This window comes from Sarcophilus harrisii, chromosome 4, assembly GCF_902635505.1.
Source record: "Sarcophilus harrisii chromosome 4, mSarHar1.11, whole genome shotgun sequence".
Taxonomy (NCBI): Eukaryota; Metazoa; Chordata; class Mammalia; order Dasyuromorphia; family Dasyuridae; genus Sarcophilus; species Sarcophilus harrisii.
Genome location: NC_045429.1, coordinates 400,597,661 through 400,698,900, shown reverse-complemented (window position 1 = coordinate 400,698,900; position 101,240 = coordinate 400,597,661). Strand labels below are relative to the sequence as shown.

The window sequence follows — 101,240 nt, the reverse complement described above, 5'->3', positions numbered from 1 at the left end:
GGAGCTTATATTTAATACTAAAGTTGTTAGAAAGGCACTGAATTTTAGTATTTGTAGACTTGCACATAAAAATTTTTTTTGGTAGTGGTATAGAAAATGGAATGAAGTAGAGAGAAACATGAAGCAGAGAAATCAGTTGGGTTATTAGTTATCCCTTTCACTTAGCAACTTTTCCCACTGTGGTTTTGATGTATCATGGTGAGCTTAATTAAGAAATTAAGTGGGAATTTTTTTTTCTTTTGGAGTTTTGTGGAAGATGCAGACAACATCTAAAGGCCAGCAGACAAGACAGAAAAAAAATCTAAAAATTCAGAAATGCAGAAAATATATGTATAGTATCATATATTTACACATTTTATCTTTTAATGCCATAACGATTGACTTCTTTGATAGGAAGGAGGACCAAAAATTGGTATATTGGTTTTACAGATCCTGGGGTTGCCATAATCCTAACACCTGCAATGTGAAAAGGATAACAGTATCGTAATAAGTCCAGGCAAGTGGCCTGAGCTAGGGTGGTGGCTGTGTGAATGGGGAGAAAAGGACAAACAGACCATTAAGAGGCCACTGCAATAAAAGGTGACAAGTGATGAGGGCTTGAACTAAATTGGAGAAAAGGAGTCAAATGTGAAAGACGTGACAGGAGAAATATCAAAAATCTGTTAAATGATTATATAAAGATAAAGGAAAGAAGGGATTTGAGAAGGACACTGAGATTTCACTGGGAAACCAAAGACGGTGGTGCCTTTGTTATATCAAAGACCCAGAGAAGTTTAGAAGAGAGTAGTAACATGTGGAGGAAGCATAAGGTCATGTTGAGGCATACTGTGTTTTAAGATGCCACTGGGGACATCCAGTTTAAAATATACAATAGGCAACTGTTTCTAGGAAGAAGTTGAAGATTAGAGAAAAGGGAAATATAATTAGATAAGAGGGAAGAAGTCACCTGCACTGAAGGTTAGACCTTGAGAGAGAAAGAAGGGCTTCCTTGTCAGAGAAAAGATTAAGTAGACAATAATACCAAATCAACAAAGTATAACATTCTAAAAGAGTTTTATGTCCTAAAATAGGCATTTCAAGAAGCTATCCCTTATTCTAAAAATGCTACAAGTTCTTACAAGTCATGAAGGGAAAAACATCTTATTCTTAAAAAATAAAAAACTTCTGATATAATTCTGGAGCTTTTATATTAAGATTCACTCCCAAGACACTTTCTGCATATTTTCAAATACAGGAAATAGAATAAAAAGTAATCTACAAGATTCTCTGTGACTAGGTTCTGGATTTTCTAGTCTGATTACTAACTTTACCCACTTTTGATATTGGGAGTGGGCATGGTTTTTTTTTGGGAGGAAAAAGCTTACTGACAGAATTTTTAAGAAGCAAGACTGACTAACTGAAGTGAACAAGTGTGATCACTTTAAACTGTCCTTATATTACATGGAAAAAATGTCTACATAAAACTGCCAATTTATTAGATGGTGATTAAAGATTTAGTCACACAGAATAGTGGTTTGGGTGTGTCAGTCAATTAACAAGCACATATTATGCCTCTTATGTGCCAAATAACGTGCCGAGTGCTGAGAAAACAAAAACAAAAATCAAAATAGTTCCTGTCCTTAAGGAGCTTACTTTCTGTTGAGAAGGAAGAGTCTGCACAAGGATAAGTAAACATAAAATAAGGCAAAGTAGGCAAGTCACTGGGAGTGATCAGAAAAGGTTTTATGTATTAGGTGGCCTTTGAGTTAAGACTTGAAGATACAGGAAAACCTTTAACAAATTCGCCTCCAACCTGTTTCTAGCCTAATCGTATACTGCTCCAACCTTCCACACATGGCAATTCAGGCAAAATGGCCCCTCTATTCATCACACAAAACATCCTACCTCCCAACTACCTTTGCACTGACCAATCCCCATTTATGGAATGTACTCCCTCCTCATTTCCATCTCACTGAATCCTTCTTTTCCTTCAAGAAGTAGCTTAAGTGAAATCTTCATGAAGCTTTTGTTGATCCTCTTCCACTCCCACCAACTGCTTGTCTTCTCTTCCAAATAACCTTGTATTTTTCTTATACTTTCATATTTTTCCTCTTTATACAAAGTATTCCAAAAAAACTTTTGAGATACCCTATATTTATTCTACACATATGTATATATGTATTTGTTACCTCCTGTTAGAATAGAAGCTTCCTGCAAATATAGCTTGTTTTTTATTCACTGCATTTATATCAGTGCCTAACACAAAGATATTTAACTTTTTAAAATCTGAGACAATGGGTTAGTTTATAAAAAGATGACGATAGATTGTGAGGAACAGCCATTAGGTAAATTAAATAGGAATACAGAAATGTAAAGAAAAATAATGTGTAATGTGAGCTTGGTAAGACAGACTGGAGACAGACCAAGGAGGGCTTTAAATACCAGAGAAATCAGTATTTTATCCAAGAGGAAATAATTATTAAAGTTGTTAAATTTAAAATTATTGAGCAAGGAAATGACATGGTGAGATTTGTGTTTTAGGAACATCACTCTGTTAGCTTTTTGTGAAGGATGGGTGAGAGTGGGAAAAGATTTGAGCCAAAAAGAACAATTAGGTGATTATTTTAATGGTCTAGGCCAGAAACAATAGAGACCTGAACTAGAACAATATTTGTGTGAAAAAAGAAAAGGGGAGTAAGGTGAGATTTGGTGGGAAGATACTGATTAATATGTGGAGGGGAAAGGAAAGGAAAGGAGGATAAAGACAAACATAACTTTTGAGGTTGGAAATCCAGGGTTACTGGAATGGTAGTAGTACCCTTGATCGTGATACCAAAAGATAGGAAAGTTAGGAAAAGGACTATGTTAAAAGGGAAGGACAATGAATTCTATTTAGGACATGCTGAATTTGAGAAGTCTGTGAAACATCAAGAAGGGAAATGGCCAATAGGCACTTAGTGATGTGGAACAAAAGCACGAGAAAAATGAGGGTTTGAATATATACAGCTGGGAATCATCTTGAAGGAAAATGTCATCTCTTGCATTACCATAGAGATTAAAAATGAAATGTGTGGTATTTCTCAACCTTTTCATTATTTTGTAGCTGGGATATTTTTGCAAGAGTTTTTCTTTTTCTTTTTTTTGACTGAAGCAATTGGTTTTAAGTGACTTGCCCAGGGTCACACAGCTAGGAAGTGTTAAGTGTGTGAGGCCGAATTTGAACTCAGGTCCTCCTGACTTCAGGGCTGGTGCTCTATCCACTGCACATCCTAGCTGCTCCTACAAGAGTATTTCAGAAAGAAATTTGTTTCCTTCAATATTTACAGATAGAAGCTTGGGTTAATTGGGAATCTAAGCTCTGGTCTTTCAGAGCTGTCAGGATACTAGAGGACAGAAATTTTTAGATACTTTTTATTTATATAAGGCTTTTAGATTTAAGTTCCATATATAGCCTCTGCTCCATAAAGAATTTATTCTATGGAAGAGTTTTAAAGCAGAATTGATTAAATGACTAGATTTCATATGGCAGAAATACAGTATGATTCCTATTGCTTTAGTAATTGGGGTCTTTACTATTTTGGTATCTGATTTGCATTCATTTGTTCATTCTACAAATATCTATTGTGTGCTTAATAAGAGATGGAAGGTGCAGTGGAAAGAATACAGGACCTAGAACTGGGAGATAGGGAGTTTAATTCTTGCTGTAGATAATTATCTACTGTAGGGAATCCTAACCCTCTCAGATCTTAACTATAAAATGAGTATAATACTGCTTGATCTACCTCCCCAACAAAGTTGTTTAAGTGATGTGTATGTGTGTGTGTGTGTGTGTGTTCTTTTTATGTTAGGCACTGCATATTTCCTTATGGCATTTTTATGATCACCTTCCAGTTTCTCAAAGTCCTTTCTAAAATGTAGCTAATAAAATACTACAATTATAATCTGACAAAGGCAATATACTACCATCCTTTATTCTGCACTCTATAACAACAATAATGTAACCCCAAAGTACCTTTCCTCCAAATTAACTGTTACAAACATTATTATTAAAGGGAGAGTTTGAAAATTTAGACTGGGGAGCAGTAATGACAAAGAACCATAAGTGCTACATCAAGAATATAAAATATATCTGACTAACCTCATCTCCTTTTTTGACAATGTAGAATGATAGAATGACCGAATGACCAGGTGAATGCTACAGATGTGGTATATCTGGATTTTAGCAAAAGTTTTGGCAATCTTTCATGCAAATCTTGTGAATAAAATGGAAAGATCTCACATAAATTAGTAGATTTAGAAATAACCAAGAATTATGTTAGGAGCTATCAATTTAGCGCTGTAATCAGAACTACATGCTATTTAACAGTTTTAATGAAGATTTAAATAAAGATACAGTTGTCAATAGACATAATGTTGTATGTGACTGGAAAATGGCTCAACAGGACAGTAATTATTTTGTATGAACCCTTAATTTACTGGCATCCTTGAGTTGTAAAATTTCAGAATCTCAAAAGATGGAAATTAATTAAGTAGACAGCTAGTCTAAACCATATCTGGAAAAAAATAAAAGCCTATATGGTCATCTAGCCTTTGTTTGAAGGTCTCAAATAACAAATGATCTACCAGAGAACAACAGAAATCTAGGCTTCTTCTGGCAGTACCTTGACAATAGTTCTTTGAGGTTTCCAGTTTCTTTAGGATTCAAGCATCCAAACCAATGGCTCCTGTAGCATATATCAGAGAAAAGAAATTCAATGGATAGACTTGTTACTTAAAATGGAATATCTAAATTTAATTTTGGCTTACCTTATGCACGGAGAAAATTGTACACTAACAATGATCAGTGAAGCCAGAATGAACTGAATAATTGTATTATATATCAATTTATTCTATTCATGTTAATTAAGAGTAAATGTCTAATGGTGATCATTTGCAGATTTAAAAATCAGTTTTTTGTTTTTGATTGTGTGTACTTAAGCATGTGTGCATGTGTGTGTGTAAGTAAAGCTGTTTTAGGGCAAAGCAAAGATTTTTGACTAAATTTAATTATTTAAAATAACAAGATCATTTTTAAAAGCATAAATAGTTATTGATTATCAGAAAATTAAATACTAGTGCTTTATATGTTCCATTGTCAACAATGATCAAAACTGGTTATTTTTAAAGTTCTTAGACATGGGGCTTAGAATTATTTAACAAAATTTTTGAGCTTCTCTTACTGTCAAGTAAAACTGCTAACAAATGATGCTGTTTAATCTGCATTATCTTAATTAAAGAGAAGCTAGACCCAAAGGAAAAAACACTGGGAAATGAATGTAAACTATTTGCATTTTTGTTTTTCTTCCCGGGTCATTTTTACCTTCTGAATCCAATTCTCCCTGTGCAACAAGAAAACTGTTTGGTTCTGCACACATATATTATATCTAGGATATACTACGACATATTCAACATATATAGGACTGCTTGCCATCTAGGGGAGGGGATGGAGGGTGGGAGGGAAAAATCGGAACAGAAGTGAGTGCAAGGGATAATGTTGTAAAAAAATTACCCTGGCATGGGTTCTGTCAATAAAAAGTTATTATATTAAAAAAAATGACTAATCATGATTTCACAAGATTTATTATGAAACACACTACCAATGATGGGGTGGGATATGCAGAATGAGGTATGTGTTGTTAGGTTTGGTCATTGTGAGATTTGGTATTATTTCACTATTCATATTTGTTACAGAGAACTTCTACTAGTCCAGGAGGAAGAGATTAGTAAGTAATGATAGACATGAAATCAATAAAATATCTTTTTAATGCACAAAAAAAAAAAATTAAAGGGAAAGAATTCAAAAGCATATGGACACTCTAAGGGTGGGGGGGGGGGGGAACCATTAAAAATTTGAATTCGGTATTACTGTTCTGTAAGAAATGACCAACAGGATGATTTCAGAAAGGCCTGGAGAGACTTACACGAACTGATGCTGAGTGAAATGAGCAGGACCAGGAGATCATTATATACTTCAACAATACTAGATGATGACCAGTTCTGATGGATCAGGCCATCCTCAGCAACGAGATCAACCAAATCATTTCTAATGGAGCAGTAATGAACTGAACTAGCTATACCCAGAAAAAGAACTCTGGGAGATGACTAAAAACCATTACATTGAATTCCCAATCCCTATATTTATGCACACATGCATTTTTGATTTCCTTCACAAGCTAATTGTACAATAATTCAGAGTCTGATTCTTTTTGTACAGCAAAATAATGTTTTGGTCATGTATACTTATTGTGTATCTAAGTTATATTTTAATATATTTAACATCTACTGGTCATCCTGCCATTTAGGGGAGGGGGTAGGGGGGGTAAGAGGTGAAAAATTGGAACAAGAGGTTTGGCAATTGTTAATGCTGTAAAGTTACCCATGTATATATCCTGTAAATAAAAGGCTATTAAATTTAAAAAAACAAAACAAAACAAAACAAAAAAAAACTTGAATTCGGGAAAATGCAAGGCATATTTTCACCATGTTATTTTCTCCTCTAGAATACCTAACCAGTGCTGAAATTTGATTTCAGTTCATTTTCAAGGGCTATAATAAAGACTGATATGATAATGCAGACACCATTTGCCAATTAGTGTTTTGTTGATGGACAAGTAGTGACTGTAAACTAATTTACATGTTATATTTGCATTTACAAATAGGCACTAACGATACTAGAATAATGGTATCCTGTAAACTTAAATACTATTGAAAATCAAGGGAAAATAATATTAAAATATTTTATAATTTTTTTTCATTAGAGGAATCAAATGAAATTTATGTTATAAATAAAGTCAATCCTTTGAAATATTTTTTTACAATTTAAGTGATTTAGATCTAGCAGTGCCTCTATTTTTTTTTACAATTTAAGTGATTTAGATCCAGCAGTGCCTCTATTTTTTTTTTTTTTACAATTTAAGTGATTTAGATCCAGCAGTGCTTCTATACTACATCTGTATCCCAAAAAGATCATAAAGAAAAAGGAAAAGAAACCACATGTGAAAATATGTTTGTAGCATCCCTTTTTGTAGTGGCAAGAAACTGGAAATCGAGTAGATACCCATCACTTGGGGAATATTATTGTTCTATAAGAAAGGATCAGCAAGGTGATTTCAGAAAGGCCTGGAGAAACTTACAGAAACTGATGCTAAGTAAAATGAGTAGAACCAAGAGAACCTTGTATACAGCAACAAGAAGTTAATGTATTTATTAACTCTGATGGATGTGACTTTTTTTCAACAATGAGGTGATTCAGGCCAACCTCATTGATTTGTAGTGAAAAAAGCCATCTAAATCCAGAGAGAGGAACTATGGTGACAATGTGGACCACAACACAGTATTTTCACCTTTTTTTGTTGTTTTTTGCTTGCTTTTTGTTTTCATCCCCACTTTTTTTCCCTTTTGGATCTGATTTTTCTTGTGCAGCATAATTGTGGAAATATGTATAGAAGAATTGCACAAGTTAAACATTAAAAAATTTAACTGATTTATCTCAGATTACATCAATTTTATAAAAAAGCCAAAAATTCTTCTACACTTAGATATTTTTAAATGATTCTTGAATTGTATTTGTCATAATACATGAAATAAATTATAAAGAAAATAGAGTACATGATTTCCATTGCATAATGTAATTAACTTCTAGGAGACTGATCATCTCATAGAAAATTTAAGTTTTCTGTCATTCCATATATATAAGTAGAGAAATTCACAGTAATTTAAACAAGAGCTACAGCAGATGAGGCAACGTATGGATTTGTATGTGAGCTAGTAGTGTGTTGTCTTGAGTAACAGGATGACCAGTAATTTATCATTGGTATTAAAAAAAGGAAATTTTTAATTTACATTCAGGTTCATATATATTGGTAAGCAGGGTCACAATTTCAAATAATAAGCTATGCCTAAATTTAAATAAAACTCATAACAAATAGGTGGTAATTAGATACTGAAAAATTTTGAAATATTTATCAATCCAAAACATGACATAAAAAAGATCCATTATACAATTTTGAATTTTGTCCATAAAAGTTTAAATATAAAAAAAATTACATATTGTTCCCCAAACCAAAAGATAACTAAGCAAATAAAACATGGAGACACAACAAAATACCCAAATAGTTAAGGGCAAAAATTTGCAATAAAATTTTTTCTTAAAAGAACAAGAAACTATAACAGTAATCTGGTTTGTACTTCATTTTTAAAGTTTCAAAGTGCTCAATGATGAGTAATAGTTTTACACTTTCACTCCAATATATACTGGTTATCCATTACCTGCACAGTATTTAATTTCCTGTATCACAAAATAGATTTAATGAATACTTGTGGATACAGAATATTTAAAAAATTCAATTGAGAAATAACAATTTAAAAATTCCTGATATTATTATCACGTATCCATAATTGTGAATTACAGTAGCAACCTCCAGAAGTTAGGTATTTGGTAAGCAAGGCACACAGGACCATATCTGTAAAAGATGCTTCTTTTGGTCCTATATTTATTATTAAATATGCTACATTATGGAAGTTCTTAAAGTGACTTACAAACATCACATAAACAACTTCTAGAAGGCTTTCTATTGAAAAGCACACATTCATGATGTAAAATAAATACTGTCATGACAATGAACATTTAAATTAAAAGATGATGTTCAGACAAAAATAAACCCTGTTTCTCAAAAACAATACCTACATTGGAAGCAAACACAATAACATTTTTAAAGTCTAGAAAACTACTTCAATCTGAAAGATTTGTCAGTTAATAAAGGTAATAAAAATTGTATCTTAAACTCAGTATAGCACAATTTCTGAAATCTGTAGGGGCAGCCTTTTGATTAACAGATTCTATCCCCCTATATTTTTGTCTAGGGTCTAAATTGGTTTTCAAGTTTTCTCTCACTGAGAATAATTAGAAATGCAAAGCACTGCTCACTTGTCCTAGTGATACAGACTTTAACATAAAAGAAATCTTCAAAAATTCATACTTATGGTACTCTTAAAACAGTTTAATTTATTACTCTTCTGTTGGTAAATCCATTCTTTAACACTTAAAACTTTTCATCCAGTTTGAAATTGGACACAATAGACTTCCTTTATCATTTTGCTAGCTATTGGCACATATCCCTACAAAATGGCTTATTTTCAGTGAATAAAGTAGCTGAGAGGTGAAAAAGCCTAAATTTCTTAAAATGCTAGTTATTTAGATGTCAAAATCCTATGTCAGTCATAGAATTGTTAAATTTTTAATCACATGGTTAACAGACAAGACGATGGTAGATAAATCTGTCAAGTTATCCAAAAACTGTCATAAAAATGTCATATTAGCCAATGGTAAAAGTCAATTTATAATTCCAGTGGTCCTTTTCAAATCGTACATTCTAATATATTTCCCTCTGAACATAAAGCATAAATTAGATAATATAAAGTCTAAGAACAAACATTTTCTTAATTGTAAGAAATGTAAATTCTCTGTCCACAGAAGAATTACTTTTGAAAATAAATGTTACTGATCATAGAATATTAGAGCTGGAAAGAACTTCATAGGCCAACACTTTTATGTGACAGATAATAAACCAATACCTAGAGAAGTGATTTGCTCGTGGTCATAAAGTGAATCAGTAGCACAGGTGGACAAGAACTCAGTTCTCACTCTTTCTGCTATACTGCGTTGCTTAGAATAATATTTATTTCCTGAAACTAACCTGTTCTGATATACTTGCTTGAATACTTGAATAATTTTAGGTTTTTACTCACTGGGAGCATGACATTAAACTAATCACATACTAATACTTTATTAGTATTACTTTTCAAACCATTAAAATAAGAGACAAATCACACAGTGTCAATTCCCTAAGAAAGCATACTGAATTACTATTTAGACACCTAAACTATAAAGTAAACTTTTTTAAAAGTAAACTTTATCCTGGAATTTTATGTATCAAAGTTGCTATGTAACCCAAGGATTTGAATTTCAATTGGGCCAGATTTTTGTAGCATACTAAGAAAACACCCCAAATTCTTAACATTTTAACAACTCTCAAAGGAGGTTGTTATTATGTGGCCAGGAATCCTGTCCAGACAAGGACCAGTTTGCAATCCCTACTACAAAGATTCCAAGCGTTTTGTAATTGAATATATTTGTAAAGAAACCCTAGACAAAAGAGGTAGGAGTGGACTCCTGATTTATGAACACAGAAGAGTACTAAGTATTTTCAAAGAAATTTGACAGTAGGCTGACTCAGAAGTAGTCTAAATGCAATAAGAATGCCATAATTTTAAACACAAAACTTATGAACCTTATTTAAAAAAAAAAAAAAAAAAAACTACCCAGAATAGGCGACTACTGAATTTTTGAGTTACTTATGCAAATTTTAAAAAAAAAAACTAGAATGTTACATGTTCTTTTAAAGTACATTATATAGAGAACAAGCTAGAATATCAAACTATTTTTGTTCACAACTGAATTAACCAAATATGCTAACTTTGTAAGGTTTTTAATTAATCATTTATGATACCTCAACCTCATCAAAAATGATTAAAATGGTTTACAACAAAATATTCCACTTCAATGTTCAAAAGAACTTATCAAAGAAATGGTGTTATTTTAAAGCAGGTGTTTTTGTGTAGTTATATATACACAAATATATATATATATATATATATATATATATATATAAAACACATATATACATACATACACTAATGCACAAAATCATTTTTACACGTGTTTGTATACATGTATACCTATATACAAACACACATTCATGTATTATACATACAAAGAAATGAATAAGAGCTTTTGTCCAAGCAGCCCCATGCAGTGCTTAGAGTCTTATAAAGGTAATATCCCTTCAACTAAGTACACAGGAAGGGCACTTTTTAAGGTGGTGAGCTTAAAAAATTTTGTTTGGGAACCCTGAATTTAAACTTACTATATTATTTTAAACAATATAATGGCTATCTAAAATGGTTCTAGAAATCATTTTGATGCCAACTTACTGATATTCAAACTAAAAATATCTTTACTGTTACAGCCTTAAAGAAGCTCAAATAGATTGAGATTATACTGAGTATAATAATATATAATATATACATGATAGTCCATAATGACTCCAAATAGAGTGGACATGAACAATTATATATTTTTACAAACCATTACATAGTTTAAGCATTGACTTCATCTTAAGTTACATTTAAAACTTTAAAGGAAACTGAATCACACACAGATAAAATTTAAAATAACATTAAAAGAGCTAATTTATAAGAAAAAAATTAAAAAGAAACCAAGATCCAAACTTCACCTGTAGCTTGTATTTGGTTATATATATCATTACACAGAGAACTTACATATAAATTTTCCCCTTCAGATATTAAATCAGACCCATATTATCAATTTTATAGAGTTTAACAAATAACAGAATTCAAATTTTTAGTAATTTCTTTATAAATATAAAAATCTTGGATATGTGAAAACTTTTTTCAAATCATACTTCAATTTCTTCACAGCTTTAATAAGAAATAGCTAATTATAATCTTAATTACAGAATAATGAATTATATTCAGTGTAATCTATCTATACAGAAATAGCAAATTAAAAACATTTACTAAGATTAAATAGATTTGATTTGCAAAAATTTATATCTGACAAATGTTGTCATGTGCTCTTGCAAAGAGTGCATAGGACATTTCTGCAGCAATCAATATTGTAAAAACCTTTTTCATTAACTTCAGAGTTCAAGTTGTAAACATTCCTGATACTAGTCACTGGAAAGCTATTTTTTCTTTCAAGTTTTTACTTGTGGATGGATGCACTAGATATTTCACTTCCACCTGTTACAACCTTCTTACAATTTCTAAACCTTTGTGACTTTGAATCATTTAAACAATCATGACCAGACTCAGTCTGATGATCTCTCACAGAATTTATGTTGACATCCCCCGAGTGTGAATGATGTTTGAGAATCTTAATACTTGAACAATCCTGAGAAACAAGTTTCAAAAAATAATTAGGCCTTCGTAGGATTTCCTGCAGGTTTGGGATCATAGCCATATAGGAAAGTAGCTGCTATTACAAGGATGGCTCCAAGGAAAAAGACACTAAATTAAAAAACAAAAGAAACAAGGAAAAAAAGAGATTAGTTATGTAACAAATGCTTCCCATATTTTTAAATTAAAAAGGACTGCATTACTATTAGAATTTTCTTCTAGTAGCAAAAATTCAAAAATTACTTTGTGTCTCTCATTAACATATCCTTGGCTTGTTTAAAAAAAAAAGTGAACTTACCAAACTTTTACTTTCCATTGTTTAAAAATAAGAGGGAAAAAAGGTAAAACTTCTACACAAAAGTCAAAGGAAAATTATGAAACATGCTTTAAGAGTAAAAAGCAATTAACCAAAAAACCTTTGTAATATTGGCTCATTCATTAAACTGTGCCTATTGAGGAAGTTTTCCTTTTCTCTACATGTCTACTTCAGCTATTTCCCAAATCTTTATAATCCTGAACTATATGGAAGATTAGCTCACTTCACTTAGCATTTTATAGTTACAAAGACCATAAATAAATTCCCTGTCCCCATACTCTCATCCATACATTTCAAGTTCTATCCACTACTCTATTTGTCTCTCACTAAGTCCTCTAGAATGTTATTCCATTTTATAAAGATATACCTTGTTTCACTGTGCTTTACTTTATTGTGCATTGCAGATATTGTGTTTCTTGAAAAGTAAAAGTTTGTGGCAATCGTGTAGTAGTGGTATTTTTTAACAGCATTATGTCTGTGTCACATTTTAATAATTCTCAAAATATTTCAATTTTTTTCCATTATCATTATATCTACTGTAGTGATCTGTGATCAGTGATCCATAATGTAACCATTGTAATTGTTTTGTGGGTACCACGAAAAATACCCACATAAGGTAACAAAATTAATGACTATGCGTTGTATTCTGACTGCTCCGCAACCCTGCCATTCCCAAGTCTCTCTCTTCGCAGCCTTCCTGCTTCCTGAGGCACAACACCATTGAAATTAGGTCAATTAATAACCCAACGATGATTTCTAAGTGTTCAAATTAAAGAGTCAACTGATGCACAAACTTCATTGTTGTCTTGTTTTAAGAAATTGCCAGAGCCATTCCAACACTTTACCATTCACCATCTAAATCAGTCAGCAACCATCAACAATGAGGCTAAGATCCATCACCAACAAAAAGATTATGACTCCCTTAAAGCTGAGATGATGGTTAGCATTTTTCAGTGAGCAAGTTTATAAATTAAGGTATGTACATTTTAAAAAACATAATAATGTTTCATGCTTAATAGACTACAGTATAACATGAACATAACTTTTATATGCACTGAGAAAACAAAAAATTCATACAACTTGCTTTATTTCTGGGGTAAGGAACTAAAGCCACAATTTCTGAGGTATATCTGTACAAACTTCTTTTACTTCTCTAGGTATTATTATTCCCTCCTCAAGGTATTATTATTCCCTTCAAGCCCCTAATTAAAATGGGTTTCAATTATCATCTGAAAACACTATTGCTTTGGGAAAACTTTTCAGTGGATCAACACTGTCACCTGCTTCCTACTAACTCTCAGGATAAGGGAGAAAGTTTGATTTCATATAAGGCTTGTCTTTCATCAATTCAAAATCACTGCTCGGCCCTTATCACACACAGCTTCTCTTGCTACTAGCTTTCACCTCATCTAACTGGCAAATACAGCAAAACATGGAAATAGTTCATTTTGAAAGAGCTGTAGGAAGATAGGAGCAATAAGACAAGACTGATGGAGATGTGCATTGTTTTAACTACTCTGGAAAACAATTTCAATCACATTTCAAAAAGTTACATAAATGTCTATAATTAAAGATCCCACTGATAAGTATGTAACTCCCTTTTAAAAGGTCAAAGACCAAAGAAAGATTCGCCAAATATTCAAAGCAGCACTTTCTGTGGTAGTTAAGAATAGGAAATAAATAATGGTCCAATGAAATGGCTAAATAGAGCACTGAATTTCTTAGATGACTCTTGTATAAATGTAGTAAGAATTTATATGATGCTTTAAGGTTGATAAAGCACTTTACAAATACAAAAACAGAATTGTCTAATGGAGATCTGCATTGGTTTAACTATTCTGGAAAACAATTCAATCATGTTTCCTTCACAAGCTAATTGTACAATATTTCAGAGTCTGATTCTTTTTGTACAACAAAATAACGTTTTGGTCATGTATACTTATTGTGTATCTAATTTATATATTAATGTACTTAACATCTACTGGTCATTCTGCCATCTGGGAGAGGAGGTGGGGGGTAAGAGGTGAAAAATTGGAACAAGAGGTTTGGCAATTGTTAATGCTGTAAAGTTACCCATGCATATATCCTGTAAATAAAAAGCTATTAAATTAAAAAAGAAAAAAAAGAAAAAAAAAACAATTCAATCATGTTTCAAAAAGTTACATAAATGTCCATAATTAAAGATCCCACTGATAGTTATGTAACTGCCTCCTAAAAGGTCAAAGACCAAAAAGGCTTGATTGTGGAGGAGAGATGAGATAATACATTTCTCTCTCTTCCCTGCAAAGAATATGCATAGAATATTTCATATCCTTTCAGACTTAGGTGATGTGTTGTTTGATTTTGATGAACTGTTTTTCTTCTTCCTTTTTGAAAAATTTGTTTCAAAGGTTGGTTTGTTAGGTGGGGTAGAGGGCTATATTCAGAAACTATTGTGACATAAAAACAAGGGTTATCAATAAAAAGTAAATAAAGATGTTTAGAGAAATTCACACCAATAGGGAAGCAGACAACAAATAACAAAACTAATATTTTTTTAGTGCACCCACTATTAAAATTAATATACTAAATATACTAAATGTAATATATTAATTGTTTATAATTTAATATATTAAATACATTGAAATTATTTTATGTACAAATCTGTTCATTCTTTTGTATTATGAATAATAAAAAGCTAGAAATAAATTCTCTGGCCAGAGACTGGGAAATGCTTAATAAATTGGGCTATGGATCCAAGATCTCAATGATATGGATATTCTGTCCAAAGATAAATTAAAATCTATCCAGGCCTTTTCATCTTATTTCATCTTGTTCATTTTCTTCTACTGAAAATTTATCCAACACACTGGATATTTTATTGTTCACATTTCCTGCATATGAGTGGATTTTTAGGCTATACATTTCTTTGTCTCTCCACCTAAGCAGCTTAATTTCTTTTCCAATTATTTTCTCAATCATGTATATGTGTATATATAAAGAATGTATATATACACATATATACATTATATATTTTTCTTTATATGATTTCTTGTGCCTAATCCCTAGAAATGCACTACAGTTTTATTTGCATTCATCATTTTTTGTCTTAAATCTGATTCCTTAGAGACTCTGATTTCAAAGATGCATAAGGATACAGGATTATCAAAGGAAAATTTCAGTTAAAAAGATGACTTTGCAATACTAATCAGAGAAATGCACATTAAGACAACTCTGAGATAACACTACACACCTCTCAGATTGACTAGGATGACAGGAAAAGATAATGCTAAATGTTGGAAGGGATGTAGGAAAACTGGGACACTGATGCATTGTTGGTGGAACTGTGAATACATCCAATCATTCTGGAGAGCAATTTGGAACTATGCTCAAAAAGTTATCAAACTGTCCAGTATCCAGAAGTATTAATATTAGGCTTACATTCCAAAGAGATCTTAAAGAAGGTAAAGGGATCTGATTGTGCAAAAATGTTTGTGGCAGCCCTTTTTGTAGTGGCTAGAAAACTGGAAATTGAATTGATGCTCATAAATTAGAAAATGGTTGAATAAAATGTGGCATATGAATGTTATGGAATATTATTGTTCTGTAAGAAATGACAGACAGGATGATTTCAGAAAGGCCTGAAGAGACTTACACGAACTGATGCTGAGTGAAACGAGCAGGAGATCATTATATACTTCAACAACAATACTATATGATGATCAATTCTGATGAACGTGGCTCTCTTCAACAATGACATGAATCAAATAAATTCCATTTGTTCAATGATGAATACAACCAGATACACCCAGAGAAAGAACTCTGGGAAATTAGTGTGAACCACTACATAGCATTTCCAAATCCCTCTCTTTTTATCTGCTTGCATTTTTGATTTCCTTCTCAGGTTAATTTTACCTTATTTCAAAGTCTGATTCTTCTTGTGCAACAAAATAACTGTGTGGATATGGATACATATATTGTATTTAACATATACTTTAACATATTTAACATGTATCGGTCTACCTGCCATCTGGGGGAGGGAGTGGAGGGAAGAAAGGGAAAAGTTGGAACAGAAGGTTTTGCAATGGTCAATGCTGAAAAATTACCCATGCATATAACTTGTAAATAAAAACCTATAATTAAGAAGAAGAAGAAGAAGAAGAAGATGACTTCGTACCAGAGAGCTATATAGGATTATTAAAAACAGTGAAATTTCTCAAATGCAATCTTGCTTGTTTTTTTCATCTTGTATTCATTTCTGGGACTAGCACATCACTGTGCTTGACCCAGAGAGAAGTACTGATATGTTAAAAAGCTTAGTCATCTAAAATTGATTATTACAGTTTATATAATATACATTTTTATTCATTTAATCTTTCCTTCACAGATTGTCAAGTATATATCCCTTTTCTGCAAATATGGATTTCACGAATAAGGTAAATATAATGGAAATTATTGTGCTATAAAGGTCAAGCATGAAGACCAGAAAGAGATTTATAAAAACATAAAATGTTTTTCAAAGTAAGGTTAATAGAACATAAATAACATATATTTGAGTTCTATATTAAAAAAAAAAAGTAAACTTTATAAACAGATAAAGAAGGAAAAAGCAAATTTATTTTTAAATTTTTGTTAAAATGTATATTATTCAAAAGTTTAAATAATCTAAATTTTAAGGTATTATGTAAAGATTACATTGATAATCTAAAGATGTTAGGCCAATGATGTATCATGGGTAAGGGATAATTAAGGTATTGCCTATGCACTCTAGGGCCATCAATGAAATATCAAGAATTCTAGAGAAAGTAGTATATGGGAACACATGGTAAAAGTCGCACAAGATAGGGCAGGGATATGTAGGAGATCACAGGTCTAAAGTATCAAGGTGCTTAGAGAGACTTACGCTACACTAGTTCATTTTTTGAGAGCCAAGTTTAAAACAATTTTTAAAAATTAACAATAACAGACTATGTCAACTTCTCCCTATTCTTTTCAGTTATCTACTAACTTCTTAGATATTCCCCTTCTTCTATGATGACTGCAATTGGTTCAGTGTTTCATTTTTTTGTCCCATTTCCTGCCTCAGTGAACTTAATATTCATTTAAATTGGCTTGGCCTTAGTTAACTTATTGTTAATGAGTTGTAAAGTGGTTCAAACATTCAGAAAAAAAAAAAAGAGAAATTATCAAATTGTTTATGCCTTTTGAACCAGAAATTCTGATACAAGGGTTATATCATAAAAAAGATGCTGATTGCAAAAAAATATTCAAATGTATAAAAATGTTCATAGGGTCATTATTTATAATATTAAATTGCAGGAAACAAAACAACAAGCAACTGAGAAATGATTCAATAAATTGTGATGTATGAATTACATTTTTATGTAATGGAATATTATTGTGCTGTAAGGTAGGAGTTGACAAAACTTTTACTGGAAAGAGTCAAATAGTAAATGTTTTAGGCTTTCTCAGCCAAGAGACAAAAGTGAAGATATTTTTTAGATACTTATATTAAAAAAAAAAATTTCCACTGACAAAATTCAAAATATAATAATTGAGTGCAATTTCTATAATATGTGTCTACTAGTGAAAATAATGTCATTATTTTGGAGAAGGATAGCATTTTACTTTATTGGGAGTCAGTGGTTCCCAATTATCAAAATTAACTGAAAAAACTATCTGTTAATGCTGATCTGTAATGAGATTCTATATATTTTATCTTTAAAAATATCTTTTGTCATTGATATATACTACCAAATGCTCACCTCATGAGAATATGATTTTAATTGAGTATATTCATTTCTTGGAAGGTATAATCTTCTCTTGATAACTGGCTTTTTATTTTTACCATGTCATTATATTGACATTAATTAATTCCAAGTGCAGGTTATGGAGAAAGCTCATCAAGTGCATAGTTAAATGGATTTTGAAACATGGAAATTTCTCTTGCACTTCTACAGACAGGTCTAAAATATGCAGATGGAACTGTAGGATGGATTCAGAAAATACATCAACTGTAAACCTGTGTGGGAATGGGGAACTCTCTTTTTGTTTTAACTATGACAGCATAAGTACTACATAAAGGAGTTTGACATTATTGTGATTTAAATGTAAGCTGTCATCAAATTTGATTTACCACAACATAAATAGGTTCCATATATAGCAACCACTGTTTTGGCTTGTAATTTTAAGTTGAATAAAGAAACATTACCAAATCTGCAGAAAAAACAAATTTCCAATGCTAATTAATATTTGCATATAATATATAATATATTATGTATAATAACATATATAAATAACAGTAGTTAAGCAGAAAATACTACAAAATACTTATAGCAGCTAAAAATTGGAATCAAAGTAGATGCCCCTTGATTGGGGAATGGATTATCAAATAATGGTACATTAATATAATGGGATATTATTGTGCTGTAAGAAAGATGCATATGATGAATACGGAGAAGCATAAAAAGATCTCCACAACCTAATGCAGGGTAAAGTGAACAGAGACATGAAAACCATATGCACAGTGACTATAAGAATGTAGATGAAAAGTGCAACACACCAAAACATTAAAAATAAATGTAATAAAATCATAAAGATCCATTGATAATCAAATGAAAAGACATAAAAAGATACTTCTAACCTACCCCTCAGTAGAGCTGGGAGTTCACAGGTATTACATATTGTACAAATTTTCAGATTTTCTCAAAAGATTTTTTCTTTTCTCTTAAAAAAGTCTATTTGTCACAAAGGACAAGGAGGAGGAAACGATGAGGAGAAATACATGGTATACTATGATAATGTGAGAAATGGAAAACTTCAATAAAATTTAAAAAATAATAATGGTAGTTCATAACAGTCTCATTCAGAAAAATTTAAATTTAGGACATGAACTCAAAAAAAAAAAATCACAAAATTTTTTTCCTCTTGTGTTGATATTATAGTTATGTAATGGTAATTTAAAAAAAACCCTCGCTGTACAGCAATACGTGTAGCAATAGAAAGTGCTGAGTGATAACTCTAGCACTATGATTTTCAGTGTGTAACTGAAACAACAAAAAGCAGTGCAATGTGAGGAAAACAACATACAACTACTTAATTCTACAAAAACAGCCATAAACAATGCATAAGCAAAACTATGTCATAATAAAACTGTTACGAACATTTAAATGTGAATTTCATGTAACCTTTCTGTATCACAAAATATTCTCATTTTGATTTTTTTTCAATCATTTAAAAATGTGAATACCATTCTTAGCTTGTAGCTGAGAGTCACAAGTGAGACAAGGTCAATAGAATTAGTTTGTTGATTCTGGCTATAAGGTAAGATAAAAAGAATGCAGAGAAACATGAGAAGATTTGTATGAGAGTAAAATGAATGAAACAAAGACAACAATGATCACAACACTGTAAAAGAACACAACTTTGAACGACTTAAGGGGCAGTTAAATGGCACACCAAGTCTTGGAGTCTGGAAGATCTAAGCTCAAATCTGGCCTTGACACTTAACACTTAGTAGCTGGACCCTGAACAAGTCAATTAATCCCAACTGCTTCGCCAAAAAAAGAAAAAGAAAAAAAAAATTGCTTTGTTTGTTGATACTTTTATTATAAAGGAAAGCTTTTATTTACATATGAGGTGATAGAGATAGGGTTGTTAATAAGGGTTCAGATCAAGTACCAGCTGAAGTTATATAACAAATGTGTGGTGGGTGAAGTAAACTCAGTTTCAGAAATATGTTCAACAGCCCTGAAGCCTGAAATTGGATAATAAGTTTGTCCATACATCAAAAATAGAAACAGGTCAATAGGCAAGAGACTCTAGGGTAGCAGCTGCTAAAACACTAACATGGCAGGCCATGTAGTCAATTTTGGATTTGAAGCCAGTGAAACCAGAAAGAGTACAATGGACTGGGAGATTAAGGACAGAATAAAGTACTAGAGTAGGCTGCATGTGAATGAGAAAATGTAAAACATTAAAGGACAAAAAGCTACATTTGGAAAATGGAATTCAGAGCTTTAGACATGGGTAGTGGTACAATCTTTGAGAGATGTTAGTAGTTTCGTCAACATGAATTACAATATTCTGAATGATAACAGCCTATGAGCCAATTTTTAACATTCAATTCAACAAATATTTATTAAAGTCTTATTATGTAGCTAAGCATTGGGTATACAAAGAAACAAAACTGCCCAGAACATGAGAGAGCTGACGTTCTTATTAAGAAAATACTAATTCAAGATCTTGAGAAAGTTAAGAGAGTAACTTGAAGCCAATAAAAACAAAGTGATCATGACCTGAAGGATTCACTGTCGGTATAGTTGTGAACTGTTATAGATATTTTTGGACATCAATTTAAGAACTATACCTGAAGGACTATAAAAATGTACATACCCTTTGATCCAACAATGTCACTACTGGATTTGTATCCCAATGAGATTATAAAAAAGGAAAAAAAGCCCACATGTGCAAAGTTTTTGTGGTGGCAAAGAATTGGAAATTGAGTAGATGTCCATCCATTAGGGAAATGACAATAACTTATGGTATATGAATGTAATGGAATACTACTCTTCTATAAGAAATGATGAATAGGCTGATTTCAGAAAAGCCTGGAAAGATTTATATGAACTGATGCTAAGTAAACATTGTATAGAGCAAAGTTATGTGATTTTCAACTCTGACAGACTTGGCTCTTCTCAGCAATACACTGACCCAAGACAATTCCAATAGACTTGGCATGGAAAATGACATCTGCATCTGGAGAAAAAACTATGGAAACTGAATGTAGCTCAAAGCATACTATTTTCAGTTTTTCTTTTTTTGTTTGCTTTTTCTTTCTTGCAGTTTTTCTCTTTTGTTCCAATTTTTCTTTCACAACATAACTAATATGGAAATATGTTTAAGATGACTATACATATATAACCTACAACACAGTGCTTACTGTCTTAGGAAGGCAGAAGGCAAGGGAGAGAAGGAGAAAAGAAAATTTGGAACTCAAAATCTTACAACAATGTTGACAGCTATCTTTAAAAAAAAAAATAGGGGAAGATACCAACTGTCTACAAGAAAAAATCACGGGTATTTTCACTATCAAATAAAGAGACAAGTAAATACTAACCCACAGATTCATTATGTCATATGCTAATTTCTTTTTGTTTTTTTCTACAAGGAAAAAAATAAATTTTTTTGGTGTTTTTCAAGCTCAATTAAAACAAAAATAAAAAAACCCACATTTTTTCCCCCTAAGTCTTTTACTAAGGAAAAATAATTTTTTTAACCAAGACTCTGGTGATGAGCTCCTTCCTTTTAACTAGTTGGATCAAGAGAAAAACCAGTTAGGCTGTCTTCAGCCTCAAACTTCAAGCCTTTTCAGCCTGGTAAGACCTGTCATAACTTTGAGGATCCAGGCTAATTCTGTCATAATGAAAGCCTCAGATCAGAATTTTAATAGAGGCTTAAGTATGATTATTACTATTTTATAATAAAATCATAAGTTTCCTTCAAATATGTGATAAATGTTAGATATTTTATTTTGGCCTAGAATATGAATTCCTCCTTCACCCCAAATAATACAGATGCAAATTTATAATTAAATAAGAGCAATGGTTTAAAAAAAAATCATTTGATAACCCATTTATTTTTAGATAAATAACTATTCCATTAAAGGCCAGTAAAGAATGAAGATCTCAAAAATCTGAATTTTAAGACATTTTTCATTAATAAGAAAAATGACCAAGCTAGAAAAAAACACTTTAAAGTTACTAAACTGGGAAGTGAACTGAAGTGTAATATTTCTGTAATTTCCATAATTCATTACACTCAAATTTTTATTAGTATTTATTCACACTTAATTGAGAAAATTTTGGCCAAATAAAATTTACAAAGGGTTAACTTTAATACTTCATACTAAATTTGCAAACTTTTCAAAGATTACTATAAAAAAAATACCTAAGCATAATCTCTTAAGCTTTTAGTGATTCTTAAAATGTTGTAATATAGGTAAATTTATATTTCAATTTTTTAATTGTATATATAACTCAATTTATGATAAAAAAAAAAAAAACCGCACATGTAAACAATGCCAGAAAACAAAATATAACCTCTTCCAATCTTTATGGTGTGTTTTTGTATTTTTATGTGTATGTATGTATAAAAGCATATTTTTATACAATCAAATTTTAATTATTCCTTTCAAGTTCTACTTTTTTCACATTAAACAGCAATATATTATTTTATTGGAATAATATGCTAGAGTTTGTTTAGCCTTTCCCTATTGGGAATTTGTGTTGTTTCCAATTTTTTGCTGTAATAGCAGAACAAATTTTTAGCCAAGTGGAATATTTAACTCTTTTTAAATTATTTCCTTTAGACATATTCTCAATAAAGGAAATTATTATATCAAAGGATATAATCAGTTTGGTAACTTTTTAAATGTATTTCATTCCTCTCTAGGACCTTGCTCTATAACCTTTCCGGATTTCTTTCTACACCATATTTGTACAAAAGAAATTCTCCACTACCTTTTTACCCCCGCTTTTCAACTCTTCCTTTTTATGTGTTACCTTCCTATTAGAATACAAGTTCCTTAAGGCTAGAAGCTGTCTTTATTTTTTCCCCAGAGCTTAGCAGTGTCCTGCACACAATAAGTCCCTGACAAATATTTGTTAACTTGATTATGTATGATAGTCTCAAGCTACATCTAAAAACATTGTACCAATTTACATAACTATCAGGAATACACAAGGCAGGTGCTTACAAGTTTTCTCTAGGTCCACCAACTTTGGATTTTACCATTTATATTTATTTTTGCCAAATTAATGCCTGGAAAGTACTACATAGTTTGATATTTAATTGCTTAATTAATGTGTTAATTTTTGTCCTCAGCTATACCTCAAACAGTTTCTTGCAGATAAAGACATGTTTTATAGATCTTTTCTGTTTAACAAATATTGAGCAGTAGTTGATAGTATAGCAATTGATCTTACTTTACTAAAACAGGAAATATACTCAATTTGCTAGTAAGGCACATCTAAATGATGAAAAATAATTCATTTACCTGGTTGGAACGAAATCTTGCAGCCAAAAATAGGAGATTAGTGTTGATAATATTATAGACAAAGATGTTGCAAATCCTTTTAAAATATTATCCGCATACTTAATAACAGCAGCTATGACAAGGCCTCCAAGTGCCTGCAAAAGGTCAAAAATGGTTACTTTTAGGGACAGACAATGATTTCACTCTTGAAAAGTGAATTCACTCTGAAATAAAGGAACTCTTTCAACTGATGCTAATTTTCAACTTCTCTACAATATTTTCTTTTTAACGTAATATAAATCTTAGGATTAATGGTTATTATAGGATTTTAAATCCCCAAACAGAAGAATTAAAAAAAAAAAAAAAACTCTTTAGAAACAAAGATTTCAATCGACAGACAACTTGTTTTAAACAATATTTATTATGACTGATCTGAAATTTTTTCAATAAATGTCTTAAAAATCATATAGACACACACATTATTATAGGGGAGTCAACAACTTTTGGAATCTGGAAACTGAGTTCTTGCTTCAAATACTTATTAGCCAGACAATCCTGGGAAAGTCATTTAACCTCTCACTTTCCTTATCTGTAAAATGAAGATTATAATAGTACATAAAGGACTGGTGTCAGGATTAAATAAAATAATACATGTGAAGAGCTAAGTAGAGAAAACTGTAAAAAAAACTATGTAAACATTTGTTGCTATTATTATTATAATGGAAAGAGCCCTAGATTGTGAGATTAGAGAACCCAGTTTCAAATCCTCCTCAGTCACTTACTTATAACCTCTGACACTTTGGGCTAGTCAGTTATTTCTAAAATGAGTAGGACTGAAGAACTAGATGATATTTAAGTCTACTTCTAACTCAATCTCTGATTTTATTATAAAAATAAAATTTCTACATATAGTTTAGGGTGGCTTTAGAAATATTTTGAATAGAATTCTTATTATTCATTAGTCAAAATAGTATTTACTTTGTATTACCTAAGGTAGGGCTTCTTAAACTTTTTCCAATTGCAACCCCTTTTCATCTGAGAAATTTTTATGCAACAAGTATACAGTCAAACATTTATTGATAATAAATCATAATTTTACAACCCCACATTCAATTACATGACCCCAGATGGAATCTTGACCCATAGTTTAAGAAGCTTTGACCTAGAGGATGAAAAAAAATTCACACTGTAAATTATTTTAAAACAATTAGTTAATCCATTTACCTACTATCAAGAGTGTTCATTAATATGCTGTCCTTTGAAAATAAAGATAACACTGTTGCCTTAGCAGTGGTTATTTTTTCCAATAGTAATTAAAGAATCCTGGCAGCTATGTACTCTTGTATTCAGTCTCCCCCTTAATCATTTCCATTAATTTGTAGATAGAATCTACAGCCACCTGGCTCTCAATAACAGTCTTCTTGTTAATCTAGTAGGCTCACCACTCACAGACTGAGAAGTTCATAAGACAAATGTAGCTCAAGATGCTTAGTATAATGTGTTTATTTAAAAGGCTGGCAGGGCCTAACCACTTGAAATTTCTGACTATACATATAGCTAAACTCTGGCCAAATAATGGAATCTACCTGGCTCAGTGTAAAAAAAAAAAAAAAAAAAATTCTTTCATATAACTGATGAAATCAAAATTTATATAACCTATACATATGGATTTCTGTTCATATGCCCCCATTGAAAACCATAGATACCTTGATATACATAACTTGATTAACAAAATATTTCTAGTGGAGATTCAAAGGATGGGTGAGCAACACTTAAGAAATCTGTCTTCTCTTTTGACACTACTAAAAATGCATGTTCCAAGCATCTCATGATCTTCTAATTACCAAATTCAATCACTCAATCTTTTACTACTTTATAACACTGTGTCATACTGTCTCCTTGAAACTCTTCTCTTTTTAACATAAATAGAATTTTATTTTTTTCCATTTTACATGTAAAAAGTTTTCAACATTCACTTTTTTATAAGATTTGAGTTACAAATTTTTTCCCCTCCCTCCCTTTTTTCTCCTAGATAGCAAGCAATTTAATATAGATTATACATATGCAATCATGTTAAACATAAAAACTGTTCTTTTTCATCATGAATGTATTCATACACTGTTGAATATAATGTAATCAACAAACACAGCATCCCATTTTAAGCATATATTACATTTAACTAGGTAGTAACAAAACTTTTCTGATTAGGATCCCCTTCTGAACTTTTTTTCTCTATATTTATTATTTATTTACTATTTTCTTTTTTTTTTTTTTTTCAATCTGTCTTTTCTCCCTTTTTTGGATAAGTCCCCTCCACTGTGACAAAAAAAAAAAAAAAAAAAAAATACAACCAAGCAAACAAAACAAACCAACTTATTAGTCAAATCTGAAAATGTGTGCCTCATTCTTCACCTCCAAGCTATCACTTCTTTACCAAGAGGCAGGAAGTGTATTGAAACATTCAGTTTTCTGGAGTCATGACCAGTCTGATAATTTTCTCTGTTGGTTTCTCAATTATTGTATTTTCTTGGTTTACTTTCTACTTCTGTAACTGATTCTTTTCTATTTCTCTCATAGGCTTCTTCCTCAATCTATTGAGATTAAAGACTTTTCTACTGAAGGCCTTTTCTTCTATCTCTACCTCTCTATCTTGATATGACAGACTCAGTGATTCCCCAAAGGCCAACTGGTCCAACTGATAACAGAGTAAGAGTTCCCAGTTCCCTAAACAGCAAATCAGAGAAGAGCCCCTTCAGTCTTTGCTTTAAGACCTTCAGTGAAAGGAACTCACCCCCTCAAAAGCCGAATATTCACTGGACTTTCAAAAAAGTCCAATGGTCAGGAAGTTTTTCTTAGCCTGAGCCTAAAATAACCTTTTCTCAAACATCCATTCTAAATCTAAAATTACCTTTCTCAAATTTCCATTCACTGTTGTGCGTTGTGCAACAATTCTAATTCCTTTTCCATATGGTAACGCTTCAAATGCTAACAGACAGCTGTTGTGGTCTTTAGTCTTTTCTATGTTAAATATCTGCAGTTCCTTTAACTAAACCTCAAAGGAATGCTTTTGAAGCCTTTCACCATTCTGGCTGCTCACTGCTTTAAACAAAAATCTTAAAAATTCTTTTTTTGAACAATGGCATGTCGTACCCATGGAGGTTGTACCTAGGCTTCAAGGCAATCCATAGCAACTCTTCTACTCAGGATAGTAAAGTCTCAGGGAAATTTCCATGTCCATCTTAGAGATTTTCCCCTAAAATCTCCGTCTTCACTTGCTCAGAAGAGTAACTTCCCTGATATTTCCCTAAATCTGGAGAGTATCTGGGATGTTCAACACCTAAAAGGGGTGAAAGGAGAACTGACATATCTAGAAAAAAAGGAAGAAATTTACATATTTCACCTTAGTTTCTATTCTACCACTGTTTTTGTCTTCTGAAATAATTTTTGGCTCCATTTTGCCTGTACATTTTTCAGCAGAAATTCCTTTGAAGCTAATGATCTGAATTTACGTTTATGTTTTACATAATGCTTAAATTCTGTCTGGCCTTGAAATGGATACTGAATGAGAGGCACTGAGTCTCTTCCCAAATCAGAAAAATTAAAGTTAATTGTATAGGAATTCATAAATATACATTCTAATCTAAATAAGAAAACTAAAGTACATTCCTTTTTCCCTGTACATTTGGCTATGATCTAATTAATTTATGTCATCACCTGTATGAAGTTTGGTTTTTAACAACTCCATTTTTCTTCTATCTTCTAAGTGCTGTATTCTTTTTTGGGTATACCCAATCCTTCTTTTCTTCAAACCTACTGACATAACATTTTTCATAATTTTTACAGTTAACTCACAAAGCCATTTTCATTGATTCGTTCATCAGAAGTTGTTTTCTGAGCTCTTGTTTCTTTTTATATTTCTAAATATCCTTATTCTGTTCAGTTGTATTCATCTAATTCTGGGTGACCCCATTTGGTTTTCTGTTTTTTGGGGGGTTTTTTTGGCAAAGACACTAGAGTATTTTGCCATTTCCTTCTCTAGTTCATTTTACAGAAGAGGAAATGGAGGCAAATAGGGTTAGGTGACTTATTCAGTATCATACAGCTAGTAGTCTAGTGAGACTAGATTTGAATTCGGATCTCCCTGATTCGAAGCTAACATCCTTCCTCTGTGTCTTCGAGCTGCCCCATACTCTGTAGTACTATGTGATAGTCCAATGTTGGGACTATTTTCAACTAACTGTCTTTCCTGAGATCACCATTCCATTAAGAATAAACCATACATAGAAATTTGTCTAATTTGTGCTTCATATGGTTGGCTCCCAAAAAGACTTGATAAATATCAATACACAGCTGCAGATGGTTCAAATTACATGTCCTTTCTCCACATTGCAGGGGAAGACAAAAATCTTTAATAACAGTCACAATTTTTTCTCAGTTTTTTGAAGACTTTCCTTTAGAACTGCAACGTTTCTAATTTTATTTCAAGAATGAAATTCCCTGAAGGCATCTTTAAAGCACTTAGAAGGGCTTGAAGAACTATAAAAATTTTTTCAGTAAGTTAGTCCAGAAATCTGTGGACAGGCATTAAACAAGATATGCCTTCTAAGAGCTAGCAAACAAATCCATATATTCTCTTACCGAAGAACACTGGACTACTTTACAAGAGGTATAGAAATTCTCCTTACCTTCCATAAATACTTATTTTTCACTTAATTTATTATGCTTCATCCACTGTTAAGTTTGCAGTTATCACTTTTATATAAATGACTGCCTTCCTCTATCCCAATACACATGATGAGAATCTGTATTTCCCATTCTTTACCTATTAAATGTTTCTACTGTAAGTCCTGTCTAAATTTCAAACTTGCTGGGTCCAAAACTGACCTCATTATCTCTCTGGAATTACTTTCTTCCTCTTCCTATTTCTCAAAATAACATTATCATGATTTCAAATTAAATAATGATTTAAGATGCTTTGTAATCATGAAAGCAGCATATAAAACCAGCTGAGGTAGTATTCCAGCAATCCACACAAACTCAGATGCTATCTTTTGACTCTCTCTTTTCTCTTTAGATACAGTTAAACACCACAATCTGATATAGTTTCTCTCTGCAATGTCTCTTTCTTATCTTTCCCATACTATTAGCTTTATACTCTTTGACATTACCCTAGAAATTCTTCTTCTATTTTACTCTATAGTTCTTGCCAAATTAATTTCCTTAAGCACAGCTTTCTTACTTTTGTTCAAACAATTCCAATGGCTCTCCATTCTTTAGAATTCAGTGGAAATTCCTAAAACTAATTCAAGATTCTATATGTAGGCTAACTTCAACCTCTTTCCAACTTTATCATTCACTATTCTTGAATCCAAATCCCACTGAAACTTACTGGTTGAGAGACAATACACAAGGGGCATGAGCTTCAGTTTCCTCATCTATGAAATAGGAATAAGAATACCTGTAATACAGATGATTTCAGAAAGGCCTGGAGATACTTATATGAAATGATGCTGAATGAAATGAGCAGAACCAGGAAATCATTATATACTTCCACAACAATACTATATGATGATCAATTCTGATGGACCTGGCCATCTTCAGCAATGAGATGAACCAAATCAGTTCTAATGGAGCAGTAATGAACTGAACCAGCTATACCCAGCAAAAGAACTCTGGGAGATGACCAAGAACCATTACATTGAATTCCCAATCCCTCTATTTTTGCCAGCCTGCATTTTTTATTTCCTTCACAGGTAATTGTACAATATTTCAGAGCCCGATTCTTTTTGTACAGCAAAATAATGGTTTGATCATGTATACTTATTTTGCATTTAATTTATACTTTAATATATTTAACATGTTTTGGTCATCCTGCCATCTAGGGGAGGGGGTGGGGGGAAAGAGGGGAAAAATTGGAACAAAAGGTTTGGCAATTGTCAATGCTGTAAAATTACCCATGCATATAACTTGTAAATTAAAAGCTATTAAAATTAAAAAAAAAAAAAAAAAAAGGAATATGAAGAGTAATATTTGTGAAATAAGGCTGGAAATGTAACTTTGAGAGATCTTATTGGAAGGAGAGGATCTCTAATAATTAAAAAAAGTTTAACACGCAAACACAAAAAGAAGAATACCTGTAGTACTTACCTCATAGGGAAGCTAGAAGGAATAGATTATATCTGTAAAACATTGTGCAATCCTTAAAGTGATACATAAATATCTCTTCTATTTTTATTATATTGTTATTATTTCTATATCGAGCTGCCTCTCAATTACACTAACTCAATAATTTCCATATAGTTTATGCAAATATAATTATTAATAATTTAGATTTGAATATTTTCAGCTATTCAGATAGTTGTAGCTATATGTGTGTATATTTATATTATTTGATACAGACAAGCAGTTCTCAAGCAGGAACTGCATATTCTACATGAAATAGTACATGCCATCTTATACTTGTTCTCTGTGTACAGTTTATGATAGAATGTCCTGGATATATGGGCACATATAGTACATGGTAATTCTCAATTCCAAGGGATATTAATTATTGTTGATATAAACTAGATATTTAATTTTAAAATAGAAACAAAGATTTAAGCGGTGTAATATACCACTGTATTATAAGTGGAAAGTATGGTTTCTTCCATTTCTAATTTCCCAATCATGGTCAGAACTTTATTATAAGCTATCCCACTGAAATACTTATGAAATAACACTCAAGATCAACTTTTGTAAATATTAAAATCTATTTTTGATGGTGATCTTCATAGGTGACAGAGCTGTTCACTTCAGGAAATAGAAAATTTCTTTATGATTTTCTCCAATATGTTGATGTACTTATCAACTTAAATTTTTCATTCTCTTCTATTACCATCCCTACATACTCTTCCTTCCCTTTTCCTCAGTACTGATTTTTATTCTCAAATTTCTACTACATTTTAGGCCATTGAATCTCATTTCACTGTAACTCTGAACTTCCTTTTAGAAAGCATATAGAAGCATTATGATGGACATTGACGGGAATAATTTTAATATCAGGGTTTGCTCTGAGACCTTCAAACAAACAAATTTTTATTCTATGCGAATATAGTATTTGAAATGCTTTACCTGAAGAACAACAACTATCCAGGTCAGTTTGTTATATCCCTGAAAAAATCCGTTCTTTGATACTAATTCTCCATCATAAATGTAAACACCCATTAATCCGAATATGCTCCCAAAAGAACCTTAAAAAGTTAAGAGAAAAGTCCAATCATTTGTTTTGTACTGCTTTAATACCAACCTGTCATAAAACTGAGTGTTTATTTTTTCCTTTTTTCATGATATTTGATGACTGCTAACAATATATAGCAATTTTCAATTTAGTTTAACCGACATTTATTGACCATTTACTAAGTGCTAGGTACTTGGGATAAAAAAGACAAAATAAAATAGAGTTAGATATTAAGTAATATAAGGGATTCAATCCTATCTAGACAAATGCTACTTATTTCCTTCAAGAATAATCAATCTTGGCGAGAAGCTCTATCTAGAGAACAAACTATTTACTTTCTCTTGAAATTAACATCTAATAAAAATCTAGGGACAAAATTAGTGAATAAACTAAAAGTAGCTCAAACTATTTAGGAAGTTCAAAGCTAAGCAGCATGCAGCCAGAGAAAACAAGGTTAAAGCTAACTCCAGTATAAGACCAAAATTAATTCTGGCAGCATTCATGGACAAATTTGGAAAGGGCTATGAAATTCAACTATTTCTGACAAATCTGTTTCTTTAGAGTTTTGTTAACATCTAGATTGACAGTAGGAAAATCAATGGAATGTCATTCAAAACCAGAGTAAGCTAAATGAAAAAGCTTACTATCTATTTTCTCAGCTTTGGAAAAGCTGCTACAAAGAGTAGCTTACTATTTACAAAAAATAAGAGAAAAAAATAATTAAGAGAACCCATAGGCCAGACTAGGGAAGGACTGAGGAACAAGTAATGACTTTTTGATCAATATTTGTGATAATATCTAAAACATACTTAAAAACTTTAACATAAGTCTAAGAAAATCTTACTCATTTTTTGAGAATAAATATTTTCTCTTCAATAACACAATATGTACAGTAATATGTACAGTACAGTATTAGGCAATAATGATAAATAGGAAAAATATGAAATGATCCTTGTCCTGAATTTATATTTTGAAGAATACAACATGCACACAAGCATAAGGCAAGGTAATCTCAGAAGAGAGAAAAATAGTAACTGGAAGGATAATGAAAGGGTCCATGAATGAAGTAGTACATTTGTGATGTGAAAAAGTAAAAAATAATATCTAAAAAAAAAAGTCTGGAGGAAAAATGTGAATGTCTTTAAATGCCAGACTGAGTTATTTGCAATTTATCCCAGAAGCAATGGAGGACCACTGAGGAGGAGTGACATGGTGAGATCTGGGCCTTTGATATCTATGTAGAAAAGGGACTGAAGGAGAATCACTACTAGAAGAACAGATATCAATTGTTAAAGTTAAAGGACCAAACTAAAATTGTAAAAATGCTCGATGTGGGAGATAAGAGAAAAAGGAAAATGATAGCTGACTTCAAGCCTATGAATCTGGATGATGAGAAAGACAGTATTCCCTCCAAAGAGACAGGAAGTCTGAAAACGCAGCAAGGGCACAAAGGGCAGAGATGATGAGTTTTCATTTGCATATGTTGAGTTTGAAATGCCAATGGGGCACCCAGATAAAATGCTCAAGAACAAGGATTCAGGAAAGAGATCAGGATTGCATGTAAAACCAGACCCCCTCCTCTCTGAGTTTTTTTGACTTCTCAAGCTGGCATTTGCCTTACTTTTATCATGAATTTAAAAATAACTGTTCTTTAACAACCCAAAAAAACCCAAAAACCCAAAAAGGCCCCTTCAATTTCATAGCTCTTCAAAACTTGTTCTCTAAAAGGGTCAAAATACTTTGAAAAAATAAGTATAAGATTTTTTTGGTTTTGTTTTTTTGCTTTTTTTCCTGAGGCAATTGGAGTTAAGTGACTTGCCCAAAGTCACACAGATATGAAGTGTTAAGTGTCTGAGGCCAAATTTGAACTCGGGTCCTCCTGCCTTCAAGGGCTGCGCCATCTAGCAGCGCCAGATTAAGGTTTTTTAAACAAAAATTACAAGTGGTTTTATTGTGTTACTTAACTCCTAACTATTTTCTTCTTTCATCCCTCCAGAGCAAAACTAATTTGCAAAGTATAAAAAGATGCCTACATCTGAAATGTAAGGCAAGCTATATTTTTTACAAAATGTATTTTAGCTAAAGAAAAAAAAAGGCAGAAGGAAGGGGAAAAGAGATAAGCAGAGGAAAGGAAGGAAGGAAAAAGGAGAATTTTTCTTATGATATGGTACATTAATTTTAAAATATCCTGTTAAAATGTAGCTACTTGGTTTTATAAGAAAATATGTCAGCTGAAACATAACCAAGTACAGTTAGTTCCAATGGAATAATGTAAAAAAAAAAAAAAAAATGGGTGATTAGTTCAAGAACACTATACTGTTGTGCTTAGTGATAAAGCATAAACATTACCACAAAATTATACCGTCTGTCCAGGAAGCTCTATGCTAGATATACTTATATAGATATTTTTGTAGGTGATAATTCTTTATGTATAACAACATAACTAATTTCGCAAAAGCACATTAAAAATGCACATTAAAGACTTACCAAGTTGAATATTTCTAATCCACACAGATTGTTTAGTTTCTTTTAAAATTTTCTCAAAATAAACACCTGCAAAGCCACTTGAAAAACATGCTATAAGAACTGCCATCAGACCTACAAATTGAGAGCCTGCTGAGAGTTCCTTAGAAGTCGATTCTTGAGAATCTGAGGGCCACTAAAAAAAAAAAAAAAATCAGAACAGAATTTGGAGGTTAAATGTAGGTGATATTTTTTATGTCATATACTTAAACTCTTAAATCCTAAGAAAAATTCAACATATTTCCTCAAAGCCCAAAAAATAAATAAATAAATTCAAGTTCTATGTAAATTTGATTAGTATTTAGGTTTTATCTCTCATATAGCTCAGGCACTACTTTAGGGGGCAGCTAGATGGCACAATGATAAAGAGTGCTGGGTTGGAAGACAGGAAGACATCCTTCCTGAGTTCAAATCTGATCTCAGATATTTAATAGCACTGTGATCCTGGGCAAGTCACTGAAATCTATTTGCCTCAGTTGCCTAACTGTAAAATGAGTGGGAGAAGGAAATGACAAACCACTTTAGTTTCTTTGTCAAGAAAACCAAAATGGGATCATGAAGTAGCACATGATTGATATATATGACTGAACAACAAAGCTACCTTGAAATCCTTAAAAAACCTGTGTTATTCTTGATCCATCCATCCCCAATATCTGTTTCATATGTCTCCTTTTTTTTTTTTGTGGCTTAACTTCTTGAGAAGTTTATAATCAGTATTTCCACTTGCTTTCCTCTTATTCTCTTCTTAACTCTACAGTCTAATTTCTGTTTTGTTTTGTTTTGGTTTTTTTTTTTTGGCTGAGGCAATTGGGTTTTAGTGACTTGCCCAGGGTCACACAGCTAGAAAGTGTTAAGTATCAGAATCAGATTTGAACTCACGTCTTCCTGACTTCTACTGTGCTACCTAGCTGCTCTTACAGTATAATTTCTAACCTCATCATTCAACTGAAATGTCTTTCTTCCATGTTGCTAATGATTCCTTAATGGCTTTTTGTTGTTGTTGTTATCCTTCTTGACTTCTATGCAACTTCTGACACTGCTGGTCACACTCTTCTCCTTAACAGTTCCTTCTCTATAGGTTTGTATGACACTATTCTCCCTAAGCTCTCCTCCTACGTGATCTGAATATTCTTGTCAGTCATCTTTACTCGATCTTCTATCAAATCATGTCCATTCATAATTAGTATCCCCTGGCACTCTATTCTGGGCCCTCACCTCTTCTCCCCCTATATAACTTAATTTGGTGAGCTCATCAACTCCCATAATGATAATTCTCAAATTACTTATCCAGCCCCAATTTGCATTCTGAATTTCAATATTAAAATTCCAACTGTCTATCAAGACGTCTTGAACTGGATATCCTGTAGACATTTTAAATTCATGTTTAAAACTAATTATTATCTTTTTTTCCAAAGGCTTTCTTCTTCCAAACATCCCTATTACTGTACAGTCAGCCAATAAACACTTATTAAATGACTACTAAGTACCTGACACACTGTGCTAAGCTATAGGGATGTATAAAAAGGCAAAAGACTGTCCCTGTCCCCAAGGAAGTCACTGGGATTACAACAAATTAGGAAAGGCTCCCTTCAAAAATCTGTTGAGGGCATCAAAACCATTCTAGTTACCTGGATGTCACTCTCAGCTCCTCACTCTCTCACTTCCACATCTGATCTGTAAACAAAACCAATCTATTTTACCCTCTAATATCTCTTGCACTTTTTCCTTTCTCTCCGTAGGTATAGCCACCACACTGGTGCAGATCCTCATCATCTCACACCCAGATTATTCCAATATCATGCTGGTTGGTTTCCCTATGACAAGTTTCTCTTGATACCAGTCCATTCTGTACTCAGTTGTCAAAGTAATCTATAGCACAGATTTGACAGTGTTGTCTCCCTATTTAATCAATACCAGTAGCTTCCCATCATCTCTAGAATCAAACATAAAATCTTGTGTGGCATTCAAAACTCTTCATAATTTAGCCTCGCTCCCACCTGACCTTTCCAATATGTTAATATAATTTTATTGTTTCTCTATGCATTCTACAATGAGAGACACTGACCTTCTCACTGTTCCTTGAACAAGATACTCTATCTCCTAAATCTAAGGCATTTCCATTGGCTACCTCCTTTGTCTAGAATACTTTGCTTCCTGGCTTTCTTCAAGTCCCACATAAAGTCTCATTTTCTACAAGAAGCCCTTCCCAATTTCTCCATATTATCGTAGTGTCTTTCCTCTATTGATTATTTCTGATTTATCCTGTGTATATTGCTTGTACCTAGAAGTCTGTATGGCGTCTCCCCATTGGACTGTGAGCTCCTTGGAAATAGGAACTGTCTTTTACCTTTCTTTCTATTTCCTGCATTTAATGCAATGCCTGGCACATGAAATTTCTTTTAAAGTCTGTCATCCCATTAAATCAGAATGGATGGAAGTAATGCAAGTCTTATAGCAATGGTTGTGACTTAATGCTTCCAACATTTCTTACTGAATATTATTACAATTTCCTCCTTACAATATCCCTCACTGTGTCCTGAGTTCATGCAGAAATGAACATGAAAGATCTGAAGAATTCCAAGACCAATAGAAGGAAGCCAGTAACAGCAGAACCCAAAATAGTGACAGGAAAGATAGCAGTGTGGAATAGGGGAAGTAATGAGAGATGCTGAAGATAAAGAATACAAGTTGGGCATATGGAGTTATCATGCTGTCTAACAGCTTGGCACATATAATGTGTCTTGTATATCACATCTGAGTTTCTGCAGAGGTCTCCTCTACTCCTATTACTTTTATTTTCACTACTCATCACATGATTTCCCCAAACTGAAATTCTTCTTAATTTCCATACTTCTGTTATTTTCATCAATATTTTCCTAGTTTCAAAACCTAGATGCAACCTCTGCTTTCATTAGAGCTTACTATCTTGTATAGGTCTGGACATGTCAGCTACCTTTTTCAGTAAATCTTGATACTTCCTATCATTTCTCAGATCAAACATAAAACTCTCAGCTTGATATAAAAAAATCTATCATAATTTAGAAACACACACACACACACACACCCTTCCAGTTCTCTTACTTCACAGATGATCAGACCAAAGTGACATTTTCCTTATCCAGGTCACCAAATCCTGTCAATTTCTCCTTCAGTACATGTCATTATCATGTCTTCCTTTCAATTCACATTAACACCACCCTTGTTCAACAATTACATTATATCTGGCAATTCCAGCTGCCTCTTAATTGGCTTCTCTGTTCTAGTCCATAATGAATACTACTATCATATTAATTAATTAATGTTCACTCAGAGTAGGCCACTCCTTAGTCAAAGTATTCAATTATCCCATGATTCTGTATTGCTTATAAAAGAAAATTCAAATCCTTATGAAGGAATTCAAAGCCCTCAACAACCTGACCCCAATCTATATTTTCCACCTTTGTTTCCTTCTCTACACTGACCCTCTGCTACAGCCAAACTGGTTTACTCCTTATCTCTTATCATTTCCTTTTTATGTGAAATTCACCACACCTATATCTCTTTGTGTAATGTCCTCCTCTTCTTTCCAAATGTAAAAATACCACTTATGTCAAATTACCTATCCTTTATGAACTCTAGATATCCTAGTTAAAAATGCTCTCTCCCGAATTCCAAAAGCCTTCACTATTTGAACTACTCATTTAAAAGTAGAAAAAAACTCTTAAGTCCATACTATCTACCAGAAACTTATCACCTATGAAATCTCTTCTGTTCTTTTCTTGAAGTGGTATGTCTTTGATCACTTGATTGCAATTTAACTTTTTTATACGTCTAGAATAAACTTCCAAATATATGCTCTACCATTTGCTATCTGTTTTACTTCATACAAGTCATAATCTCAATGATTCAGTTTCCTCGCTTACAAAATGAGGGGCCTGTTTTAAATGTATGGTTTTGTTTAAAAGGTTATATATGTATATATATATATACATATGTGTATATGTATGTGCACATATATATATTTTCCACAATATTTTGTGGGACTTTAAGTGCATATGATCAAAGAATTAAAGATTAGGATCACACGATATGAATTAAAGTTCTAATTCTTAAGTTCTTTGCAGCATATGCCTATGTACTACAAAACATTGTAGAACCTATCACCCTTTGATATTCATACTGCATCAGCAATTACTGCCCCATAACTTCTCCAAATGGTGGATCTAGAGACCTCTTCATAGAAGCTCTATAAGGTAGAAAACTACCCTAGCCATCTCTTCATTTCCCAATGAGTTGTACACCTATGGACCATTATGTCTGCTATCTCCAAGTATCTTCCTTTCTCCTAACCCCCTTTTTTGTATTGTCTTCCCTCATTAGATTGATTACAAGCTCCTCTAGGGCAGGGGCTGTTGAACACAGCACAGCACCTAGCATACAGCAGACAGTAAATAAATGTGTAATGAATTAGTATGTACAAGTTTAAAGCCATTTTTTTATCTTCAAGAATCTTAAAATCTAGAGGCAGCTAAGTGGTGCTATGAATAAACCACTGACCCTAGAGTGGAGAGGATCAAAGTCGACTCTGCCCTTAGACATTTATTAGTTGTGTGACCCTGGTCAAGTCACTTAACTATGACTGCCCCCCCAATCTTATATTCTAATTTATAAGATAAAATATTTAAATACAAGTGACTATACAAATTCAATTCCCTCATTTACAGATAAAGAAATTGAAACCCAAGAAATCAAGTGAACTGTCTAAAGTTATATCCATCAAAAGTAAAGTATTTGATATAATAGATAAACAGTCACATAAAGATGAAAAAGCACTCATTCACAACAATTACTTTTTAAAACTACAATGAATATGAAAGATAAGCTTATCTTGAATAATTTACCTGTACAAAAGTGACACCTGCCATTAAAATCACTAGAGATAGCCACTGGTACAAACCTAATTTTTTACTAAGCATGGACACAGAAAACAGGGCTGTGGTAAGAATTTTTAACTGATAAGTAACCTGAAAAAAAAAAGAGAACAGATATTATTATTATTATTATTATTGTCACTTTTAAAAAGCACTATAAGAATTTTTTTTCTAAAGTACCTGATAAGTAGCTGCATCTAGGTTTGATAATGCTACATACAATAAATTATTCTGAAGAGTATATATTCCTGATGGAATAGCAAGTTTAAGAGTTTCCATAGGTTTGTTTAGAATTTCATCATGTAATACTCTATTCAATGTTCGAAGACTGCATTCTAGGGGGAAAAACATAAACAAAGAGCAACATAATTAAGTAAGTAACCACTCACAGCAAATCACTATCTCTCATGGTTTTAGTTTTCTGACTTTATCCCAGAGTCATATCCAGCCAGCACTCGGCCACCTGCTATCTGAGTCTGGCCCATCTTCAATACTGGATGTTATCCAGCATAAAGCCCTACCATTAAATTACTACCACCTGTAGCCTACTAAGCTTTCTCTAGGGCCACCTTGACTTCAGACAAGGAATTCCCCCATCTACTACCCTTTAGGCCCTTCTCTAATCCAGACTTGGAATCGACAACTCCTAAATGGTCTCCCACATGTCCTTTCTTTTCCTCTCTGCCTAGAGCACAGGACACATCACCACTTGTCACAAGCCATTGATCTTGCCACAAAGCTGGATCTGGTAGGAGGACTCTGAACAATCTAACCACATGCTTAACTTACTGGACCTTTCTTTAACCACTGACACTCCGATTTTATTCCTCAAAAGTTAACATGTTCCAACCCCCTCATACTTTCCTTATTCTGAGCTGACAATATACAAACCTCTTTCTTCATCCCCAACTGCTCATTCCCTGATCACTACAAATCTACCCTCTGCCAAATAGTCCATTTAGATATCCTCACTCCTTCCACCGTACCCTAGAGAATGCCTATTCTATAACTAACAAGTTTGCTTTCATCTTAAACTTTGTTTCTTACTCTTACTTTTTGACATCCACTTGAGATCAGGTTTCCTCCTTCACACTGGTCCTTTAGCTGTTCTAATGATAACTTATACTGGCTTTATGCTATATATTTTACACATATATAAATAAAATGTCACATATTATTCCATATTATGCTTCATATATTATGCCATATTATACTTTACACTATACAATATACCTTCTTTTATACTCAACTCACTGATTATAGTGAGGGAACTAGAATATTTCTTCCTCCCATTGCCATATGCAGACTTTCCATGTGGTCATAGTGTCCAAATCACCTAATCTTGATTTTGGTGGCATCTACCCAAGATATTCTCCTTCCTTCTTTAGTGTCTGGCTAATTGTCTTTTTCTCTATTCTAACTTATTCTTGGTTTTGCCATTACCCACAAGTGTTTTACTTCCATGTTCAAAAATTCCAAAATTCCTTTATCATAATAATTCATCATTCCATGTTTCCCTTTGTCTTATGATCCCACAACTATTCTTAAATCCAGCACTTCCATTTCCTCCATCCCTCAATTCTTTCTGCATACAATCTACATACAAGCTACCATCCCCTTTCTTATCTTGATTCTTTAGTGAAACAAATGAACTTTATCCTTTTTTTTATTCTCAGGTCTCTTTTTCTTCAAATTAACAATCATGCCTTAACAAATCTCAATCAAGCATTATACACACTCTCAGCTTACAGGGCACACTTATATTGCTTCATTTCAACTACACCACTCCTCCCTAATCTATTTCCTATTTGCTCTTTATCAGCAACAATTCCAAATCTCTTCCTTCAAGCTTCCCAGGGCAGTCTTTCTCCAATTCTTCCAGCTGAGAGCCTCATCTCACACTGCACCTAAAATATAGAGGCCAGTTTCTGAGAGTTCCTCCTTCCTCCCCTCTTCATATTCATCCTGAGGGTATCACTCAAAACACATTCCCCCACCGTCTCCTTCTTTATACTGATATGAAGTGGCCAACCCTTCAAAAAGTATCCCAGATCGACAATGATTCATTGTTGGTGGAGTTGTGAACGAATCCAACCATTTTGGAGAGTAGTTTGGAACTATGCTCAAAAAGTTATCAAACTGTGCATACCCTTTGATCCACAGTGTTACTACTGGGATTATATCCCAAAAGTTATAAAGAAGGGAAAGGACCTTACCACGAATGTTTGTGGCAGCCCCTTTTGTGTTAGAAACAAACGAATGGATGTCCATCAGTTGGGAATGGCTGAATAAATTGTGGTATATAAAATTATGGAATATTACTGTTTTAAAAAGACCAACAGGATGATTTCAAAAAGGCCTGGAGGCTTACAAACGATGCGGGTAAAACCCAGGACCAGGAGATCAATATACTTCAACAAAAATACTAGATGATGACCAGTTCGATGGATCAGGCCATCCCTCCCCTCAAACAAATCATTTCTAATGGACAAAGAACTGAAACATATGCCCAGAAAAAGAACTCTGGGGACTAAAAACCATTAATTGAATTCCCAATCCCTATTTTTAAATGCATTTTGATTTCCTTCAAAAATTGTACAAAATTCGAGTCTGATTCTTTTTGTACAGCAAAATAATGTTTTTCATGTATACTTAATTTATCTAAGTTATTTTTAAAATTTTAAATTTGGTATCCTGCCATCTAGGGAGGGGGTGGGGGGGAAAGGGTGAAAAATTGGAACAAGAGGTTTGGCAATTGTTAATCCTGTAAAGTTACCCATGTATATATCCTGTAAATAAAAGGCTATTAAAAAAAAAAAGAAAAGAAAAAGAAAATTAAAAAGCTTTAATAAAAAAATAAGACAAGCACAAAAAAAAAAAAAAAGGATCCCAGATCCAAACTGGGTTTCTCTGTACCATCAATCCTTTTACCTTTAATCTCTATTTATCAACTCCCTCCATGCTGCCTGCCCATTAATACACCCTAGTCTCTTAAATCTGTTTAAAGAAAAAAAAACCCATACAAGATTACCCACTAGTTTACCTATTATGCTAAAATTTCGAGATTTCCCTTCTTTTCCTCTAAAGCATTATAGTTTGGCTTTTGACCTCATGCTTCAATAGAAAGCTCTCTACAAAGTTACCAAATGTTTAAATTGTGAAACCTAAGCCTTTTCTGAATCCTCATTTTTCTTACTTCTCTGCAAGCATTTTTGTTTCTGTTACTGTCCCCTTCTGGATAATCTCTCCTTTCTTGAGTTTTTCTCTCTCCTTGTTCTCTAATCTGTCTGCCATTTCTTTGTCTCTTTTGCTGGTTCTTCATCCATATCATGGCTACTAACCATAAGCATCCCCCAAATCCTTCTCCTAGGCTTTCTTCAATTTCCCTTTTCTACCATGTGTCAACAAACTATGATCCATGAGATAAATCCAATCTGTTTCCTGCTTTTTACAGACTATAGGCTAAGAATTTTTTATTTTTAAATAAAATAAAACTATTTAATGATATAAAAACCACTTATAGCACACAGACCATACAAAAACAGGCAAGAGATTAGATTTGACCTGAGGATCACAGTTTGAAAAACCTTGCCTTATATGCCCTCACTTAGTGATCTCATCATCTTCCATAGTTCAATTAACTCTCTATGTAAATGATTTGCAGATCTATCTATTTAATCTTTTTTTTTTTTTTTAATAGCCTTTTATTTACAGGATATATACATGGGTAACTTTACAGCATTAACAACTGCCAAACCTCTTGTTCCAATTTTTCACCTCTTACCCCCCCCACCCCCTGCCCTAGATGGCAGGATGACCAGTACTATCTATTTAATCTTAAACTCCACTAACTTTTGCTACCACCAGCTGCCTTTTGGACTTCTTGAAAAATATGATCTAAAAACATTTCAATCTTAATCTTTCCAAAAATATACATATCATCTTTTCCCCTACAACACTCCTCTCTTTTAAACTTTAATTCTTTCTTATTGTTGATGGCACCCTCACCCTTTTAGTCATCCAGGTCAAAACCTCAATACCATCCTTGACTCTTCCCTCTCATAACATCCCACATAATTTGTTGTAAATTCTGACATGTCTACCTTTGCAATATCTCAAACACTTTTCTCCTCTCCACTTGTATAACTGCTGCCCTCATACCTACTCACTTGATCTATTCCAATTCCTTCTAATTGGTCTTAACGTCTCTCACCACTCTAATTCGTCCTTTACCAAGCAAGCTGCTAAACCGTTTCTTCCAAAGTACAGATCTGACCACGTTCAAGCCCTTATTTAATAAAATTTTATGCTTCCCCATTACTTCCAGAATCAAAGCATTGTTTGGCATTTAACGCTCCTCACAATCTGGCCCTTTTTATAGTTTCTGTCTTGCTTCACTTCACTCCCTTCCACCTTTCCTGTAATAGTTATCGTTGACTTTTTTCCTGTTCCTTGAATTTGTTCATATGTGAAATATATCCTCTGTGAGGAGAAGACTGATTTCTGCTTTTCTTTTATCTCTAATTCTTAGCACAGTGCCTGGCACACAGTAAATACTTAATCAACTGTTTTCTGACTGAGCTTTTGCAATTTTATTCAATTCAATCTAATTTGATAAACACTTATTAACTGTCCACTTTTTGCAAGACAAAACAAAAAAATGATAGACCTCTGTTTTCAAGAGGGAATAACAGGATAAAAAGCAAAGAAGGGAGCCAAAAACATATTCTAGGAAAATTTTAAGAGAAAAAAAAAATCAGTTGACTAAAGGAGAGAAGGGAGAAAATAAAAAAACACATTGAGGAAGAGTGGCACCTATTAAAGCTCTAAAGGAAGAAAATAATTGTAAACGATAAGAGAAGTGAATGTACTGCAAGTTTAGCAGTGGTTTATGTGAATGTAGAGGCAGATGACAGGTTAAGTTCAAAGTTCAAAGAACTCTGTGTAAAATGTATGAAAGGTAGCAAATAAAGTTGGAAAGGTATGAATAAAATATCAGCTTGAGGCATTTGTATTTTATCTTCTAGGCAACAGAAAGATACCAAAGGGTTTTGACCAAGAGAGTTAGGTAAAACTATGTATTTAGAAAAATATTTTATTAATAAACTGAAAAAAATGAGACAAGGATTTGAAGAAGAGAAATTAAGAAGCTATCACAGCAGTCTATGTGAGAGTACAATAAAGACCTGAACTAAGGTGGAGGAGGTGAATGAAAGAAGACCAATTCCAGAGGTCAATCCACAAGCATTTATTAAACATCTGTCATGTATGTAAACATCCACTGTGTAAGATGAAGAAATCAACAGGACTCAGCACTGGCAAGAGACAAGGAGGAGCCACAAAGGAGACAAGGAGGAGCTTTAGGCTTGATTGATTTGGGTAATAGTAGTGGCATCACAAGAAATACATTAGTTGTGAGGAGGGGCAAATATAGGGAAGATGATCAGTTTTCAATTTTGGACATGTTAGCTGTAATTTGAATAAAACTCTTTTTAGTTCCTAGTTTGGCAACTGCCCCACTACTCAAGTTTAACAGAAGAATGACTACCTGGTAAGAAATTATGTACTCTGAACTATTTTTTATCAAAATTTCTTTAAATGATAACATAAATTAAATCCAAAAGAATCTAAAGATTATTATTCTCAAATATTCTCACTCCTCACATATTTTCTGAAAATAAAGATGATTCCCTACACCAACTAACTTTTAACTTTAACTTTTGATTGTTGTACAATCAAGGGATACATAAAAGATGGGAATTCATGTAATCTCATAATAACTCAACTAATATTTCCAAACTTTTCTTAGAAAAAATGTTAATGAAAGAAAGTAATGAGAAAACAAAATCTAAAATCAGTTTTACTTTCTCTCCTTATCCATTGCCCTCTCTCTAATAAAGGTAGTAATCGGAGACTTTCTGGCCTGGTAGAAAAGAGGGAAGGAAATTAGGAGATCTTGATTCTAATAATTCCAATGTTTTGTACCCCAGGAAAATCACTTAATCTCTCCAAGTTGTAATTTCCTCATCTTTAAGATGAGGCTGAATTACTTAATATCTTAAGTTAAATCTTTTATGGTGCTAAGACTCTATGAATAAAATGACTCTAAAGCACCAGCCCAAACCAAATTGGTTTGAAGACCAAACAATAAAGCTGCACATCTCAAATGTACCTCAAATTCAACGTGTCCTACAACAAACTCGGCATCTTCCCCCCCAACAAAAACAAGTTCCTCTTTCTGACTAACCTATTTCTGTTAAAAGAGAATGATACCCCCCCAACCTTTCTTTTTCCCACTAGGTAGCACAGTATATAGGATGCTGAGATCTGGACTAATGAAGTTCTGAAGTAAAATCCATCTCAGACACTTACTAGCTATTGACCCTGGGTAAGTCAATTGCTGTTTGCTTCAGTTTCCTCATCTGTAAAATGGGGTTAACAATAGCACCTATGAAGATAAAATGAAATATTTATAAACCTTAAAACATGATATAAATGGTAGCTATTGACTATTAGGATTGTTTTCGTTTCATTAAGATTCTACTATTCACAATCTCTCACATCCATGCTCCCCATTCTTTTCCCACTATTCCCACCAGGCCATTATTAATTTAATCTAATTGCAACAGTTGTCTAACTGGCATCTCTAACTCTAGGCTCTTTTTCAGATAATCTTTCTGAAGTACAGCAGTTCTAATTATGTTACCATCATACTAAAAAAAAAATCTCCAATGACTCCTTGGTCAGAGTTTTCAAACTTCTTGGTTAGGATTCAAAATCCTTCACAATTTAGTCCCAATTTACCTTTCTAACTTTATCCGGCATTATTCCTTTACTGCACTCTATTCTCCAAAAATTTAAAGTCCTTTACATTGAGTGTGGCTTCAGCTTACTCTTCTAGGTCTACTTTATATTAGTCACTTTTAGGCACTCTGCCTTCAAGCCACACTGGCCTAACACCAGTTTCCTAAACTCCATAGAACACTTCCCATTTTCATGTCTATAGCATAGTGAAAGAGTCTTAAGAACAGAGACATTGAACCATCAGGGTCTAAAATAAGCCTTGCACCATAGCAGGCAGTGAATAAATGATTGTTGAATTGAATTAAATTGCTTAAGCTTTACTCCATATGAGGAATGCTCTCCTTCATATTCTGGCTCTTTCGAGATTCAGCACAAGTACTTCTTCCTATATGCTTTTCCTCAACCTACAGTTTTCTTCAACCCATCTCTTCAAAAGTTATTTGTCCTTGTATATCCTCCAGCAAAATAATTATAATTGACATATGTACGTCAAGTTTTACAAAGCACTTTACAGACATTATCCTTAAGGGCAAGGTCTGTCTTATTTTTGTCTTAATATCTATCTATCCTAGCATGTATCATAGTGCCTAGCACTACATTAGATGCTGAATAACTATTTGCTGAATTGAATTCCAAGCACTAGTATCACCATATTTAAATACATTTAATTATCAATATATTATATTATTAATATAAATTAAATATTAAATATACCCAACACTTTCCCACCTTTATGACTTTGTTCACTCCAATTTCCTCTGCTTAGATTATCAACTTCTAGCCATATCAACTAAAATGGTGCTCGTCATTCAAGGTCTGACTTAAATACCACTTCCTTCACAAAGTCTAACTTAGTTCCCTAGCAAGATATAATAATCTCTCCCTCCTCTGAACTCCCAAAACATCTTGATGTATTTGTGGTAATTTCACATTATTGTGTATTATAGTCATTTATGTTTCATTCATCCCCCAGCTAGGCTATATTTGCTGAATGAACTGAATGAATTAGCTCTGTAAGCTTTTTTAATAGAAGAGGTGATACACACATGATTTAATGAATAACTAGAGAGAAGAAAATAGTACTGCTTTCAATCTTACTTCCAATGTTTACAAAAGGGTTTACTTATAAAATTCTTTTAGGCCTATAGGTCTGGTGTTCATTTATGAGCCCATCTTGTAAAGCAAGTATTGATAAGAAATGAACATTTGCATTACTCCAAATCTTGAACCATACATAGAAAATGCAATCTAATCATTAGAATAGGAAAAATCCTCCTAACAACTGATAAAATGTTATATTTTTTTAACCATAAAAAGTCTTCAGTACTCATTCTCAAATATCACAAAGTAGAAAATAGGACTGCCAGAAGCATAAATGTAATTTCCTTCTACTTTATTCTATAAATACAAAACACTATGTTTTACTTAAAAAAAAAAAAAAGCCTCCTAATTTTCATTTTATTTTGTTGTATTTGCACTTAAATCTTCTAGGTAAAACTACATTTTTAAACTGGCTGGATTTTGTTTTTAGGAACCTTAGGAGCAATATTTTGAAGGTTGCAGAGGTAAATTAGAAGTCCCCAAAAGAGAAGTAAAACAGAAAAAGTTCCTTATAAAACCAAAAAGGGGACACAAGGTAAAAGCAAAAAGTAACTGTCTAATGGGGAAAAAGGGGGAAATTTACTAAAAGGAATATGCTGTATTTCCTAGTTTCTTTGCACCAAAATTAAAAGGAAAAAAATATATAAGTACACCCATCCTACTTCCCCACTCTTACCCAAAATAACTAGGCAAATTTGGGGGCTTCTCACCTGGCTCCTGGCCTGGTCACCTGACAGTCCAGGCAGGAAGCCCCTAAAACACAAGGGCCTGGGGTCGAAGAAGTCTGCACTCTGGTCACCCCCACCACATCCCAAACAAGCTGTAGGAAAGGGAGAAATGGTAGATGAGAGAAAGGAAACCCAAACATGCTTCCTATCTTGCAAACATGCTTTTTCTTCTTTCTTCCAGTACTATCTGTCATAGCTAGAAGTACTTTCCAACCAGGTAACAAGGAACTTCCTGAGTCTTTAAACAGTGGCTTTGCCCAAATGCCAAGATATCTTAAAAAGCCCCAGAGCCCCAGTTTTATTTGTTTACATTCACTATAGTAGTTACACAAAGCAAATAGGTGGGCCTCACTTCTCATCAGATACATTCATCAAATAATTCAAACATCTGTTAAACTCATAATATGTTTAAAAGCTAGTAAGAGGAAGTGAATAGCATACCAACCCCACAGGCAAAAGGCTGTTTTGAGGTCTCTAAGAATATAAATTGAAAAGTGGGTATCAATCTACTTTAGTTGAGAGAATTTCCTACCTGGGAGCGCCCTGAGGCCATGACATAATAGGTTTTGTCCTTCCCTCCTCCCCACAAGAAGTATTAAGTGCAAAGCAATATGATGCCTAAAAGAATCTTCCCTTAGTTGAGGCAAAAAGCATTAAATGTCATAGAAATGGGCATTAAGAAGATGGGAAATACAAAGTTAGAAAGACACTTCTTGTTTGTTCTTATTTTGAAAGTGCATGTTACAATACAAACTGAAATGCTAATTTACCCAGAATCCAAATATTCTTAGGTAATATGAAATTTGCTCCAATAAACTCAGAAATGACTAGTTGCATGGCTACACAAATCCTTCATTAACCCAAAGATACACTTCAATAGACCTGAAGAAACCAAAATACTTGATCAATTAGCTATCTTGAGCTTAAGTACCTAACATATTCAAAGAATGGTTATAAAGTCATGCTTTGCATCCATAGGCTCTTAAGCTATTAGGACCTTATAGACATAAATGATGGACCTTGGAAGTTTTGCAATTCCAAATCAAGAGAACATAAAAGAAATAAGTGGAACGAAGAACTAGACAAAAAGAAAATGAACTGAGTTAACATTCTTCATATTTGTAGATTACCTATAAGACAACACATAAAACAAAGTGATGGTTTTTTATTCCCAGTAAAAATTAATTTCTCTACAGAGCTCCAGATACAAAATGCTCACAGATATCTCTACCAGAATGTTGCAATAGTTCAAACTGAATATGTCCCAAACTAAGCAAATTATCTTTCCTCCCTAAACTTGCTACTCCTTATTCTTCACTATTTCTTTCAGTGACATCATCATTTATCTCGAGATCCATGTCTAAAACTTAAGAGTCATCACTAACTCCACCTTCTCTCTCACTTCTCATATCCAGTTATCAAGACTTGAAGATTTTATCTTTATATTACATTTTCAATCCATCCATTATTCAAATCCCACTACTAACATCTAGTACAGACATTCATTATGACATCTCTGAACTATTTCAACAGGTTCCTAGTTGGTCTTTTTGCTTTCTTTCCTTCTATTCCCAATCCAAACCACTGATCAGTATGACCTCTTGGCTGTTTTGCCGAGATGATCCTGAACTGTGATGGGGATCAGAGGCTCTGCAGAAAGTGACATTGTCTATGCTAAGATCCTGATGACCCTGAAAGTGACACCCTTTATCTTTGTTCTTCACATCAGGAGGCCCTTGTGAAATAGCCCTGATATCACTTCCACTACCTGAACTTCGGTGTGAGGGGTATTAAATTGTTTGTTGTTTTTCCATTTTAACTCTACTTATATCTATGTCAAGCTCTTCCCCAATACTACTCATGTGGAGCTTTTCTGAATCTTTAAGGGCAGAATTATCTACTACCAGCCATAGGACCACTGTGGAAAATTACCCAGAGGAACTTTGTGGAAAAGCTTGTGGGCCAAGTGGTACAATGTAGTGAGGCACATTTACTTTGTGTAGCCAGGGGATGGTTCCTCTTTAAAGTGGTAAGGATGTCATTCTTGGTATTAGACATGACTGGCCCAGAGAACTAAAATTTGAACTAGTAAATTAGCACAGCTTCTGGGGTTATAAAAAGTTCAGCCTAGGAGAAGTAAGAGCTTCTCATGATAATCTCAGATAATAATTGCCACCATGACAGGATGCAGAGGCAAAAGCGAGCCTCATATACTCCAATCAATGGTGTATCCTTATTAATCTCTTTTATGATTCAGAATTTATATGTACCGTACATATTTCATAGAATTCCAGTCCTAACCTACTTGACTGGCCTAAGTCAAGCCTGCCACCTCTTAATAACAATATAACCAGGCATTCTCCTTTTGGGAAACAATAACAAACACAATTAAAATTTTATCTATCACTTTAAATTCTTTTCTTATAACAACTTTGTGAGCAAGTAGTAAACCATAAATTTTATTTATGAGTAAATAGTTATTCAGAGGTGAAAAGCCTTAGTCAGACACACACATATAATAATGAATGTGGGAAGCCAAACACCCAAGTATCTTTACTCCAAAACTGTTTTTCTTATTATACTACAAAATGCCTAGACTAAAGTCTACTCAAAGCCTTTCCTTGGTTTTTAAATGATTTTTGAATAGTTAAAATTCCTTGGCCTACACCAAAGTTTTCCCAATCTTGTACCAAGTTTGATCTCTCCAGCATTATGTCAAACTACTTTAACTGGCGTATGTTATACTCTAGACAAACTGGACTACTCTCCCATGCAGTTCCTCATTTCATAGGATTATAGTCTCATAAATTTAAAGCTGGAAAAGTCCTTAAAAATCTAACATCCTCATTTTTCAGTTGAGGAAACCGAGACCCAGAAAAACTAAACGACTTATTCATGATCACACAGCAAATAAGTGTCTGAAGAAGGATCCAAACCTAGTCTTCCTGACTCCAACACTAGCACTCTATCCACTGAAATGTCTCATTTCCATGCCTTTAGTCATGTTCTTTCTTGTGCCTGGATGATCTCCTCCCCAACCCACTTCTATCCCAAGATAATCCATTGAATTCCTATCTATCCTTTAAAGCTCAACTTAAATGCTGGCTTGTCCAGGAAATACTTTAGGATTATTCCAATTTGTACTAACAGAATTCTGTTATCTCTCTCTTGTATTCATCATGAACAATTTCATGTTAAAAGAAATAAGAAACATGTATAAGACTTTGTTTATGAAGAACACAATGCTTGGTGCTAAAATAAAAGAAAAATTTTAGATAAAAGAGTCCTTAAGAATCTAACAAGATAATGGTTATTTCTGTACATCTTATATCCTCCCACTATATTATAAGCCTTGAGAGAGCAGGGCCAAGTCTTATCTAAACTTTTTGTTTAACTCAATGCTTTCACACAGAAAATGTAGTACAAATTGAATTTAATTAGATTTGACAGAAAAACCCTATATAGTTAAGAGAAAACCATTCTAATAAAATTAAAAATACTAAAAAGAAAATAAAATATCATAACACAAAAAACTACTACAACAGAACTATAAATAAACAGTGAAATAAAAATAGGAACATCAATTATAATGCATAAACAGCTTCAATTCAAACTCAAAACTAGATACCTACTGCTGTCTTTGTAGACTAATAAAATGCAGGCAATGATCTTCAAAAGTTCAGCAATGACTACAGCAGTAGATGACAAATACCGAGGCCCATCTTCTTTCAAAGTCCTCGAATAACGCATAGTAAGAACCAAGCTGGTAGTCTGAAAGACTAGGATTCCCAAAGAAAGGTACTTTAAATTGGCAGACATTGCCTTTTCTTCACGTTCCTGAAAAAAATAAAATCAGAAAACAATGACTAATTAGCCAAAATGCAAAGTGCAGAAAGAAATACATTAAAAACTAATGAACAAATAAATACATTTATGTATGGCACTGTTTTTTGTTTGGGTTTTTTTTTTTAACCAAGCTTTCTATGCTTTTGAGTCTTCTCCAATATAGAACAGTAACAGCATGTTTTTTGTCTCTATTACATTACAACTTGTCTCACTGAATTAATTATGTGGACTTTATTTAAACAACATTCAAATGATTTCTTTTATTGTTCTATATACTCATCTTTCTGTTTCTTATCCTCTTTGTTACTACTAGCTAATTCAAGCATACATTATACAAAAATTTATTTCATAACACATCCATCCCTGACATAACTCTCAGCCCCAACTTCAATCTGTGTCAACTGATGTGAAGCATCTTTGCGCTGAAAAATTTAAAGTACACTGCTAAGGATAACGGATAGGAATGACTCTTGTATGAAATTAAATACTATATTTCTATTGATAATTTTTTAAAAATCTTGCAAACTAGATTGTTTTTGTTACTGTACTCTTTTGGGGTTGAAAAGCACAGCTAATTGTTCAACATGTAAATAGCAAATACTTTTATGCTGGCGAAAAATCTGTGTGAATCAATGGAAAAAAAAGCTTACTGAAACTTCATATAATAGAGGAGAAAGTAAACATTGGCCTGTGGTATGTAACCAAATACTTATGCTTATGTTCAAGCTCTACCAGCAAGAGTCTTTATAAAGAATGACAGAATTAGATAATTTTACCCCTAGAAGGAACCTGAAGGAATTTTCATCTTACACATAAACAAACTGATGCAAAAATATATTAAATGAATTTACTAAAGCCAAACAACAGTCACTGGAAGTGAAGGGATTCGAATTTGGAACTTATAATCTAATGCTATCTGTACTATCATGCTACCATTTGAATAGTCCTAGAAGTAAGCTTAGAAAAGTCTAGGAAAAAAAATCTGGGCCCATACTTCCTGTGTTAAAGTAAAATAAGAGAACTAAGCGCCAGAAACATACTTTTGGCACAGGCATTTAAATCTCCTGGAAAATGTCAAATACTGATTTCAAATCTGTTCAAAGAATTTTGTGTTTCTAAAGTACACTGGAGGACACAATGACCTACAATCATGATAATTCCTTTTTTTTTTTTTTTAAATAAAAAAGGTCAGGTCCTAGACTACAAAGCATTTTTTTTTTCAATTTGAATTTATTTTCTCTTTTCCTTCCATTTCTGATCAATTCTCAATTAAATCAGGGAAAGTCATTTTTGATCTGTACTTTAAGTTTTATAACATAGTCCTTATCAAGTTTTTAGAGTATTAAAAAAAACTCTATAAAAATACATAATCCCTGTTTTTAAGAGATCTTATAGACTACTTAATACACTAAAGTAATTACCAAATAGCCATTTACCGATGCTAAGTAAAAATTTATGCCAGCTCAAATGTAAAGAATAATTTTATTTGCTATACTACCAGAACCTCAGAGGGAAAAAAGAAAAAGATCATCCAGAGATTTAAGGATCACAAATAAAATTCAAATAAAAATGTCTAACCATCCAAATTGGGGGGTGAGGGGGAGAGACACAAACCAGTGTATAGAAAGGTACTATTATCTAAACAATGGCATGTCATTTGACAAGCAATTTGTCATATTCTCCATTCATTCTCTCAGAGGTGAAATGTACCTGAAAAATCATCCCTAATCCAACTTTTAGTTGAATGGGAATTCCTCATATGTGAATTCATTTTATAAAATGAAGCCAGAATTAAATAATAGGAAGAGACTGAGTTGTAGAAAGGACACAATATTTTTAAGGCTCACTTCTGCAAAAACACTCATATTTTTATTTTTAGCATCAATATTCTCTTGATGATGCCATATGGTATAAATCATACTTCATAATCTTGAAAAATTAAAATTACAAATAAACCAAATAGCAAAGAAAAGATGCCCGGTGTGGTGCAGCTCTTAAGGAGAATATAGCACTAATCCCAAGACCACCTGCCTGTGTTATCAACTACTTCCATTTGAAAATGCCAAAAAAAGGTGGGCTAGTCGCTGCAGCATGAATGAGATACAAAAGAACAGCCTGAATGGTACACTGTGTTACCTTAGACACTTAAAGAAAACCTCCAGCTCTTTCGGTAGATTATCTGTAGAGGATTATTGGAAAACATGGACAAGAGACTCATAGATAAAAGAGATCTGGAAAAGGTTTCAACCTGAATCAATGGACGAAGTACTCATGTTGATTTCTTTTAAAAATGGAACAACAGTAGTGTCTGTAAGATTATGCAAAGGAACATGTTAGCCTTCACTTAATTTGCAAAATCAAATAAAAATGTCCACTTTGGCAGCACTGAATGAGGACAGCAAAAACTATGCAAACAGAAACAATTAAAAAAATGAAATGGAATGTCTATAATTTCCTTCCAATTTTATGACACCAAATATAATCTTCTACCTTCAATATCTTACTTTATTTTTGGCTTAATTTCTACTGCTATTGCCATTCTTGGTCTTTTTGTCTTGCTAAACTTCTATCTGCTCTCCAAAATATTCATTTCATTAAAAAGCTTCTGTCTAATCTTGAAATATATATATTGAAATATATAATAAATATATAATCTTGAAATATATATCTGTTGGAAAAAAGACCCTCTATGTAACTAGACCTCAGCCACTAAAGCTACTGAACCTCATTTAGAAAAAGGAGACTATTAGAGAATCCCTTCTAATCAAATTGGGAGAAACTGAGACTTATTACCTACTAAGGGAACAGAGTACCTCCCTGCCCATTCTGAAAAAGATTCAAGTTCTGAAAGTCACTTTTGTCTTCTTCAGTGAAGAAAGTCTCAATATCTCCTCACTTCCCTCAAAGAAAGAATTTTTCAACCTTTGGCACCTAGATAGTCACACATAGTAATATAATACAGTATATATGTACTCAAAAGGTTCTCTACCTACTCTTAAAAACAAATTCCTTTAAATATTTTATTATAAACAACTTAGATTTTTATTTTTTAAATCCAACTATCAGGGAAGATTGAAAAATCTAAAACTGAACCTCACTGAATTCTTTCAATTCTACAATTATGATAAGAGGAATATTTTTAAAATCTCATTTTTAATGGTAACATGAGACTACATAAATTCTAAGTTTGAAATGTATAGTATCTCTTTTGAATAATTTAGATTAGAACTTTAAAAGTCTATTAGTGACAGTAAGAGGTGATGTGGCATAATGATAAGATAGCATTCCTCAGAAATATGACAACTTGAGTGAAGTATCTCTGACACATACAGATTTTACAACCCTGGGCAAATTACTGTACTTCCTAGGCAACTTTCTAAAGCTGTAAAATATACAGGATGATGGCCTGTCTCACAAAGAAGTCCCCTATACTGGTAAAACCTAGATCTAAACAGGAAAGACAAAAAAAGATAGCTTTAGACTGCAATACAAATATATAATACTAGAAACTCAAAATAAATTCAACTGCTAATACATCTCTAACAACTAATTTTTAAGCAAGATCAAGTTTTCATTTACTACCAACTATTTCTGACATTTGCATTCTAAAAATGTACAACATAAATACAACATAAACATCATCTTCAAAATTAAACTTAATATTTTAGCCAGAAGTGTCAAATAGCTCAAAATATAAATCCCAAAATGTTTCCCGATGAAATTAGTAGAAAAAAGTTAATACATACAGAAATGTTGTTTCCAGTTGTAATTTTCAGTTCATTATCTTCCATGATTCACTCCACAATGTTATGAATTTAAAGAACTGTAATGTTTTTGCTGCTAAATTATTAAGATATAAAATTAATCACAAGCAAATGGCTTGACTTCTAACAGAGACATGCTATATATCTGACAATAAATGTCTCAACAGTGAAGTATCTCCAAAATTTAGCAATAAGAGAATAATCTGAAAAGTAATCCTTTGCAAAAAATACAAGAAATAAAAATCTGATCAATTTTTCAATAAATAAAAGTTGTTAATAGTGGTTAGTATAACCCATTTAGTTACCATGAGAATAGCAAGGAATTCTGATCTCTATTAAATTCCTCCAGTCCTAGTTCCAGGAAAATAAACCCTGCTTTATTAACAAATCTTTTTAACAGCTACACTAAAATAGTCCACCGAACTGAACTGTCAAATGAATCCTACAGCAAAGAGCTCTCCCTTACTTCTCCTTCCTTTTTCTTCTCCAAAGTATCAGGTGTCTTATTTGCCTAAGAAAACATTACCAGGATCCACTTATCTAACCTGTGCTGTCAATCAGTAACTTTATATTTCAAAGGCTGGGGCAGCTAGATGGTGCAGTGAATAGTGTGGGCCACTAAGTCAGGAGGCCCAGGGTTCAAATGCTGCATCACATATTTAACACTTACCAGTTGGGTGACCCTAGGGAAGTCACTTAACCCCAATTGCCTCACAAAAACAAATAAACAAAACAAAACAAAAAAAAAACAACAAAAAGTTATTTCAAAGGCTGTTTTTTTTTTTGTTTTTTTTTTTACAATCAGGTGAAGGCAATCAAATTTTTAAAGTATTCCTCTCGGTAGGAAATAAGACATTTTAAAATTCCAATCTTGAGAGTCCAAAATTATGAAAGGTATTATGATCATTTTTTTAGTGTTTTACAAAAGAAAATTATTTCTAAAACATCATTATTTTTAAGAAGTATTTTTCTCCATCCTCTTCACAAGACCATGTCAAACTAAAAGACTTGTTAACATACTATCACTTAACTAACTTTTTTACTAGTAGTTACTAGTACCAAATAGTACTCTATGAGGTAGCTGTGATATAGTGTAAAGAGCATGGACTTAAAGTAAAAATGCCTCATGTGAAATCCTAGCTCTAATTGTTGGTAGCTATGTGACTAAATCACTTAAAATTTTGATCTTTTTTCCATCTATAAATAGAAATAATCATACTATTTGTTGTTATTATTTGTTTCTCAATTGTGTCCAACTCTCAAGGGACCCTATTTGTTGCTTTCTTGGCAGAGATACTGGTATAATTAACCACCTCTTTCTTCAGTTTATTTCACATATGAGGCACTAAGGAAAACATGGTTAAATGACTTATCCAGGTTCACACATTCTGTACTTGTCTGAGACCAGATTTGAACTCAGGAACACAAAATCTTCCTGACATCAGGACTGGCATTCTACCCAATGCACTATGTAATTGACCTAACAATATGACAGAACCAATAATATCATACAACCTAGCTTACCAAGTTATTGCAAGAGCTTCATATTAAAGTATCATTAAAATGGGAGGTAACAATTACAGTACCCCTGAAGGATAATCAGTTTTGAGGTCAACCACTGGTGAAGATCAGTATCTATTTAAGATCATAGTTCAAAACTTCATACCAGTATGTTACTTTTACCAGTCAAACACAGGGCATTTCCAAGAAAGAAGACACCACAATTAATTAACATAACAAATCAGCATAGTAAGATTTCCCCCATCCACACAGGTCTATAGGAGGTTACCATATTAGGAATATGGAAGGAACAACACATGGCCACAGCAAATGCAACTCACTTCTCTGAAGCTCTAAAACTACCAATTTATTCTAAAGATAAATGTCTGTAGAAAGCATAAAGCTTTCTTTCACAAGACTTTCACTGTCTTCATTTCTAAGTACTGTCTAAACAATGAAAAATGTTACAACTCTGAAGAAACCGGTCTGTGTAGTGTTCTGGTTAGCTTTCTGGAGGTTTTAGGACCAGCCTTCGTTTCAGCAGAGTAATCACCACAAGAATAGCCAGGGATAAAGTCCAAATTCTTTATTATTTCCTTCAAAGTCTGTCTCCTTCACCTGAGGCTTGGCTAACTTTCTGGAGGTCCTCCAGAATGTGTCTTGATTTCTATGGAGGAAGCAGGAGAGCCACCACGACGGTCTCTATCTTGAAGACTGTCTCAGTCCAAGGGCTTGAGCTCCAGCCTCCAGTCCTCTGTCTTCTCTGAATCTGTCTCCAAGTCTCTCTAAGACTCTGACCTCTTAAATATTCTATTACAATTAAATCCATTCATCATACTGAGTGTAAGCCAATCATTATATCACTAGGGAACCATTATTTGTTGTAAGATTAATTCAATCATACTGAACAAAAGAACTATTAATCACCATGCTAAACTAGATAACCACTGTCTTATCAATTCCACTGAGTTAGTTAACACCTTCTAAGAATCCTTGTTTCAAGTACACTTCTCCAGAGTTCTGGCTCTCTACAAGATCTGTTTTGAAAATGATGGTCAACTTCTTTGCTAGAAACTGATAAATTAGTTACTCTAGAACATCAAGAGAATAAAGTACATTTGTGATTTATTTACATGAATTAATTCAGCAAGGAACCTACAATTAAATCATTTTAAATAAATATAAATAAAAGAATGAAGTATTTTATGAAATCTTATCATTTTTCAACTCCATGAAGTGCCATGCATTTATTGACCTGTTGATTACAGAGTACAATACCTTTTCACATTTTAGAGAAAGATGAGCTCAAAGCAATAGACTTACCTGAGAGTGGTAGTTATTGTATTGCTAAGTAAACGGAGAACCACACCCTAAAAATGTAGGTTTGAATTCTATTAAATACTTTTATCACTTTTATATATAACTATCTTATCTCGTTAAGAAAGAAGGGGAGGATAATCATTTCAGAATATAATTACTGAACAGAATGATAAGAATGAAAAGGCTTCAGTTTGAAAATCCTATAGAATTTTCACATATATTGGCTCAGTTTATCCAAATAACTAAAGATATGCTCAGTTTGCAGGGAGTTTAAATAACTTTCCCAATGTTAAAAGCAGGTGACATTCTCTACAATGGTTTATTTTGAGAAACATATGGAACCTGGAACAGAGAACGGACCTCAAACCCAGAAAGATCCAGCTTCAAGTCCTGCCTCTAACATATACTGGATGCGTGACCCTGGAGTCAGGCAAGTCACAGGCATTCTGGCAAACTCCTGAAAACTCTATGTGGCTAAGAAAATCCCAAACCAGTGGTACAGGGAAGTTCCTCACCCAATCCAACCTGTACCAATCAAACTACAGGTCTAGTCTCTATCCTTATGATTTATTTGCTTCAAAAATAAACTTCAGACTTTTACTTGAAAGATTAAGAAAAAATGAAATAAAATACTAGATTATCTTCTTAGGGCATAAAGTATATTATTCATTTTTATATCTTCCTCACAAATAAATGATAATTATAAAATGAATTGAAAAGGATGTTGTTACTCTTTATTAGTGTGATTTTGGGCAAATCACAATCTCTAGGATTTAGTTTCCTTATTAAAGGAACTGTATTGGATTTGATTAAATTCAACAAATATCTGTCTCTTGGTTTTACAAAAATCTGTGATTCTTAAATCAAATGCAGAGAGAGAAAAACGGAGGGAGGGAGGGGTAGAGGGAGAGAGAGATGAAGAAATATCTTATTAATAAGTAAAGTTGTTTTTTTCTACACTGTAGACATGTAATATATTGGAGATATTACAGATCAAATTCTTGTTCAGAAAGAGATCAGACTGGAAAAAGTAGGTAGTCCCATCCAACTCTGAATTTTGTAATTCACTATTATTTTTAAAATCTATAAAACATAACAACATATAGAAATGTCTAATAGAATTATCCTAAACAGTAGGAGTTAGTACAGTTTTTGGTCACCAATGTTCAAATTCTTTCGCTCAACAAATATCTATAAAGTGCCCACTGAATGACACAAGTTATTTGAGGCATAAAAAATACAAAGACAAAAATAGGAAACTGTCCCTACTCTCAGTGTATCTAATATCCTACTGAGGAAAAATGAGTTAAACACAGAAAATATGAAACATATACAAAATAATTTGGAGAGGACACTAACAACTGTGATAATCAGAAAAGCCTTCTTATAAGAGAAACTTTTTTTTTCAAAAGGTACTAAAGTACTTTGAAACTACATTTGTAACATTTGAGTATTAAAAGACACAAGATAAGGCAAAAATAAAACTTCAGTTCTTCCAAGTTTCCAGTAACATACTGGACTGGAACTCAGAAAAATAAATCTGATCAAATATCAATCTGACACCTCAGTTTTAGAATACAAATAATAATCCAACAATGTCTTCTATACAATTTTTGTCCGCCTTTTTCCACAAATCTTTATAAAGGATCTACCCAATCCATTTCTCATATATGTTAAATAATTTATATAAGTTATATATTAATATAACTACAACAGAAAAAAATTTGTTAACACACACATGACTTTGTATCAAACAGGACAAGCTTCATTTATTAGGGTGTAGAAAGCCTGCCAGATTATAAAAAACAGGTTTTTTTAAGTTTAACATAACATTGTTGTTCTCTGTTGTTTGTGTAACTGGATATTATTGCCTAGATAGAATTTCAGTGTTGAAATTCAAATGCTTAATTCTTTGAAAAATACCTGCTCTAAACTTAAAATTGTAGATGTAGAGACTATGTAGATATTCTATGTAGATAACTCCCAAATTCAATGTCTCACAAGCATATACTGTAGAAAGACAGATAGACAGACAGACAGGATAGACAAATAGATGGGTAGATATAGACAGACAGACATGTATAGAAAAATCTCTTTTAACAGTGCCTACATAGGTGGCATTTCATAAATGTTTACTGATAAATTTTAAATATTATTTTTAATATATAACATCTAGGTAACTAAGGTAACATACTTAGCATATAGTGCTAGACTTAAAAGTCATGAATACCTACTTTTAAATCCTGCCTCAGATACTTATTAGCTGTGTGATCTTAGGAAATCACTCCCTTTGTTATAAGTTCAGTTTCCTTATCTGTAAAATGTAACACTGACTACCAACCTCAAAAAATTATCATGAGAACCAGTGTAAATATGTACAAAATGCTTTGTAAACCTTGAGACATTATATAAATGCTAGCTATCAATATTTATTATTCAACTGTCCCCCTCATATTCCTATCTATGCTATTTTTCACTATAAAATCTCAGAAGCAGGAGAATAAATCTGACAGCAAGCGACTTGGTTGTATAGAATAACATATAAAGAAGTTTGTAAGAAATGCTTCCTGGACTACGCCCAAAAGAGTATAAAACCATGCATATCCTTAAATCCAGTAATGTCCCTACTGAATTTGTATCCCAAAGAGACCATAAAAGAGGAAAAAGGAGCCACATGCACAAAAAATGTTTGTAGCAGCTCTTTTTTGTCCTGCCAAGTTCCTGAAAATTAAGTGGATTCCCATCAGTTGGGGAATGGCTGAATAAGTTATGGTATATGAATGTAATGGAATATTATTTTTCTATAAGAAATGATGAGCAGGTTGATTTCAGAAAAGCCTTGAAAGACTTAAATGAACATTGATGCTGAGTGAAATGAGCAGACCCAGAAGAACATTGTACAGAGTAATAGCAAAATTATGTGATGATCAACTGTGATGGACTTGGCTCTTCTCAGCAATTGAGTGAGGACAGATTTAGAATGCAAAGTATCATCCACATCCAGAGAGAGAACTGAATGTATATTACAGCACAGTATTCTCACCTTTATTTGTTTGCATTTTCTTTCTCATGGTTTTTCCCCTTTTGATCTGATTTTTCTTGCACAATATGACAAATATGGAAATATGCTTAAAAGTCAACAGTTACATATTTACCTATATCAGCTTGCTTGCTGTCTTAAGGATGGGAACATAAGTGAAGGAGAAAGAAAAAATTTGGAACACAAAATCTTACAAAAATTAATGTCAAAAACTATTTGGAACAATAAAATACTGTTGAGAAAGAAAAAAAAAGAAAAAAGAAATGCTTCCTGTGGGTGATAATCAAATCAGGGTAGGGTATGTAATACCTAATACAATAAGCCCTTCAAGCATTCAATCAATCAATAAACATTTTTAAAGCTTTGACTATGTCCTAGACACTGGGGCCACAAATACAATGAAACAAACTTTATCTTCAAGAAATTTTCTTTACAGGAATGAACATTTTCAGTTTTTCCTACACATGTTCAAAAAAGAATCACTTTAAATATTATTTGAATGCAACAACTGCTTTATTCTAAAAATAAAAAAGCAAATCTTTTTGAGTTTTTATGGCCTTTCAAATTGTTTTGATATTCCTTTCAATATTTTGCATAATTAAAGAGTAGGGATAAATTCATTTGTTGATATTACTCACTGTCTTTTTACTATTTTATATAACCTAAGAGGAGGCTTTTCAAGTCAAAACATAATTACTACCAAATATTGGGAAGATATGAAAAATAGCTAATGCAAGTCATCTCTGCCTGGTGATTTCTAAGTGTTGTGTGGGACTTGTATACATGATGACACTCCAGTCTCAATTACAAAATTTTGATTCACTAAATTTAACGCAATTTTCTAAATAATTTCATGTCAGATGTTTTCAGAGACTGTCTTATTTATATCCTAATGCTTAGCACAGTGCCTGGCACACAGTATATGCTTTATTGAATTGATCCTGAATAGATATTTTGCTCCAAGAAGATCAAAAATATTAGGAAAATGCTTAAAAGTTAAGATCTTCCAGTGAGAATTAGCTATTGATAGGGTTTTTTTTTTTATTTAAAAAGTTAACTAAACACATTATTCGACTTCTTGTGATTTTAGATATAACATATTCTAGGTTATGCCCCCCCCCCCAAAGTGTACACACACACAAGGATATAAAACAAAACCTTGTGACGATATGGTTATCTAATAATAGACAAATAAAAAAGTTCACATTTACATAATTGTTTATGATTTACAGGCATTGGTATTATCATCTCTACCTTGGAAGACAGGTTATCACTATGCTTATTTTGCAGATGAGACCTAGATCCTGTAACTCCAAGGCTCAGCTTGTTCCTGCCATACTAGCTATATTTCCCCTGCAATGACACTGGCATAGAACTCCAATGACCCAAACTTTTCTTCCAAGCAAGTCTTCAATGATTGGGTTTCTTTAATAGTTATCAGGAAAAGGGACAGAGAAGAATCATCAGCTTTCATTTTTCTCCTACATTGTCCTTAAAAACAGCAGATTCTCTTCTTTTTAGAGGACTTTATTATAATATGAAAATGAGGGGTAGACTATACCCAAGGATTGTTGTTTAACAATCAGTTCTCTGGAAAGAAAAAATGTAAGCACGACAGCTTTAAGTTTAATCTGCATTATTAACATTTTTTCCGTAACTTTAAGACTAGACGATCAATGAAATAATAAAAGCAAGCCCTGATTTGTAGCCAATTTCCAAAGTTCACACTGAGAAATTACCAATCTCAAACTAGTATGGGCTACCTCTAGCACACCACATTGACTAAGAGGAAAATTTACAAAGAAACTAAGGTTCTATCTGTAAATGTAAAGAGAATTGGGCCTAACCCATTTTCTCCACTTTCCCCTTCAGTCCTGACTGAATCCCTTCTTCCACATTCTTCTTAGGAAACAGTCAAATGCTGTCTGGACTAAATACTGGATCTGTTTCTAGCCACGAATTTGGTTTGGCAGGACTGCAAAATAACTTCTCCTCCATACCCTAGCTTTAAAGATGGAAAGTCTAAGTATGCGGCTTTGTCTGGATTTTCTCACTGAGGGTTTCAGGCCTCACAATGATCAGCTCATATATACATTAAATATGGTGGGAAAGGGAGAAATTACCTATTATTTACTATGCAAATAAGATTTTTTTCCTATTGTTAATCTACACTAAAGAGAGATTCTTGTGAAACACTGATCAGGGAACAAAAATCATTTGATGAGAGAGAAGTCAGTGGAGCATAAAGCTGAGCCCTAGAAAGGAAAGTGATGACTGACTTAAGAGTTCATCTGTGTATCTTAATTCTTCCCACAAGATGGAAGCAATGGAAGGAGCCACCAAAGAACACAAGAGTGAACAGGAAGAACAAATTGGTCTAGCTAGACTTCTGTTGTAATGTAATTACTGGGACTGTGGTCCTAGTAATTCCAGAGGAATATCTAGAAACATAAGTGAAAAAGCCAAAATGCAGAAGATATACTTATATATATACACTGTCTGAATAGTGAATTTGGTATGATGAAACCAATCAAAGCCAGAAAGCCAACTAAGGCCAAAAAAGAAAAGTAAGAACAAGATAGAATTTTCAGGGGACACTAAAGTGAAATAATAGCAAACTTCTCATTCCGGGATCTAGAATGAAGGACAGGATTTCAACAGGTCCAGAACTAATAGATCTAAGGTGAAGTAAGTGACTATAAATGCCTAGCTCTCCCCATGCTTCAAGGGAGGATTCACTGGGGGCTAGAGGGAAAGATAAAAATGCATCAAAGAGAAAAGGTCCTTACTGTAATACGCCTGGGGCTCCAACAATACCAGGAGCTACATTGAGAAAGCTCATTCTGAATCAAGTCAAGACACTTAGCAGCAGCTTATCAAACTGAATCTAGCATCCAGTTCAAGCAGGGCAAAACTAGCAAATCCCAAGGATAAGAAAAAGAAGAGATTTATTCAAATCAAAAGTAGGAAAAATAAAACACTAGTTCCTTGATAAGGATTACTGTTAAAAGTCTGAAAAATTTCTCCTTATTTTAACTCATGTAAGCTTTCTTTATATTTGGTAAATGTCTGAAAAATAGAACTGCAGGATATTTTCAGGGAGCATAGAAATAAAAAGCCATCATCTTCTCCAGAAAAGCAGGAAATGCCTGGTTCATCATGAACCAAAGCCAAGAGGAGGGGTAGTGGCAACAAACCACTATGAGGTGTTAACAAGTCAAGTTATAAGAATCACTTGAGAAAAAGGAATGAAAATCTCAATATAGACTTAGACTTGTTGTACCTCCACCTTCAAGTTCCCTTCCTAAGAACAGAAAAAAGATACCTACAGATTAACTTGTTTTTTCTTGCTCAAATTTGTATAACCAGGGGAACTGCTCTACTTTCCAGTTAGTAAAAGAATGTAATAACATAGACACCATGGAATCAATAAACATATTTTTCCTCATCCAGCTGCTTTATTCTACCTATCTAGCTAGTTAGCTAACATTTTCTTAGCACTTAATATGTGCAAGGCACTGGGGTAGGCACTTTACAATTATTATCGAATTTGATGCTCACAGGTATGTTTACCTCAAAGATAAGTGTTATTATCACCATTTTTTCAGAAAAGTAAATTGAGGTAAACATGGTTAACTGACTTGTCCAGAGTCACACAGCTACTTAAGTATCTGACAGTGGATATTACGCAATGCTCATATTGATTAATCAAGGTTAACTTTCTCTTCCCAGAGGAAGATTTTAAAAATTGAATATAAAGTAAATAATAGAAGAATATACTTTACACCCACTAATAGTGGGGCCATGTATCCCACTCAGGCACTTCTATTATAAAGGAACATACTATATTTATACTGTATCAAATTTCATCTTTCAAATAATAAATCAAATTAAAATCAAGCATGATAAAACAGCTTTAAAATTGAACATGATAAAACAGCTTTGTTCTAAATCCATTTGCAAATACAATAATTTTTCTAAACCAAGAGAAAACATATTTTTTCAAGACAATTCAATTTCAATTCAATCCAACAAACTTTTTTTTTTTTTTTTTTTTTTAGTAGTTACTATGTTTCAGCCATTGTACTGGATAGAGCAATAGAAAGACAAAAAGCAGTTACTGTCTAAAGGTACTTCTAGGGACTTAACGTAGACATAGAAAAGTAAGTAAAAAATCATTTCAAGAAAAAGTATTAGAACACTGACAATCAGGCAGATCAGAAGGTGGTACTTGAAGCAAATTTTGAAAAAGGCAGGATATTCCAGGTATAGGGGACAGGTTATACACACATATATGGATGTGGCAGACAACATGCCAAGTCCATGAAACAGCCAATAGTTAATAGCAACTTTATAGAGTGTTTTAAAGTTAGCAAAGTATTTTTCATACATTTTCTAATTTTAGTACAAATGAAATGCCAAGAAAGGTGGGTGCCTAATTCTGGAGGGTACCAAGGTGTTTTTGTTTCATCCTAGAAGCAACAGAGAACAGGAAAATAATATAGCCAAACTCGTGACTTAAGAATAATAATATGGCAATTATTTTAAATATGGATTAAAGAGAAAAGAGACTGAAGTAAGGAGACCAAAAAGATCCCTACTGCAGTAAGCCAGATAAAAGGTGACAAGATTCTAAACTAAGATATTGATGGTATAATAGGGAGAGATGAGCACAGACGCAAAAAGTAGACTCAGTAAGTATTAGTTAAGTAGGGGGAAGAATCAAGAGTAATTCTGAGTTCACAAACCTAGATTTGGAGGAGAAATAGCTTCAAGGGAAGAGTAATGGGTTTGGTTTGGAACATGGTAGGTAAAAGGTTGGTAGAATAATATACCAAGGTGGAACTTTCCAGGAGGCAGTTAATAATTGGATCTAGAGTGAAGGGGAGAGATTAGGAAAGGATATACAAATTTTGAAGTCATCTTCATTAAGATGATAACTGACTACATAGGAAATAATATCACTAAATAAAGAAAGAACCAGAATAGACTTGGGGAGAACAGGAATACTGAGGTGGTATAGAAACTGAGACAAATATTACAAGAGAAAAGATATACAATAGCTTTAAGTGATAACAGATCAAGTAAAAGATTTTGTATCTTTTTCTTTTTAAATAGAGGATAGATCTAGGCAAAAAGGAAGGAACCGATGGTTAAGGAGAGATTAAAGATAAGAAGTGGAATGATAGGGCAAACTCTAGAAGTGACAGAAAGGGATAAAACAAAAACAAAAGTATAGAGACAGGTCCTTACCAAAGAGGACTCCCTTTTTCTCAGAGTCTGTAGCAAAGGACAAAAGAATGAATTTGGAGGTGTAGAGTGAGCTTAGGAAGTCACTATCCTCTCAATAAAATAAGAAGTCAGATCCTCTGTGGAGAGGGAAAGGTGATGAAATTGTATAGAGGAATTGGGACAAGATGAACAAAGGAGCTGAGAGTGGGTTAGTCAATCAGAGACGAATAAAATGACTGCCCTATCTTTAGCACAGGGAGTTCAGTTTATAGCATAAAACAAATTTGTGGTGGGTGCAGTTGCCTTGGTGCAGAAGCATTAAAATAGGAATGGGAAAGGTAAATGGTAGAGGTAACACAGGGCTAGGTTTTGGTAAAGGATAAATTTCAAAAGTAAAGAATAATGTATATACTAAGTATAAAAATACAAAACTACAGCAACAAGAATGTGGAAGAAGAAAAATTAAACCAGAGCAAGGATTTCAGACTAAGAAAACAGGGAAGGATGAAGAAACTGAAGGTCAAGGTGAAGATAAAGAATAAGTTTGGGAATAACGAATGAGGAAGGGGAGAGAGATTGGGAGTGGAGATACAGTGGATAGATAATACTGGAAATTAGTTCACAAATGGCTACTCAGAGTTAACAGGTTTATACTATTTAACTCATTAGGGTCAATGTGAGTCACTCACATAACAGCATGCAAACTCCTCCCTTCCTTCCACAATCCCAAATCACATACTTGTAAGAATAATAGACTTGGAATCAGGCAGAGTTACTCATTCAGAGTCTATGGCCAATTGGGAAAAGTCATAGCATTACATATACTAGAGCTGTAAAGGTCCTCAATGATCACCTATTCCAAATACTGATAAAAATGAGACCCTGAGCTGATAAAAGACTTTTATGACATTTAGCCAAATTAATTTCTCTGATTTACAAAATAAGAAGATTAGAAGGTTTCTAAGGATACTTCTTATTCAAATATTCTAAGATTCTGAAAACACACACTATTAATCACTACTAGCAGACTTGACATTCTAAGAGTTGGTGTAACCTTAGTGTATAGATTTAGAGTTGGGAAACAATGAGTTCAAATATTGAAATGAGTCAAATATTCTAAGATTCTGAAAACACACACTATTAATCACTACTAGCAGACTTGACATTCTAAGAGTTGGTGTAACCTTAGTGTATAGATTTAGAGTTGGGAAACAATGAGTTCAAATATTGAAATGAGTCAAATATTCTAAGATTCTGAAAACACACACTATTAATCACTACTAGCAGACTTGACATTCTAAGAGTTGGTGTAACCTTAGTGTATAGATTTGGAGCTGGGAAACAATGAGTTCAAATCCCACCAAGAATAATTACTAGCTGTATCACCTTTAGCAAATGACTTAACCTCTCTGAAAACCTGTAAAAATGGGGATAATAATAGCATCCATTTAGCTTTTGAGTTAGACTATGAGCTACCTGAGAAGAGGGACTGAGTTAATTTGGTGGGGAGGTGGTTTACTTCCATATAAGGTCCTTTGCAAACTTTAAAATCCTCCACAAAGTTGCTAGGATTCTGCTTCACACACACTCTGTTCTAGCCAAACTTCAGCTATTTCCAGAACTCACCATGCTGCCTCCCACATCCACTATATATGCATAAGCTGTCCCAATGCTTGGAGTGTAATGATTCCCCCCTTCTACCTTTTTCAAAGCTTGCCCATCCTCTGTAGACGTTTGGAAGGGGGGAGGGGCGCCTTCCTTCGCATCCCCTCAGGTTCACCCAGAGCCTGGCACTAGGTTGACGTGGCTCCCTCACCAAATTGTAAGAATCAGGGAAGGGAATCTATGGAAAGCTCTTTGAAAGCCTGCAAGCCCCACACCAATGCGAACTGTCGCTACAGCCCACTACGGGCCTCAGTGGGATGGGACTGGTCCAAGCCTACCCGGAGTGGCTGTGGTGAGAAAAACATTTTAGAATGGCTCGAGTGCTTTTCCCTTTTCCTCTTTCTCTTCTTTTACAAGAAGATTAATATGGAAACATGACTACACATACATGATTGCACATCTATAACCTATATCAGATTGCCGGCAGTCACGAGAAGGGGGATTGGAGGTTCGGAGGAAAAATCTGTAACTCAAAATCTTATAAAAGATGAAGGCTAAAAACTATCTTTGCATGTAATTGGGGGGGGGGGGGGATGAAATACTATTTTAGGAAAAAAAAAGTAAAAGTAATAAAACGGGAATGATTTCCCACCTTTCAAAAAAAAAAAAAAAAAAAACAAACCCGTCCTAACTCTCACTGTCCCAAGTTCCTGTCAGCAAAGTCCACAGCCCCCGGGCCGCCCAGGCTCGCAGACGAGCCCGGCCACCGGGAAGGGGGTGGGTCACCCGCCGCCGCCTGCAGCCCCCGCGGCCTCCTCCGCCCCCGACCCCCGCCACGCCCCGGCCGGGCCGGCTCACCTGGGTGCGCGCTGGGAGGCCCCGCTCCGCTGCTCGCGGAGCCCTGGCTGACCGGGTCCGCCGTGTCCGCAGAGCCGCAGAGCGCCCCGCCGCCGCCGCCGCAGCTCCTCCCGCGCCCGCCGCCGCCAGCCCGGCGAGTTCTGGCGTTTCCGGGTTCCCGCGGTGCCGTTCCCCAAACGCTCCGGCGGCGCTCGCGACCTCGCGAACACAGTTCCCGAGTTATTCCGCTCCCGGCCACGGAGAGGCGCCCCCTAGTGTGCCTGCGCCTGGGAGGGCCCGAGGGGGCTCTCCGTAGCCCCCCCCGGGGGGAAGGCTCCCCTCTGCCCTCTCCTGAGAGGCCCTGAGGAGGGGTCGGGCTGGGCCCTCGGAGCTGTGTCCCGCCGCGCCGCCGACGTCCGACTGGAGCCCGAGTGTTCGGAGAAAAGGGCAGAGTCCAGGGGTGCCACGGAACCTGGAAAGCCAAGCAAAGTCCGAGGGTGCCATCAAGCAATAATTCACTCACTGACGAGCGGGCTTATTTCGGAAAAGCCTGCAAAGACTCACGGGAACTGATGCTGAGTGAAGTGAGCGCTGCCCACAGTAACAATACCAGTGCAAGGACCAACTGTGGTAGACTTGGCTATAACTATTCAGCGATCCAAGTCAATTCCATACGCTTGGGATAGAAAATACTATCCGCGTCCGGGGAGAACTTCGGAGAGCATATTATTTTTTCTTTTTTTGTCAGCAAATTTTATTAGCTTTTAAAATTTCAAAATACACGCAAAGATAGTTTTCTACATTCACCCTTGCAAAACCCTGTGTTCCAAATTTTTCTCACTCCCCCAGACAGCAAGTCATCCAATATATGTTAAACACGGGCAGTTCTTCTATACATATTCACACAATCATGCTGCGCATACAAAAAAACTGATCAAAAAGGAAAAAAATGAAAAAGAAAAAAAAAACAAGCAAATAACAAAAAAGGTGAAAATGCTATGTTCTGACCCATATTCAGTTCCCACAGTCCTCTCTCTGGATGCAAATTGCGCTCTCCATCACAAGACCAATGGAACTGGCCTGAATCACCTCACTGTTAAAAAGAGCCATGTCCATCAGAGTTGATCGTTATATAATCTTTTTGTTGCTGTGTACAATGTTCTCTTGGTTCTACTCAATTCACTCAGTTCTTGTCTCTCCTGCTTAGCCTTTCTCATAAAATAATAATATTCTAATATTCATATACCATAATTTAATGTCATTCCCCAATCAATGGCCTCCACTCACTTTCCAGTTCCTTGCCACTACAAAAAGAGCTGCTACAAACATTTTTGCACATGTGGTTTCTTTTCCTTTTTCTTTCCGATCTCTTTGGGATACACACTCAATGTAACAATGTTGGAAACATTGTTAACAATGTAAAAACATACTGTTTTAAACTTTTTTAAAAATTTGTTTGCTTTTTCTTGCATTTTCCCCTTTTGTTTCAATTTATCTTCTACAACATAGCTAATATAGAAATATGTTAAAAATGATTGTACATGTATAACCTATATTAAATTGTTTGCTGTCTTGATGTATAGCCTATATTAGATTGCTTGCTATCTTGGAGAGGTGAGAGGTAAGGGAGGCAGGGAGGGAGAAAAAAATTTTGGAACACAGAATCTTACCAAAATGAATGTTGAAAGCTATCTTCACATGTAATTGGAAAAATAAAATATTATTGAAAAGTGAAAAAAGTGAATATTGAAAACAATCTTTATATGTAATTGGAAAATTAAAATAAAAGTGAATTAAAAAAAGATAAATTAACCAATCACTCAATTATTCACTTTTATATTGGTGATTTCCCCACAACAATCCTGTGAGATAGGTAATCAATGTAGTATGAGAATCCCCATTTTATCAGTGAGAAGACTGTCTCAAAGAAGTAACTATTCTAAAATTACCCAGCTATTAAATTTTAGAGAAGAGCTTTCAACTTTCATTTGTCTCTAAGCCCAGAATTCCAAGTTAAGTGAACAAGCATTTAAATCTTTCCTATGTGCCAATCACAGTGCTAAACACCAAGGACACAAAGAAAGGTTAAAAGAAGTTGCCCTTATCTTCGGGGAGCTCACATTTCCATGAGGGAAATGAGAGAGAAAAAACATAATATACAACTATGTAGAAAAGTGTTGACTAAGGAGAGTGGAAAAAAATGTATCTAATAATTAGCAATCTGTTTTGCTGCCCTTTGCTACAGCTTTATTTTTTATAGCTATATGACCCTATATAAAGCATAACTTATTTGAGCCTCAGTTTCTTCATCTGTAAAAGAGGGATAATATTTGCATATGGGTTTATTGTGAGGAAAATATTGTAAAATTTAAAATGCTTTATAAATGTAAATTACTATTACTTTTTCTTGTCTAATCTTGGAATCAATATTTATAAAAACTAATGTTGAAGTGTTCACATTTTGAATTTTTGTCAAAAAATACTGGACATTGAAGGCTAAAGTATAATCATAAAAATTGCCAATTTCTAGCCAAAAGATGATTTTTAAATGGCAGAATAATAGATGAGTGAAGACTATACTTGTAGGATCTTACCTTCTTTGGAAAAAATCACTTAAGATATTTAGGATGTAATAAAGTTTCTTCATTTATAAAAATCAGGATTATAATTCCTGTTCTATGTCCTTTTTCAATTCTCCCTATGAATTTAGATGTCTAACTACATTTCTTATTCCCACCATCCTTTCCTCCTTTATTATTCACATCCTGGGGAATATTACTAGGGAACATGAATAGGTCCATCACACATCTATTTTATCTAATAATCTTAAGTGGGGTTCCATTTCACTAAGATAATGCTTTTACTCTTTCCTAATAGAGTCTTTGACCCCCTTACCACAAGTGTTCTAAACCTTCTTTTTGCTTTATTATGTTTGCTCACCCAATCCAAGAGCATTTAATATTTTTCCAGTTGGTTAGATCAGACTTAATTTGTGTGGAAAGTGTTTTGTAGTTTTGCTCATAAAGTTTCTGATTTTCCCTTGGCAGATATTCCTAAATATTTTATATTATCAGTAGTTACTTTAAATGGAATTTCTCTTTGTAACTCTGACTGTTGGATTTTGTTAGTGATATATAAGAATGCTGATGACTTATGTGGGTTTATTTTATAACCAGCAACTTTGCTAAAGTTGTGGATTATTTCTAATAACTTTTTAGCAGAATCTCTGGGGTTCTCTAAGTATACCATCATATCATCAGCAAAGAGTGATAATTTGGTTTCCTCATTGTCTATTCTTATTCCTTTAATCTCTTTCTCAGCTCTTATTGCCAAAGCTAGCATTTCTAATACAATATTAAATAGAAAGGTGATAGTGGGCAACCTTGTTTCACTCCTGATCTTATTGGGAATGGTTGCAGTTTGTCCCCATTACATTTGATGCTTCCTTCTGGTTTTAAATAGATGCTACTGATTATTTTAAGGAAAGTCCATTTATTCCTATACTCTCAAGTGTTTTTAATAGGAATGGATGTTGGATTTTATCAAATGCTTTTTCTGCTTCTATTGAGATGATCATATGTAAACCTTTTCTCAAGGTTTCCACACCACCCCTCCTCTAGCTTCTCAGATGAAGACCTTTTTTCATACATTACTAAGAAAAATCAAAATCATTAGTCCATGAGCTCCCTTTCTCATTCCACAAATCTCTGACATCATCCCTACAATCTTTTTTTTTCATTTATTTCATTCTCTGATAAAAAAAAAAAATGATCCTTTTCAACAAGATCTTCTAAACCCCTCACTCTATTTCTTATTTCTTATTTTCTACAAATCTCTCTGTCTTTCTCTCTCCCTCTTCCTATGCAGTGGTTAGGAAAGAGACCCCAAAAGTTTGGGGTTTTATGAGGTATCTCAAAAGAATCTGCACTCTAGAACCCATTTCTTAGTCAAGGGACAAAGTTTATTGTAATTGTAATGCCATTACAAGGAGGCTAAATTCCAAAGAAATTAGCAAAGTCCTAAGAGAAAGCAGACCCCTTTATCCAGCTTTCTATCATTGACATGCTAATTCTATGGCCCAGAGGAGTGGTCTCTGGAATTTGGTTATCACTGATTACCTATCTGACAGTCAGCAATGAACTGAGGGGTGTTCTATTCACTACTGTTTCAGGAGTTTGATCTGTGGCCAGATCTGAGGCTACAAGCTATCTGACTGAGGAGTGGTCTATTCAGAATCAGACAGATTTGGGCATGGGAGTTTCTTGAGGCAGACCCCAAAGCCAGAAGATTTAGTACTACTGACTTATTGTTAGAATAGAAGCCTCCCCAAAATCAGGGAACCTCAAATGCTGTATTACATCACCTATGTTTCTCTCTCTCTTTCTCTCTCTCAATTGACTGGTCTCTTGGTCTCATCTCTGCTATCTACAAACACATTCATGGATCCCATAACCTTAAAAGTTCTCACCAGACCCCACCAGCCCCACTTATAATCATTTTTAAAAATATATTTTTTAATCTTTATTTTCTCCAGTTACAAGTAAAACAATTCTGAAAATTATACATGTACATTCATTTTTTACATTTTCTACATGAATCATGTTGGGAGAGAAAAATCAGAAGAAAGGAGAAAAACCATGAGAAAAAAAAGAAGGAAAAAAAGGTGAAAATAGTATGTATTGATCTACATTCAGTCTCCAAAGTTCTCTCTCTGGATGTGGATGACATTTTCCAAACAAAGTTTATTGGGATTTTTATCCTCCTTGAATCACTGAACTGCTGAGAGGAACCAAGTCTATCAAAATTGATCATTGCACTATCCTGCTGTTGCTGCATACAATGTTTTCCTGGTTCTGCTTGCTTCACTCAGCATCAGTTCATGTAAGTTTTTCTAGCCTTTTCTAAAATCAGCCTCTTTATCATTTTTTAATAGAACAATTATATTCCATTATTTTAAAATACCATAATTTATTCAGTCATTCCCCTATTGATGGTCATCCACTCATTGTCCAATTTTTTGGAACCAAAAAGAGCTGCTACAAACATTTTTGCAATCATTTTTAATCTCTCCTTTGTTTGCCAAACTCCTTGAAAAAGCTATCCAACCTCATTGTCTCTAATTCCTTTCCTTTCACTTTCTTCAAAACCCTGTAATCTATCTTCTAGATTGATTTGACTAAAACTGCTCTCTCCAAATTTCCCAATGATCTCTTTTCTCCATCCTTACTCTCAATCCTTGACCTCTTTACATCATTTATCATCAACTGTCTTCTCCTTTTAGGCACTTTCCTCTTTAGGATTTTTTGACTACTTAACTCTCATTTCTATTCCTACTCATTGACTGGCCTCCAGTCTTTTTTCCTCTATCTTTGTTCCTGTTGTAAGAAACAATTCCATTGGACTTAGGAGAGGTGAAATTAAAAGTCTTTAATTATATCGATGTAATTACTGCAGAGGTGAGCATCCTATAGAATAGGAATGCTTGGAATCAATATTTGTTCTTTTTTATACTTAAACACAAGTCCCTCCCATTGACTAAGTACCAGAGGTCACAATCTATCAGAAGAGCCTAATACTTCCATGTGAATGGGAATCTCTATTCCTGCTTACATCATTACTCTTTCCTTGGTGGTCCCCTTATTTGGATGTAGTTAAGTCCTTCCTCTAATTCTCTATTGGCTGGATATTATCCTATCTGAAGAGTCTAATTACCCCTGACTCTAAGTCTCCTATTTTGATCACATTTTTAAATCTATCTTCCCTCCTTCCCACCCCAGTGTAAGTGGTTTTCCAGCTCTAATTACATTTTACAACAGTGTTTCTTATTCTAAATCCCTCACCTCATTTCCTTTTATTATTTTTTTTATCTCCTTCTTCCCTAGCGTCCTAGATTCCATTTCTTAGGTTTCAATTTTATTTTTCTAATTCAAGTTTCATTTCTCTGTATTTCTATATTTCAATTTTTATAACTCTTTGGAAATTAAACCCTCATCCAATTCTCACACACTGTCACAGCCACTTGCTGTAGATGTTTCTCCTTCATGGCCTTTTTTTTCCTCTATCTATGCCACCTCACTTGGTGAGCTGGTCAGCTTCCATGGATTCAATTATATTGTCCATGGTTTAGGATCCTTAGATCTATATATCCAGCCTCAGTCTTTCTTTGGAACTCTAGTCCCTCAGGGCATGATTGTCTCTTCCATGAGAATATAAGCTTGAGAGCAGGCACTGTTTCCCTTTGGTCTTTCTATCTTCAGTTTTCACTAAAGGCATATGGTGGGCACTTAATAAAAGTTCTTTAATTCAATCAACTTAGTCAACAATCATTTATTCATTAATTATTATGTACCAGTCATTGTTGTAAATGCTGGGGATACAAAGAAAGGGAAGAGCAGCCTTGACCAAGTCAACTCTGGGTAAAAATTAATCAAAGAATTAACAGAGATTTTGCAACTCTGAAAATACCAAAGGGCTTACACAGGTAAAAGGGGAAAAGCTTTTGCTATTATGTTGGAGGAAAGAAATTAAATACATCTTTGGAGCCTCCAAGAAGGAGACCAGGGGCAGTGGGACTAAACCTTGATTTATATATTTGTAGGTAGACAAAGAATCAAACAGTATAGTATAGCAACAGTGGTAAGGCAAGGATGTCTAGTGACCAAAAAGTCCTTTCATAGCAGGGCTTCATGTCTGGACCTCTTGGTACTTGCCCAAGCCCAGGGACCTTCAATTCTGAGATTTAGTTGCAGCAGCATTCATCCGGAGATTGAGCACAAAGGATTGTTGTTGTGGGAAGCTCAGGGCACAGCTTGCTAACTGGGTCTTAGCTCTGGAAAAGTAGTTGTCGCCTAATAGTAAAAAGAAAGAAAAAAAGAGAGGAGTAAAAAGAAAGGGGTAGTCTTTGATCCTAACAACCATAAGGAATTCTCATTCTAATGGAGGGAGACAACATGCAAATAACAATGTTCATACAAGATACATGATACACTTAGAGATTGTAACTTGTCCTAGATCATAAAGTCCTATATTTAAGATATAAGATGTTATTCTGACTGAGCCCTTCTATCCATTATTAATATTGTCTCTATACTGTCTAAATAAATAGCAATAGTATTGCTGAGGTCTTTGATGTTAGGTGTGGTTAGCAGAGGAATTAATCTGAGGCAGGCAGGGAAAAGGCTCTGTAGAGATCAGTTTAGCTCTGATGGGGGTGAACCTTGAAATTGTGTCCCCTTTAATCTGTAAAAGAAGGGTTATTTGGGGTCTCAGGCTCTCCCCTGGGAAAAGCATATCTTTCCCAGACAACACCCAGTTAAGTGGTCTTATTCAGTTGGAGATCTGGCCAGAGATATGGTACTCTCTATTGAGTTGAAGATTAGTCTGGAACCAGTAGCTCAAAATCCTAAGTAATCTCTTTTCTATTAGAGATCTAAGCCCAAGGCATTATCAACAATTGAGGGAATCTCATTCAATTTTGAATGGAAGCCCTAGCCTCAGACTGCTAATAAAAGACAACTCTGAAACCCAAATATTTGCAGACATACTAAACAGGATTATGTTTTGACAAGGAAGCTCTCTTCTTAGCATTTTTTTCTCATGAATACTTATAAGTGCCTTTATTTAATAATATAATATAATTTTAATCAGGAAGAATTGACTAAAAACTTGGTCTTTTTTCTTTTTTAAGAGGCCTTATTTGAATATTTTTTAGCTTTAGGGCCCACCAAAGAAAACTCTGTAGTGTAATGTTTCATTGTTTTTTTTCCTATTCTTTCACTTAACTTCACCACTGGGGAAACCAGTTTCCTCTCTTTTGCCAGTAGTTGTACACACAATAGAATTGTTTGACTAAAGGAAGTTGTAAGGCTGATTCATGATTGCATTTAGCTTTATAATAGGTTGATTCATCGTCATCTTTTACATTTTCATACTGCTTCTTAAGGTGTGGTACACCTTTCTATTTGCTTTCTTGCTTTTCTAAAGTCTGATATTGAACTTTTCACTTTAACAATCAATACAGATTAGCCAACACCTACTATACTTTTGTTGACCAACTAACATATTGAAAAGGACGTTTGCTTACCCTAAAAAAGATCCTATTTTATAATTCATTTTCTCTAGAAAATTAGAGGACAAAAGCCTGTGAAACTGACTGATAACTTCATTCTTAGCTAGTAGATACCATAAGCTTGTCAGTGGAGCAGAAAGAGTATTGGAGTTGTAGTCAAAGAAGTTGGATTCAACCTGGATCCAACCTCCCCATACCTTTTACATACTGTAATGCTGGAGAAACTGAGGCAAGATAGAGATTAGAGAGTATTTAATATTTTATTTGAAAGGGAGAGATTTACTGGGACCAAATAGATCCATGGCTTGGTCCCAGGGCTGAATGAGACTATTGTCTCCAAGAATTCAGCAAACAATGTGAGTTCTCAATGACCCATATACACATGGCTCAGACACAGGGGGTAGACTGAGGTGGGGGCAGAGGCAGGATGCTGAGAGCAAGAAGGGGACTCTGACAGGGTGGGGTGAGCCTCTGGAGAGAGGGCTGACATAATAGGGGGAGGTACCCCAGACATGGGGAGAGGCACCTTGATAAGACAGTATCTGATATTCTGATAGCTTGGGATGCAGAGAGGCATTCTGATATTTTAAAATATAAGATCTTTTATCATTATCAAATATTTTGATTAAGAGGGAGGGGTGGTTTTGCTGGATTAAGCAGAACAATTAAGGAAACCAAGGCAGGACAATTTAGGGAGACTGAGTCAGGATAATTAGGGAAACTGAGTCAGGATAATAAAAGAGAACTGTAGCACAACAATACTAAGTGCAAAGAACCTGGGCCAGTCACTCCTAATAACTAATCTTGGTTCTGGAAAATGAATAACAAAAACATAATGATGTGATCTATGATGTGGAGGTTGTTATCAAATGATGGCAGGCACCAAAGGTTAGGGTTCAGCCATATGAAGAATTCACAATGGCCATTCTCTCTGGTAAAAGGTAGATTTATTTAGGGGAATAGGTTACAGACAAAATGAAGGGAATAAAATAGACACTGAGAATGGTAAAAATGAAATAGAATTGGGAGAGCATATGAAAGACAAGTTCCTCAGTGGAATTTACAGTTACCAGTGGAAGGAGAGCACCCCATGAGGTTGGGACATGTCTTTAGCTGGAAGACTGAGGAGGTGTGAGAATTGAAGGTAAGAGATCCCCTAACAGCAATGGGCTCCCCCCTTGGCTGGTGGCAGGCTTTGCGAAAGAATTCACAAAACCCAATAAACACAGGCATGAGGTTTGTGGTAAAGAATGGGTTTATTTATGCTAAGAAAACAGTACCCTAAGAAGACAGCTTTCTTAGCAGACAAATTCCTGATTAGGAATTTAGCAAAGATGAGTTTACTCTGAGAAGAAAATATCTTCATCAGTGGACTAAGTCCAGAACGGCATTTAGCAAAGTTTCTGGAGTCATCTTTTATTAGCCTTCTGAGATCCAGGGCTTCTTTGATTTTTGAGGGGGGGAGGAAATCTCTGGATGAATCTGAGAGACTGATTTTCAATTCAATTCAATTCAAAATTGAATGAGATTACTTATCTTGGGATTTATGTGGGAAGGATATGCCTCTCCCAGTGGCCCGGAAGGTTTGAGAGTCAGGAGCAAGCTTCTCCCCAAAGGGGATACAATTTACATGAGGACCCCCCCAAAGATTAAAGGGGATACAATTTATATCAAGACTAAATCCTGAAAGAGGCTTAGCACCCTAAAAGAATTAGTTACCTGTAAGTAGGAGAAGTGGAGTTGAGAAGTATAGTGGAGTTAGGAGGGATACAATGGGCATGGGGGGGACTAGATAAGAAGAAAGACATCACAAGGCAGAGTGCCCCAGCGAGCTTACCAAAAGAAAAGTAGCAGGTATGGGATGGCCCACAAGTAGGTTTTATAGGGAAAATTTACCTTCAGGGACATGACTGGGATTTCCACTGAGGGTGGGTCTCAGGATTTTGACATAACTTGGATTTCAGACGATATGTCCTCCCCAAAGCATGTAGTTAAACTGATCTCAATCAGAGCCTACAGTCTGCTTGCCTCAAGGATCAGGATCTTATCAATAACAATCCTTACAAAAGAAAGGCAAGATACTCCAGTGGCAGAATGTTGAAGAAGCTGTCAATTGACTACTATTTTGTTTTTTGTTTTTGTTATTTATTAGTTTGTATTTTTGTTGAAAGCAGATTCATTTCAGGGTGGGGAATCAGGTAGATCTAGAAATGACTATGACATGAAAACTAGTGCAACCAATTGTTAGACTGGTGGGCCTGGGAAAGACCTGAGTTCAAATCTAATTTCTGACATTTACTAGCTATGTGACCCCCAGCAAGTTACTTAACTTTTTTCTGCCTCAATTTACTCATCTGTAAAATGAGGGAATTTAGCTCATATGGTTATTCTGAGGATAAAATGAAATATCATTTATAAAGCACTCAATAATAGGTCTTTAATAAATGCTTGTTCCTTCTTTCCTGTAACACTTAAAGTGCTATGAAATGTGAGTTATCAATTGGGTATATTTTGGAGTGAGGAAAGTGTTATTTAGGTTACAAAGACCAAGTCCTCTTTCCTCTATAAATTCAGGGCCTGGAATTAAATTTTTTTTCCCTAAGACAATGGGGGTTAAGTCACTTGCCTAGGGTCACACAGCTAGTGTTAAGTGTCTGAGGTCAGATTTGAAGTCAGGAGGACTTCAGGGCTGGTGCTCTATCCACTGCACCACCTAGCTGCCCTTGGAATTACACTTTAACAATAGATCCTTCTCAGTCTAAGAAACATTCACAAAATGGGCACCATCAGGTTTGGGGAAGGTATCTAAGACATGGTATCTAAGACATGGTACTCTGATTATCTGGTTTAATTCACGAGGCTCCATTGACCCAGACCCTTAAGAGTAAATCCCCTTTATAATGAATAACTCATTCGTGTTTACTCTGCAGAAAAACAAAGGTAAATGATTTTTTAATGAATGACATTATTTTATTCCCAGAATGTTGCTATTAGACTTGAATATTCATCTAAGCTTAATGAGACAACTAAGGAAGAAGACAAAGATAAAGCATATTAAGTGTATAGTTTAGAATGACAACTCAGTTTGTTGCATAATCTCCTTTTTTTAAGGAAAACAAAAGCTTCCTATTTAGTCTGTGAAATAAACCATAAGGAGATAATTGAGAAATAGGAGCCCTTGCAAATATGTCAACATCCCAATTATTCTGCACTACAACATCTGGCACTCTCAAACATCAACTAAAAGCTACAAACACAAAAATAAAAACAACAGCACTGGCAGCAGCAAAAAGCCTATAAATGCAAACAGCTATGAAAACACACAAGAAGAATAAGAGACTTTAAGGATTAGTAAATGTATGAAATGATTGATTCATTTGACAAGCAAAAGAAAAGGTTGATTGGTGATGGCTGTCAACCTAAGTCAAGTCAGTCAACAAGTAATTATTAAGCATTTGCTATTTGCAAGGTATTGGACTTAAGTATAGGAAAGACCCAAAAAACCCACCTCTGTCCTTAAAGAGGTGTGAAACTGAGGCAGTTAATGATTTTACTCACCATTTTTATTTGCTTATTATTATTATTATTCATTTATATATATATATCCTTATTATCCAGAAGAGACTGAACTGACCTGGGAATCATAATCTGTCCATCAACAAGCAGATCAAAGATATGTCAAGGTTAACATAACAGAGATCCTTTGCAATATCCCTCAAGTGAACCCAAAACTAGCTCTGCTGTGCAAACAACTACAGAACTGGCTCATAGCCTCCCCAATGGACACAAAACTTTAGCATAAATGTCTTCTTCTAGGCCTCAGAGACTTTCCATCCTGACCCACTTCCTTGTTCTGTGTACCCCAAGGTGATTTCTGTGAAATGTCCCTCTTCTCTGAGAAATGGAAATTGAAACCTGGGAACAATGGCAGAATCTGATTGGGTCAGGATGTGGCCTTCTCCACCCAGCTTTGTGGCTTTTGATTTTATAATCTTATAGTTCAAGCTCTAAAATGAGTTCATTTCTCAATGCAGCTCCACATGCATGCTACTAGTTTGAGAGAAATAAAGCACACATGTAACCTAATCTTATTTTGTCTTTATTACACTGAACTTTGGGGTAGACAGAGAGTACTTTCTTTTTCTTTTTAATAATAGCTTTTCATTTTCAATATACATGCATAGATATTTTTCAACAGTCACTCTTGCAAAACCTTGTGTTCCAAATTTTTCTCCCTCCTTTCCACCCCCCTTCCCTTGATAGCAAATAATCCAATATGGGTTAAACATGTGCAGTTCTTCTATACATGTTTCCACATTTATCATGTAGTCTACTTTCTAATGGAGGTTACAACATATAAACAGATAGATATATACAAGATGTGTGGAGAGTAGAGAGAAGGTAATCTGAGAGGGCAAGGTATTAGAAGCTGGGAGTAGAGTATCATAAAAATTCTCCTCCAGAGGGTGGGCTTTGAGTTGAGTCTTGAAGGAAGCCAGACAAAATGCAAGGTGAAGGTGAGAATGAGAATTCTAGATGAGAGGGATGGCCAGTTCAAAGGCACAAACAGGAGAGATCCAAGGCTATATTTTTTATACCTTTTTATACCATTACTTTCCCTGTATTTATTATCTCCCCCCATAGAATAGAAGCTCCTCCAATGCAGGGACTTTTATATTTTTAGGTTTATATATAATACATATTATATATAATATTATATTATATATAATAATACTTTTTTATATTTGTGTCTTTAGAATTTAGTATAGAACTTATTATATAGTTTAATAAGTGTTTATTCATTCATGTAACAAATTAATTTATATAGCATATATTATTGTCCCCATTTTATAAATAAGGAAACTGAGAGGTTAAGTGACTTGCCCCAAGATCACCAACTGTTAAATGTTGGAGTCAGGATTCATATTTAGGTCTCCTGATTCTAATACTCTTGTCATCATTGTTGAGAAATAATGAATCTGGTTTAACTGAATAAAGTTGTCACAATCACTCAACAAATATTTATTACCATGTAACACCTCCTCTAAACTGCTTCCCCAACTCCCAATCACAATGGACCTCTAGAAGACAGTAGACTATTTTTCTCTTTGGAATTCTTGGGATAATCCTCAGAGGTTAGAAATTTTTTAATTCTATTGTTCATGAGCTCCCATAGATCCCATAGAGATCATTAGGTTTTAGAAAAAGTTAATTGACATGGTATAGCAATAACAGAACTAAAATATTCCCCTAAAGGTTGGTGAATTTATAATCATATGAAAAAGCTCTAAATCACTATTGATTAGAGAAATGCAAATTGAGGCAACTCTGAGGTACTACTTCATATCTTTCATATTTGCTAAAATGACAGAAAAATAAAACAATAAATGGTGGAAGGAACGTGGGAAAACTGAGACACTAATGTATTGTTGGTGGAGTTGTGAACTGATCTAATTATTCTGGAGAGCAATTTGGAACTATGCTCGAAGGGCTATAAAACCATGCATATCCTTTGATCCACTCTTGGGTCTATATCCCAAAAAGATCATAAAAAGGGTAAAGAACCCGCAAAAATATATATAACAGTTCTTTTGTAGTAGCAAGGAACTGGAAATTGAGTGGACACTCATCAATTGGGGAATGGCTGAATAAGTTATGATATCTTTATGTAATGGAATATTATTTTTCTATAAGAAGTGATGAGCAGGAGAATTTCAGAAAAGACTGCAAAGACTTTCATAAACTGATGCTGAGTGAAGTGAGCAGACCAGGAGAACATTATATATAGCAAGATTATATGATGGTCAACTATTCTCAGCAATGGGATGATTCAAGACAATTACAACAGACTTGGGATGGAAAATGCCATATGCATCCAGAGAGAGAACTATGGAGACTGAATGTGGATCAAAGCATATTATTTTCACAAAATAATTGTTTGTTTTCTCATAATTTTTTCCTTTTGGTCTTATTTTTCTTATACAACATGACAAAAATGGAAATATGTTTTAAAATGTTGTACATATATAACCTGTATCATATTGCTTGCTGTTTGGGGAAAAAAGGGTACAGAGAAGAAGAGAGGGAAAAAAGATTTGGAACACAAAAGTCTTACAAAAATGAATGTTGAGGGTTGTCTTTGCATGTTTTTGAAAAGGTGGAATATTATTGAGAAAAAAGTGTAAAAAAAAAAAAAGAGAAAAAAAGGTGTATTACAATCTGTTTTATTATTGTACCCTTAGAATCTTAAATACAGAATTTTCTTATATATTAACCCTATTAAAATGTGAGCTCCTTGGAAGGCAGAAACATCTTGTTTTTCTGTCTTGAGCCAGATTCTCTTTGAGTTCCATTGAACTCAAATTGATTGCTGCATCAAACTAATTGAGCTCAAAGATTGATTGAGTTCATTCTCTTCAGTCAGAGATTGGCACCATGCTTTGTACAAACTAAGTGATTAACAAATGTTTTTTTTCTTTTCATTAAAAAAAATTAATAATAGTTGCTGATCGGCTTTTCTTTTAAATATTAAAATCTGTAGGGAAAATGGTTTGAAATTAGAAAACAAATGCAAATTAAGACAACTCTAAGATACCACTACACACCTGTCAGATTGGCTAAGATGACAGGAAAAAATAATGATGATTGTTGGAGGGATGCGGGAAAACTGGGACATTGATGCATTGTTGGTGGAGTTGTGAGCAATCCAACCATTTTGGAGAGTAGTTTGGAACTATGCTCAAAAAGTTATCAAACTGTGCATACCCTTTGATCCAGCAGTGTTACTACTGGGATTATATTCCAAAGAGATTATAAAGAAGGAAAGGGACCTGTATTTGCACAAATGTTTGTGGCAGCCCTTTTGTAGTGGCTAGAAACTGGAAACTGAATGGATGTCCATCAGTTGGAGAATGGCTGAATAAATTGTGGTATATAGAAAATTATGGAATATTACTGTTCTGTAAGAAATGACCAACAGGATGATTTCAGAAAGGCCTGGAGAGACTTACAGAACTGATGCTGAGTGAAATGAGCAGGACCAGGAGATCATTATATACTTCAACAACAATACTAGATGATGACCAGTTCTGATGGATCAGGCCATCCTCAAGCAACGAGATCAACCAAATCATTTCTAATGGAGCAGTAATGAACTGAACTAGCTATGCCCAGAAAATAACTCTGGGAGATGACTAAAACCATTACATTAGAATTCCCAATCCCTATATTTATGCACACATGCATTTCTGATTTCCTTCACAAGCTAATTGTACAATAATTCAGAGTCTGATTCTTTTGTACAGCAAAATAATATTTTGTCATGTATACTTATTGTGTATCTAAGTTATATTTTAATATATTTAACATCTACTGGTCATCCTGCCATCTAGGGGGAGGGGTGGGGAGTAAGAGGTGAAAAATTGGAACAAGAGGTTTGGCAATTGTTAATGCTGTAAAGTTACCCATGTATATATCCTGTAAATAAAAGGCTATTAAATAAAATTTAAAAAAAAATGAAATTAGAAAACACATGTGGCAAGGGAGTAACACAAAGCAATTTTTCTCCATTTCTGAGGTCTTCATAAAGCTCCCCCCTTGAAGCTGTGTGCCAAGGATTGATGTCCTAGTATATCTAGTTTCCCCTTGGCTCCCAACACAGATGTTATTGTCACTATTACTATTTTGGATTCATTGCTACAAACTCCAGTGGACATTCTAAATTTTCCAATCTTTCAAAGTTCATAAGATCATTTTCTGGTCAATCTGGAGAGGACATAGACCCTCTTTCTTCTCAGCTCCAATCCCAGGTTATTCCTTCTCAGAAGCTTGGCGAAAGGGCTCTACCACTAGGCAAGCTGGCTATTAGAATATCATATTTTGAATTGGCTTGCTATGTTATTTTTTTCTCCTTTCAGTAGTATTTTATTTTTCCAAATACACATAAAGATAATTTTCAACATTCATTTTTGTAAGACTTTGTGTTCTAAATTTTTCTTCCTCCCTCCCCAAAACAGCAAGTAATCTTTTATAGGTTAAACATGTGCAATCCTTTTAAACATATTTCCATATTTGTCATGTTGTGGGTTTGCTATGTTGTGGGTTTGCTATCCTATCAAAGTCCCATAGGGCATGACTGTTTTACTTCAACCAATCACAAGACATTTTCTATGTGACATCATCTGCATTCATTCAAATCTATCTAGTGTATACCTTTTATTGCTTGATTGATTCTCTTTCTGTCTTTATTTGTCTCTTTCTATCTTTCTCCCTTCCCTGCCATCTATATGTATAAATGCATATCTGTGTGTGTATGACTTGTTCACAATCGATTTAAACCTTGGATTTATTCTACAACTTTGAAAGGTATTCCTTTCTGATAAAAATATCAAAATAAAGAACATTTTGTTAGTTATTTTAATTGTAGTTGAGGGTTATAAAATACTTCTCTTTTACTATGTATAGTGGGAATCAATCATTTTACTATACATGTGCTAAAGATGGTTTGTGAACTGATTATCATGTACTGGCTGGTTATTGTCATTATTGTTCTTCTTTTTTTTCTTATTAATTTTTTTCAATCAGCAAAAACTTTCCCCCCCTCCTACCTACTACTTTTACATTTGAGAAAGAAAAACAATCCCCCTATTAGAAATATGTATAATGAAGTAAACAAACTTCTACATGTACTTTGTCCAAAATAATTGTCGCTCCTAGTCCTTCGTTTTATCAAGGAGTCCTGAGGTCCCCCAGACATCATTGGTCCTCTGACATCACTGTCTTAGCATTGATCGGAGTTCTCAAGTCTTTCAGTGCTGCTTGTCTTTGTAATACTAGATGTCTTTGTATAAATTGTTCTGAGAGTCTGCTGTGTCTCCTTAATTCTTGAATTTTTTCTTTCTGGATGCTTGCTACATAAATAATTTTGCTATTGCTATAGCATATGTTCCATCCTAATTTTCAAAGAGTTTGTTATATAAAGTCAAAACTCTTGTGCCAACTTTTCAATTCCTTTTCCAACTATTTCTCTTATAATTTTTACTTTTCTATTTTTTCCCTCTTACATTCTCACTTCATTTTAAAAACTCAATTAAAAACTTTTTTTCAACTATTGCTTCAACTCTTCCAGGAATTCTCATTTAATTGGTGCTCAAGCTCTGTTTTTCATTGAGACTTTGCTTATAGATATTTTGGAGCCATTCTCTTCTTCTAGATCTGTACTTTGAGGGAACCATCATAACAACTTTTTTATGGTAAAATTCTTTTTGTTTGCTTATTCTTTCATCTTGCTTCCTGACTTTGGGTTTCATGTTGGGTGGGTTCTATATAATTCCAGAGATAACCCTAATAAATTACTAATGCATATTGTATGTCTATTATGTTTCACTGATTCACTTTTCTATTTCTTAATGCCAGATACTTTTGATAAGTATTGCCTTACAGTTTGAGATCTAATAATGATAAACCTACTTTGCATGTTTTCATTAAAAAATTTTTTTCTTCTGGAAAATGAATGGATGCCCATCAATTGGAGAATGGTTGGGTAAATTGTGGCATATGAATATTATGGAATATTATTGTTCTGTAATAAATGACCAGCAGGATGAATACAGAGAGGCTTGAAGAGACTTACATGAACTGATGCTGAGTGAAATGAGCAGAAACAGGAGATCATTATATACTTCAACAATACTGTATGAAGATGTATTCTGATGGAAGTGGATATCTTTGACAAAGAGAAGATCTAATTCAGTTCCAACTGATCAATGATGGACAGAATCAGCTACACCCAGAGAAGGAATACTGGGAAATGAGTGTGAACTATTTGCATTTTTGTTTTTCTTCCCAGGTTATTTTTACCTTCTGAATCCAATTCTTCCTGTGCAATAAGAGAACTGTTCAGTTCTGCACACATATATTGTATAGGATATACTATAACTTATTTAACATGTATAAGACTAGCTGCCATTCAGGGAAGGGAATAGAGGGAGGAAAGGGAAAAATCAGAATAGAAGTGAGTGCTAGGGATAATGTAAAAAAATTACCCATGCCTATGTACTATCAATAAAAAGTTATTAAAAAAAATTTTGTTTTTCCAAATGAATTTTGTTTTTATTTTTTCTAGCTCAACAAAATCATTTTTGGATAATTTAACTAAGATGACATTGAATAGGTAGATAAGTATAGATAGAATTGTCATTTTTAATTGGCTCTGCCCATTTTAACAATTAAATTTTCTAGTTATTTAAATCTGACTGTATATAAAAAGTGTTTTATAATTATGTCTATGTAATTCTAAGGTTTGTCTCAGAAGGTATAATAATCCCAGTATAATAATTTATACTGTCTTAATTTCTTTTTTTAATGGTGGATCTCTTACTGTCTCTTTTTGCAGGGTTTTATTGGTGATATATTGTAATGCTGATTATTTATGTGGATTTATGTCTTGCTACTTTGATAAAATTATCAATCATTTCAACAAACTTTTTAGTTGAATCTCTAAAATTCTCCAAATATATCATCATTTTGCCTGCAAAAAGAAATTGTTTTATTATTTCATTGCCCATTCTGATTCCTTCAATTTCTTTTTCTTCTCATTGCTATTACTAGACTGTCCAATACCATACTGAATCATATTGGTGATAATGGGGATTCTTGTTTCACTCCTGATCTTTTTGGGAAGGTTTCCAGCTTATCTCCATTACAAGTAATGATTTTAGGCAAATTCTTCGTATTATTTTAAGGAAAAATCCATTTATACCTATACTTTCAAGTGTTTATAAATGTTGTATTTTGTAAAATATAGTTCATATTTAAGACATATAGAAAAAAATCTTATTTGGAAGAAACATTCTTCTGGCAAGTTTTTTTTTTTTCCTACACTTATTTTGCTGAGGCAATTGAAGTTAAATGATTTGTCCAAGATCAAACACAGCTAACCACACTTAATTTTTTTTAATTTTTAAAAAACATTTTCTTTACAATTTTTAATTACAAATTATATCCATTCCTATCTCCCATTGTTCCTCCCTTTCTGAGACAATAAGCAATCAGATATGTTATATATGTGCAATTATGTAAAACATTGCCATAGTAGTCATTTTATATAAGACTTGAATTAAAGAGGAAAAAAACGAAAGGAAGAAAGTAAAAATAAATATTAGTTGTTTCTTTGGAGATAGTGTGTTTCATCATTAATATTGTGTGATTATCTTGGATCATTGTTCTGCTGAAAATAGCTATGTCAATCACAGTCCTTCATCAAAAAATATTGCTTTTATTATGTAAAATGTTCTCCTGGTTTTGTTCACTTCATTCAGCATCAGTTCATGTAAGGTCTTTTCAGGTTTTTCTGAAATTATTTTGCTTGTCACTTTTTAGAGCACAATGATATTCTATTACAGTCATATATCACAGCTTGTTTAGTCATTCCCCAATTGATGGGCATTCTCTTGATTTCCAATTTTTAGACACTACAAAATGAGCTGCTATGAATAATTTATATAAATAAGTCCTTTTTCCTTTTGTTTACTATCTTTGGAATACTTAGTAGTGGTATTGCTGGACTAAAGGGTATGCAATTATATAGCCCTCTGGGCATAGTTCCAAATTGCTCTCCAGAAGGAATGGATCTGAATTTCACTATTTCACCAACAATGCATTAATGTCCCAGTTTTCCCACATCCCCTCCAATATCTAACATTTTCGTTTTTTTTTTATATTACCTGCTCTGATAGGGGTAAGGTGATACATTAGAATTGTTTAAATTTTCATTTCTCTGATCAATAGTGATTTAGAACACTTTTTCATATGACTATAAATAGCTTTGATTACTTTGTTGGAAACTGCCTATATCCTTTGACCATTTATCAAGTGGGGAATACCTAGTATTTTTATAACTTTGACTCAGTTCTCTATAAATTCGAGAAATGAGGCCTTTATGAGAGACACCTCTTGCAAAAATTTTCCCCTCTCTGCTTTCCCTATAATTTTGATTGCATTGGTTTTGTTTGTATAAAACTTTTTAAATTTCATGCAATTAAAATGATCTATTTCCATTCTTCATTACTGAATATAATTATTATTGCATAATAGTTTAAAAGGTTGTGCTTATTATTGCTGCTTTTCTGCATTTGGTTTTGATGTTTTTATGCCCTAAAACATGGCCAATTTTTTTGTATAGTTGTGTACTGCTAAAAAAAATGTATATATTTTTTCTTTCCCATTCAATTTTCTCTAGAAATCTATGACATCTAACTTTTCCAGAATTTTCTTAATTTCCTTAATTTCTTTCTTGTTTATTTTTTGGTTAGATTTATCTTGGTCTGAGAGGGAAAAACTGAGATCTCTCACTAATAGTTTTATTGCCCATTTCCTCCTATCTTTTTGCTCAATTTCTTCTTCAAAAATTTAAGATGATATACCATTTGGCTTATATATGTTTAGTACTTATATAACTTCATTGTTTATGGCACTTTTCAGTAAGATATAGTTTCCTTCTTTATCTCTTTTAATTAGATTTAATTTTGCTTTTATTTTGTCTGAGATCATCATTGCTACCCCTTCTTTCTTTGCTTTAGCTGAAGCATAATAGATTCTGCTCTAGCCTCTTATCTTTGACCTGTGTGTATCTTTGTTTCAAATTTGTTTCTTATAAACAAGATATAATAGGATTCTATTTTTTAATTCATTCTGCTACTTACTTTCATTTTATGGATCAGTTCATCCCATTCACGTTTATGGTTATGATAACTGTGTATTCCTCTCAATGCTATTTTTCACTTGTGAGGATGATAGCACCCTCCTTTATTTCCTACCCTTCCACCCTCACAAGTGTTTTACTTCTGATCACCATCTTCCCAATATACCTCCATTTTATCAGTCCTCTTTCCTCCTTCTATTATCTCCATCCTTTATTGCTTTCTTATAGAGTAAGATTGATTTCTATATCTAAGTGTGTATGTTATTCCCTCTTTAAGCCAATTTTGATGAAAGTAAGGTTTAAGTTTTCCTCCCCCTACCCTTATCTTCCCCTCCACTATAATATATTTTTTATGCTTCTTTTATGGGATAATTTACCCATCCAATCTCTTTTCCTTCTTACAATGCAATTTTCTTTCTCATTCCTTTATTTTGTTTTTGGGGGGTTCATTTTTTTTTTTTTATTTAATAGCCTTTTATTTACAGGATATATACATGGGTAACTTTACAGCATTAACAATTGCCAAACCTCTTGTTCCAATTTTTCACCTCTTCCCCCCCACCCTCCCCTAGATGGCAGGATGACCAGTAGATGTTAAATATATTAAAATATAACTTAGATACACAATAAGTATACATGACCAAAATATTATTTTGCTGTACAAAAAGAATCGACTCTGAATTATTGACAATTAGCTTGTGAAGAAATCAAAAATGCATGTTGCATAAATAGGGATTGGGAATTTAATGTAATGGTTTTAGTCATCCCCAGGTTCTTTTCTGGGCATAGCTAGTTCAGTTCATTACTGCTCCATTGAAATATTTGGTTGATCTCGTTGCTGAGGATGGCCTGATCCATCAGAACTGGTCATCATCTAATTGTTGTTAAGTATATAATGATCTCCTGGTCCTGCTCATTTCACTCAGCATCAGTTCGTGTAAGTCTCTCCAGGCCTTTCTGAAATCATCCTGTTGGTCATTTCTTACAGAACAGTAATATTCCATAATTTTCATATATTGGGGGGTTCATTTCATCAAAATTTCCTTATATCTACATCTGTCTACATAAATTTCTTCTAATTGCTCTTCTAATAAAGTTGGTAAGAGTTACAAATATTATCTTGTCATATAGAATTTTTTTTTTAAATCATGGCTCTCACTTAATCTGATAATTCTTTTTTTTTTTTTAAGCAAGAGTCCGTCTTTATTCTTGGTCTTTAGGGGTAGAAGTGAAGGAGATGGAAGAGAATCTCTGCAAGCACCTTCTCCTTCATTTACCACAGAGCCTGTGTCCCTGGCTCATCTTACTCCATCCCCTAGTCCCTCCTACAATCCTCTATACCAATCATTGAGCCAGTCGGATAGTGGAAGGACCATTTTCCAAGCATATGCCATAGGTATCGTCCAATCAGTTAGCCTCAAGTGTTCAGCAGTCCTGATCTCAGTGCATTGAATGCAATAGTTTCAGCCCTGTACACAGCAGGATGCCCTGTGCCTCTAATCTGATAATTCTTATGTTATCTCTCCTGTATTTATTTTCTATGTCAGTTTTTTTTTCCTCAATGAGAAATCTCACATTTTCTTTTATTTATAAATTTTGTTTTTTATCATATTTTAAGGTCTTATAAAGTCATTAGTTTCTACTTTTTCAATTATAATTTTTAATTAATTATTTTCTTCACTGAGTTTTTAAGTTATGGGCACAACCTACTAGTGGCTGCTGGATGTTATGGGACCCACCTACTAGTGGCTGCTAAGGATCTAATTCTGACCAGCAGAATAGATTTCTTCATGTGAGAAGATGATAATGATACAGGAAGATGGAGAGGCAGTTGCATTCTCTGACCTCTCTCCTCCTTCCTCTTGCCTCAGATTTATTTCATTCCCAATTCACAAGCAGCATCTGCATCAATAAAGACTGATTTGCAATTCTTTCAACTGTGTTGATTCACAGCTGTGTGGGCTTTCACATTTAGGTATGGTCCTTAATACTTTTGTACTTTCTTTTCCATTTGACCAATTCTATTTTTAGGGAGTTACTTATCTTAATAAATTTTTGTATATCTTTTTTCCATGCTATTGACTCTTTTTTTTCATGATTCTCTTTCATTACTCTCATTTCTTCCCCAATTTTTCTTCCACTTCTCTAGTTTGCTTTTAAAAATTATTTTTAACCTCTCAATAATTCTTTTTGGACCTGAGACCAAATCACAGTTTTCTTTGAAACTTCACAAGTACCTATTAGATACTATTGTCTTCTTCTAAATGTATTCCTTGACTCTCCTATGACCATAATCCTTTCTATTGTCAAGCTCTTTTTTTTTTTTTTTTTTTTTTTGCTTTATTTTATTCATTTTTTTTTTCCTGCCTTTTTTATGATTTGGTGTTTTTATGTGAGAGTTGGGCTGTGGTCCTGCACTGTCTTAAGCTTTTTGTGCTGGGGCTCTAGGTCTTACTGATGATTATCACTGGGCTTTAGGGCTTAGCTGCTTACTTTTTCTGGAGTGTAGGTTTCCTTCCTGGCTTGTGGTGGGGTGGAATCTCCCCACGGACCTCCTCTGGATGAAGAATTTAGCAACTGGTCTGCTCCAGGGATGAGGCTTTAATTGCTGGGTTGCTATAGTAACAGTTTTTTTTTAATATATTTTTTTTTTTTTTTGGTGGCCAGCTCTATAGGAGGGATCTTGTTACTGGTCTGCTATAAGGCCTCTCTTCTGGCAAGTTTTAAAATTTAATTTAAAATAAATTATCACTAAAATAATAATAGTCAGATTATCTCATATTCTCACCTAAGCAGCTAAATGGCATAATGAATAGAGTGCTGTGCCTAGAGTCAATTAGAATTGAATTTAAATTGAGCCTGAGACACTTACTAATTATGTGACACTGGCCAATACAAACTCTGCCTCATTTTCCTCAATTGTAAAATAATGTGCATTTTCCATTTTGTAGCACCTATCTTTGTGGAGAGGGGGAATATTTTGTCTCCTATCTCTAGTAATATCATTGATCCTCTTTGAAAACAAAGTATGAGGGGCAGCTAGGTGGCACAGTGGATAGTGCACCATCCCTGAAGTCACGAAGATCTGAATTCAAATCTAGTTTCAGACACTTAATACTTCCTAGCTGTGTGTGATTGTGGGCAAGTCACTTAACCCCAATTGCCTAAACAAACAAACAAAAAAATAACAACAAAGGATGCTATGTTGTGACCCACTAGAAGAACAGCAACAGAATCCTGTGAGAAAGGATGAAGTACCATTCTTTCGAGTTTACAGCCTGGTTTACTTCAGGGAAGGAAAGTACCACCATTCCTTTTGTTCCATGTTTTTGTGTTTTCCCTCCTTCCCACCCCTGCACCTGAACTGCCCAAGGCTCTGAAATTCCTCTGTCCTGAGTTTATAATACAACTGATCTTGAAAAATCTCCTTAAATTTTTTCACTTAAAGATTAACAAATTCCCATTTCCACATACCTTGATTCTGAAATTCTTTAAGTCATCATCCAAACCCTCTTCCCTGACTTTCTTTTGTTTTGCTACTGGACTTCAATGATTCTGGAGAACAGAGTAAGGCTGATAACTTTGTCAGACCCTGCCTCACTTAAATCCAATCATGAGCAAGTCAAAACAACAACTCCCAACTATTCACTCCCCCAAATTCCCATCAAATCTCCCCACCCTCTTCTATTATGTTCTTTGGAATGCCTGCTTTCCAGGCAGCAAACTTGCTTTTATCTTAAATCTTTTACTTTCTAATTCCTTCTCTTTTCTGGCTTTCATTGAAATCTACCTTCCTCCAGATGACAGATGACACAGATTACCAGGCCAATTTTTCCAGCACTGGATCAACTTTCATTCATTCTTTGCTGATTCATTGTTTGAGATGGGGGAGTTTGAATACTTTCTTTCTATTGCCAATTCCAGAGTCTTCTGTTACTCAGTTATTTCTCTTTTGGGTCCATACAATCCACATCTACCATCCAATTAAAATTTTAGTAGCTATTTTCTACAGAACTTCAGGCTATTCTTCCTTCCTTATTGAGTTTAGTACCTGGTTTACAATCTTTCTCTTTTTCCCAATTCTAACCTCATACTCAGAGACTTCAACATATATATTGATACTCCCTCAAATAACTTAAACTCTCAGTTCTTCAACTTGTTTCTCAGTTCAATAACACATAAAGATGGTCACACCCTTAATTTTGCTATCACCCACAAATGTACAACCTATATTATTTGAAAACTCTGAGATCCCTTTATCTGATCACAATCTATTAGCTTTCTTCCTTGCTCTCTGCCTTTCTATACAAAATGCTGTTCTTCATTCACAATTCTTTTCCAAGCCATCACTCTTGCACAAGCCACAATCTCCTCCATCCTGATCCCTTGGTGAACCAGTATACCTCTCTTCTCAAGTCTCTTACCATATTGACAATTGTGTTCTATTCAGTCTTGATTCATTTCCATCTTCTACTATCCTTGCTCCTACAAAAATTCCTATTGAGCAAAGGTGGAGAAAATTACACTATTGTTCTAGTTGGGTCCAGTAAAATTTACTTTATATGCCCTCACTTGGGTACTCACTGCTGCTAGGCAATCCTTCATTACCACCCCAATCAAGTAGTTCTTCTACTCATCATAGACTCTTTCAAATCTCTCATTCCTCCTCAAATTTCCCAAGGCTTTCTTTCCCTCCACTCTCTCAAGTGAGAACCTTGTCTCTTATTTTGCTGAAAAAATTGAGGTCATTTTCAGAAAACTCCCTCTTCTCCCTATTTCCTCATCCCCTCATTATTCCTATCTCACTTGAAGTAGTCCTCTTCCTTGACAATGCAAATCCATTCTAATTGCAAAAGGCCAGACCATCCCACCCCATCTTCTGCAGATCTATAATCCTCTATAATCTTCACTCTCATTATTTTTTTTCTCCTTGCCTAATGGCTATTTCCCTACTGCCAATCATATGATCATGTCTTTCCTATCTTCAAAAGAACCCTATCTTAATTCTTCCACTCCTCATAACTATCATTCCATATCTCTTCTGCCTTTTGTGCCCAAATAATTCTAGAGTGCCATCTACAAAATGTGCCTCTACTTCCTTTCCTTTCATTCTCTTAACTCTTTTCAGTTCTACTTCGTAGCTTGCTTAAAAGAAACCATTCTCTTCAAATGTTATCAGGGATCTCTTGTCAAATTTAAAGACCTTTGTTGTTCATCACTCTCTTTTCCTAGTGATAGATCTACAGATATTCGTGAGATTATAGATATTCAAGAGATTTCTCTACTGGTTATTATTTTATTTCCGCATTCTTCCTTTTTCTCTTTTGTTGGATCATGATCCAGATCACACCCACTAACTATGGATAGCCCACTGGGCTCTCTTCTGGGTTCTCTTCTCTATATATACTATTTCACTTGGTTATCTCATAAACTCCCATGGATTTATTGTCATTTCTATGCTGATGATTTTCTAATCTATTTACCCAGGCTTAATCTCTCTGCTGACCTCTAGTCTTACAACTCTAATTGCCTATCAAACATTTTGAACTGAAAATCCAGGAGATATCTTAAATTCAAAACATTTAAACAGAATTCATTATTTTCCTCCTACTAAATTATTTCCCCCTTCTAACTTCTTATTACTATAGGAGGCAATGCTATCTTCTCAGTCCCTCAAGGGCACAATCTCAATATCATACTTGATTTTTCACTATCCCTTTGTGTCCCATACTCAATACGTTGTCAAAGCCTGTTGATTTTATTTTTGACCATGTTTTGACTATGTCCTCTTCTCTCTTTTGATACTGTTGTCATTCTGGTGCATACTCTTATAGCCTCACCTCTGTATTATTGCAAAGTCTTTCAATAGATCTTGCCTCAAATTTCTCCCCATTCTAATCCATTCTCCCTTTAGCCACCAGAATGATTTTCCTAAGGCACAGGTCTGACTATACTTTAGGAATGTCACCTAGCTCACCTCACCCAACTTTTTTTTTTTTTATTAAAGCTTTTTATTTATAAAACGTATACATGGATAATTTTCAATATTGACCTTGCAAAACCTTGTGTTTCAAATTTTCCCCTTCTTCTCCCCACTCCCTCCCCTAGATTGCTGATAATCCAATACATGTTAAATATGTTAAAATATATGTTAGATCCAATATATGTATACATATGTATATAGTTATCTTGCTGCACAAAAAAATTTTGGATCAAGAAGGAAAAAAAAACAAAAAGAAAACAAAATGCAAGCAAACAATGAAAGAGTGTAAATGCTATGTTGTGATTCACACTCAGTTACCATAGTCCTCTCTCTGGGTAAACATGGCTCTCTTCATCACAAAATCATTATGACTGATCTGAATCATCTCATTGTTAGAAAGAGCCAAGTTCATCACAACAGATCATCATACAATCTTCTTGTTGCTATGTACAATGATCTCCTGGTTCTGCTCATTTCACTCAGCATCAGTTCATGTTAGTCTTTCCAGGCCTCTCCAAAATCATCCTACTGATCGTTTCTTACAGAACAATAATATTCTATAACATTCATATGCCATAACTTGTTCAGCCATTCTCCAACTGATGGGCATCCCACTCAGTTTCTAGTTTCTTGCCACTACAAAGAGGGCTGCCACAAACATTCTTGTACATGTGGGTCCCTTTCCCTTCTTTAAGATCTCTTTGGGATATAACCCCAGGAGTAACACTGCTGGATCAAAGGTTATGCACAGTTTGATAACTCTTTGAGCATAGTTCCAAATTGTTCTCCAGAATGGTTGGATCTGTTCACAATTCCACCAACAATGTATCAGTGTCCCAGTTTTCCTATATCTCCTCTAACATTCGTCATTATCTTTTCCTGTCATCTTAGCCAATCTGAGAGGTGTGTAGTCATATCTCAGGTTGTCTTAATTTGCATTTCTCTGATCAATAGTGATTTAGAGCACCTTCTCATATGATTAGAAATGGTTTTAATTTCTTCAACTGAAAATTGTTCATATCCTTTGACTATCAGTTGAAGAATGGCTTAAATTTTTAGAAATTTGAGTCAATTCTCTATATATTTTAGAAATGCACCTCACCCAACTCTAATAAACTCTGGTGGCTTCATATCACTTTTAGGACCCAATTCTCTGGTGTTCAAAACCCTTTGTAGCTTGTCCCTCTCCTATCACTTCAGTCTTCTTACATACCTTCTATCCTGTATATTCTTCTATCTAGGCACACTGGCCTCCTTACTCTTCTACAAACAAGACACTCCATCTCTCAGCTCTGGGCTTTTTCTCTGCCTATCCCATTCCCCCAAACCTGAAATGCTCTCCCTCCTCTTCTCTGACTCCTAGTTTTCCTGATTTCCCTCAAGTCCCAGATTAAACCGTATCTTCTACAGGAAAACTTTCCTAACTTCTCTTAATTCTAGTTCTCCTTTGATTATTTCTTTATCTTCTATATAGTTTATTTATATATGGTTGTATGCATGTTTTCTTCTCATTAAATTTTGAGCTTCTTAAGGGCAGAGACTGTTCTTTGACTTTTTCCCTCTTAATATCTACAGAACTTATCATGGTGCCTGGCATTGAATAGGTGTTTAATAAATACTTAAAGACTAACAAATAATGTGATAGGATATGATAAATATTCAGTGCCATCTTTTTTTCCTCAATGATATTTTATTTTTCTAAACACATGTAAAGATAGTTTTCAACATTAGTTGGAACACAAATTTTTTTCCCCTTACCTCCCCTCTCCTCAAGACAGCAAGCAATCTGATATAGGTTAGATATATGCCATCTTTGTAAACATATTTCTACTTTTGTCATGTTGTGCAAGAAAAATAAGACCAAAGAGGAAAAAAAAAAAAAAAAAAACATGAGAGAGAAACAAAGAAACAAACAAAGGTGAAAATATTATGCTTCTATTCACATTCAATTTCTATAGTTCTCTCTCTGGATATAGATCACATTTTTCCATCATAAGTCTATGGGAATTACTTTGAATCCCTGCATTGATGAGAAGAGCCAAGTCCATCACAGTTGATCATCATATAATCTTGTTGTTACTGTGTACAGTGTGTTCTCCTGGTTCTGCTCACTCCACTCAGATCAGTTCATGTAGGTCTTTCCAGGCTTATCTGAAATTAGCCTGCTAATCATTAAGTGAATTATTTGTTAATGGCATCCTCTCAGACTTTGCTTGGCTATCTTTTGTGTATCAGGTATTGTGCTAAGCACTGGGAAAATAATAGTAATAATAAAAAAAGAAAAACATTTCTTGTCCTCAAGAAGCTTACAATCTAATGGGACGGGGGAGAGGAAGAGAGTGGACAAAAAGAAACAGAAAAGAAGGAGGCAGAAATGTAGAGGTAAAACAAGATGATGATACTGTTAGAGTTGATGTGCCATCCAGGAATAGATGGGCATACTAGGGCAAGCATACTTGGAAACAATAAGGTACGGGTAGCAGTCTAAGGATTGCATAAAATATGGGGCTCTTATTCATGAGCACTGCTAGACCAAGCAATGGTGAATTGCCATTATAGCATGGCCCCTGGGGAATGGAAGCTGCTACATTATCGGTGATGGATGCAGAGGCCCCAGTGAGCGATTTTGTTTGTACCTGTTCAGGATGGCAAAGAGCCCATTGACCGAGCCACATGGAGAAAGCAGCTGGTGGACAGGTCAGAATGAAGATTCCTTGTAGTCACTGTGGTTGGGTGTCAGGATCTTAGAAGAGCCCTGCTAGCTGCCCCCAGCCTGCTTTCTCTGCTAGAGATGAACGCCCACCTGTATAAGGACTATCTGCAGCAAATACTAGAAGTAATTACCCAGATTACTCAGGATATTCATGCCTTGTTGGACTGAATAGTAAGGAAGCATGTCCTGTGACAATGGGGGATAGGATGGGAAGGGAGTCTTCTATGGAAAGGCACAGAGGGTGCAAAGATTATGAGGGTTTCCAGGTGAGGCTGGAGTCTGTGAAAAAGTCAGGTGAACTCTGGAACAGACTGGAGGCTTCAGACTCCAAATGAGCATCCAAAGGAATTCGTCTATTCTTTGCAGCAACTCAGTACTTCCCTCCAACTTCCAGGCTGTCTATGGGAATTGCCAAATTCCCATTCAACATCTTAGAGCCCTGTGTACCATCACCCATGGCTTGCATGAGCTGCTCCTGACACAGCATCTGATCACTGTTGGTTCACTCTTATCCTTATCTCTGACTTCATTTTCTCCATTGACCTCCTCTCCCTTTCCCCTCCCCATAAAGGAACACTTGTCTAGAGATAAGAGATGTCCCAGAGGCTGATCCAGCCTCTGGGCGCTCTTCTTGGGAGATAAATAAGGCTCTGGACTCCTATAATCTCCAAGCTAAGTATGATGAGGAAGAAATCTCTGCCCAGAAGTGACGCCTTAAACAAAGAATGGGGGGAGGGAATGTTTCTTTTTTCTCCTGCTCTCTGCAAAAAAACAAAAACAAAAACAAAAAGTAGCTAATGAAACTAGTCACCTCATAGAGTTCTTGTGAGGCTCACAAGAGAAAACATTTGAAAAATACTTAGTTTAATGCTTGGCACATAATAGGTACTTAATTGCTTGTTCCTTTCCCTTCTTTTCCTTTAAATTTATCTTTATTCTAATCTCAATTTATAATCAATATTATTTTTCTATTTTAATACAATTTTCCCTTTGTAGCTTATAGTCTCAAACTAAAATAACATTAAGGATTTATTGTATTTATAGCTTATGTAGCAAGACTTTGGACTTAGTCTCTAAACCCTTCATGTGTTCTGGTAGGTAGAGTCCCAAGAGATTCTATGGCTATATTTTATCCTCAGGCCTCTAGGGATATCTTTGAAGGGCAGTATTTCTATATAGTGCTATTGATTGAGCCTTCATTCTGATATGTTTCCCCTAATATCATCCCCATTATAATTAGATATCTCTTATATATAATCAATAGGCAACTAACATTAATTAACCTTTACTGAGAAGACATCACTAGAAAAGAAATAAAAATGCATGTCCCTGAATTTTGGGTACAAATTCCCTTCTACTACCTTGGTTCCTGGGGAGAGTAGACTCAAAGTTGAAGTGGCTGCTTACAAACATTCCTCCCATTACCATTCTCATTTGTAGATACATTATAGCTGATGGACAAGTCACTTTTTGCTTCCAAAAATGGCATCTCTACTATTGGATCAATTCATTATTGTATTAGAGCAAGCAGGTTGCTTCTTATTGGACTCATCTGCTGGCAAAATCTGCTAATTCTTTTGGCCTTTTAAAGCTAACAAGGAACTTCTGTCTCTAACATGCTTTCACCAAAGATAAGGAAAAATAAACATAATAAAGATAAAAATAAGAGGAAGTCCATATGTTCCCCAGTCACATGGCAACCCAGGTGAGGAGATAAGGGCATTAAGAAGCCTTTCTTCTCAGTAGGAGGCTTACAACATTTCTTCCCTCCCAGGGAACCAGGAAAGAGAGAGGTCTATTTCTCTATTGAAGCCTTTTTTCTACACAGGAAGCAATCAATGAATGCCTAGTCTGACAAAGAATACATGTATCTGAATCCATGGTAAATCCCTCCATTACACATCATCATGCATTTCCAGAAAGAGGCTTTCCAGCCTCCCCTCCTGGCACTGTAAGTTGGCAGCAAACAGAATCCCCTTTGCTTTGAGATGTAAAGAATGTGCATCTCCTGTTGACCAGTCTCTCATAACACATTTTAATTTAAAAAATGCTAAAACAACTTCAAAATAAAATGTTAAATCTGTTTTTTCATTTAAAATATTATTTTTTTTTTTGACCCAGCATTGCTTCTACTGGGCTTATATCCTAAAGCAGTGTTTCTCAAACTTTTGTTTTCAGTATCTTTATCCTATTAAAAATTATTGAGGATCTCTTCAAAGCAGTTTTGTTTATCTGGATTATATTTATAGACATTTACCATATTGTAAATAAAAACTATTTTTGAATTTGTAGACCTTCTAAAAGGGTTTTGGAGATCCCCAGGATTCTCTCGACCATACTTTGAGAACCAGTCCTAAAGAGATCATAATGGAGAGAAAGGATCTCACCTGTGCAAAAATGTTTGTGGCAGCTCTTTTTGAAGTGGCAAGAAACTGGAAATGAAGTGGATGTCCATCAGTTGGAGGTGGCTGAAAAATTATGGTATGTGAATGCTATGGAATATTATTGTTCTGTGAGAAACGACCAACAGGATGATTTCAGAGAGGCCTGGAGGGACTTAAATGAACTGATGCTAAGTGAAATAAGCAGAACCAGGGGATCATTATACACGGCAACAACAAGATTATATGAAGATCAATTCTGATGGACATGGCTCTTTTCAACAATGAGATGATTCAGGCCAGTTCTAATGATCTTGTGATGAAGAGAGCCATCTGCACTCCGAGAAAGGGCTGTGGGAACTGAGTGTGGATTTCAACATAGCATTTTCACTCCTTTTATTGTTTGCTTACATTTTGTTTTCTTTCTCATTTTTTTCCTTTCTGATCTGATTTTTCTCATGCAGCACTATATATATACATATATATATATATACATAAATTGGATTTAACATATGTATTTGTGATATGTTTAACATATATTGGATTACTTGCCATGTAGGGGCAGGAGTCAGGGGAAGGGAAGGAAAAATTTGAAACATAAGGTTTTGCAAGGATCAGTGTTGAAAAATTATCCATGGATATGTTTTGAAAATAAAAAGTTGTAATAAAAAAGCTCAAAATTAAAAAAAAAAAACTTTTAAAAGTACATAATATTTAAAAAAATTTAAAACCATGAGGAAAGTTTTTAAAATCTCAATGCTTTCTTTAAAAGTCAGTAGCTAATATGTGCACCTTTTTCATCTCACCAAAGTCATGAGTTTGTGGTCAGAATTTTTTCTTTCCCTCATGACCCATATAGTAGAAAGAAAGTGACAGGATCCTTAATATTTTGTTATTGTTGGATGAGTTGTTTTAGTAAGGTCCCAACTCATCCTGGCCCTATTTGCCAGAGATAGGAAAGTTTTGTCATTTCCTTCATTTGCAAATGAATTATTGAAGCAAACAAGGTGAAATGACTTGTCCAGGATTACTCAGCTGAGTAAATGTCTGAGGCCAGATTCATCTTCCTGATTCCAAGCCCAGTGCTTTATTTACTCTGCCATCCAGCTTCCCCTACCTCTTTTCAAAAATTTGCTGATTGATAAACTTACTAGACTCTTTCTGTAGGGAGGAAAGATTACTTTGATCTTTTTTTGTTGCTATTGTTTTTGTAGGGTTATAGTGTCTAAACTAGCTCTCTGGAAGACCTCGGAATTAGCCCCTGTCTTTAGTCTTAGTGGAGGAATGAAGGAGGCAGGATAGCCACCACGAGGTTGGTCAAAGATGAATCTAGAGTCTGGAGCCTGAATTCTTCTCTGTGTCTGTGGCTGAGAGGTGTGTCTCAGAGAGCCTTCTGAGACTTCCTTAAATACCTCAATACGATTACATCACTACAACAAACTGAGCACATGGAACCATTGCATCACCATAAAGAACCATTATCTCATATTGAGTAGGTACTTCACTATAATCACCATGCTGACTTAGATTCAAGTATACCTCTTCAGAGTTCTGAACTTCTACATCTCCCACTTTCTTTTGTTTTAGAACACAGGTGGTCATACCCTCCCTGACTTTTCAGGAAGGGAGATGAAAACACCAA

The 101,240-nt window shown here is 34.1% G+C and overlaps 1 protein-coding gene across 2 annotated transcripts; it reads right to left on the bottom strand.

The window, feature by feature from the left end:
* Positions 1-10,735: 10,735 nt before the first annotated feature.
* SLC35A3 (solute carrier family 35 member A3) lies at positions 10,736-67,880 on the bottom strand. 2 transcript variants are annotated; one of them, XM_031967141.1, is made up of 8 exons: positions 67,775-67,880; positions 50,242-50,446; positions 38,157-38,311; positions 37,947-38,069; positions 33,031-33,202; positions 30,438-30,556; positions 23,349-23,482; positions 10,736-12,108 (listed from the first exon to the last, which is right to left on the bottom strand). In XM_031967141.1, exons 2-8 carry the CDS (start codon positions 50,426-50,428, stop codon positions 12,018-12,020), a joined length of 981 nt encoding a protein of 326 aa, XP_031823001.1. In that variant the 5' UTR covers positions 50,429-50,446; positions 67,775-67,880; the 3' UTR covers positions 10,736-12,017. The 2 variants fall into 2 exon arrangements, with proteins under 2 accessions (XP_031823001.1, XP_003769734.2); XM_003769686.4 differs by lacking the exon at positions 67,775-67,880 and adding an exon at positions 54,202-54,306.
* Between the last annotated feature and the right edge of the window lie 33,360 nt (positions 67,881-101,240).

What these genes read in the sequence shown, in the direction of transcription:
- SLC35A3 (XM_003769686.4), bottom strand. Translation starts at nt 54,246, where the DNA reads ATGGAAGATAATGAACTGAAAATTACAACTGGAAACAACATTTCT. An exon ending in CAGGTGTCACTTTTGTACAG is followed by an intron (nt 33,203 to 37,946) that starts GTAAATTATTCA and finishes TTTTTTTTTTAG; the next exon opens with TGGCCCTCAGATTCTCAAGA. An exon ending in GGATAGTTGTTGTTCTTCAG is followed by an intron (nt 23,483 to 30,437) that starts GTAAAGCATTTC and finishes GACCTTTTGCAG; the next exon opens with GCACTTGGAGGCCTTGTCAT.